General features: G+C 45.7%; 1 protein-coding gene across 1 annotated transcript; it reads left to right on the top strand.

The window, feature by feature from the left end:
• Positions 1 to 78,691: 78,691 nt before the first annotated feature.
• LMCD1 (LIM and cysteine rich domains 1) lies at positions 78,692 to 138,073 on the top strand. The gene is made up of 6 exons (XM_058563295.1): positions 78,692 to 78,809; positions 108,742 to 108,830; positions 114,850 to 115,105; positions 121,665 to 121,994; positions 135,405 to 135,620; positions 137,400 to 138,073. The coding sequence occupies exons 1-6, from the start codon at positions 78,768 to 78,770 to the stop codon at positions 137,556 to 137,558; spliced, it is 1,092 nt and encodes a 363-aa protein (XP_058419278.1). The 5' UTR covers positions 78,692 to 78,767; the 3' UTR covers positions 137,559 to 138,073.
• Positions 138,074 to 144,179: the final 6,106 nt, after the last annotated feature.

The following is a 144,179-nucleotide window of genomic DNA, read 5'->3' as shown; positions in this document are numbered from 1 at the left end:
CTTCATTGCCTATTTGGATTCCTTTTACTTCTTTTTCTTGCCTAATTGCTCTGGCCAGAACCTCCAGTACTGTGTTGAATAAGAGTGGTGAGAGTGGGCACCCTTGTCAACCAATGATCCATTGGTTGTCCCTGTTTTCAGATGGATGGCTTTTAGTTTTTCCCCATTGAGTATGATGTTGGCTGTGGGTTTGTCATATATGGCCTTTATTATGTTATGGTACTTTCCTTCTATACCCATTTTGTTGAGAGTTTTTATCATAAATGGATGTTGGATCTTGTCAAAAGCCTTCTCTGCATCTATTGAGATGATCATATGGTTTTCTTCCTTATTTTGTTAATGTGGTGTATCACACTGATTGATTTGCAGATGTTGAACCATCCCTGTGTCCCTGGTATAAATCTCACTTGATCATAGTGTATGATCTTTTTAATGTATTGCTGTATTCGGTGTGCCAATATTTTGTTGAGGATTTTTGCATCGATGTTCATGAGGGATATTGGTCTGTAGTTTTCCTTCTTAGTATTGTCTTTGCCTGGCTTTGGTATCAGGGTGATGTTGGCCTCATAGAATGTGTTGGGAAGTGTTCCATCTTCCTCTATTTTTTGGAATAGTTTGAGAAGGATAGGTATTAAATCTTTGAATGTTGGTAAAATTCTCCAGAAAAGCCCTCTGGTCCTGGACTTTTATCTTTTGGGAGGTTCTTGATTACTGTTTCAATCTCTTTACTTGCGATTGGTCTATTCAGGTTCTCTATTTCTTCTTGATTCAGTTTTGGGAGGTTGTATGAGTCTAAGAATTTATCCATTTCTTCTAGATTGTCCAATTTGTTGGCATATAGTTTTTCATAGTATTCTCTTATATTTTTTGTATAGTCTTTTGTATTTCTGTGGTATCCATTGTAATTTCTCCTTTTTCATTTCTAATTTTATTTGAAACGTCTCTCTTTTTTTCTTGGTGACTGGCTAAGGGTTTGCCAATTTTGTTTATCTTCTCAAAGAACCAGCACTTTGTTTCATTGATCCTTTCTACTGTATTTTTAATTTCAATTTCATTCATTTCTGCTCTGATTTTTATTATTTCCCTCCTTCTGCTGACTTTAGGCTTTGTTTGTTCTTCTTTTTCTAACACTGTTAGGTGTAGTTTGAGGTTGCTTATTTGAGCTTTTTCTTGTTTGTTAAGGTGGGCCTGTATTGCTATGAGTTTCCCTCTCAGGACCACTTTTGCTACATCCCATATGAGTTGGTATGGTGTATTTTCATTTTCGTTTGTCTCCAGATATGATTTGATTTCTCCTTTAATTTCATCAATGATCCATTGGTTGTTTAGTAGCATGTTGTTGAGTCTCCACAACTTTGTCACTTTCCCAGTTTTTTTCTTGTAGTTGATTTCTAGCTTCATGGCGTTATGGTTGGAAAAGATGCTTGTTATGATTTCAATCTTCTTAAATTTATATAAGCATGCCTTGTTTTCCAACATATGGTCTATTCTTGAGAATGTTCCATGCATGCTTGAGAAGAATGTGTAATCTGCTATGTTTGGATGGAGTGTTCTATATACATCTATTAAGTCCATCTTGTCAAGTTTTTCATATAAGTCCATTATTTCCTTATTGATTTTCTGTCTGGATGATCTATCCATTGACGAAAGTGCGGTGTTAAGATCCCATACTATTACTGTGTTGTTGTTAATATCTCCTTTTAGGTTTGTTAATAGTTGCTTTACGTACTTTGGTGCTCCTGTGTTGGGTGCCTATATATTTATAAGTGATATGTCTTCTTGGTGGAGTGTCCCTTTTATCATTACATACTGCCCCTCTTTGTCTCTCATTACCTGTTTTATCTTGAAGTCTGCTTTGTCTGATATGAGTATGGCAACACCTGCTTTCTTTTGTTTGCCATTAGCTTGGAGTATTGTCTTCCATCCTTTCACTCTGAGCCTGTGTTTGTCTTTAGAGCTGAGATGTGTTTCCTGGAGGCAGCATATTGTTGGGTCTTGTTTTTTAATCACCTCTTTTATTTTAAACAGAGCCATTGCTGGCCCATAAGATGCTTTTGGGAAAATTAGAAAAGGCACCCCCCTCTGCACCAGGCACATGACTTGCCAGGTGGGGAATCTGGGTTTTAGTCTTCTCCCACCCCCTCTTCCTTGTGCAGTGCACAACCTGCATAACTATACATGAGAGCCCTGATTTGCAAAATGAAGAAATAGAGGCCCACAGGATTCAGTTTCATTCTTTTGCTAATTTATTCTCTGGTTCATTCATTCACTCAACCATCATTTATTGAACACTTGATATATGCCAAGCCCTGTGGAAATAAGATGAATAAGACATGGCCCCTGCCCTCGGGGAACATACAGTCCAGGTGGAAAATAACTTTAACAAAATGCTTTTGTTTATGTCATGTCATCTGATCTTCCAACAACAAGGAGAGGTACGTAGTAGTAGTATTCTCCCTGTTAGACAGACTGAGACACAGAGAGTGTTAGATGTGTCCAAAATAACACCCAGAATCCAGTCCTGAGATGGAACCAGAGCCCAGGCCCTCAAGTCCCAGTGCAGGGCTTGTTCCTCGATGATGATGCTGCTCTAGGAAGCCACAGTGGAGCCCCAGACGCCAGCCTCACGTACAGCCTATCCCCCAAATTGGGGCTGTCAAGAGTAATTTTCTTCCCTCTTCTCCTACCCTTGGGTTTTCTTCCTGATTAGGGATACCTGTGAGATGGCGAATGGTGAGATGGTGAATGCAGACGCCCTCCCAGCTCCAACAACTGCATTTGAGAATGAATGAGAAACTGCAGGGGAAGGTGGGAAGGTATGAAGGCTGTAAATGTGTTTCCTTTCCAGGGAAAATGTGTCCAGTGTTAATCTCTCCTTTAACAAATACATTTTTTCTTCATAGTGCTAATCGCTAAAGGACACTAATGCTTGGCTGTGGATCTGCTTCTGCCACTAAAACGTCAGCTCTTTGAGGGTTGGGACTTGGCTGTCTTGTTCAGGTCCACACTCCCAGAAGGAAGACAGTGTCTGGCTCATAGGAAATACTGGCTGAATAAATGAACACATTTTATGGAGCTCCTACAGTCAGCCCAACCAAACCCTTTTCTGCCTTTAGGAGAAAAGCCAAAAGCAATGTGGTTTTGTAAATTTCAACAAAAAGCCTGTAAAACCCTCTAGCTTGAATAATGCATACTCTTATTAGTCAGGAAACTGAAGCATTTCCTTTCCAAACCTGTACTTTTATAGTTAAGACATTTTTTGCTTTATTGTCAGTAAAGGGATTTTCTTTTAGTGGCACTAGCCAGTTTATGGTCTGTTTCTTTCTATGTGGATGGTTAAAAAAAAATCCATCTCGTCATTTGGTATACTCCAGTGGTCCAGAATAAACTGCACATCAAATGTGGACAGGACCCACACCATCCTAAGGATGCATCGCAGAATCACAGAACCCTAGAGCTGGGAGAGGTCTTACAAAGGATATGTGTCAGTCTCATATTCGTAAGTACGTGAGAAACGGCAGCCCATATGGGTTGAGGGAATCGGTGAAAACCACGTGGCAAGTTGGTGTCAGGGCTGAGACCAGATTGCAGCTCTCAATGGTGGTTCATTTCTTCCGTGGAGATGTTCAGAAATAAAACTCCGGTTTCAGGCGTCTGTGACAAACCGTAGAAATGCACTTTCATGGAACAATGAGGAAGGGGAACTGTGGCTCTAATTCAGCCCCCATCTGCCCCTCCAGTCTCACCACTCGGTTCTGGGACAAATGGGCATGACCTGAAGCTCAGTGTATCAGGTAGATTTTGTTGTATAACAAGCTGCCTCAAAACCTAGTAGCTTAAAACAATGACCATTAATTTAGCGCAGGGTTCTACAGGTTGGCGACATGTGCTGGGCTCAGCTGGGAGATTCTTCTGGTTTCAGCTCACTCCTGTGTCAGCATCCTCTGCGGGTTACGGGGAGCTCTATTTCTGGGAGGGGCTGGTATTTGGCTGGGGTGATAAGAGAGACTGGGCCTCGCGTCTGCTATTCTCTGGCAAGCTAATCGGGCTTGTAAACACGACAGTGGCAGGTTCTGAGAAAGAGAAGCAGTGTGTGGGGCCTCTTGAGGCCATGGCTGACACACCATCCCTTCCACAGCATTCTACTGCTGTGGCCGACCAAAATATGTTATCATGATATTGGCCCATGAGTCCATTTCACTCGCCCACAGAGCACAAGCTCAGCTAACAAGCCCCCAGGCCCGAGCACCAGCTGAGAACTGCAGTGAGGCTCTGAGGTATCTCTGAGTGTCCTCCACCGGGGCCACAGCCTGGCCACATCTCACCCGGGAAGGGAAAGCCAGGGCCCATACACCCAAAAGTCTTGCTTCAGGAGCAGCCTTCTCAGCACAAGGACAGGGAAGCTTGGGAGGCAACTGAGGGTCCTGTGGAAGACAAAGTTTTGGGGTCAACGAGTCCAAACCTTAGCTCTGCCTCTTGCCCACATCAGCCTCCTTTCTGTGCCTCAGTTTCCTCTTTTGTTCAGTCAAGATTGTATCTCCTTTGCAAGGCCATAGTGAGAACTAACTAAGATAACATATATAAAGAACTTGGCACATATGGGTTTGTGATAATTATCAGTATTTTCAATAGCTTACAGGCCCTCTCTAAGTAGAAGTGCTGGTCTCAGCAGAGTCTCTCTCCTCTGCACTCTCCCCGTAGGAAACAAGACTCGTCCCCATCGCAACCTTTACTCTTGGCTTCTAGAGCCATCTTCCTAACTGAATTGAGCCCCTCAGCCCTCGGGTACTGAGGCCTGGCTATACCAGGTGCTCAGTAACTGGTAAAAAAGTAAAGAAATAAACACCGATCTGTCAGTCCATGATTTAAAGTTCATCGTCCCATAAATAGAAAATTTTTATTTGGGGATCATTTCCACCAACTTCACAGAGTTGATATGATGGTCAAAAAAGATGATGCCCAGAAGGAGATTGACACCGTCCTTTGTGTGTGAGACTCTCCCAATAAATGGTAGCTGCTATTAATTATTAATAATTAATTAATACTTAATGCCATTATTAACATTATGTCATTAATTAATATTATTAATATCCATTGCTCCCTTTCTCATCTGGCCCCCACCCCTTCTGTAAACCTCACTAACCTCACGTCCTGTTGTTCAGCACATACAGACGCATCCCAGGTCCACAGAGGTCAAGGAAGATCGACCCTGAGCCCCTGTGCCTTAGTTTTCTTCTCTACAGAAGAGAGGTGATGCATTGTTGGAAGGGTTAGTAATAAAACATGGGTGCACCTGACAGAGCTCTTAAAACATGTTCACCGTCAGCCTCTGGATGAGCCTTTTTAATAATTTTGGCTCATCCACCAGGTGACACGTTCCGCATCCCTTTTCCACTCATGAGCGAGCCCTCCTCTCTGGGCAAGGGCTCCGTGACCCCCTGTCCCACCTCTTTTTGCCTTTCCGTTATAAAAACAAGCCGTGCTTGGTCGCCAAGCAGAACTCAGGCATCACACTCAATCTATTGCGGGTCTAGCAGACCCCGGCCGGCTGTGGGCGGGAGTGAGCAGGATGGGAAGGGCTGAGACCCAGCCACCGGGCCAGGGCTCAGGATGGCGGCCAGGGACCAGCTCCAGGAGTCACTGGGCGGCGTCCTGAGCCGGGCTGGGAGCCACCTGAGAATGGGTGTGGCCACGACAAGGAAAACAGAGGCACTAACGTGGAAATAACCTTTCTCTGCAAAAGTCTAAGTCTGATCTGACTTCTTAATTTTGCCCAAAGCATCTTTCTGGCCTGGGGCAGTTTTCGAAGCCCTTGAAGGCATGTGCAAGCTTTCCTTTGCTTACTGGCTCCTAATCGGACTTCACTCAATTTTCTCAAGATTGTCCTTTATCCAGCTCTGATTTTTGTTTTCCAGGCTAGAGCACAAGCTAACGCTTCCTCCTAGGCCTGCACCAATCAGCTCCTTGAGTCCCCTCCCCTAGGTAGCTGGCCCTCACCTGAAGGACCCACTGTTATAAACCCATGAAGGGCCCTCTGCCAAGGTGCGGGGTGGGTGGGACACAGCTTTTCACAAGAACTAAATCAAGGCACAACATTCTTTTTCCAAATGAGAAAATTCTCATTAACAAAAAGCACACCCTACATTTTAATTTTCACTCTTAATTGTGAATTTGTTCTTGTTAATTGCTAAATAAAATGAGGTGCAATGGGTCACAGGATGTAGAATCCCCCCTCTTTCCAGTCCGGCAACACCCTAATCATTCCATTTATTATTAAAATCACAGCCCCTGCACTCAAGATTATGAGGCCACAAAAACCCACCAGACTAAGCTAACATGAAACACAATATCTCCTAGATTCAGTTCCTGGAATTGCATGTTTACTTATGAAGGAGAATTAAGTATTTTAACAAACACATCACGCTTTCTATATGCAAGGCACTGCTCTAAACACTTTACAAGCACTAATTCTTGTATTCCTCGTAATAACCCTATGAGCTAGGTATTATTGTGATTAGCCACATTTTGCAGATGAGGAAAGCAAAGCACAGAGAGGTCAAGTTACTTGTCCAAGGTCACACAGCTAGTCAGTAGTAGAACAGGATTTAAACGCAGGCAGGCTGACTGGCTACAGTGTCTGTGAGCATAGCCACTCCACTATTCTGAAAACATTGTGACTAGAACTTTCCACTACACCTGGGAAAACGTGAACGTCACCAGGACACATGGTGAAACCCATCTCCACACATCGAGTTTGAGCGACCCCTGCTGGCCACTCTGACACAGCATGACCTCAAAGTCAGGCTTAGCCTTCAACGCCGGGGTCAGCCCCGCTGGTTCTCCGTCTTGGCTGAGTCGCTTCACCTCAGGAAGCCTCAGCCTCGCTGCTGCGAGAATTAAAAGGGAAATAATTGCAAAGCATACAGAGCAGTACCTGGCGCACCTTAAGAGTTCAATAAATATCAGCCCCCGGTATGATCACCGTTTTGCAGAAGAGAAAAGCAAAGGGGTCCCCCAGAGCAAAGCCACACAGCCCGTGCATGAGGGGCCCAAATGGAGACTCGGATCCGCGCGTCTCGCGGCCTCAAGCAGATTCCGCCAGATCAGGTGTGGATTCATTTTGCAACGCGCCCTTCCCTGCCCCGCCAGCTGGGATACCTGCTCATTCCAATGTCACGTCGGGGCTCCTGGCCCCAAAGGAACCCGCAAAACGCTTCAGAAAGGAAAGGGATCTGGAATCCCAGCCTCGCCCCACAAGCCGGTGGCCGTCGGGCTCCTGAAAGGAGACGAGTTTGCAGCCACGCGCACGCGCCAGCGTGTCGAATCGGTGTGTCTACTTCAAGGCAGAGCCGCAGTGCTGCGATGGTGGCAGAAAGTAAACGCGAACCGACAAGGGAGAGATGGCCACGAAGCCAAACAAAGAGCCAGCAATCGATACAACTAATGTGCCTGTCGGAAAGCCAGGCACCAAACTCAAGTGGGTTTGCTGCCAGCTGCAAGCATTTATCTTGAAGGCTGAGACGCCTTGAGTCTGCTGAGGGAACAGGTTTGCATTTCAAAGACGCCTTGAGAAGTGGTACCCTGGCCTGCCAACAAGGTCTTTGAAGGTTTGTAATTCCTCAGCATCTAGCAAAACAATTACTCCATAAAGGCGGCTTAACTCTGTCAGAGGCTTAGCTGTGAGACCGGGCATCTTTTCATGTTTCCCACGGAGACCCCATGAGTGTCTCGGCCTATGTTTGAGGCAGGCACGGATCATCCCACCGGGAAATCCGATGGTGAAGACAAGCCAGATCAGCCACATCCCTCCCGGCTATGTTTCTCCAGGGCCAACTTATCCACTAGACACAAGAGGCAGTGCCCAGGGCCCAAAAGCAATGTTTTTAGGAGACCTTAAACGTGTTATTTATTTTAAAAGGAAAAGAAAAAAATGAACTTTTAGGTTGAAGAAAATGTTTTACTACATGATGTTAATATAGTTGTCTTAATACGAACATTATATTTCAAAAAACTTTTTTTCTTGATGGAGGAAGGGGCCAGTGCCTAGGTCTCATGACCTGTGTTTCTCCAAAGGCAAAATGGACATATAAAAAATGATGGTTAAAAGTAGAACTAGGCTTCACCTGGAAAATGTGCAAGTGTTCCAGGAAGCAGCGGAGTGATGGAGACACGGCTCTTGGCTAGGCAGGGTCAGGCACCCGCCCCCATTCCCCAGGTCTCCTTTGCTAGTCAACACCCCCCACATGCGGGCTGGCGCCACGCGGGGCCTGGAGACTCAAGCTTGGGGGCAGCTTCAGTGAGCCCCTAGCTTCAGTGAGCATAACAATTACCTGGGAGCTTGTTTAAAAGGCTCCCACCTCTAAGAGAGACTACTTAGATGGAACCATATGAAATGGCCCATAGTTGACTATTTTTAAGTTCACAAACGGCAATTTCATAAGGTTCAACCTAATAATTTAGATCTGAGGTGCGACCAGGAAACCTGTTTCTCTACCAGCTGTCCCCAGTGATCCTGATGTAGCAGACCACTGAACCTTTTTCTTTGGAGTCTGACATGTCTGAGTCTAGTTCCCACTGTCACCTCTTACCAGCTCTGCCTTGACTAAGTGACTGGGTGTCGCAGAGATTTTTAATGCTCAAATGCCCGTGCGCTCCTCTACAAAGCCAGCACGCCTCCTCAGCCTCTCCCTTCGCTGGCCCTCTGCCCTCAGGGCCTCATGTTCCAGGCGGCAGGGCTACAAGCCCTGGGTGGGAGGGGGCTACCCGACCTGCTGCGAACTCTGCATGAGCAAAATGCCCATCCTCACTGTGTTAAGCAATGGAGATTTCAAGGCTTACTTGACTGCCTTGCCTAGCCTAGCCCATCGTACCTACTGCCATTAGTCTCCCGGAGCCTCTGGCTTCTCCCCTGAAGACCAGTACCTGGCCCCCAGAGCTGTGATGGGGACTGAGTGAGTGAATGTGTGTAAAGCACTTAGCACCATCCAGAACACACAGCTGCCATTTATTGAAAACTTACTATCAGCTATTTTTATACAGTAGTCCCCCCTTATCTGTGGGGTATATCTTCCAAGACCCCAGTGGATGTCTGAAACCGTGGATAGTACCGAACCCTGTATGTACTATGTTTTTTCCTACACATACATACCTATGATAAAGTTTAATTTATAAATTAGGCACAGTGAGAGATTAATAACTTCTCGTTGGCATATCTGAATTGCCAGCATCACTTCTCTTGCACTTTGGGGGCATTATTAAGTAAAATAATACCTGCGATACCACGACAGTTGATCGCAACAGTCAATCTGATAACCGAGACGGCTACTAAGTGACTTACGAGCAGGTAGCATATACAGCGTGGATACATCAGACAAAGGGATGATTCACATCCAGGGCCGGATGGAGTGGAATGGTGTAAGATTTCATCACGCTACTCAGAACGATGCACAACTTAAAACTTATGAATTATTTCTGGAATTTTCCATTTAATATTTTTGGACTGCAGTTGACCATGGCTAACTGAAACCGTGGAAAGCAAAACCACGGATAAGGGGGCACTACTGTATTCCCTGGGTGTCAGTTTCTTCAAATGTCAGGCCAGATGGTTAACCTGAATACAAGATCCCTTCCAAATTCTATTACTTAATATTGGTTTGATTTTACCATGTATCGGCATATCTCATTTTATTGCACTTTGCTTTATTGCGTTTTGCATATATTGCGTTTTTTATAAGACCCTCCACCGGCAAAGAGATCACAACTCACTGAAGGCTCAGATGATGGTTAGCATTTTTTAGCAATAAAGTATTTTTTAATTAAGATATGCACATTGTATTTTAGACAATGCTTATGCACTCTTTACAGACTACAATATAGAGTAAACAGAACTTTTATATGCACTGGGAAACCAAAAAATTCGTGTGACTTGCTTTATTGCGATATTCGCTTCATTGTGGTGGTCTGGAACTGAACCCGCAATATCTCCGAGGTCTGCCTGTATCTGTTCTATGGCAGAAGCCCCTGGAGGGAAGGATGTGTTCATAGGAGGACGCCCCCAGTAAGGTAATTCAGCCCAGGGATCCCCCATAGAATGGAATGCCTTGATAATCTTGCTAGGCACAGAAAGGACCGCATTATAGTCCTAGTTAAGTGGATCAGTCAAGGGGGGTTTAGTAATCATTAGAGATCTATTTTGAGAAAATATCTGGACCCCATATCTGAATCCACGTAGCAAGAAGCTATGATATAGCAGGACTTTGACAGGGATGAAAATTAGGATGACCATTCCATCCCCAGAGGGGAGAGTATCAGTGGGACAGCCTGGAGACAGTGGTGGGCAGAAGAAAGGGGGAAAGAAGACAACTTATATTCACTGAGGACTTTCTGGGTGCCCTGCACTAAAGAAGACACCTTATATTCACCGAGGACTTTCTGGGTGCCTCACACTGTACCAAGCAATGTGCTTTCATTATCTCAGGCAGTCCTGGCACAAGTCCCTCCAGGTATGAATTATCACTCCCTTGTCCAGGTGACCCTGAGAGGCACAGGAAGGTGTGGTGAGGACCACATCTGGCCCGGACACTGACCATGCACTCCACTTTCTCTCTGACCAAGGAAACCTTCTCTTGGTTCACTTGTGTCTGTTGAGGGGTGGGTTATCTACGGGTGAGTAGGTTGAGAATGTGTTCCAAGTTTTAGTATAGGGACTCGCAAAGCACTAGAAGCTAGAAAGAAAACGTGTGACCATAGAAACATAGGCAGGGATATGCACCCCTCATACACACCCTACCTGGTATGAGAAGTTCCTCTTCTGCTGTCAACCAGATTGGCCAGGACAGTGACGACATGGGGAGCACTGTGGATTTCCTGATCACACTGGGCTTCTTAGGTTGGGCTGCCATAACAAAATACCATAGACTGGGTGGCTTAACCAACAGACATTTCTTTCTCTCAGTTCCAGAGACTAAGGAATGCAAGATCAAGGTGTCTGCAAGGTAGGTTTCATTCTGAGGCCTCTGCTCTTGGCTTGTAGGCAGCCGCCTTCTCACTTTGTGCTCACGTGGCAGAGAGAGAGAGGGAGCTCTCTTGTCTCTTCTTATAAGGACACTACTCCTAGGGGATCAGGGCCCCACCTTTATGACCTCGTTTAACCTTAATTACCTCCATAAAGTGCAAATACAGTCACATTAGGGGTTGGGACTACAATATACGTATTTGATGGGGACACAATTCACTCCATAACACTGCGTGACGCCCACAGCCACCCCGGAGACTCTGGCCCCCAAAGTGCACAGTCCTAAATGATGAGAATCCGGGAACTCATAACCATAATTTGTGGGCACAACCTCCAATCTTTCTGGGGTCGCCTGAAGCAGACACTGTCAGGGCACCAACCACATCCTCAAACCTTTCTGTGGGCTCCTGCTGGTGTCTGCATCTCTGCATTGGAGGGCTTCCTTTTTCTAGAACTGTGCACAGTCAAGCTGCCAGTGCACCCAGCAGGCCAGAAGTACAGACGAATTAACACCCCTGGGAGCAGGCCTCCTGCAAGGACTCGCAGGAGTCGGTGTATGAATAGCCCAGCTCCCTCACTGGGATCATTGTGAGGCATGTGTTTGACAGCATTTCCCAACTGAGCTCCAACTGTGCACTGCCATTGCTGGTTTAATAGTGCACCCCGACTGGCTGCCTTCTCTTCCCTGCATTGCTGCCCCATCGCCCACTACACGTCCTTCTACGTCCCAAGTAAGAACTTGAAGTTGAATCCTCAGCTCAGGGTCTGCTTCTAGGAGAACCCAAACAAAGACACCCTCCCTTAGCAATCAGCCAATTTATGCTCAAGGCAACGTGAGCCGTGAGCCGTAGGGAAACACGCATAAGAAGACAGAGCTCATCCACTCATTCAGGCGCAGTTCATGGCCAGATCTAAGTGGCCCTTGAACCTCAGCATGGGAGGTTTGCCATATCACCCATCCTGCCACTCATGAGGACAACAGAGTTTGGGAGCTTATGGAGCAGAATGGCATTGTCCTTGGCCTGCTGTTGGGGGGTCCCCCCACCCCAACCTCATCCCATGTCAAAGATGACTTAGCATGAGGAAGATAGACAGCCCATTCTTAGAGGAAGGTTTTGCAAAGACAAAGCTTTCCAAGTATTCAACATCCAAACAAGAGAGCCCTCGAATATCTTCCTGAGAAAAAGCCACACCTCACTTAGGAGAAATCCCATTCATCTTCCTCTCTCCTGAATGTGGTGGTCAGCTGACCCCTTAACTGGTTGACATCTGCACTAGCTATATTCTTTTATCTTCTGTATTTGATGCTTTGGCATTGGAAGCCTTGATCTTTGAGAGAATGCCTCACCCAGGGCTAGCTAATTCCTGGAGATAGCAAACGACTCACTCCAAGTGAGCCTTTGATATACAAACCAACCAATCCACAGCCCTCGCCCTCAACCATCTCCCTTATCAAACTCTCACACACCAAGCTGATATCCCCCCTGCCCCAAGTCACCCAAGGCCTGGTACTCCATGTCAAAGATGACTTAGCACAAAGAAGGTAGACAACCCATTCTCGGATGAAGGCTTTGCAAACACGAAAGCTTTGGGACTACCCCTACAGTCCTGAGCCCACCAAAATTACTCAAACTATCTCTTAAACTTACTCAGAGTACCTATCCTGCCTGCCCATTCCTTGCAGTGAAAACCTCAATAAAGTGTCTGGTCCTTTCCCTGCTTCTGCCTCCTGACAGACCCAGGTGCTCCCCCAGGTGGCCCTGCATGGTGTGCCCTGCCACTTGTTTCTAGAGGTCTGTGAGTATAAATTTATCCCTTCATGACAGTCACTTCCACATCTGTACCATACCTTATTAAAGCAAATCCCAGTACAATGTTTAGAATAACCTCATCAAGTGTCAGCCCATATAAATGAGAACATCCCAAGCAGCTGACAGTCCTGAGCCGGGCTAGGAAAACCCCCATTCTCCAAGTAGATTCCCCTTTTTTTAGCTTATTTTCCAAAAGCTTTCCCTGACTTAATGTGACAGGACAATTTATTGAGATGTTATGATGTTCTTTTTTCTTCATTCACTTTTTCCCCTGTCCACCCATTGGCCAATGTATTTCCTTGACTTGGAGAATTTTCGAAGAAAGCAGATCCTGCTTGAAGTCAACAGCTTTTGTTATATTTTGTGTAAACTTAAATTAATTGTCATGATTATTCTAGATGTCCCCCAGGGGGAAGAGAGGGGTGGGCATTCTGTCTTAAGGGTAGTGAGAAAGATGGAAGGGAAGTTCCCAGAGGTTCCCAAGAGTGCAGCACCCCAGGGGTGACAGGACATCAGTGGGGCCCCAATCTCTAGGCCTAGCCACAAGCTTGACAGCAGAGTCCCCAGACTCCAAGGACCAGCTGAGCTGGGACACTGGGCCACTCCAGAGTAACCAGTGTGGACCAATGTTCTGAGCTACCTAAGACCCTCCTACCACCCAAGACCTTAGAAAGACCCCAGGGGGAGGAGCTGCAATAATCATGAGATGGGACATACCAGCACCCTGTGCAGTGAAGCTCAGAGACTAATTAAAATTAATTAAATAGAAAAGAAATTGATGGGGGCATATCAAAGGGACACAGGAGCTGTGGGAGGCAACATAAGGGTCCCCTCCCCAAAGATGTCCATGCCATAATCCCTGGAACCTGTGAATATGTTACCTTAGATGGCAAAAGGGACTTCGCAGATGGGATTAAGTTAAAGATCTTGAGATGGGGAGTGCTATGGACTGAATTGTGTTCCCCCTTAAAATTCATATGTTGAAGCCCTACCCCGCAATGTGACTGTATTTGAAGAAAGGACCTACAAGGAGGTAATGAAGAGTAAAGGAGGTCATAAAGGAAGAGCCCTGATGTGACAGGATTAGTGCCCTTATAAGAAGAGACACCAGAAAGATCTCATAATCTCTCACTTCCCCCGCCATGTGAGGACACAGTGAGAAGGTGGCCAGCTGTAAACCAGGAAGAGAGCTCTCATCAGGAACCAAATGGGCTGGCACCTTGATCTGGATTTTCAGCCTCCAGCACTGTGAGAAAATAAATGTCTCTTGTTTAAGCCACCCAGTCTATGGTATCTTGTTACGGTAGCAGGAGGGGACTAGGATAGGGAAACCATCCTGGATTATCCAGGCAGGCCCAATGTAAGCACAAGTGAAAGAAGAGGCAGGAGCGTCAGAGTCAGAGACGGAAGCAGAGGGCAGAGTAACGCGATTGCTGGCTTTGAAGACAGAAAGAGGCCACATGCCAAGGGATGTGGGCAGTCTCTGGAAGCTACAAGGACAGGGATTCTCTCTTACAGCCTCCAGAAAGGATTGCAGCCAGCCAACACCTTGATTTTAGCCCGATGAGCCCCATTTTGGACTTCTGACCTACAGAACTGTAACATAATAAATCTGTGTTGTTTTAAGCCCTAAAGTTTATGGTAATTTCTTACAACAGCCACATGGAAAACTCATACAGGAGCCAACCTGAAAGAGCTTCCAGTGGCCAAACCTGGAACAAGTTGAACAGAAAGATAAATTCATGGTATTGGATTACAACTCAAAGTAAAAAATAAATATATGAGTTACAGGAGTCCACACTGATATAAACAATTGAATAAATAAATACACAGGAAGAAGGATAAATCTTCCCTTATAGATGTAATAGAAGTAGATGTCCCTCCCTCCCGGAGGTAGAGCTTAACCATCCCCTCTGTTAAGTGTGGGCTCCACTTAGTGACTGGCATCCAAAGAGTGAGCATGGAAAGGGGAGAAATAGAGACCTGGCAGACCCTACCCCATCCCACCCTCCCCTAAATGCTCAAAGTGAACCTCAGTAGTGATCACTCTTGTTGCCACCAGGGGCCCCTGATACGATGGGACGAGAGGCCACCTCACCTCAGCTGTGTGATATTCTTTCCCAAAGCCCAGAAAGCTGATCTGACCATGAGAAATATCACACCAACCCAAATTGAGGGAAATCCTACAAAATATCTGACCAGTACTGTGCAAAATGGTCAGAGTCATGAAAAACAAGGAAAGACTGAGAAACACAGACCAGAAGAGACTAAGAGACATACTGGCTAAATGCAACGTGCCGTCCTGGATTGGATCCTGGAACAGGAGACGGCACTGGTGTAGAAATGATGACATCTGAATAAAGTCTGGAGCCTAATTGAGAGAGGGAAGGGAAGGGGAAAAGTAATATTTCCTACAAACCTGAGTTTGTGGCTACAAAGCTCTACCAGCTACGTAAACAACAAGGATGAGGATGAGGGGGATATTATAATTTACTTTAAAGTACTGGTTATAAACACTGACAGAGAGAGAGCTATAGACACAGATATGTAAGTATGCAAGTTACCTTTCGTCTACACCCTAAGGGCAGGTGTAGAACATTTGAAATTCTCTAATCAGGAATCCACACCCCAGGGTGTGGGTTGGTTAGCATCTGATGGACTCTAATCAGGGGTCCAAACTCCAGAAGCTACCACCTCAAGCACTTCAAACATCTCTATTTAAATCCCCTCTAGAGGGTCATGAATTAGCAGAAGAGATGTTAGAAGTAATTTTTCACTGATCAAATGAACGGAGTTCAGGGTATGTGGGAGGCTGGAAATATGATGATACAGACCCTCTGTCCTTGGTAAACACAGACCAAGCGTCTGTTGAGCCAGGCAGCAGAATGGCACCTCGTGTCTGGAATGCCATCTGGTCCTGTCTCTCTCCCACCTTTGTCTTCTGGTCTTTCCTGTCTGTCAGCTGATCTGATTAGAAAGTGTAGCTGCTGCCTCTTTGATGCTTTCACAGAAGGGGCTTGTTGAAGTGCTAAAAGCACAGCGGGCTGCCCATGCACGAGCTTTCACAGGACAGCTAAGGGCTGTTTTCGTGGCCACTTGCTCAGTAACAACTGCCCGTGTGGCAGAGCGCAGCGAGGACGTGATAAACCACCAGGAGGTGAGGCAGTGAGGGGAGACCCAGAGCCTCCACTTGCCTCTAGTAATCGCATGCTCCTCACATGCGCCCAAAGGAACGTGACAACTGAATAGCCCAATCAGCTGTTTGCCACAGGGGGGATAGGAGGGAGATAGGGAGGGAAGGAGAAGAGAAAGGGAATGAAGATGGACATGGAGAAAGAAGAGAGAACAAGGAAGAGGAGAGGGAAGGACAGGGAGGAGGGAGGGAAGAAGGAGAGAGGGGAATGTAGAGCATGAGGCTGGGCTCGGAGTGGGAAGGGAACCAGAAAGAGGGGCGGGTTGAGAAAGCCTGCAGACATGGCTAAGGGCTGACCTGAATTCTTGGCCAGCAAGTGAGAACACACCCTGTTTGCTGAGCAGCTTCTGTGGCCCCCATGGTTTCCCAGATAGTACTAGTTGCAGGAGGAATAATTCAGGCACATAACTAAACAAATATAGACAGGCGTACTAAGGTTGACTGATATTAACAGAGGGGGAACTTGGTGAGACGAGATAGCAGACTCCATCCCCACCAAGGGTCCAGAGTAGGCAGGGAGATGCAGCTCCCAGCAACAACACAAGGGAGTTCTGAATCCTAGGGCCTGAGATACCCGCAGTGCCAGGCTCCTTGGGAGCAGAATAAAGTAAGTCTTAGACCAACCAGGGCCCCTTCCTGTCTGGGCAGTTGGGCACCAGGAATCTTAACAGCAGAGAGGAAACCAGCCACCTCCTTCTAGTTTTTCAGAAAGCAGCAGCTGGATTCTTTCCTCCCCCGGGAAGCCTTCTCTGAATGCTCCTTCCTTAACAACATTTTCCTCCCTGGATCTCACACCATTTGCCTTCTCTGCTACTTACACACATCACACTTCTAGGCACTGAGAAAAGCACAGGGATTTGGAGACAATATAATACAAAGCACTAATAATAACAACAATAACAGGTGATCTGATATATTTTAAACACTTACTCTGTGACACGCTCTGTGCCACACTCTGTGACAAGCTCTATACACACATTGTCTCAGTCAATTTTCACAACCTGTGACACAGGTACTATAGACATCTCCATTTTAGTGGTGAGAGAAAATAAGGAAACTGAGGCACCAACAAGTCAAGTATCTTTCCCAAGGTCACAGCTAATGGGTAGTGCAGCCATGATTCAAACTCTGCATCAGACCCTGGCTCTGCCACTTGTTATTGGGGTCACCTGGGACAAGGGACTTTAACTCTCTATATCTGGGTTTCCTCGCTAGTCCAGAGTGGCGTATTCTACCCACCCAATAGGACTATAAGGACTGACAAATAATAATATGCATAACAGTCCTGGCTGATAGCCTGGGAGGGGGCGGCCACTTAATAAAAAGTTGTTGAATAAGTGAATAAGCATATAATGGCTACTAGCTGCCAGTATTGCCTTGTGTCATCTCCTGAACTCCTCTCATACATGTCTAGTTGTCCAGTCTTCATTCCTGTAGGTGGCACCAGTTGGGATGACTGCCCAGGCCACATATCCCCAGTGGCCATCACCACATTGTATCTTTGGGGGAACTGATTCTTTTTGGGGGGGGGGTTATAACTGACATATAATGTTATATTAGTTTCAAGTGTACAATATAATGATTCGATATTTGTATATATTGCAAAATGATCACCACAATAAGTCTAGTTAATATCTGTCACCAAACATAGCTTTTTCACAAGAAAAAAAAATTGGGGGAATTGATTCTTAACCTCTCTATCCACGTGGTTCAGGGTGGAGGGGATGGGGGCTTCCATCTAGTCCCCCCAGACCAACCAATGTCCTCCCTTGGGATTTTTCTAGCAGAATCTAGAGAGAACAAGCCTTCTGCCCTGACTAGGAAGTTCTCAGGATGAGAGCGGGGTCTCCTGGCAGCTATATTCCCACCATGCAGAAGGAATCAGACAGAGAAGATAAAGCCCCCATGCAGAGAGGCAGAGATGAGAAACAGGAACACTGCCAGCCTGTGAGTGCCTGGTCCCAGTGGCCGCTGAAGCCAGCCCCATCCCCACTCTTGCTATAGTTTGGTTTCATGAGCCAACCAAGTCCCCTCTTTGACTAAGCTAGTATAAGTTGCATTCCTGTTATTTCCAAACAAAAGAAACTCAACTAATACAATCACCTAGTTCATCATTCATTTATCCATTCATCCAGTAGGTATGTATTGAGTGCTAAAAATAAGCCAAGCACTGTGGACTTCCAGTGGGCACGGAGTTAGGCACTGAGAAAGAAGAAAGGAAAGTTCATGGGCTATGTGTCTGCTAAATACAAGAACAGGGGCTGGGCATATGCATATGTAATGCCTTGTCTAAGTGTGGTAGGAATTCTGCCAAACATACAGCTGGGTCCATGAAAAGATGCTCAACATCATTAATCAACAGGGAAATGCAAATCAAAACCACAATGAGATACCACCTCACACATGGGAGAACGGCCACCATAAAAAAGACAAGACAAAAAATGTTGGTAAGGATGTGGAAAAAAGGGAAACCTTGTGCACCGTTGGTGGGAATGTAAATTGGTGCAACCACTATGGAAAACAGTACGGTGGTTCCTCAAAAAATTAAAAACAGAACAACCCTAAAACCTAGCAATCCCACTTCTGGTATTTATCCAAAAGAAACTAAAACACTAACTTGAAAAGATAGCTGCACTCCCATGTTCACAGCAGCACTATCTACAACAGCCAAGATAGGGGAATAACCTAAGTGCCCATGGACGGATAACTGGACAAAGAAGATGTGATAGATATATACGGTGGAATATTATTCAGCCATAAAAAGAAGGAAATCTTGCCATTTCCAACAACATGGATGGACCTTGAGAGCATTATGCTAAGTGAAATAAGTCAGACAAAGACAAATATCATATAATCTCACTTATATATGAGATCTAAAAAAAAAAATCAAGCTCATAGATACAGAGGACAGATTGGTGGTTGCCAAAGGCAGGGGAATGGGGGTGGGCAAAACGGGTCAAAGGGGGTCAAAAGGTACAAACTTCCAGTTATAAAATAAATAATTTATGGGGATGCAATGTACAGCATGGTGACTATAGTCAAAAACAAATTCTGGGGGCAGGCCCTGTGGCGCAAGCGGTTAAGTGCACGTGCTCCACTGCAGCGGCCCAGTGTTTGCCGGTTCAGATCCCGGGCGCACACCGCTTGTGAAGCCATGCTGTGGCAGCATCCCATATAAAGTGGAGGAAGACGGACATGGATGTTAGCCCAGGGCCAGTCTTCCTCAGCAAAAAAAAGGGGAGGATTGGCAGATGTTAGCTCAGGGCCGCTCTTCCTCACTAAATAAATAAATACATAAATAAAATAAATAAATAAAAAGTTCTGCCAATTAGGTATTCACGTCCCAATTTTACGGATAATGAAACAGGTACAAAGAACGTATTCACTATCGGGATAACAACAGTTGTTACCATTAGTTGAGTGTTTACTACATGGCAGGTGTTGTGCTAAGTGCTTCATAGGTATTAATTCACTGTATTTCACTGAATCTAAAGTGCTGTCACTTACATTAGAGGACACGTCATTAATTTAAAAGAAAAAATGTTGCCAATTATAATAGTAAGACATTTGTTATGGGTTGAATTGCGTGCTCCCAAAATTCATATATTGAAGTCCTAACCCCCAATACCTCAGAATACGACCTTATTTGGAAATAGGGTCATTGCAGATCTAATCAGTTAAGTTAATATGAGGTTGTACTGGAGTGCGGTGAGCCCCTGATCCAACGTGACTGGTGTCCATAGAAAAAGAACACCCTGTGAAGAGAGAGACACACACACAGGGAGAACTGTGTGTAAACACCGGAGTTAGGGTGCCACAAGACAAGGAACTAACAGAAGCTAGGAGAGATGCCTGGAACTGATCCTTCTCTATAGCCTTCAGAGGGAGCACGGCCCTGCCAACACTTTTATCCCAGACTGCCAGCCTCCAGAACCATGAGAAAATTTCTGTTTAAGCCACTCAATTTGTTGCACTTTGTTGCAGCAGCCCTAACAAACTAATACAACGTTGTTGCTTGGAAGATGTACCTGAATTATGAGACGTTAAAATGTCTGTTTTCCAATCATGTAATAAGGTATTCGGTCTTCACAACAAACCTACAAGCTATCCCCATTTTACAGATGGAGAAATTGAGGTACCAAGTATCTTACCCAAGATTCACGTTATGCAGTGGTGGAGCCAGGACTGAATGCAATGCTGGGTTCTTAAACAGTGTCCCGTGCTGCCTCCCAGAGGCCCCTGTGACCACACATGTGTGCACACACACACACAAACCTCTAGATTTATACTTAGGTCCTCAACTTTTAGACCATTTAGAACCACTGACAAAGTTCCATCCCCAAAGGGGGATGACCGTCTGCCCAAGGGAACTCTTCACTGACTACTCCTTTTCTAACCACTGTGGCCAAAACCAATCCAAACTTTGCTCTTTGCTCAGGTCAGATTTGTGCCTGGCGGCTTAAGCTCTTCACCGAGTCATAGAGAATCTCCAGTCCATCCCCTGATATGATTCTAACCACGACGTATCAGATCAGAACGGAGGGATCCTTAAGGGACCTAGCAGGAATGCTGACAGAGGCCACAGCTTGCCCCCTCTGCACGACTAGTGGGACACAAAGTCCCTAGAAGGTTTCTGAAGTCCCCCAGATGGCTTAGGGGACATTTGTGTCATGGTCTGGCAATCCTGCTAAATTCTGGACGTGCCTTTCAGCCCTTTCATCATATTTCCTATGTTCTATTAGTTCTGAAAAGCATCTTGAGAAAGGAACACCTGTAACATCCCTAAGGGATATTCCATTTGGTGAGGAATGGGGAGAATGTAAGGACAAATGATTCCAGGGTTTTTGTTTAAGAGTTCATGATAAAGCGCCATGGCTCCACACAAACAAGGCAGGTCAGAAACCAGAGTTCGCCAGTCTGTCAGGAGGAAGGGGGCGTTGGCTCTATTTATTCCCTGCAGCATCCCTGGCTCCTGGCCCAGAGCCTAGCACATAGCAAGCACTCAATAAACCTCACAGAGTTAATGAAAAAGGAAAGTCTCCTGTCTTGGAGGTTTTCCATAACCCCCTTGCTGTGTCTAAAATTTTGTCATTATAAATTCATTCCTTTGGACTTAAATAAAAAGTCTCCTACTAAAATGCACAATTCCTAGGAGAAGACAAACCTTCAGCACTGAGGAGTTATCCTCTCAGCCAGGATCAAAAGTCAAACATCTTACAAGACAGGGGGAAGAAAGAAGACTCAAGGGTATGAGAAAATAGAAGCCCAAACAGAGAAGCCAGAGACAGAAACAAGCATTTATAGAGCACCTACTGTGTGACAGGGACTCTCCAGGCAGCTTCCCTACATTTACGGTGACCAAGCACTCCCCTTGCCCTGGACCGACTGGGTTCCTAGGATGCAGGACTTTCAGGGCTAAAATCAGGAAAGTCCCAGGCAAACAGGGGCAAGTTGGTATCCTCTTTATAATATCTCATTTAATCCTCACAATGGTCCTATGAAGTAGATACTAGGAGCCCCAATTCACAGATGAAAAAAGTGAGGCTCAGAAAGGTAAAGTCTTGCCTAAAACCATATAGAAAGTTGGTTGTTTTGGCAAGATTTAAATCAAGACTTGTCTGATTGCAAAGACCAAGCTTACCCAACCGGACCGTGACACGACATCCAAACTGGCTTCACAGTTTATTCAAATATCATTCCAGCCTCCAAATACTTCAAGGGCAGTAAATCCTGGCTCTCCAACCTTTGAGAACTTGCTAGAACAGAGTAGAGCCAGGTTCCACGCCTGGCACAGGGCAAGTCTTCCATAAATACCTGTTAAGTGATTGAACAATCTGTCAGGAAATCTGAGTCCATCTCCTTCCTCCCTGCAGTCTAACCTGCACAGTAACCTACTGCCTTGGGCCTCAGTTTCCCCAAGCTTTTCTGAAGTGGAAGGATCTGGAGCCAGATCTTCAAAGATGGTAGACTTTGACTGGGCAAGGAGGAGCGGGGAAAGACAGTTCCAGGAAGGTGGAATGGCATGAACTGAGGCAGGGAGAGTGGACAGTGAGAGCATGTTTGGGAAGTGTGAGTAAACCAAGCCGACTGGAGAGGAGAGTTTGTGTCAGGGCGACGGGCCCAAACGGCAGAGCCTCTGGGTGTCAGGAGCCATCAGTGCTCTTCAAAGACGGACGACACAGCGCAAGAGAAGGGAGATGATGCCTGGGCCACAGGAGGAAAGCACTAGACACCTACTTGTGTTTACTTTTTCTCATTATTTTTAAATTTCTCTTTTTGTATGCTTTATAATGAAAATAACATTACTGAAGTAGGGCACACATACAATTTGTGAGTAACGTATACTGGGGGTTTGGGGTTTTTTTTTTTACAGCTGAAGCACAGTCAAAAAGTGGCAATCATGCATTTGGCAAAGGGGAGCTTAATTTTTTTTAAGCAGGGAATGAATTGGTCCAAGTCCATACTATAGCTTTCTGTTCTCTGGAGATGTACATCCCCCCAAAATCCATTGCACTTTTCCTCCAATTATTCGGTTACTTATTTTTCTGTATTATCTTAAGTTGAACTAGCCATGGATTTGTGTCCATTCTGATTATTGATCAAATACGTGATCACTTGGAGTATAATATGACTGGCCAAAAATTTTACCCATCTCAAGTGCTAAGGGGACTGACATTCTCTACATTTATGACTTTTCTGTGTTTTTTGTGCGTGTGTGTGTGTGAGGAGATCGGTCCTGAGCTAACATCTGCCAATCCTCCTCTTTTTGCTGAGGAAGACTGGCCCTGGGCTAACATCCGTGCCCATCTTCCTCCACTTTATATGGGATGCCGACTCAGCATGGCTTGCGAAGCGGTGCATCAGTGCGCGCCTGGGATCCGAACCGGCGCACCCTGGGCCGCCGCAGCGGAGCGCGTGCACTTAACTGCTTGCGCCACCGGGCCGTCCCCTATGACTTTTCTGTGTTTAACACGGAAAAAAGGTATTAAAAAATAAATTGTTGTTTAGAACATGCTGTGTACCAGTTGTGTCTTGGCAACTGGAATATAAAGGAGAAGGAGAGAGAGTGAGAGTGAGGGGAAAAGGGGGAGGAAGGCGGTGGGGGTGGTCTCACCATCTAACGGGAGACACAGGTCTGTGAATACGTTACTACAATTCAACGTATAAGTGCCTGATATGGAGCAGTTTTTCGATAAATAGTATTGACCAAAGGAGAAGACAAAAAAAAAAGAGTTAAAATAAAGGGAAATAAGAAATGTCTTGAAACCCCAGAGGAGCAAGAGCCTGGCGGGGCCTGGGCAGAGCAGGGAAGACTCAAGGAGTTGGTGGCTGTGGGTGGTGATATATGAAGAATGACTTTGCCAGGCAGAGAAGATGCTCATGGGATTCCAGGCAAAGAAAACACTCAATCATCCAGCATCGAAACCCTCACTCTAGTCATTCTAGCAGTGTCCTTCTGGAGGAGAGGGGAGGGGACAGGGACCAGTTAGATTTGACTGCTGAGAAATATTGGAGGACAGAGGCTGCCTGAGCCCAAAGAGATGGAGGAACAGAGACACAATGGTGGCAGGAGGGGAAGCTTTTCAGGCGTGGAGCGGACGGATTGGGCAAAGTAGAGAGGGGAGGGAAGAACAAATCTGAGGCTTTGCATTCAGCTTTGACAACACCCCACGGAACCAGTAGATGTCACCCAACGCAAAACCCGCTGGAAACTCTTAGGGAGAAATGCAGCCAGGGAATCTTGATCCTAAAGAATTCCTGGATTCAGCCCCAGAAAAGTCTTAAAGCTAAGGAATGCTACACCCAGATCACTCTAGGTCAAAGAGGACTGATTTTCACAAGTGTCGCCAAAGGACATGCCACAACCCTGGTGCTGCGGCATCTGTATCTCAACACGCGGTATCTCAGGGAACCCTCAGAACATCCCAGGGGGGCAATACCATGACTAGCCCCATTTTACAGGTGAGAACACTGAGGACCGGAGAGATCCGTACCTACTCAAGTTTTCACAGCTAGGAAGTGGCTGAGCTACGACTGAACCCAGGTGTCTCTGACTTTACATCTGGGCTCCTTCACCTATACCATGACATCCATCCCAGGGACATGATCTGCTGTTGCCACCCATTTAGCTTCTCAATGTTGTTTGGCGTGGGATAACATTCATCTGAGCATATATGTTGTTGTCTGACACAGGAAGTAGATAAGAGCGTAGATAGAAAGAGAAAAATAACATATTAAGAGGCCTAGACAGCTCAGCTAGGTTCAAACTTTGCCCCTCAAACATCAACTCAATGGACAGCAAGAGTTTGGAATGGAGCGTGACCCTGCATATACCAGAAGACAAACTGGAAAATCCCAACACCAAAGCAGCCTCCAATGTACTCATTTCCTCATTCGCTCATTCAAACATCTCCTGGGAGCCGCAGAAGTGGCCCCAGCGTGCCGTTGCCTTTAGGACCGGCCCCCACGATGGAGAAGACCCATAAGTGAATAATCACAATACTATACACCCAGTGCTATATTTCAGATACACACAAAGTGCTAGTGGAGGGAAGAAAGAGAGCAGGGAGTAGAGAAGACACTTGAGGGGAAATGGCTTTAGAAACGGGATCTGGGTTTAAAAGATGAATAAAAGTTCAGGTCAATCAACAAAAAGGGCAGGTGCAAAGGCACAGAGGTGCAAGGACATGAAAAGTTCACAGGATGGGGCCAGCCCGGTGGCATAGTGTTAAGTTTGCATGCTCTGCTTCAGTGGCCCAGGGTTCACAGGTTCAGATCCCTGGCACAGACTTACGCACCACTCATTCAAGTCATGCTGTGGCAGCGTCCCATATAAAGTAGAGGAAGATGGGCATGGATGTTAGCCCAGGGCCAATGTTCCTCAGCAAAAAGAGGAGGATTGGCAACAGATGTTAGCACAGGGCTAATCATCCTCAGCAGGAAAAAAAAAAAAGTTCACAGGATGGCAAAAGTTCTGGTGCGCCTAGGGACTGGGAAATTTGGGGAGATTGGGAAGGTGGAACGGGAGGAGACTGGAGAGGTAGGCAGGGGCTAGATACGGTGCCACTAGCCACTGAACACTTGAAATGTGGCTGGTCCGAATTGAGATGCACTGCAAGCATAAAATGCATAGCAGATTTTGAAGGCTCGGTAGGAACAAAGAAAATAAAATATCTCATTAACGTTTTTATATTGTTTGCCTGTTGAAATGATAATATTTGGGATATGTGGAGCTAAATAAAACATATTATTAAAATTAATTTCACCTGCTTGTTTTTACTATTTTAATGTGGCTACTAGAAAATTTAAGATGGCTTATGTGACAACATTATTATCTCCACTGGATAGTTCTGGGCCCATTCGAGCATGAGGGCATCAAATGCCATCATAAGGGGTCCAGGGCTCGTTTTGTAGTAAGAGAAGTCATCAGAGGTCTGCAGCAGAGAAGCAATTTAATAAGCTGTGGGCTTAGAAACACCCTCAGCGAGTGTGGACTGGAGGGGTAAAGGCATGGTCTGGGAGGGCACTCTGGGGACCATCACAATTTCCTTAATCAGAAATGTTTAGGTCTGAACAAAGCAGAGAAGGGAAATTTGGGAGAGCTATTTAGAAGAAGAGAAAACACCTGGCAGGCCAAATGCAGACGATTGTCCTGCAAAAAGACACACGATCCAGTTACAGTTCTTTGGAGGGAAATTCTTACTTCTCACCAAATCACATAATCAAACCTCCCTGGCTGATGCAGAACAGAAAGGGCACAGGAAAATACAGTGAGAATGCTTGAGAGAAGGACTTCTCTTTCCTTGTTAAGGATCCAAGACAAAAATCTGACTCCATTAGGCCCCAGACAGCAACACCCAACAGTGTGTTCTTTCATACCTCCCTTCCAGGCTCTGCTGACAGGAAAGGCCGTTACCATGGAAACGGGCCCAGCCGGGAAGCCGAGTGGGGCAAACACAGACAGTCTCAAGGCCCGCTGTGTCCACAGAGCCGACCAGTTGGTAAATATTACACCAGGCACATACCAGAGACGCAAAGCAAACAGTAAGTCATCCCGACGCTGTGCTGGAAGAGTTCCACGAGGAAACGTTGACCTTGAACATCGTGCAGCTTGGGTCCCGTGTTACAAAGGACCATCTCCCAGCACAACAGGGCTGACAATGGGGCGTCTCAACATTTTGCTATAGTGAGGTTTTGTTATAAGGAGTATCTTGTAGCGTGTAGCCTTCCCAGACTATAGGTACTGGTGGCAAGAGAGATGTCAAGTTATTCTGGAGAGAAGTAGGAAATCAGTGGGCAAGTTACTTCCCCTTTCTGGCAGCCTCAATTATGCTTATCTTTAAAAGGAACCTAATCTACATGTCACAGGGTCACTGTAAGCATTCAACGGGATAAAATAGGTTAATAAATGAGATAAATGTGTAATTGGCATATAGGAGGTGCTCAATAAATGTTATTTTCACTTCCCACTCCAGTGTATCCATATGTGCGGCATCTAGAACTAAAGATATTCAATGTACGGTTTGAACACCACATACAAGACTATCACCTCCCTCATTTTAGGCACAATATTTCCACTAAGTAAGCCTAAAGCTGCCTTAGCTTTCTCAGTACATACCACTGAATAAAACCACAGAGTGATTCTTTTCTTTTTTATTTTTTACATGAACTGCAGCTAATCCACATCTCCTGCATTTTTTACCAATGTAATTGATGATCTGGATTTAAGTCCTGGACTTGTCAACCATCCCAGTTAATCTCATTTGATAAGACTGGGCCATAGCTCTAGTCTAGCAAAATCATTTGAAAGCTGTCCTCTGTGCTCAGGGAGCTTGCTGTCTGGAGCAGAGTTTTTCAAAACATGGTCTCCTAACCCCCTGAATCAGAATTAATTGAGGTGATTGTTGAAAATGCAGGTTCCTAGGCCCCATCCTAGATTTGTAGAATCAGAATATCTGGGGGCAGGACCCAGAAACCTGTAGTTTTAAAAATTTCCCCAGGTGATAATCATGCCCAATAAAGCCTGAAAATCAAATCTCTCTCCATTACTTCTTTTTTTTTTTTTTTTTGATGAGGAAGATTGGCCCTGAGCTAACATCTGTGCCCATCTTCCTCTATTTCGTATGTGGGAAGCCACCACAGCATGGCTTGATAAGCCGTGTAGGTCCACACCCAGGCTCCAAACCCGCAACCCGGGCTGCCAGAGCAGAGTGCGGGAACTTAACCAGTACGCCACCAGGCCAGCTTCTATTTTTCCATTTCTTAAATGGATTCTTGGACCACCTGAACTGGAATCTCCTGGATGCCTATAGAAGTGTGGTTTCTGAGCATCACCCATATCTGAAGAATCTTAATCTCTGGACTCGGGGGCCAGCATGTGTAACAAGCTCTCCAGGTGAATCTTACTCACACTGAGAGTAGAGAATCACTGGCCTAGTGAATAGTAGAGCAGCCTCCTCGAACTTGCACGCAGAGAGCTGCCAGGAGAGCTTGGTAGAGCAGAGATTCCCAAGCCCACCTCCAGAGAATCTGGTTCAGTGGGTCTGGGGAGGGACCCAAGAATTTATATTCCTAACAAACTCCCAGGTGATCTAGACGCTGCCCTGCAAATCACATTTTGAGTAGCATTGGTGCAAAACAGATATTATTCTATATTTTTTAAAATATACCTATATATGAAGAATCTATACAAATCCTATTGAAACAAAAATGGTCATGCCCTTTTATGTTCGATTGTCATGTCTTTTAAATCTCTTTTAATCTAGAAAAGTGGTCACTATGGATGCTTTGGAGTTGTGTGTTAGATACACATAACATCAAATTTGACCATTTAAAAAATTTTAAAGTATACAATTCAATAGATGTTTAGTACATTCACAATATTGTGCACCAATCACCACCACTTAGTTCCAGAACTTTTTTATCACCCCAAAAGGAAACCCCATACTCATTATGCAGTCACTTTCCATTCCCACCTCCCCTGAATCCCTGGCAACCACTAACCTCCTTTCTCTCTCTATGGATTTGCCTATTCTGGACATTTAATATAAATGGAATCATACAACTTGTGACATTTTGTGTCTGGCTTCTTTCACTTAGCAGAATATTTTCAAGGTTCATTCATGTTGTAGCATATATCAGTACTTCATTCCTTTTTATTGCTGAATAATATTCCATTGTATGGCTATACCAATTTTGTTTATCCATCCATCAATTGATGGATATTTAGGTTGTTTCCACCTTTTGCGTATTGTTAATGGTGTTGCTATAAACACTGATGTACAGGTTTTGTTTGAACACCTGTTATCAATTCTTTTAGGTATATATCTAGGAGTAAAATTGCTGGGTCATAGGATAATTCTATGTTTAACTTATTGAGGAACTGCCAAATCGTTTTCCAAAGGGATGCACCATTTACATTCCAACCAGCAATGTATGAGGGTTCCAATTTCTCCACATCCTCACCAACACATGCTATTTATTTTTTTTGTTATGATTATTCTTGTGGGTGTGAACTGTTATTTCATTGGGCTTTTGACTTGGTATTTCCCAAATGACTAATGACATTGAGCATCTTTTCATGTGCTTGTTGATCATTTATATATCTTCTTTGGAGAAATGTCTATTCGAGTCCTTTGCCCATGTTTTAATTGGGCTGTTTGTCTTTTTGTTGTTGAGTTGTAAGAGTTATTTATATATTCTTGATACTAACCCCTTATCAGATATATGATTATTAAATATTTTATCCCATTTTGTGGGTTTTCTTTTCATCTCTTGATTTTGAAGATTAATTAAATTACAAGGCAATGGCAGTACTACGGAAGAAGTTCATAACAGACAAGGGCTTAGAGTGCATCTAGTCAAAAGCTCTCCAAAGAAACTGAGGCCCAAAGGGCTACAGTGGCTATTCCAAGGTCTCATGGGAACTCAGCAGTATTGGAAGGGATTTAGGGAACACCTACCATGCACATGCAAACATATACACATGTATATGATGTCATTGTATGTTTGGGGTATTAAGGGCACGGAAACACACCTGTAGAAAGTTACCTCTTCTCAAAAGTCAAGATGTAATTTATCTAGAGTTTAATGCATTCAAAGTTAGACTTTCACCACTAGATGATCTTCCATTAAAATTCTGGGGTCAGAACTTGCAAAAAGAAAGTAAAATAGGTACCCATTCAACGGGACTCTGGAATGACTTCAATATTGGACATTTTCTATAATTCATAACCTAAAAAAAGAAAAATTTCTGTTTTTATACATTTGTTACCCACTGGTAAAAAGAGTTAATAGCCATAAAGCGGGCATCTCAAATGCAAAGAACCATAAGGGCCAAACAGGTAACATAAATGTCAAACCCAAAGGAGTGAAAGGCAATAGGGCTGGGCTGCTTGTTGTACAACCAAGTGTAACCCCTGCCTTGTTATGTTGCTTCTTAAAACACTGGGGGGACCAAACAAAATGGCGGCATGAAACACTTCCATGGGCTATGACAGCCTCACCCAAGCTACCAGTTCATGATTCCTATGGAAAATATTCCTTCCCTCGTTTTGAAATAAACTAAGTATCTTGGTACATGATCCTCTCCAATCCAAAGAATCAAAGATGACCAAAACAAAGGAAAATAATCAAGTATTGAATGAATGTCTATTATGTGCCTGGGGCTGGTCCATTTGCTAAACTCAAAGATGTAGACGTGGGGACAGGACAGAATCAGAGAATACAACGCTAAGAGGCCTGGCCCAATACCATCAACCTCACAGGAGCAACAATTGGCTAAAAATTATTCGTTTGTTCATACCCTACTTCTTTCTTAAAAGGGCTTTGGAGAAGCCTACATAAAGAGTATAACAAGGTTACTAAAATAAATGCAGGAATAGTAAATTTAGACAAAAAAAAAAGGGGGAGAGAGGAAATATGACACAGAGGATAATATAGATAACATAGAATCCTTGAGTAGCACCAAATTTGGCTGTGAGCTTCCTGGCAGCCAAAGGGGAAAAGAAAATGCTACATAATTCTTAGTATCAACACTAGCGATTTTTAACAAATCCTTAAGAACGAAAAGGTTTTTCTCAATGGCAAATTCCCAAAGAACATTCTCAAATGGTTAAAATGTCTCCTAATGATTTAAACATAAGGATTTGATAAGTTCTTCTGAAAACTGCCAGTATACCATTAATACTTTCCCCTAATATTTTGCAGTAGGGCAGCCCCTTGCAAACTCAGAAAGCTACGTGCTACATCTAAGAGGAGATGGCATATTTGAAGCCTTGTGGGAAGAACTTGGAGGGCTCACACATTCAGCCTCACACACCCATCCCCAGTAGAGCCATCCTAAAGCATCAAGAAGAGTCTACACTACACATCTCTGGGAGTGGAACAAGTCCAGGGTCTTAGATAGCTTTCCAGGAAAACAGAATTGATAGTCTCCAAGTCCAAAAAAGAAAAAGAAAAAATGAATAACTCCTTTCTTGAAGAGGGAGAATTGTATCTAAATCATGGAAAAGATAAATCTTTGGAAAATATCCAGATATATGTTTCCTAGTAGGATGATGTCTCCTAAAGCAACAGATTGTTCTGTAGCCAACGCTTGGTAAAGTAGCCAAGAAAGAGGCTTTCTTAAAAGGGGATTGCTGCTACTTTAGTTAACTAACCCAAGATCCCCTGGAGTGACAGGAAAATTGTCAAACGAATGTATGTGAATGTGGGAAAGAGGGAGAAAGTGGAGGTTTAGAAACCAGGAGAAGCAATCGTGGTCAAGCAGAGTTTTCCATTCCATTCTGTGTCTACAGATACTTTTTAGTTCCTGGATTAGAGCTATCAAGTCATAAAATTGAACAGATTAATTATTGTGTCCATTAAGATCTTTCATCAGAGGCAACAGAAACTGATTCAGGTTAACTTAAGCAGAGAAGAAATTTATTGAAGGATATGGGGTGACTCATAGAATTAGAAGAAAACTGGGAGAAAAAACAAGGCCTCAGATTGCCAGAAACCAGGGCATCTGTGAGCATCTAGGTAGCAAGAAGTCAGGTCCAGTCCCTCTATGATGCAGCATTCTTGATTCATCAACCCCGACCACGTGTGCCCTTGTATCACAAGGCAAGAGTGAATTCCTGGGAGGGAAAGTCTAGGTCAAATGTCCATCCTCTGACAAGGGGAAGGCAGATCATCTCGACCAGTCATTCTCAACGGGGGGTGATTTTGCCCCCCAGGAGACATTTGGCACTTTCTGAAGACATTTTTGGGCATCAGTGGGCTATCAAAAGTAGGGATGCTGCTAAATATCCTACAAGGCACAGGACAGCCCCTGCAACAAAGAACCCTCCTGCCCCAAATATCAAGAGTGTCAAGGTTGAGAGACCCTGATCCTGACTGGGTGGCACAACAGGAATGCGAGAGCGACACGTCCTTAACAGAAAGTTGAGGTGTGTGGAGGACACATCCACTGTCCACTCCACACAGATTCCCTTGAGCCTCTCTGGCATTTCTCTTTTCCCCTGCCCCAACTTTGCTTCTTCCAGCTCCCACCTGCGACTCTCTTCAAAGGACGGTCTTTGGGCTGCTAGAGCCACATGTGAGCTCAGAGAGCTGGGGCAGCCTGGAGTTTACACGTCCCGTGGGCGACCCTCAGTGGGGGAGGGGGGTGGTGGGAAAACCCAGCTCTCTCGCCTCAAGTCAGGGGTAATTTACAGTCCAGAGCCCCCACAGGATCAGGCTGAGGCTGGGCTCTCACTTAGATTGCTCCTTTGCTTGTCATCTCCCTGCTTCCCAGTCCCCCTCTCCCTCTTCCTTCTCAGGTTCTCCTGGGAACACTGTCTTAACAACTCTTTTGGACCCAAATCCTCTCTCAGGATCTGCTTTTGGAGAATCTGGCCTAAGACAAGGTGCTACCAAAAGAAGGCGGGGGCAGATGGCTGGAGAGTCAGGAACCACAGAGAACCACCACAACGACACAAACATGCCAGCCTGCATTTCCAGCTCTCCCCTCACTGCATGGCAGGTGGCTGCGTGGCCCGGGGTTAAGTGCATGGGTTTTGCAGTCAAACTTGGGTTTGAACCCTGGTTTTACCACTGTGTGCCTTTAGGCAAGTCATTTCCTCAGTTTTTTCACTTTTCATCTGTAAAATGGGCATAATGTTAGGACCTATCTCACAGGGTGGTCTTGAGGATTAAAAGGGAAGAATAAGAAGTGTTTATTCTGGTGTGGAGTCCTTTATGAATATTTACTAAATGCAGCTGCTATGATTACTAATAACTCAATGAAGAATTTTTTCTTCACAGAGCAATGAAAACTCTTCCTATAAATTAATTAGGGCTGAACAAATTCACCTTCCAATGTGAATCCAGAAAGCGAGGATTTGTAGGAAGGTAGGTATACACTTCCAATTTAGGAAGTAATGAGTACCTTCACCTCATTGTTTTTTAGGTAAAAAGCACATGGTAACCTTTTGACAGTCAATAACGAAGGAAGGAAGGAAAGGAGGGAGGGAGGGAGGGAGGGACGGAGGGAGGGAGGAAGGAAGGAAGGGAGAAAGAAAAGCTCTCAGAATCTAAGTTAGCTAAGAAGCAGGACCCAGGAAGTAGCCCAGCCTAGAAGGAATTCTGAAGGGTGGGCTGCAGGTCATCTGTTATCTAGAAGTACAGCTCCACAAGCAGAAGCAGAGACCTAAGGCTCCAAGATGCTTTCTGATCATTAAAAACAGGCTGGCGTTTTCTGAGCATCACTAGCACACACAGCAAAATCACCACTGCAGCAGAGCACCGGGCACCATCCACAAGGATGGCTGGAGAGGCAGCCAGCTCCTCCAGGAGGAAGAGATTATGTGGAGGGAGAATTGTGACCCTTCATCACAGAAATGAGATGGACGGCACTGAGAAACCCAAGCGCGGACCCCTGGGGAGTTGAATTGCTAGTTCCTTGTGTAAATTAATGCAGCTGAAGTGCAAGGGTGAGATGAGTGCCTTATCAACAAAATCTAAGAGATTACTAGTCTGCAGATAAGAAAATGAGATGTTTGCAAGCAGCAGAGATGAGCAAACAAGCGTAAGTAATCTTAATGATGTGCAAAGTCCTTTGAGTGGATTGAAATCAGACAAAAGATATTAAGAGAGACCTAGAAGAGGGACAGAAAACTGGTCCCAGTGTGGGAAGGGAAGAAGAGTTCAAAACAACTCTCTATTCTCTGCCTTCTCTGCCGCTGGTCTGGTAACGACGTTAAGGGTTCTCAGTGCAGTTAGAGGATGCATTCTTCCAAGGACGGAACTGCCTGATACAGTAGCCACTAGCCGCATGTGGCTATTAAAGTGTAAATTATTTAAAATTAAATAAAATCTAAAATTCAGTTTCTGAATTACATTGGGTTCTAATCGCAGCTCAGTGGCTTGCTTAGAGGAGTCACGTCCCTCCCGAGCTCAGAATCCCTATCCGTAGAAAGGGGCTGACAAGCAGGTCTTCGAGATCTCTTCCTGCTCCGCTGTTCTTTGTTCTGCAGTCTGTCTTGGAAGAACCACTCAGGAAGAGCTGTCTTTTAAGAGATCAATCGAGTGCACACACCTAAAAATGCAAAAGTCACGTGTCCCTGCAGACCCAGAGCTGGGCTTCCCAGATCTGCCTTCAGAGAACTTGCTGTCTCTAGCTCTCAACTCTTGGGGGTCTGCCCGGCCGCAGACAGCTGTCCCACCCCAGGTCACGGCCTTCTGGGAGCAGCCCATGGCTGAGTGAGGTGGAGGATAAAGGCCTGGCCCTTTCTATACCACATGGACACCTCCAACAGGCAGCACCGGATCCTGAGCCCCCACTGGGTTGAGGGGGCTTGCGGGGCCTGCAGAGCAGTTCAGATCCTCCCTCTGCCCAATCTCGCCTCTTCCCCACCCTTTCACTGCTGTTGGCCCCTAACTAACATCACGTGCACCAATAGACATCTCAGGGTCTGCTGCCAGAAAACCCACTCGGTCAGCGTGGTGTATCGGAGGGGGCTTGGCAAAGCTGGACAAGTAGAACGAACGGACTCTGTGAGGGTTAGATGAGGTAGTAACAACAATTAATGGCAATTGTAACAGCTAACGATTATATGGCACTAACAACGCACCAGGCACAGTTCATGTGCTTCATGTGTTAACTCCTCAATGCTAGTCACAACCCAGGGAATTCGGTGCCGTTGTCAGAGATGAGGAAACTGAGGTACAGAGAGGCTAAGCAAACGGCCCAACGTTCCACAGCCAGTGAGCAACACAAGCAGGACCCCAACGCAGGCAGCCGGGCTCCAGAGTCTGTGTTCTTCACCACCAGTTTGAGTCATCATTACTCTTACTAGTCTTAAGTCTTTAACCTCCCTGAACTTCAGTTTCTTCTTCTGTGATGTGAGATGTTTAGACACGATGACTTCACAAGCTCCTTCCAAATCCACTGCTCGGTGCTCTCTCTCCTTCTCAGGGTGTCACGGTCACCTGGAGCTAGCCACAGAGCCAGGCCTAGAACACAAAGGTCACTGCTGCCCCCACACCCTGAGGCTCTTTGCACCTCTCTGGTCTGGCTTCACAGAAAGGGAGGTAAAGGAGGACCGGGAGGGCTAATCCTGCTCCGTGCTCTTTCAGGGCAGAAGAAACTGCTCCACAAACCCCACATCGGCTCCCACATCTCTTCTGCCAGTGTCAAAAGGTGGAAAACATGTGAACAGGTAGGGAAAGTCTGGCGTGTTGGGGGTCTCTCTCTCTCTCTCTCACACACACACACAATGTGAAGGGGATTTTCTCTGACTTAGCACTTAAAATGTGCTAGGCACTATACTAAGAACTTGACATCTATTCAGTTCTTTAATCCCCACGACAGGTGTGGACACCGAGGCTCAGAGAGGTGAAGTCACTTTCCCAAGGTGATGAAACAGGTAAATGTCAGAGCGAGGATTCACACCCAAGTAGGCTCCAGCATCTGTGCTCTTGGTCTCTCAGTCTCTTGTTCTCTCTCTTGCTCTTGGTGACTCAGAGGCATCAAGGACCCCCACTGGCACTTATTCAAAGGAAACACACGATCCCAACCAGCACCCGAGTCCCAGACACATGGGGACTCCTGCAAAGGAGCAGGAGACTAAAGCAGGTGTTGGAGAAGAGCAAGGGAGGAAAGGATGGAGAGGGACGAAAGGAAGAGGACAGGCAAGGAGAGACAGATAGATAGACAGAGATGGCTGGAGTTGTCAGCCAGTGGTGCCTACAAGTAAGGGAACTCACCATCTGGTTTTCCGGTCTGGCACCTGCCCAAGCAATGGCTGAGTTAGTCCTTCCTTTGGCAGGGAGGAGAGAGAACTGAAGAGAGAAACGGTGGGCAGAGGGCTAGGGGCCAGTGGACAAGGATAAGTGAGTTCCCCATTGGGTAGGAGCATGCTAGTCCCTGGTGCAAGCACTTCTGATTTGTATTGACTCATTTAATCCCACAATAGCCCCATGAGATAGGCATTTTATAATCCCCATTTTGCAGGTGTGAAAAGTAAAGTACAGAAGGGTTAAATGATTCACCCACAGCCACACAGCCAGTAAGCGTTCCCCTGAGTCTCGTCTCTAATGAGTTAATTATCCAGTTTCCAATTAACCACGAATTACCACTGTAGCAGAGAGGCCAGCAGTGCTGGTTCATGGAGGGATAAAGCGCACATTGCACTATGAGTTAGGAGATCTGCTTTATGGTGCCACTTCTGCTGCTAGCAAACTTGGATCTTGGGCAGGTTCTTTCCTATCTCTTAGCCTATGTTTCCCCATTTATAAAATGACCTGACTGATATAAATGAGGAGCTCGTGTAGTAGTGGTTGTAGCAGTAGTTGTAGCAGCAGTAGTAGTCATAGAAGAATAGTAGACGTATCAGTAGCCATAATATTTAAAGTGGTAGTAGAAGTAGGAGTTGTAGTAATAGAAATAATAACCCGCACATCCATGGACAGCTAATTTTCAACGAGGGAGCCAAGAACATACAATGGAGAAAGGAAAGTCTCTCTGATAAATGGTGTTGGGAAAACTGGACAGCCACATGCAAAAGAATGAAAGTAGACCATTATCTTATACCACACACAAAAACTAACTCAAAGTGAGTTAAAGAGTCGAATGCAAGACCTGAAACCATAAAACTTCTAGAAGAAAACACAGGCAGTACGCTCTTCGACATCAGTCTTAGCAGCATATTTTCAAGCACCATGTCTGACCAGGCAAAGGAAACAATAGAAAAAATAAACAAATGGGACTGCATCAAACTAAAAAGCTTCTGTACAGCAAAGGAAACCATCAACAAAACGAAAAGACAACCTAACAATTGGGAGAAGATATTTGCAAACCATACATCTGATAAGGGGTTAATCTCCAAAATATACAAAGAACTCATGCATCTCAATGACAAAAATACTAACAAACCAATTTAAAAATGGGCAAAAGATCGGAACAGACATTTTTCCAAAGAAGATATACAGATGGCCAACAGGCACATGAAAAGATATTCAACATCACTAACTATCAGGGAAATGCAAATCAAAACTACAATGAGACATCACCTCACGCCTGTCAGAACGGCTATACTTAACAAGACAGGAAATGCCAAGTGTTGGAGAGGATGTGGAGAGAAGGGAATTCTCATATGCTGCTGGTGGGAGTGCAAACTGGTGCAGCCACTATGGAAAACAGTATGGAGATTCCTCAAAAAATTAAGAACTACCATATGATCCAGCTATTCCACTGCTGGGTATTTATCCGAAGAACTTGAAAACACAAGTACATAAAGATACAGGCACCGCTGTGCTCATTGCAGCATTATTCATAATAGCCAAGACTTGGAAGCAACCTAGGTGCCCATCAAGAGACGAATGGATAAAGATGTGGTATTCATACATAATGGAATACTACTCAGTCATAAAAAAAAAAGATGAAATCTTGCTATTCGCAACAACATGGATGGACTTTGAGGGTATTATGCTAAGCAAAATAAGTCAGAGGGAGAAAGTCAAATACCATATGATCTCACTCATAATAGAAGAAAAAAACAACCATAAACAAACACATGGATACAGAGATTAGACTGGTGATTATCAGAGGGGAAGGGGGGAGGGAGGAGGGCAAAGTGGTGATTAGGCACATGTGTGTGGTGATGGTGGTAACTAGTCTTTGGGGGTGGTGAACATGATATAATCTACACAGAAATCGAAATATAATGATGTACACCTTAAATTTATATAATGTTATAAACCAATGTTACCTCAATAAAAAAAAGTAATAGTAAATGCAATAGTAATAGAATTAATAATAGAAATAGTAATATAAGTATTAGCAGTAATAGTAGTAGCAGTAACAGAAGTAGTAGTAGAAGTCACAGCAGTAAAAGAAGGAGAAGACGAAGGAGGAGGAGAAAAAGAAATAATAATAGCAGTGATAAAGGAAGTAGTACTAATACAAGAAATTAGAGTAGTAATAACAGTAGTCATAGTAATAGAAGTAGTAGTAGCAACAGTAATAGAAATAGTAGTAGTAATAGAAGTCATGGTAGTATAAGTAGTAGTAGTAATGAAAGAAGTAATAGCAGCGATAGATGAAGTAGTAGTAATAATAAAAGAAGCAGTCTTCAAGGAAGGAGGGGAGGGAGGGAAAGGGGGAGGGGGGAGGAGGAGGGAGTAAAAGTGCCAATGTTCACTGATGACCTCCCAGGCAGGCACCATGCTGAGCGTGTCTTGTGCACTCACTGCTCACAACTTTCCTGTTAGATAGCTGCCTATCACTATGCCCATTTTACAGATAGGAAAACTGAGACCTGCAGATGTCAACCCGTGCAAGGAGGTGGTAGAGTTTGGATTGTGGCTGTCTGATGTCTTGCCAGGTCCTGGAGCGCCCCCATCAGGCCAGCTGCCTCCCACACCACGTTCCAGAGGGAGAGGCTGTATCCTTTCAGCTTTTACAACACTCACTCCAAAAGTCTGCCACATCGAAGGATCTGACCTCCTTGTCCTCTGAATTAGAAGGAAACTTAGAACTAACTTCCTTCAGACAAGGTCCTTTATAAATATTTTCCATGGAATGCCCTCTTTGCTTTGTTTGAAGGATTGGTATGAGACTGGTTGTCACCCAACACTCTGTTGACATTTCCTTTTTAAAGAACATAACATACATTCTTGGGCTGGACTCAAACATTCTTACATTTTGTTTTTTAAAAAAACTATTTATGGAAAAACATCATCATTGGAAATGCTAGGTGGAAGCCCCTACTTCTTTCTTCCTCTGTGATGAAGGGCATAAAATGTCAGCCTCTATAATTCTAGGAGAGACACTCCCCTCCTCGGCCCCAGCCCTAAGAACTGGCACAAAGCTTCATAATAATAATAACCGAGGACATTAGTTGAGCACTTGGTGGATTTCAGGTGCTGCGTAAAGCATTTTATATGCTTTTTTTTCATTTAATTCTCACCATAACTTTAAGAGATAGGGTGTTGCCATCAGCCCCATTTTACAGGTGGTTAAACCAAAGCTTCTGTGCCTTAAGACATCTCCCAAGGAGCTGGCCTGGTGGCATAGTAGTTAAGTTCACACACTCTGCTTCGGTGGCCCGGGGTTTGCAGGTTCAGATCCCGGGTGAGGACCTACGTACCACATGTCAAGCCATGCTGTGGCAGGCTTCCCATATAAAGTAGAGGAAGATGGGCACAGATGTTAGCTCAGGGCCAATCCTCCTCACAAGAAAAACATGAAAATCTCCCAAGGTCACAAGTAAGTGACAGAGGAGGGATCTTAAACAAGGTCTGCTTGAATCCAAACCAGGACTCCCAGACTGACTGGGAGTAACTGGAAATAACCAGCTAAGGGAATTTAAGTAACTACAGAAGGACTGAAAACTTCAATCAGCAACTGACCCATTAAAAAAAGAGTTATGAGAGGCCACTGGCAGCACCCACAGAGTAAGATGGGGAGGAGAGGCTCTGTGAACATCTTCACAGTCATTCATTCATTGTGTATTCAACAAACACATCCTGATCACCTGGATGCCAACCAAAGCACTAGGAACACAATGGGAACCAAGACAGACACAGTCCCTGCCCTCCCGGGAGCTCCCAGTTCAGGAGAGGACAGCACATTGATAGACAATTACAATTCAGTGGGAGATGAACTGCTTAGGTTAACACAAACAAACTGTAGCAATCTGTGAGGGGACCTGATACAGCCTAGCGGGAGGGAGAGTACAGTCAAGGAAGGTTTCCCGGAGGAGGTGATACTAAACCGCTATTTGAAGGACAAACAAACGTCAGCCAGGTGAACAAGGCTGGTTATGGAAATGGTGTCCTGGGCAGAGAGAATGGCATGCACGAAGGCCTGGAGGAAAGAGGGAGCCAGGCAAGGATACGGAACTGCAGGTCACGTGGGTGGACAGCGGTGCTGGAGGTCTCAGGCCTTTGGGGCTGGATGATACGAGCCACTACAATCTTGCAACAAAGAACAAAGTCTCCTGGTTCTGGCTCCAGCCCCAAGCTCACCCAGCTACTCCCTAGTCATCACTGACTTCCCATGAAAGTTTCTCTATAGGGAAAGAATGTCCAGACAGGAACTAAATTTCAAATGCAAATTAATAAATTGACTTCCCAATTCTTACCTATCGCTCTCATGTGAAGCAGGTTATCACCAGTAAGTCAGTCCGCTGGAGCCCAGGCACTCGAGCACCGAAGCCTACACAGTGAACGCCCAGATGTAGAACATGGTGCCCTAGCTCTCCAGGGACCCATCTGGTGGGGATGGGTAATCTCCCCAGGAGGCACACTGCTGCCAATTAGTGCATCAGTATTTATTGAGCATCTGCATCTGTTAAAATTCTTTCAATTGTGAGCAACAGAAAACCCAACCCAAAGTCTTAAGCAATAAGGGAATTTATTATTTCACATATCAGAAAGTTCAGAGGACCCAGAGTGAGTTAATTCAGTAGTTCAATGACGACATCAAGTACCAGATTTTTTTCCTTACATTTTTGCTCTGCCATTGTCTTACTACAACTCCTGGTGTCTCACGCAAAGATAATATCCATCAGAAAAAAGGATTTTTTTCTGCCCCATTTTTATTCCCCATAGTGCCCCTTCCCCCAGAAGATTTCCCTTCACACATCGTTAGCCAAAAATTGGCCACATGCCCCTCATAATTAAGTCCAAGTTTGGTTTAAAGAAAAGAAAGAGAATTGCTTGGGCTAGATCCACTATAGGGAATGGAGAAGGTGTCCCATGCCTGGCCCGTGGCTCTGCGGAGAAGGGCAAAAGTGAACTAGTAGGGGCTCTGCCAGCCAGGAAAAGCAAGGGTGGGTGAGAAATGGATATGGGTCATTGTCTGCCGCAGTAGCCACGTGTCTGTCATACAGTAGGAGCTCAATAGGTGTTTTCTGAATGAGGAAAAGGAACAAGCAAGCTGGAATGGTTGCAAGAGGTGGGGTAGCAGGACAGCTTTGAGCATGTATTCAACAGAACCTTTTGAGTTGCAAGAAATAGAAACTAAATTCAAAACTAGTTTCTGAGAAGAATAAATATATTTATTGGTTCACATAATTGAGAAGTCTGAGATTGTACTGGCTTCAGGACAAGGCTGGATGCAGGCATTCAAATAACATTTTCAGAACTCTGTCTCAATTCGTCTCTCAGTTCTGCTTTTCACAAGATGGTCAATAGCAGCTGCAGGCCCAAGTCCCCCCCAGCTCAACAACCCCCAGAGAAAGGGGTGCTCTTCTCCAACCGTCCAGCACAAGTACCTGCTCTGACGCTCCACAGCCTGGCTCAGACCGTCCCTGACCCAATCCCTGTGGCCGTGAGGGGGCTGACTGGTCAGTTCTGGGTCACGTGTCCATCAGGTCTGGGTCACACGACCACCCCACGGGCAGGGGAAGGAGGAGGGTGGGTACTCGGAGGTAAGGAGCAGAAGGGGACAGGGAAGCCGGGCAGGCACAGGGTGAGAGAAGCAGGTAGAGGCTGGAAAAGGAGGTGATCCGGCCCCTTTGACGCCTTCCATTCTTTCCTCACAGCGTCCACCTGATTTTTCTTGGGTAAGGAGGAGACAATCGAACAGTCTGCGCATTTCAGTAGTCTCCTCTCCCTGCTAAACAACAAAAATCACTTCCAAGAATCATTCCAAACCAAGAGCGAGGTGGGTGGATGAGGAAAGAAGTTCATGTTTAATTAATGGAAACTGACAGTCTCCAAACGATCTCAGCGGTAAAAACCTCATTTAACCTAGGTTTTGAAAGGAAACACTTAGGAGCTTATTAATGAAGTTTTGTTTTTCATGGCCACAGTGAAAATAAAAGGGGAAGCATAATTGGTGCCATTTGGTTAAAATGAGGCAATTTAATCTCTGGCAGATTTGTTCAGATGGGAAAGGGTGAGGATAGGGCTGGCGCAGAGCACACACGACAGGCAGGTTTTAATAACGTGCGGCCTAAGTAACATTCCAAGCCTCCTATCCATTTGGAAAAGAAGTTGGGTTGAACACGTGAGTGGTTTCTATGTAATTCGGAACCCACAATAAATGCACTAATTTCAGGAGAATTATGGGGCCCTCCTGCACAAGCCTGTAGAGGGCACCAAACCTCACAGCCCCCTGGGTGACCACATGACAAACAGAGGAACACAGTGCAGTGTAGGTTTGGTTGCGACATATTTTTTGGTCCAATTTTACCACCGTAAGGCCTTTGTCCTTGCTGATCTCCCACCTGGAGTGCCTTTCCCCAGGATGTCAGTGTGACTGGCTCAGGCTTGGTCTTCAGATCTCAACCTAAACGTCACCTTGTCAGAGATGCCTGACCACAAGATCTATTTCTCATGGTACTACCTGAATTCTCAGCATCTCACCAGCTGATATGTATCTGGTTTCTTGGCATGCCTGTGGACTCATTTATGTTCTGGCTCAAGGGTGGTCCCATACGGGGGGGGCAGAGCCCTGCTCCAATCTTGGTCGCCAATATATGGCCAATGACTCCACCAGCGACTGGCATAGCATTGGCACGCAAATATTTGTTGAAAAGATAAATCAATTCTCTCTGGCTCCTTCCCCCTGACACTTAGCCCCAGACAGGGGCTATAGCAGACTCCTTGCTACTCTGTCCTTTTATGCCTCTAAACATTGGCCTAGGCTGTTCCTTCTACTAGGAGTGCGCGGCCTTCCCCACTTTCATGCCCTTGGACAACCTAATGAATCCCATTCATTCTTCACGGCCTCGGCCAAGGTCACCTTCTTTCTGTAGCTTGCCTCAACCCCTACCTCCGCCCATGACAGCATCAATTCTGCTCCCACCCCTGTCCTGCCATCCACCAGTGCTCCTGCCTCTCTCTGATCTCACTCAGTAAGGTGAAGGGTACAGTATAATAGAAATAGCACAGGCTCAGAGTCAGACAGCCCCACATTTGAATCTTGGCTCCAATGCTTACTAGCTATGGGTTCAGGAAAATGTTTTGTTTTTTCGGGCCTTAGTTTCCTCATCTGAAAAATGGAGATCATAATAGCATCAACTAACAGAATTTCTGTAAGGACCCAATGAGATCAAATACACAGAAAATGTCCAGCTGCAGTACCTCACACCATTGTTTTAGAATTCTAGTGTTAATCACAGCTATTTGTGGACGTGTGTGTACTGACAGGTGTGAATTCTACAGGGAAGGGATGACATGCTATTTCTCTTTGCATTCTGAAAGAGAATACATTTTGCCTCAAACACCGTAGGTGCTCAATTAATGCTTGTCAAATTAAATTGGATGCCATTCCAATACGACCCAGGCATTTGAGTGGCTTCTGTACTCCTTCTGCTTGGTCTGCAGCTATCCAGAGAAAGCAAACCCATATGGCTCATGTCTTAAGCAAAGCTTTAAGAGGAAATTTTGCCAGCCACAAGAAAATAATCATGCCCCACATTCCCACACCAAGCAGAATTATCTTCAATTAAGTGTCTAGTCTGTGTACTCTGCCCTTCTAACCCATGTTTATTAGCACGGTTGCACAGAATGAGCAGAAAATAACATTTGGTTGGTATCTGGGCCTCTAGCCTCTCTCTAAAATGGAGGTGTCTTCACATTCACTTCTCAAGCTGAGGTCTGTTTCCTAAAAATTCCCCCCAAAATTGTTCAGAAAACACAAGACCTAATGTCCTAGCCTTTTGCTGCCTAAAATTGCCAACCCTCCCCTTCTCCAGCCTCAGGGACTGTGTCAACTTTAAGATTCTGACCATAGGGCCACAGAGGAGCCAGACATGCTAACAAAATATTATTTGCTTCCCTGGTTTCTGGTGCATTTGACAGGAGCCTTCAGCTCCCAGAGTCCCAAGACTCTGCAAATTCCTGTCCCAACCCAGAGCTTCACCACTCATCCGGGCACCAATCATTTTCTCAGGCACCTAAGGTGGCTCCAGCATCTCATTCCAAGTTCTGACTATGCTTTCTTTTTTCCTACATTATGAATGTGCTTCTTTTTTAAAACATATTTTTCTTGGAAAGATCTGTATGTCCTCATTATAGTCTTTCGGCTTTCACTGGAACATAATATGCCCCTTAAAATGTCAACCACAACTGATTAAATAGCTTCAATGCATACATTTAACAGGAAGGCAACAAGATATGCTACATCATTCAAAGATGGTAGTGATGGTGGGAGGGGAAGGCAGTGACAGGCGTGAGATCGCAGACGTGCCGTCTGGGGATTATTCTTCATTCAGCAAGTTGTCATTTATTTGGAATATCTCCTCCGTTCCATGGATTTTAGGCATGTTTTCTCATTCAATGGGAAAATGGAAGGAATAGGTCATTGAGACCTTTCATTTTTCTCATTCCTGTCATATAAACACAAAGAAACTGCCCTCTCTAAAAATGCTGCTAAGTTAGGGCAGCCCAGGGATATTTCAAGCCTGCATTCTGGCCATTTCTCTCTGTTTTATGTGGCTTCCTGCTCTCACATGGGATTAAAATAGCTCTTTCCATGGCAACACCACATAGAGATATAGCAGGTTTGGATTTTTTTTTTTTAAAGTAATACTATTTATCTTGAAACTGAACGGAATTCTCCCTCTTTTTCTCTCACTCCACAATTACACCAGTGTTGGCAGACTCTCTTGAGGGCATGTGAGGACATCTTACCCATCTTTACCAAGGAATTGTAGTTCTTTCTCTAGTCCCCCATATGACATTAATCCTGTGCACTTGTAAATAGTTTTTAACTTTGAGTGCTAAAGTCCAAGTTCTTAGCTTGGTGTTCAAGGCCATTCACAATTGGCCCTGCCTGCTTCTATATTTTCATATCCTAACACTGCCTACATTTTACTTTATATTCCAACAATACCAAGTTGCTCATCTGGGGCCCAAATGTACCTGGACTTTCATGGCCAGCCCACCATTGTATTACAGTCAAGTTCAACACATCATCTCCTCCCAAACGCACATGCTTACACACACATAAACACAAATACATAGACACACAAATCCATTCCCTAAAGCATTCGGACAGTAAAGTAGAATTTTACTGAAGATCTGTAGAGAGAAGACTGAAGAAGGGGATTAGACTGTGCATCATTTGGCCAAATGTCCCTTAAAAATTCGTTTTAGAATATTTTCTCAAAATTCCTTTCCCTATGACAACTGTCAGCTGTTTCCCCTGTTTATGCAAAAACTTTTCTCCAGTTGAAGTTAACTCTTTCTCCTCACCCCACCCTCAGCTCAAATATCCACTGAACAAAATAAGAGCCAGGCAGCCAGCTGAGAGGTTGAAACCAGATCCCTGACGACCCAGCATCCCTGACGACCCAGCATTCCTGGTTGTGGAGAGGTGCTGATGCTCAATTCACTCACCGTTTAGAGTTTACAAACACACCAGGCAGCTCTGACTCGGGGAGTGTACATGCTGTTCCCTCCTTCTGGAAAGCCCTTCCCACATTCCCTATCTGATGAACCATTTAAGGCTTCAAGACCCAGGTCAAGGATCACCACTTTTGAGAAATCTTAGGGCTCCGAGACGTGTTTACTCATCCAAAGGGAAAAGTGGAAGTCCAGAGCTGACCACTCTGGCTTAGTGCTCTTACGTGATCCCTGGGTTTTGTACTTGTTACCACATCCCTACTATACCATAAATTCCTTAAAGGGGAAGTCTTCCTGTCTGGATCTCAGCTGAGCACAGTGACTGGTACATAGTTATATGCTCAGTAAATATTTGTCAGATGGAATCTTACTTTTACCGCACACCTGGGAGTTAGGTGGAGTGGGTGTATATATTCATAAGAATCACGGGGCAAATTCCTTTTCCTTTCTGAGCCACAGGGTATATTGTGTGCATGCTCTAAGCACTTCTGTGCATTGACTCATTCAAGCATCACAAGAATCCTATGAAATAAACACTATTATCATCTACATTTTACAGATGATGAAGTTGAAATTTAAATTTCCCTTTCGTGGATTTTTTTTGTTGCCCACCCTGGGATGCCCCTCCCTGTAGGAGGATTATATATTCAGGCATGGTTATGTGACTGGCTTTGTCCTGTGAAAAGTAAGAAGTGATGTGTGTCATTTCCAAAGCTCTAAGAACCAGCATGTGGTTTGCCCTATCTCTTTTCCCTCTGCCCTCTGAGCAGCCTCTGCTCTGTCACCATGGGTCCCAGAGTAAATAGGATGGGGAACAGAAATGCAGCTGACCCATGTGGCCAAAGAGCACAGGCAGGTAATAAACCTTTGTTCTTGTAAGCCACTGAGATGTGGGGGTCATTTGTTGCCTCAGCATAAATTAACTTAACAGACTAATGAACTCCATAAACCTGGTCTTTTTTCAATGTTCCCATGTCAGTGAATGAGATTAACATCCATCTATCCACATAAGCCATGAATTTGGAATTTATCTCTAGTGCCTCTTCTCTCTCCTCCAACCCCCCCAAAAAATTCCAAGTCCTGTCAATGTACTTCCTAAATCTCCCTAGAATGGAATGTCTCCATTTCTCTCTTCACCTGCAAAATCTTAGGTTGGGCCACTATCATCTCTGCCCTTGACTGCTGAAATGATGTATCAGAACTCCCCAGCCCCACACTCCATCCACCTTTTCCTCCCTCCATCCTATCCTCCACAGATGCTCTCTCACGAGGACAGCATCAACCATATCACCACGGTGCTTGGAAATCCTCAGTGCCTTCCCATTGATCTCAGGAGACTGAGCAATATCCTTAAGTCAGCAAGTCCCTCCATGACCTGGCTCCTGCCCACCTCCCCGGTCTCGTCTTATCCCATCCTCTCACTTAAACTCAATAATCCAGCCACTCTGATCTTCTTTCCACTCTTAAACAAGCCATGTTATCTTTAGCCTTCAGGACTTGCATACAACGTTCCTTCTACCTGAGGTTCTATCTCCACCACCCACGGTCATTCTCCAGCTCACTATCCAAATGTCATTTCCTTGGGGAAGCCTGCCATGACCCCCATACTTTGGGTCAGGTCCCTTAATTAAGTGCTTTCGTTGGTACTCCCCTTTCATAATATTTTTCACAGTTGCAATTTTAAATGTATTTATAGGATTGTTCTATGAAGCTGCCTCCCCAACTAGACCATAAGCTTCTTGTTAATGAGAATCATGCCAAATTCCTCTTGTAACCTGGACACCCAACAATTTCTGAAACAAGGCAGATGCTCAAATAATATTTGATGAATGAGGAATGGATGAATAAGAGAAGTGAGGACCCTTTCCATTTGGATATCCTCTGGCTGCTTGTAATGCTTGAAACATACACTGGCTTGCTATCCCCTTCAGCAGGAAAAAAACAATGCTCCCCATTCAGTTTGTAAGGTCAGAAAACTCCAGATACCTCAGTAGTAATATTTTTGTCAGTGTTTCCAAAGGTACCTTCCCATGTAATCTCAGCCACTTAGGCCCTCTGGCCATGCAGATAAGAAGTTAAATTCAGGATTGCTCTGGAGACTGGCCCTGGACACTGGACACAAAGCAAATAAGAGGAACGTGAGTACTGACAAGTAATGCTGGGTCTCTGCAGTCCTGAAGTCAACTTGGTCATGAGCTAAAATGGACTGCTTGTTCTTTGGAACGTGTGCAGATGGTGACCAGAAATGGAACACTGCCTGAGATTTTCCTTCAACAACCAGCCAGGGCTTTGGGCATCCCAGGGGCATGGTCTGAGCAGTTTCATATAAACAGTACCAGAGGCCCACAGCGGGTCCTCTGTGTTTTTCTGGCCACTGATCATGACATTGGCTGTGCCACTGCTCTTACTGATGGTGGTCAGAGGGAGGAGGGCTGGGCCAGCTGCCAAGAGATGCTCTGTGATTGGCAAGGCTCTGTTTGTTATTTCACAGAGTTCCAACCTGAGTTCTAGAAAACAGCCTCATTGAAGTTCACAGGACAGGGGAACCCAAGCGTGGTACTATGAAAGGAACCAAGTTTGGCCCATTCTCTTGGGTTCAAAGCCCAGCATAGCCACTTATTAGTGATGTAATATTGGGCAAGTCACTGCATTTCTCTAGTCTTAGTATCTTCATCTGCTGAATGGGGGTGGGGGTAAGGATAATTCTTTCTACCTCTGGGACGATGAAATGATGTAATGCATATGAACAGCTAACACATAGTAGGTACTCAGTGAACATCCCCACCTTCTCTCCATCCCTAATCCTTCTTCCAAGTATGTAGCAGAATCAAATCCTCCGCTTTTGTCTTAATGACTAAGAGTGATTCTTTGAACCTCATCCTCTCATCCTCACTTTAACAGAAAGGGTGAAATTTTTTTTAGTTCCTTTATAAGTATAACAATTGAGGGTGAAATTTATGAAAATCAATGGAACATTATAGAAATGACTGAATATTAAGAAGTATCCCTCCTTCTGTCGCAGAAGCAATAATATGAATGTCTATCTCTTCTTGAGTGCCTCCCAGGGGCCAGGCACTGAACGAGTGACTTTATTTTTTACCTATCTATGCCTCAACTGCATCTACTACAGAATAAGGATAATAGTAACACCTTCATCAAAGGGTGGCTTCAGAGATGAAGTAAAATACTCTATTTCACTTAGATTAGCTTAGGACTGGCTGCATATTAAGTGCTCAGTAAATGGTAGGTATTGCTGTCATTCGTGAACACGCTGGAGCAAATACACTGGCTCCCAAGAGTAGATTGTGTGCATTTCTTCCCAATTCTGTGCTTAGTGACTTCACATAGACACCTCGAAATCAGCTAGAGTGGACGGATTTAAATCAAGGAAATCAGACAGCACTACTAGTAAGGGCTATTTATTTGCAGAGAGCTAGTTATTAACTATTTACCAGCACACCTAATTATTCTAATTATTCTTTCTATTTTACCCATGAAGAAATGATGCTTTTGGAGAGGTTAAGTGACTTATCCAAGGTCACACAGCCAGTAAATGGCAGAGTTGAGGGTTCAAACAGGTCCATCTGACACCAAATCTCATGGTTTTTTCCACAAAAAAACGTGTTGACATTTAAAGTAAAGGAAGAGGAAGCAACTTGCATTTTTAATAGATTCCTTGTGTATCATGAGGGTCCTAAAGAGAATCAAAATATCTGACCTATTGTTTTTAATTTACCAAACACCTTCACGGCATTTACTCTCTAACAGTGCTTCACAAGTGTTAATTCATTAAGTTATTTTTGTTATTGCCCCACTTTAACTGAGGTAACTGAGGCAAAAGGAAGCTAAGCAACTTGTGCAGGGTCGCACAGCAGAACAGAGATTCAACCCAGATACTCTAACTCCAGAATTTGGGTTCCTAGCCACGATACTCAACCGTGCCTCTACGTTAACAAGAAGCATTCGCTTCAAGCTTCAGCACAGGATCTGCTCCACTCCTTTGCTCTGGGAACTTAGTAGCACTTTTTTTTTACTCCTTGAATTACAGAGAAAATATTTATAGATGCCCCACAATCGCACCATGTGGGCAGAAATCAGTTTGCACAAGGGCCAAGCATGTGGGATTCTTCAGTCAGCGAAGTTCTAATTATTTCTCGAGCCTCCACTTTGAAGCAGGCCCTCGTGCTGCTGAGAGCTGACAGCTGGGGCCTCGAGAGGGCAGCCGAGAGTGGTGCATGGGAAGGATCTCTACCCCCTTTTTAACTTTTTATAGAAATTTTCAAATATTCACAAAACTAAAGAAAATGATCATTTTCCATTTGAGGACTTATTTCTTTACCTAGTGAACAATGCGATAGTGCTCAAGTCACACGTTTAGGAGGTAAACGAAGCAAGTCCATATATACTCCAACTCCAGTCACCTCTCCCCACGTCCACTGCTGCGACCGTAGCCCAAGCTGATGGTATCACTGCCTGGAAAATCGCGGTGGACTCTTATGGGTCTCCTGGCTTCTACTCCTGCTGCCCCAAACTCTGTTCTCCATAAAGCAACCACAGGGAGCCTCAGAAAGTATAAATTACTTTACAGAACATCCCTACTGAAGCCCTCCAGTGGCTGCCCATCACACAAGCATCAAATCCAAACTTTTGCCATGGCTGAATAAACCCTGAGAGATCAGCCCTCGGCCAAGATCCTCAACCTCATCTCCCACCAGCTCCCTTTATTGTCACAGCTCCAGCCAACGGGCTGTCTTTCAGTTCCCCAAAGAGGCCAAGTTTTTTTAACCTCAGGGCCTTGGCACTTGCTGTTTCTTTACCTTAAATGTTTTCATTCCACCCAAATGGTGATGCGGCTGGCTCTTTGCCTACATTCAAGGCTCAACTCAAATACCACTTCCTCAGAGCACCTTCCTTATCTGCTCCATTAAAAACACTCCTCTGGCATGTTCTATCCACATTTTATTTCCTTCATAGCACTTGTCACTTGCTTATGCATTTCTTTGTTTAATTGTCTATGGTTTCTCTTCAGTGGCTAGAATATAAACTACACGAGAGCAGGGACTTTGTCAAGTTCACAACTGTTTCCCCAGTGCGTGGAACAGTGCCCAGTACCTGACAGGTGTTCAGTCAATATTTGTGAGGAAAATGAAATATGCAAAGGTGATGACACCCACTCAGTGTCTGATGGTCTTGGGTTCTTTTCCCGAATAGTAGTGTCGTTGTAGAAAAGTTTTGTGGTTTCATTTCTGAATGGAGGAAGAGGTCCCCAGAACTGAGTGACGTCCAGCTGGAGGTCCTCAGAAAAGCAAAGTGGTTTGTGGGACTAAGAGGTACCTGTCATTCCACCTGCACTACATCTTCAGATTGTAAAGAGGAGGTGACAGACAGACCCCCCCACCCCCCGCCCCACTACTCATGTCTTTGCGTCAGTGTGCCAGGACCTGTGACTTGCTTCTAATCAATTGAATATGGCAGAGGTGATGGGCTCTCACTCCTACGATTATGTTGTGTTATATAAAGACTCCATCTCAGCAGACGGGAGGCAAAGAGACTCTCCCTCTTTTGCTGGCTGCCGTGTTGTAAGAGGGCCTATTGAGAGGGCCATGTGGCAAGGAACTGCAGGTGGCCCCTAGGAGCTGAGAGTAACCCCTAGATGACAACCAGAGAGAAAACAGGGACCTCAGTCCTACAACCACAGCAGATGGATCCTGCCAACAACCTAAGGGAGCTCAGAAGTGATTCTTTCCACGGTTGAGCCTCTGATGAGACCACAGCCCTGGCTGACACTGGATTGCTGCCTGGTAAGACTCTGAGCAGGGGACCCAGCTAAACTGTGCCCAGACTCCAAACCCACAGAAACTGTGAGGTAATTAACATTTGTGTGGCTTTAAGACATTAAATTTGTGTAAATCCTTATGCAGCAATAGAAAGCTAATACGGACGAGATTCAAGTCATTCATTCGTTTACAGAAAGAAAGCCCCCCTCACCAAAGATCTCTGCACTAAGGCCAGCTCTGAAGCAATTAGAATTTACAGATCCCTACAATCAAGAAAATAAAGGCCATGATGCTTTTATTTACTATTTCAGAGGCAAAGTTTGTTAACCAATGGCCAATATGGTTGCGATGTTCCCTGGTAGTTAGCATTAAATTAAGCAAAATGTCCCTATGGGCTTGTCTTCTGGAATGGCAGGAAAAAGAGAATCAGGAAGACTTTCTCCACTCCCCAGCCAGGCGTGGGGGGTAGGGAGTCCCAAGGGATGGTGTATGTAGTGGCAGCTACCGAGAAGAGAACAGAGCAGACTGAGATCCTGGAGCCTGTGGGAAGAACAAGAAAGAAAACATTTTGTGCACAACATGAGCCCCAAATGTAAAGAGGTGCTTAGCAATAAAGGAACCACTGGTGGGCCCCAGTGTAGTAGCTACCTTCTCTTTCATCTCTCTCTGGGAACCAGCTATAAACATCTGCAGATCACGGACTTGCTCAGGCAGGAGTTTAAGGGCATGCCAGGGCACCTATAATCTTGGTCTCCCTGGCACTCCAGTCCTGTAGGTTGAGCTGGGCTCACTGCAAGTTATGTGATGATGCTGGAAAGTACTAGCACTGGGTTGAATTCTAAGAGTGAGTTGGGTTTTAGGTCCAACCACTTCCCAAATTCGTGGGTAAGTTTCATGACATACTTGTTATGGTCCCATGGGGACTATCTCCATCTCTCACAAGTCATTAAAGTCAGTGCCTTGTGATGGCTGCCTCCAGGCATTAAATATATTTTTGAAGTGAAAGGAGAAAGATGTAGCACAGAGGCAAAAAAAATAATAAACCATCATAAATAGAGCCAAGGGATCCATATACTTCCTAAGATATTATCTTCATAGAGACTGGCGATCTCCATCCAAAACATGGAGTGTTTTCCTCCGAGGTTCTGAGTCAGCGGCCCGGTGTGTCTGTCAGGCACACTCCAGCCACAGCCCGGGTTCTATCATCTTCTAGGAGCAAGGAGAAGAGAACACACATTAAGGTGCTAGGGAGCAGGAGAAGGATAGAGGAGCTCTCTGGACAGAAAAATGGGCTGCAGAATTAGGAGGGAGATGAATGGGAATGAGGGACAAAAGCTGTTGGAATAGGACTGGCATGAAATCAAAGGGGAGAGGGCTAGACCACACTTAGGCAAGACGGTCACCAATGAATATCAGCTTGCCTTCAGTAATAATCATTTCCCATGATAAGTGGCTCTCAAAGCGTAGTTCCTATATGAACAGCATCAGCATTACTTGGAAATTTATTGAAAGTGCAAATTCTCGGTCCCCACCCCAGACCTACTGCATCAGAAATTCTGGGGGCCCAGCAGTCTGTGTTAACAAGCCCTCCAGGCGATTCTGAAACATGCTCCAGTTTGAGAACCACTGCTCTGGGTCACTTAGTGCCCTCACATTGTCTCTGAGGTGTCCGAATTGCTGCTCCAACTAGAGAATCACTGGGCTTTGTCCATATTCTTCTCACCTCCCCTCACGGAATTGTATGAGTCCTTCCTGTCTGCCAGCTTTCTTATCACTACTCTCCCTAGACTAAGCCACCTCATTCATACTCAGGTGTTAATGGTTGTCATAGATTGAATTATCAGCCCCAATTCTTCACCCCTCCCTATAATTGGGACCCTTGCCATGCAGTTCCTCCACAAGAGGCAGATTATATGGCCCCATCCCTTTTCTTTGGGCTTGGTCATGTGACTTTGGCCAATGGGATGTTAGGGAAGTAATCCAAACAGGGGGTAGAAATGTGCTTGTGCAGTTAAGCTTATCCTCGGACATCTCTGCCATCCCCATGAGGTGGGCTCCCCCAAGGACACACTGTCCCTTCAGCTTGGTCCCAGAATGAACACATGTAGAGCAGAGCCAACTTAGCCATCTAAGCCAACGCATATTCCTATGAGCAAAATTAATCCTCATTGTTATATAGCACAAGGTTCTGGGCTGATTTGTTACCCAGCAATAGCTGACCAGTACACTGGGCATCAGTGGATTGGGGTGCTAGTCTCCTGGGTGATCTATTTCCCCTATGACATGAGCCTCCTGAACTTCCAGTGTCTTATGGCAGAGCAGGACTTTCAGGCTCTTGCAAGGAGACAGTGAGGGATATACTTTGGGGGACCAGTTTGGGGGATGAGGAGCTCTCTACTTCTCTCAAGCCGACTGGGAGCAGGGCTGCCCTTGGAGCCACTATTGGGTCAGGTGGTGAGAAAGACACTGAGCGGGAAGCAAGACAGGAAGGAGAGACAAGTGTGGGTTTGAACAGAAAAGAGGCAACAGGTTAGGGTGAGAGGAGACCAGTGACAAGCATCATGGTGTCTCCCCACTCCCTCCACTGCTGATGGCCTCAAAGGGAATTTTCAAGAGTCTCAGCTCCAGGCAAACCCATCTTCATTTATTCTTTCTTCTGACTATGTTACCCTGTGGTTTGCCTCTTACTTAGCAAGCCTGAGTTTTGCAGCAGTGCCAGGATGAAAAGCAGCATCCTCTCGGTGGGAGGTGGCTGGGGACTGTTTGTATCCAGTGAATTATTCACTCTGGAAACCAACTACTCCCACCCAGATTCCTGCATTGTAATTAATTATTCCTGAGGTGCTCTCTGAGGTGGGGTCACGGCAGTAAAATGCCACACGGGCTTTGCACTCAGAGCTGCCTGGGAACTTGGTGGAGGCAGCCTGTGTAACACGTCAGTGGCTGTAGTACAACCCTGGCCGCACAAGGAAAGCTGAGGTTACTCCTGGTCATCGGCACGTGGCTTCCCTGTGTGGCAAGTGATGCTGGCTGTGGGCACTGCAGAGGCATCTGTCCTACAAGTCAAATCCTGTCAAAAGGGGAAATAACTTAACGAGCACTTTCTGGGTACCCAGAGGCGGGGATGTGGCTGTTTTCAGCACCGAAACAGCAGTGCTGAGGTATGCTGTGAATACCCTCTCTTCTCAGCCCCAGTGAATGCAGCTGGTTTGTGCCACACCAACAGCAGCCATCCCACCCCAGCACAGGGATGCGGCTGGCCCCAGCCTCCCAGAACGAAAGGGAGGTGCAGGACTGAGCACTCACTTATGCCAAGAGAGTGCCTTAATTCACCTCCTAACTCTGCGAGGTGGTATCCTCACCCCCATTTTACAGATAAGAACGTAAACTGAATGTAAACTCAGGGAGGTAAGTCCACACACTTGTTAAGTAGACAGTCAGGGTTGGAACGCAGACTTAGCCAGAAGCCAACATTTGCATTCTTGCTGTTACACACTCTAGGGGCTTATCCACCTTGTTAATAGTCATTACACTATTAATTTCCGGAGGACCAAGACTGGGTCTGCTCTCTCCCTGGGCTAAGTTTTACACGCACCGTCTCATCTAGTCTTCTCAACGCTAGTGTTATCCTCATTTTACAGATGAAGAAAGTAAAGCTCAGAGAGGTTAAGTAACTTACCTTAGGCCACACAGCTAATAAGTAGTAGAGCCAGAATTTGAATACAAGTCTGATTCCAGAAGCTGAATCCCTACTCAGGTGCTCATTCATTACGTTGCAGGTATCTATGCCTTATAGCCCAGGCATGCCAGTTGAGAAGTAGTTACCAGTCAGGAAAAGAGCTCTGTAAAGAATACAGATTTCCCAAAGCAACAATAGACACCCCAGACCTCTTAGAGACCTGCGACCTTGCTAACATCTGGCAACCGTGAAGCTTCAAAAATACTTTGGGAGTGAACTCTACCCTCTCACGCAACTGCCCTGACCAGCCTTGGGAGCTCACCTCTGGAAACACCAAGAATGCAAGCAATGACAACAGTGGTTTGAATGAGTGTCTATAAAAGTAAGTCACTTCTTGGACGAGAAACAATATTAAAAATGTATTCCACAAGGTCACATTTCCCCGGCCTGAAAATATCCAAAAATGGAGATAAGAGAGATAAATTAGAAGAAACAGAGCCATGTTCTATGATAGTTTTCCCCTCGTTAATCCAAATTCTTCATGAGCTCGGAGAGAGACACACAAGGAGTCTCTATGCGGACGTACCAGGGCCCTCTAGCTGCGCTTATATCATAATAAATAAAACCATGTTTTATTTCTAAAGACCGGCTTTTTTCTGTTTCGTTTGGTTTGGCTTTGCCTGCCTGGCCTCTATTCTCTCTTCTTCTGGAAGCATCACCTTAGTTTTCCTGGAGGCGACGTCTGTCTCCCATGTGTATGCAGGGAGTTGGGGAGGGGGGAGATCTCCTCCCAGTCCCAAGGGCACCTGAGGTGCCCCGGGTCTCACCATTGGCAGGTGTCATTGCCCTGGCCACAGGGATTGTTCAAGACCTGCCTGCAGCTCCCTCTGGGCCACTCAGAGGGGGCCTGAGGCTTCTGGGGGAACCACCAGGAAGGGCAGCCCTACTCTCCCACCTGCACCTGCAGCTGCAGGGGGCGGTTGGTGGCCAGGGCAGACTGTGAGGGGAGCCTGCCGAGAGGAAAGCTGCGACACGGGTGGGGAGACTGCCTCCTGACTATTTGAGCCCCTTTTGCCAAATGAGCAGGAGTGACCTCAGCTTTCCCTGCGTGGCCAGACTTGGACTGTGAGAAATACAGAGTTTGGTTCTCTGTCAATGGCTACCAAAAAATCCTAACTAATATAATATTAGTGAGCAGAATCCCGGAGAGAGGCACAAACAGCCAGCCCCTATATCCCGGGGCCCTGGACTGGGAATCTAGTATTCACCGAGTACCTCCTATGTCCTACACTCTGGGCGAACTCTTTTCTTACTTTGGGGGCAACTATACTTGCTTCTACCCAAGTGGTCCTTCCTCCTGGAATAATCTCTCCACTCATTTCCATCCAGTGCACTCCTACCCATCCTGCAAAACCCTCCATCACCTCCTCCTCCAGAGTTAGGTGCTGCCTCCTCTGGGCTCCCAGAGCACCGACCCACATCTCTGTTCTTACCTCTGTCATCATCTTTGTTTTGTATCTGTCCATATGGTGATTTCTTTTTTACTACTAAAGTAAGAGATATTCAATGGAAAAAAATAATCCTAACAATACATGAGTGAATGACATAAAAAGTGAGGTAAATTCTGCCTATCGACCCAGTGTTGAAATATCATCAACACTGGGTGTGAATCTCTCCAGATGCTTTCGATTGCACTACACTGAAAGGTCATGTCCCGGGACACATGAACTCTCCAAGGACAGGGGTTGCTTCACTCATTTTGTAACAGCACTGTGGGGCCATTCAGCCTGGATTCCAACGCTGGCTCAACCACTGACTAGCTTGTGACTCGGGATGAATTAATTAACCATTCCGTACCTCAGTTTCCTCATCTGCAAAGTGGAACTTCTAGTCATCACCTCTCTCATCAGGTTCTTGCAAGCATTAAATGAGTGAATATATTGAAAGCAGTAAGAACAGGGCCTGGTACACAGTGAGTGCTGGATAAACTTCTGCTGTTACTGACATGAGTCTGTGTCTCCTGTGTCTAGCCCTAAATTAAAAAGTGCTGAGGGACTGAAGATGCGGTTCTCTCAATCCGTGTGACTTAACATCCAATGTGCATATAATTAGAGGACCTCTACCAAGCCAGCCTCTCGCCTCTCAGACTTCTGACACTTTCTCACAGACATTTCCCGCCCTTGATAAGATCCACCTTTATCACCACTACTATTTATTGAGCTCTTATTACGTGCCAGGGCATTCTTATCTCATTTTACCCTTCCAATATTCCTATAAAAAAGTACTCACCAGTGTTCATAGCACCATATTCACAATGGCCAAAATGTGGAAGCAACCCAAAACGTGGAAGAAGTGAACAAGGATAGTTCTAACATGTTTCTTACCTCTTCCTTGATTATCGTCTGCCATCTCCCTGTTTCCAGGAAGCCATCGATTAAACACAGCAGAAGGCAAAATTAAGGATAATCATCATGATAGTTTTCATTTATCTTGTCCATGTAACAGATAGTTATTGAGCCAGCAAGGAAAATGCTTGGAGCCGCCAGACCAGACACAATTTTCCAAGACCATGCACACCACCCTGTGGCCTGGACAAGATGGAGTGGGGGCTGGTGGGGAACATTTCCTCCCTGACACACCAGCCACATTGGTACTTAAAAGCAGTAAGAATCAGAGAAGTTAGAGATAGGTTTGCAGAGATTTGCCAGAATAAAAGTTGTCATTGTACAGATGAGGAAACTGAAGGCCAAAGACACAGCAAACAATCCAGTGCCTCCAGCCTGCTGCTGGTGCACAGGGGCTAGAACCAGACCTCACGGTCCACCGAAGGAAGACAGCATGGCCCTGGTACCCTGGATACACACAGGGTCAAGCAGGGCCAAGAGCAAATGCTGCCCTCCATGGATAGCTATGCAATCTTGAACAAGTCACTTAACCTCTAGGACACTCAGTTTCTCCATTGTTAAAATGTAGATACTAATTCCTTCATTTGGATTAGTAACAAGAACATATGAAAACTCCCCCAAAAAATCAGTAAGCAAATACAACTAATGCAACAGAAAAAGCGGGCAAAGGAAGTAGACAATTCACAAAACAGGAAACATAGGGCCAAAAACGTCTATATGAAGATATACTCAATACCCTTAGTGCTCAAGGAAATGCGAATCAAAACCAAAATGGGAGAGTAAATTTTTATGTCCATTAGCTTGGAAAAAATTTTAAATCTGATAATTCCAAACACTGAACTGGATGTAACCCGAAGGCTCTCATATGTGGCTGGTCAGTGTGTAAATTGGTGCGACCACTTTGGAAAACTGAGACACACAAAAATGTTCAAGGTCATGCTGGTAACAAGGGCAAAGGTCTGGCGACCACCCAAAAGCTCATGAGTAGGAGAGCAAATGAATAAACTGTGGGATATTCCCACGGTGCAACCTTCTACAGCAGTCACCGTGGACAGACCTCAGAGAAGTGAAACGATAGGCACGGATCTCAGCAAGGCGTCGTGTGCAAAAACCCAGTCCCTAAAGGCTGTAAAAGTTGGTAGCATCTCAAACAAAATTAAAACAACTAAAATGAAATATACACATATATTTACATGCATAGATGTAATGCAATTATATAAAAAGGAAAGCCAGATGGTGGCGGACATAGGGTTCAGGACAATTGGTTACCTCTGATGGGGTGGCAGGGATGGTGGGTGGAGGGAGCCATGTGCTTAGATGTGAGCTAATGTCAACGTCTGAGCTTTTGTTTCAAAGTCCTGGTCACGAGTGTTCGTTACATTATTAAATATGTAATTTTTAGTGTGTGTCATGAACCCAGAGTCATTATTAATTTAATTCTGTGAAACTGAGGACCAATGATGACAACAACAACAAAGATTCCTTCTTGGCAGGGATGCTGTGAGGATCAGAATGAGTGGCCCACCTCCTAGGCACCTCCCCAGCACACAGTAGGTCCATCAAAACAGGGGTGGTGGTTGGTACACATATATGTGGCTTGAAAACAGCTTGAAGTGAGCTAAAGAAAATAAAATTCCTTTCACTCCGATTCCCTCTGCCTCGTGGCTTAACCGATTTTGTGAATCAGTACAGTCTCTCCACTCACTCTCCTGGTGCCAGTGCTTTTAAAGATCACACAGCTCTTGTCCGGTAGATAACAAGACCAGTTACTTTCAAAATCTACCACCGACAATTTTTGAATAGTAAGCTCTTCGAGGCGCTGCAGCGTGCCTACACTTCCTTCCCTTCAGAAGGAACTCTTACAGCTGGGTCTCCGGCTCTGTCCTTTTTGAAGGCTGTCACCTGGCCTGGACTTTGGATGAAAAGAAACACTGGCTTTGAGCAGAGTTGTTGACACTGCTTTCCCACCCCGTAGGTAAGAGTTTTCTTTTTCCTCCCACATAAGACAAGGAACAGAGAAGTCATTTAGGCCTTATAAATACTGGCAGGCTCAAAAAGCAAGTCGCCAGCCTTAAAAACATGTCTCTGTTTCCTTTGGCTAATCTGCAAATCCAGTCATATTTTCAGATAAGAAGGTAAACAGAGGGTGAAGGAGACTAAGGAGGCCTATCTTAGGTCAGTATCTTTATAGAGAGACCGGGAGGAGAAATTTTACTGGAGTCTTTCCCTTTCAGGGGACAGGATAGTAGGCAAGCCTATAATAGCCCCCAAGCCCTGGAGGGTAGTAGACACAGGCACTTCTCTCTGCACCTCCAAGAAAAAATCAGAACACCAGTGAATAGGGTGCCAGACATATGTGCACCAGATCCCAGGCTCAGGGCTTAGAGGCAGGGAACAGGGTGGAAAGAGAACTTGGTAGAGTTGGTCATCTACAGAGCTTAAGAATGGAATCGGCTGCCTGCAGAAGTAGCAACTTCCTCATCTCTTAAAAAAATACGTAACTTGTGGTAAGCCCTCTGAGCAAGGATGCTGAGGAATATTCTCAAGTAGGGGAGGTAGGGAGGATAAGACTGAAATCCTCTGAAACTGATGGCAGAAGTTTGTATAACTCGAGTGCAGGTTCACAGCTTCTACAAGATTCTCAAAGAAGCATGTGACCCTAAGAAAGACAATGAACCAATAGACTAGATGATCTTTAAGGTTTCTCCCCCCACCAAACCCCAGGACCTGGAATCCTTTATGTCTCTGAATTCAGGCTGGGGCAAGTAGATATTTTATAAGACTTAAAGATGTACCCTAACTAGAACGTGGGCTCTAGGAGGGCAAGGATTTCTGTGTGTTTCCTTCACTGCTGCACCACTAGCGTCTACAACAGCGGCTGACACAAACTAGGCGCTAGGGAAACATTTGCTGATGAACATGGATGAAGGAACCCTAACCAAAGCCTCTATTCTTTTCCTTGGGCGACCCCTGGGCAAATGATGTCTCATCCCGCTGGCAGTGGAGGTGGCTGGGCCTCAGCAAACGCTCATCTTTGGACCTTATCTACACAGATTCAAAGAGTCTCCTCCATAATCCTAGAGATAACCACATCAGGAATCTACTGTCAGCTCCTGATTATTTAATCTGGTGGAGCAACCCTGAAATGCCCGCCTACTCCTAGTCTAGGAAGGAAGACTAGGTGGCCCCGGACACCAGATTTATAAAAGGTTTCCGCTGCCCTTGACTTCAAACCTTCCCACGTTGTTGATATTGAAACCTAATTGTGTTGATGTTGGTCTCCAAGATAAACAAAGCTTTACAGGGGAAATGTTTGGACCTAGAGATCCTGTTTGCTCCAAGTTTGGACTAATGGCCGGAATAATGAGCATTTCCATTCATTTCCTTTTAAAGTGCTGCTGATAATGTAGCTAAGTGGACGGCACAAAACCACTCCTGTTGGTCGGTTATCAAAAAGAGTCTCTGGAATACAATCAATACTTCCCGCCCCCGTGGAATTTCACCTAGAGGAAATGCCAAGAATGGTAACCCTATGGAGGCCCCAAGATCCTGAGAGTAAGAGCAAGGAGAGAGGGGAGAAGGAAGGAAGGGAGAGAGGAATGTGCTGGACAGCAAAGGCTAACCTGAATTGCTCATCTTCACCCTTATTACATGCCCGGTGCAGAGTTAGGCCTTTTAAGTACATTAGCTCACTGAATCCTTTCAACAGCCCTGAGAGAAAGGTTTTATTTTCCCCATTTTATAGAAGAGAAATCTGAGGCTCAGAGACTCGTCCAACGTCACGCAGCTGAGGTGTGACCAAGCTGGGACTTGACGCTAAAGGCTGCACTCTTAACCACTAGCTTGCGCGGCCTCTCTTTATGCCCATATCCTGCTCCTCTCTCTCCTCACCGTGTGCATCCTTCCCCCTCGTATGAGGATGGTTTCCCAGCTAAACTATGACTCCTCAGGCCTGGAGAGAAGAGAAAGCGGGCATTTGAAACAAGGAGCTAATGGTACTAATGGTGGTTCCATGTGAATGGGTTGCAGATTGTAAAGGCTGGAGATGGAAGTGGAGATTTGCAGGTCGGCCTATGAGCTTCACCAGGGCCAGGCCAGGGCAGGGTTTGAAGCAGTAGAGGAACACGGCCAGGACTGTGTGTCAGAGACAGCATGCTGACTGGCATGCCAACCCTCAGCAGCCCAAACAAGACAGACACCACTGGGCTGAGGAAGCTGTCTGGCCCATGGCACTCCCGGAAGGGGCGAGCCTGGCAAACCTCAGCCTGGTAACCCAGTCTGGGAAGCTGGCCCCTGTTGGGTTTGGCAAGGAGGCATCTATGAGCTCAGCAGGAAAGAGTGCAGAGTGTCACCAGTTTCGAGAGGAAAAGGATCTGCTGCCCTGAGATCAGAGCTGGGCAATCACACAGAAGGGCTTGGCAGTGTGTCTGAGCTACCCTTGTTTCTTACACGTGTGGCATCACATCTAAACTGGAGTCGGGCTCATCCTTGGCACAGGGGCTTAAAGCTCTGAAAACAGTCCCAATGAACCTTGCTACTCCACGTGTGGTCCACAGACCAACAGCATTAGCCTCACCTGGGAGCTCCTCAGAAAAGCAGAATCTCAGACTCCACCCAGACATGCTGAATCAGAATATTCAACGTGTGCGAAGCGCTGTCCTAGAGCATGCCCCCACCTAGGATCAGAATCTCTGGAGCTACATTTCTCACATCTGCTTGACTATAAACTCCCCAGGTGAATCCGATAAATGCTGAAGTTTGGGAGCCAGCGGGAAACCTTTGAAACTTCATAAGGACGTCTATATTGGGGCACGCAAACCACATCTTTCAGGGTCACAAAATTCCCTTAGAGACGGCATGGGAAATATCATCCATTCGTTTGTAGCCCAAACGAACTAAAAAAGGATTTGTGACAGCTTATAAACAGAGCAAGTGGTCAGCTAAGCAGCATAACCAAATGGACTGTAGGGACATTCCACAAGCCCACACGCCACTAAGCACCTTTCTCCACATTTGGGGTATTATAGAGCTCAAAATTCCACCACTGGGTGATCCTCGTGCTTCTTTTAAAAATTTCCTCAGAAGAAAAAGCACATTTACATTCAGACTAAGTTGTTGATGACTTTTCAGAGCCTGCTTTTCCCGATGGCAATCTGTCAGTAAGTCTTCTCATTCTACTCCCAAAGAAAATCTTGAATGTTCCACTTCTCTCCCCCTCCACTGCGGCATCCTGTCTGGTTGGCATGCCCGCAGGAACCTCCCAGCTGGTCTCTCTGCTCCTGCTCCTGCCTCCCTCTGATCTCTGCTGCACACAGCACTCAAAGAGGTCACTGAAAGACGTAAATCACATCATGTCATACAGATCCCAGCCTAAAGCTAAGGACTGCCTGTATCAGTTTCCCTTGGCTGCTGTAACAAATTACCACAAACATAGCTGCTTAAAACAACAAAAATTTATCGTCTCACAGTTCTGAAGGCCAGAAGTTCAAAATCAGTGTCACTGGTTTGAAATCAGCATATTGGCAGGGCCATGCTCCCTCTGGAGGCTTTAGAGGAGAATCTGTTCTTTGCCTCTTCCAGCTTCCGGAGGTTGCCTGCATTCCTTGGCTTGTGGCGCATCACTCCAATAGCTGCCTCTGTGGTCCCGTTGTTTTCTCCTCTTCTGTCTGTGTCAACTCTCCGTCTGCCTCCCTCTTTCCAGGGATACATGTGATGGCACTTACCACTCGCTTGGATAATCCGGGATAATCTCCGCATCTCAAGATCCTTAACTTAATCTCATCTGCAAAGTCTGTATTTGTCATATGAGATAACATTTATAGGTTCCAGGGACGAGGATGTGGATATCTTTGGGGATAATTATTCAGCCTACCACACTGTCTTCCCATGGCATTTGATAAAATCCAAAGTCTTTACTGTGGCCCCTAAGGTCCTATGTGACCTGGCCCTTACCCACCTCTCAGATCCCCCCTCACCAGTTCCCTCCTCTCCCAGCCCACTCCTCTGTTCTGCTTTTAGATCTTCAAGTGAGCATGTTCCTGCCACAGGGCCTGTGCTCTTGCATTTCCTTTTGCTTGGAATGCTACTACCCTTGGCCTCATTTGCTGAATGAATGCATGAGTGAATGAACAAAGGTCTTATTCCCAAGAACTCAGGAAACAAGATGGTGGGAAAAGCAGGAGCAGGGGTATAGGTAGAGATTAACTTCACCTACTTTTCAATTTTGCCTAGAAAGTTGTTCGGCTAAAGATCCTTCCACCTACTCTTTTTTTAGGTGCCAAATAGCTCAAAATGTCCACAGCTCTTAGTTACCTGTAGGCTTTTCTGAATGGAGTTGCTTTAGACAGTTGCAGCCAAGTTGGAACTGAGGATTGATAGGAATAACGTCGCATGGAACCATCGCCAGTCTCCTTGCTCTTGGAGAAATAACACAGGCCAAGGTAGAGAAATCTATTTTGACTTCCAGCAACAATTTTGATGATGTTTCTTCCTCTAGTGGTCAATGAATTCTCATTGTGATTTGGGTGGCAATTTTACAAAGGCCACTGCTAATGGCTGTATCCAGCCCTGGAGACAGGAGGCCTTCCCATGGTTAAATGACCTTTAATTATCTGCTGACTCTGAGAGCAAGTCTATCATTAAATGGAATTTCTAGTGTGCTATTATGATGGAAATGTAAACAGAAGTTCTTTTTTGCCCCAGAAAAAAGGATTCTGAGTTCTATACAGTTATACAAATCAATAGCAGTCACTATATTATAGATAGTGGGTGGTCTAGAGTGGTCAACTCCCCTTGTTCCAGTTTGCCTCGGTCTTTCTCCATTAACACTTAAAATCCTGCATCCTGGGAAACCCCTTATCCCAGGTAAAATGGGACAACTGGTTGCCCTACTAGTAGCTAACAGGCCTATCCCTAATACTTGAGGGATGCAGGGCAAAGGGGTATAAGTGGAGGCCTATATAGTGTAGGTCTAAATATATAGAAGTTGTAAATTAAGCTAATACACTGCTCAATAAAAACATGTTCTATCCTCCTGCCATGACAAATGTCTTCAAAACAACACGGAAGGCCAAGTTTGAGAAGTTTGAGTCCTGAGTTCTTGGACTCCCCTCTGGCTTCTGGTCTGTCTCCACCTTCTCTTCCCACTTCTCAAGGGGTCTTGCTTGCATACATGCAGATACTCAAACTCCATCCACAGCTCATAAACAGTCACCTCTTGGTTCCCCCTCAGGCCTAAGGTAAACTGTGCGGGGTCCATCCTTGGAGGAGAATGGCCCCAGGGAAGAGGCCCATTCTGCTATGGAAGTGGTATTAGGACCCATCAAGCAGGGAATGCTGGGGTCCATGGAACCTAAGCCTGGCCTGGAAGAGGTGGGTGACCAGAGGGCCAAAGTGGGGTCCCCAGGACAAGAGCCATTCTTACCTGAGTCTAAAGGCAATACTGGAGTCAATACTCACCGGAGGCCCCTGAAATTAGAAACCATGAGGTAATTTCCAATTTCCAAACACACCACCAGGTCCTCCTGGACAGAGGTTAGAGTGGTTCAACCCGAGAAACAAAGTTTGCACAAAACCTTATAGATGCCCTCAGACTATTCCTAAGAAAGAACAGACTAAGGTCCTCATTAGAGGAAATGAAATGATAATATGGTAGGGAAAAGAAGTCATATAGCAAAGAGGAAGAGCTACTTAAAGAATAGTTATCTTGCCTGAAGATTGATAAGAAAAATATCTGCCACAGAGAGGAGACCAGGAGCTTGACAAACTCATCCTTCTGAGTCCATGCTAGTGTAGGTCTCTGGTTTCCTTTGTGGGATTTACTTTGATGGATGATACACATTACGGTTGATGTATCAGGAGGTTCAAAGTATCTCGTGCTGAAAATGACTCGTCTGCGCTTGCAGCCTTATTCATATGAGTGCAGCGAGTGCCAGACAGCCAGTATTACATAAATAACAGCACAGAAGAGATACGATATGCAGTGGCAAAAAAGACCATGAAGGTAGAAAACACTGATGTGGTAGTTAAAACCGTAGTGTCAGATAAGTGGGGTTTAGATAATGCCTCTGCCATTTACTAACGGTGAGACCTTAGGTGAGTTACTTTGCTTATTTGAGCCTCAGTTTATCTTCCTGAGCAAAATCAGGATACAAATAGCACCTACCACATGTGGTTGGTATGAAGATTAATTGAGATAAAGCATATAAAGAACTCAACAGTATCTGTAACATTGTAAGTGTTCCAAAATATTGCTTACTGGTAGTGAGGGAAGCGGTAGTGATGGTGGTAGTGGTAGTGGTGGTGGTGGTGGTGGTGGTGATGGTGGCAGTGGCAATGGTGGCGGTGATGGCAGTGGTGGTGATGGTGGTCGTGGTGGTGGTGGTGGTAATGATGGCAGTGGCGATGGTGGTGGTGATAGCAGTGGTGGTGGTGGTGGTGATGGTGGTGGTGGTGGCAATGGTGGCGGTGATGGCAGTGGTGGTGATGGTGGTCGTGGTGGTGGTGGTGGTAATGATGGCAGTGGCGATGGTGGTGGTGATGGCAGTGGTGGTGGTGGTGGTGATGGTGGTGGTGGTGGCAATGGTGGTGGTAGTAATGGTGGTGGTGGCAATGGTGGTGGTGATGGCAGTGGTGGTGGTGGTGGTGGTGGTAGTAACGGTGGTGGTGGCAATGGTGGTGGTGATGGCAGTGGTGGTGGTGGTAATGGTGATGATGATGGTGGTGGTGGTGGTAACGGTGATGGTGGTGGTGGTGGTGGTGGTGATGGTGATGGTGGTGGTGGTGGTGGTGGTTGTGGTGGTAGTGATGATGGTGGTGGTGGTGGTAATGGTGGCGGTGGCATTGGTGGTGGTGATGGCAGTGGTGGTGGTGGTGGTGATGGTGGTAGTGGTGGTGGTGGTGGTAATGGTGATGATGATGGTGGTGGTGGTGGTGGTAATGGTGGCGGTGGCATTGGTGGCAGTGATGGTGGTGGTGCTAGTGATGGTGGTGGTGATGGTGGTGGTGGTGGTGGTGGTGATGGTGATGGTAGTGGGGATGGTGGTGGTGGTGATGGTGGTGATGGTGGTGGTGGTGGTGATGGTGATGGTGGCAGTGGTGTTGGTAGTTGTAGTATTGCACCAATAGAGTAGTACTAGCTTTTGTCAAGAAGAGGCCGTACCACTGTAGTTAGATGGGGTTTAGGCAGATTAATTGGATTCTGAGGCTCGCTGCGCTTGAGACTGGCAAGGAGGGAGACATATTTAATAATAATTGAGATACTGGGTAAAAGAATCCTTTTGAGGAAGGAGATGATGTGTGCACGAAGCCTGTGGTAACTACAGAATACCAAATAGAACTGACAGGGAGACACATGGAAACGTGAGTCACTCATGCCTTCATTGAGAAGAGGTGACACAAACTCAGTAGGGTCCATGAGCACAGAATCATCTCAAACCACGTGGGGGACGTGAAGAGAAGCGGCTGAGGGAGCTCACCATTGTATTCACAGTTGTACAGACTCAAGCTGAGTCATCGCAGCAATTCAGGAATATCTCATGTGATAGAAGAAAGATCACTCACTGGCAAGCCTGAATCACCACCAGCACCACTAGCAACTATCCCCATCCCCAAACTTAGGTACTACTCAATTCATAGATGAATCATTTCTAAATTCGGCATGAAGATTTCCAAATTAGCTCAAAATGATCTAACATCTTGACAGGCGATATATATTACCGAGTTGGAGGAGGGGACATAGGGAGAGAAAAAATAGAAGGCTATGTTCTCTAAGAAAACAATTTCTTTCCTTTTGAAATACAGGACCTATTTTTGCAAAAATGACTAACTCACTTTATTTTTCTGATCATTAAAAAGGAAAGAGAGCGTGTGCAATGAATTGCTTTACAAGCAAATAAAGATGTCATGTGAGCATCAGGCTTTCTAATTCAGTTTATACTATTCTAGCCACATTTAAAATGCACATGCAAGCCTAAGATTAATTCATTTCTGGGCTGGATTGCCTAAGGTCTTTCTACTATTACAAATAACTTCCCGCAAAGCTTTCTCATGCCTTCTGGGATGCAGGAACATAGCTCACCCCAAGATGCTCTCTGACCTGGTCACCCCAAGTTCTCACTCTTGTTCCCATGGGCTGCAACCCTCCCTGCACAGCTCTTGGCTATTTGGGAGTAAGCTAAAAAGGTGCAGAGGTTCTCTTGGCCCTGAGTTCTCAGTGCCTTTTGTTACTGGTTTTCCAGTTCCTGGGTACGTGGAGGAAAAAAGCTTTCAAAATACCATGAGTTCTGGAATCAGACAGACCTTCAATTCCTGGCTCTGCCACTTCACTCGATGTGACCACAGACAAGTTGTTTATCCTCTTTCAGCCTCAGCTTCCTCATCTGTGATATGGGGTTCCTAACTCAGGATTCTTGGGAGGATTAAGGGAGATCATCTTTGTCAAGGACTTGGCTCAGTGCCCGGCCACATGGCAAGAGCTCCACACATGTTAGCTCTTCTTTCTAAGGGAGGAGTGTTTGGAGTTATTTATTCAGTGACCCTAGAAGTTAAGCCATTGGAATCTGATGTTTTAGGGAATAGAAAACTGTAAGCTCCAGCCAAATTGAACTTCTTTGGCCTCAGGACACAGGCTCTTTCTATCATAACACTCCCCATTCATCACCTTTTGTTGTAATTGCTTAACAGCCATCTTCCCCAGGAGAGTGGATCCTGTGACTGTTTTTTCATTGCTGCATGCCCAATACCTAGCAGAGCTCTTGAGACAGAAAGAGATGTGCAAGAGTTATTTGTTGCATGACTGACAGAACAACCAATGGACCAATGGAATGATGAACTGAATGACTGACTGAACCACAGAACAAATGATTGAATGACCAGCTGAGTGATTAAATGAGTGAATGAATGAGCTAATGATTGAGTTGGTCATCTAAATTCAACTGGGTGATATGAAAATACTTTCCTAGCATGACAAAAGATGAGACTACTAAATACAGGATTTTACCTTGGAAAAGTAGAATTTTGGGGGGGATATATCATAACTGTTTTTTAATATCTTGAAGAGTTTCATTCTCTTTTTTCCCTCCATCAATGATGGGATGGATGATAATACCCTACTGGAAAGCATTACTCACTCCACACTCCCGTGGCCCTCAAATTGAATATCCTCCCACCCTCCATCATAATCCAGGATCTGCTTGACAGCTTCTGGCCTCAGCATGTCTATCCATGTCAGATGACATCATGGCCAAACCATGCGTCTTAGGCTGTGAGAACAACTGGGGAAATCAACAGAAAGCCCCAGATTTCACTGCCTAATTTCTGATAACTAGGAATCTTTCCTGAAATCTCCCGCCCACCCCTTTCTTCTGGGTGAGCTCACCCAGTCTTTCCAGAAAGACTGATCTGTGGCAAAGCATTGCTGGACTCCGTCAGGGAGATTTGGTGTCTTCAGACCTTGTTCCTCAGCCACAGGGCACACTCATCTTTCAGAAGCTCTGGAATTCTGCCCATAGACAACTGGACATTCCACTGCATTCCCAGAGGGCCTCTTAGGATGTACATGGTTAGCCATAATGGATCCAAATTATGTTTTTAATTTTAACTTGCCTTGAACGAACATACTTAAAATGACCGTTGAACAGTATTTTGACTATCCTATCCTCCTAAGAGTCTGTGATTGTAATGAAATAAGCAAAACACATATTTACTGCCATTTTCCTGTTGTGAAGGAGCAAAGGACTCCAAAATCCAGGCTGAGCAAAATCTTAAAGGTCACTGGGAAGATTTTTCTAAGAGAACCAAGCAGGGTGACTACCTACCTGGAAAGTGGCAAATAATAATTACACAGTTACTAGGTATCAGATACCTTCTCCACGCCAGGCACTAGACTGCATGCTTTCTATATCTATACCTCAGCAGATTTAATCTGCATGACTGTACTATGAGGTTGGTATTATTGCTTCCATTTTACAGATAGGTAAATGGAGGTTCCCAATAGGTGCCCAAGCAGGGATTTGAACCCAATTTGTCTGATTTCAAGGCTGGTGCTCCTACCCCTCCACAGGTTGCACCACAACCCACGGAGACAGGAGGCAAGGATGACTGCCGACAAAGTGGAATGGAATTGTGGAATATAACTTAGAATATAATAGTGCCTAAAACCTGAAGCAGAGAATGGGGAGAAGACCTCAGAACACACAACCACAGTTTCCTAAGAGACCAACTGCCATCATGTGACAAAGGGAAAGCTCTTCGTATAGTTCCAAAGGCTGGAAAAGAACAGACGGATGACAGCTCTGACAGGCAGATGTCAGCCCAAAGTAACGAAGCACCTTGTAACAATGAGAGCTGTCCACAACTGCTGGAACTTTCTGGTGAGAGAATGAGCTCTTGGACATGGAAAGCATCCAAGCAGAGGGTAGGAAACATCCTGTCGGATGCCGCAGAGGTGGGGCTGGGATACCTCTGAGGTCCTGTCCAGCTCCCATTCCCTCTGTTTGCTTTGGGGTGAGGCTCACTAATCAGCTGATAAAGTTTACCCTTGTCTGCACCCAACTGCTACCTGCTGCAGGCATGCTAGTCAAAATATCTTTGCAAAACCAGTTCATTGTGACAATTTCATCTCCCTGACGATAGAGGAAGCAACAATGGGGAACTGTTATTCTGAACCTATATGTGGTAAACAAGGAAGAATTGGTGGACATTAGAGGGGAGAGGAATCTTGGGAGAGGAAGGGAACTACGGTATTATTGTGTGCCAAGCAATGGGTTGGGTGAAAGCTGAGTCCCACCATCTTGAAATAGAGTTGACCATTTCCATCTCATAGCTAGAACAATCTAAGAGAGAAGTTAATTTGCCCCTGGCCACATAGCTAATAAGTGGTAGAACCAGGGTTCAGACTCAGATGTGCCTGACTTCAAATCCCTCACTCTTTTCGCAACAGTATGCTGCAGAACCCAGTGAGTGGGAGGCTGGGCAGGCATGAGAGAAGGGCCCTTAGGACAGGTAGATTTTGACAGGTGGAAAAGGAATAATAAGACTGCAGCACGGAGTAAGACACAAGGGAGTAGGTCAGAACGGGATGCTCAGACAGGTCAATTTAATCATTGAGGAAAGGCAAGAAACTGAGAGGAAATGGATCAAGCCAGACATCACCTCTTTCACAACTTAGTCTAGTTTTGGCCTTGAGCCCAAGCCACAGAACTGCAAATTGCAAATGATGCAGGTTCACAGATAGGATCTCAGCAATAGACACTGCTATCTGAACAAAACCCACATTTGTCAACTTTGCCCCCAAAGGTAACAGAAGCACCTTCACCACTTTTTTCCAGAGTAGAGAATGATTTCAATATCCCATGGGGAGATGTTACCAGGTAACGCGGGTTTTCAAGGCTTTGGAAAATTAAAGTGCCAACATGGCAAGCAGAATGGAATATGTGATAATGAGAAAAGATGTTAATGATGGTTTTAACTAACTGATTTTTATCTCCTCTCTATTTTCTAAGTTCTCCTGGGAAACAGCGGTGCTACAATGCTTCTCCCAACTCCTTGATAATTAGAGATTTCCTGATGGGTTGAATAGGCCTGATTTTCCCCATTATCCGGTGTGTAGAAAGTTATTCTAAAATAGAATTTTACTCTAAATAGTCTCCATAATTAGGTTGTTGAGGGTTACCTACAATTAGACCACAGGTGTTACATGTGTGTAGGGGGAGGGGAGGATGAACTGGTCTTTATTTCTGTGCTCAGGATCCAGAGCCTATTCTGTAGGAATTAAATGGGATAAACATAGCTTGGCACATGGTGGACACCCCGAGGAATGGTTGCTGGTGCCTTAGCTGTTGTTTCGTAGTTTTTATCAATACCATCTTCGGAGTCTGACACATGTGGGTCCAAATTCAGGCTCTGCAACCAGCTATGTAACCTTAGGAAAATTACTTAATGTCCCCAGGGCTCAGTGTGCTCTTCTGTAAAATGGGGATAAGACCTCCCGCCTCAGAAAGGTGTTGGGATGATACAGTAAAATCGCCTGTGGATAGAGCCCGGCAGTCACAGTGGTGGTAGCTTAGAAATGGCACTTGGTACCAATTATCCTGAGCATGTCCCTTGAAGCTGGACAATCCCCCCTTTGATAGGCCACTGTAAATCCACCACCCAGCCTTCTCCGAGTTAGTCCCCCCCCAACTACCCACCGTCCCCCAAGGATCAAAATCATTCTTAGACTAGGAACGTGGAGCTGCAGTATTGCCTCTTAATCCTATTCAATACACTTTCTCCTTAGTGAGTCATGTCAACACCTCACTCCCAGTGGGCCACGTAGAACACACCGCATATTCTGCTACATCTTGGCTGCAAACTCCATGCAGGTCAGCAAATTACAGTGATTCAAAGCTTAGGAAGAGGGTCCAGCTCAGCAAACTGCTCCAAATTCCCCAGTGTCTCACACTCAAGCCTCATCCCCAAAGACTCCTGAGTAGATCATGTGAGCTGGAACCTAGCACGGGAACACCTTACATTTGGAAGGGCCATGACCATGCTTTTGCATACAGCCCTACATTCAAGCCTCCCAATAAGCCCCATCTGTACAGATGGGGAGACCAAGTCTCAAAGGAGTTATGGATCTCAAGTCACTGTCAGTGGCCAAAGGAGAACTCCATGGGCAGTCTTTTCATCATGATGCAAAAGCAGCCACAGACCTGCCCAGGAAAAGGTCCCCAAATTACTGTCTTGCTTTTCCAAGCACATCTAACTGGTTTTCCTATTCTAATTAACTGCCAAGCCTCAAATCTTTTTAAGAAATTTACATGCCAATAGCCAAAAAGACTATATGGGGAACACATGGGGCAGTTTGTATCTCAACAACCTAGTGAAGGCTGCCCTGGGGTCATCTCTAACCCACTTTGGCCTCTGTAAGGGTCAGGGTCCTGGCTGGAAACACTTGAAGGGGTAACTTAAGGGAGTGTAATGAAGGGGCTATCAACGACAGAGACAACAGTGTTCAATGAACCCACTTGGGAGGAGGAAGCACCCCGGGGACCAGCGACAACAAGGAAGCAGGAACCACCCCTGGTGAAGGCCTGACGGGGACGAGGGACAGAGCTGTCCCCACGCTGACAGGAGCCATGGCTGCAAGGAGAGGAACACCACCACCTCCAAAACCCAGGCCAACAGGGAAGAGGTGGGGAGATTAAATACACCCACCTCTGGTCTCCTACCTGAGCCTCTCAGCGGCTGAACCGAAAGGGAAAGACAGCAAAGGGGCCTGTGCATGGAGTCTGCGGTCAGCCTCCCAAGCACAAAGCTGGATGAGGGGAGAAAGAGTGGATCTGGAGGGGGACATGAAGAACATCCAGAATGTTCTCTGGTTGGAAGTCCTATCTCTCCACCTTGGTCCAGGCTAAGCCCTCACTCTGAAGCCAGGCATCTCCTGAGCGACCCCAGATGGGTTTGGATCCCAACCAGCTATGAGGCCCTGAGCAGAGAGTCAGTTTCTCATCTGTCAATAGGAATAACAACATCAGCCCCCGGGGGGTTGTTTTAAGAATTAACCACGTGAAGTACTGAGGGCACAAAGAAAATACCAGGCACGTGTTCACTGCCTTCCTGCTATCCACAACACACATACACACACACACACACACACACACACACACACACTGAGAGGATGGACAGGCCGAATGTAGCATTAAATGGCACACCCATGGAAATTAAATGTGTGCTACGGTTCAAACCTCCAGGACCATAACTAGAACTCTCTCCTTGGTAAGAGTAAATGTTGCTTTAAAAAGGACACATTCAGGGTCGGCCCGGTGGCTTAGCAGTTAAGTGCGGGCGCTCCGCTACTGGTGGCCCGGGTTCGGATCCCGGGCGCGCACCGACACACTGCCTCTCCGGCCATGCTGAGGCTGCATCCCACATACAGCAACTGGAAGGATGTGCAGCTGTGACATGCAACTGTCTACTGGGGCTTTGAGGCAAAAAATAAATAAAATAAAAATTATAAAAAAAAAAAAAAAGGGCACATTCAACTCATGTAACTTATTGCCCCAGGAATCTTTAAGAGTTGAGGGCAGCAGAAGTATTTCTTTTAAAAAGAGGTACCAAACTTCCTCATCCCAGGAAGTAGCAGAGAATTAAATCTTCAAAACAGATCCAAGAACGATGAGGATAATAATGTATTAGTTTTCTACGTTGTGTAACAAATTACCACAAACACAGCAACTTAGAAAAATACTCATTTACCATTCTGCCACGTGGTTGTTAGCAGAATTCATTTCCTTACAGACGTGGAACTCATGGCAGCTTACTTCTTTAAGGCCAGCAGGACAGCCGTAGAGATTTCTTCTGTCTCTGATTTCTAGATCCTCTTGTAAAGGGCTCACCTGATTAGGTTAGGCCCACTCAGGATAATATCACTTTTGATTAACCTATTAGGGACCTTAATTACATCTGCAAAACCCCTTCACTGTTACCATAAGACACAACATAATCACAAGAATGAAATCTCACCATCTTTGCCACATTCTATCGGTTAGAAGCAAGTCACAGGTACCACCCATACTCACAGGGGCACCTTAGAATTCTGCCCACTACAGAGAGTTATAGATGAGCATGTGGATACACTTTGTAAGACAGGAGGAATAAAGATCGTTACCTAATTTTTCAGAGGCTCTTTCATACTTTGCCAAAATCGCTGAGCTCTCCTCTGTGACAGAACTGAAACACACACAGAGATTTTCTGGGTCTAAATCTTGTGCTCTTTCCATGCCTTTGTCGACCTGGTGAAGAAGGGAATGGCTCCATTGCACCATCAGGTGGGATATGTATCTGATGTTGAGAGCAAATTGATCATTGCTCCCAGGTAATAATAACAAATTTGGGTTGCAAGTGGCCTTACAGATGATGGTCAGCCACACCGTTTTTAGCAGAGCTAGGATCCAAATGCAGGACCAGGGCTCTGGACTCCTGGTCCAGTGCTCCTTTACAATGGGCAAATTCTCCCTGTCTCTCTCACTGTCCCTGTCAAAGACAGGCTACAAGGCAGGAGAGCACTTGGATCCAACAATCACATTTTGTTTTTATCCAGATATTTTAGCCTTATAGGCAAAGTTTTTCTTGATCCAGAAGGCCATCCAAAAATCTGGAGAAAAGTAGATAGTTATTGTAAAATTAAAGTTACTGTAAGAATGGCAGGAAAGAAACCAAAAAATTTAAGTTGTGAACAATTCACATATATATGGTGGTCCAAGTTGATACAAATTAAAATATATTATGTAATTATGATATATTTATATCAATTAACACACATTAAAATATACTATGTGGTTCATGGATTATTTATATCTACCTACTCTTAAGTTTGGGCGTTTTTAATGAAGAAAATATGTTTAAAAAATCATAACCAAATAGAAGTCATCACTCATGTTTGCATACTAAAACAACTAAGCCCTGCTTGCTACATTGTAACAATAAAAACATCATGATTGGGAGCCGTGAGTATTGGGGATTTCCTAAAGTGTCTCGTATGAAGCCAAAAGATCTGGGTTTTGCTTGGCCTCTTTCTAGCTTTGTAACTTTGGGCAATTCACTTGTCCCTCCCAGTGCAATGCTTGAAACACATCGTAGACCAGACACACGGCTATTGGTTCCCAGCCCCTCAGTCCCTCCATCTGATATGAGGGGTTATTAGTTACCAGCTAGGTTTCTATTAGTACCTCTGGGGTGTCCTTGCTGTGACTTAAATAGTGAATCAGATACTGTCACTCCCCTGCTTAAAACTCTCTCTAACTGCCCTGTCCACTACGTAGCCACTGGCCATATGTGGCTACTGAGCATTTGCAATGTGGTTGATCTCAACTAAGATGTACTGTAAGTATAAAAAACACACCAGATTTCAAAGATGTAGCATGAGAAAAAGACTGTAAACATCTCAATAATGTTCTATATCAATCACAGATGGAAATGACATTTTGGATATATTTGATTAAATAAATTTATTATAAATAGTTCACCTGTTTCTTTTTACTTTTTTTTTAATGTGGCTATTAGACAATTTTTTTTGCAGGGAAGATTTGCCCTGAGCTAACATCTGTTGCCAATCTTCTTTTTTTTTTTTTTTCCTTCTCAAAGCCTCAGTGTATGGTTGTATACTGTAGTTGTGAGTCTTTTTAGTTCTTCTATGTGAGCTGCTGCCACTGACATGTGAGCATGGCAACTGACAGGTGGGTGGTGTGGTTCCGCGACAAGGAAGCAAACCTGGGCTGCCAAAGTGGTGAGAGCACTTAACTTTAACCACTAGGCCATCAGGGCTGGGTAGAGAAAAATTTTAATGACATACGGCGCACATTATGTCTCAGTTGGAAAGCACTGATCTATAGCTTCCCACTGGTCTCAGAAAAGAATTTAAACTCCTTAGCAGGGTCCAATGTGATCCAGTCCTCATCTCCCTCTCTCAGGTCCCCTCAAGCATTTTCCCCATCCTTCATTACCCTCCAGCCACACTAACCTTATGATCCCTCAGACATAGCAAGCCTGTACCCACCTCAGGGTCTTTACCCTCATGACTCCATCCTTCTGGAATGTTCTTTCCATGGCCACTCTACTCATAGTTGACTCATTCTCCCACTTCAGGTCTCAGCTCACATGACCCCTTCAGTCAGGCTTCCTGGATTCCTGATCTGAATGGATGACACATCCAGTGAGTCCCTCTATTTGTTTCCTCCGAGGCACCCACTGCCATCCTCAGTTACTTAATCTTATTATCTGTTCATCTGTCTAATACTGGTCTCCCTCCATAGAATAGAAGCTACATGAAGGCAGGAACCTTTCCTGTCTTATTCACTGCCTGTTGTATCCTCAGCCCATGGCCTAACCCTTGTAATTCGCAGTTTAATGTTTGTTGAATGAATGAATGAACAGTGAAAAAAGCATGAGACTCAGAGTCAAAAATCCCAGTTAGAACAAACCCACTGGTAATGATGACGACAACACCACCAAGTGCCTACTCTTTTCCTTCTCATCAATCCTCAAGAGTCGTCATGGGAGGTAGTGTGATATAGTTGAAAGGAGAGAGTCTGGAGTTAGAAGCTCTGATTTCAAATTTCAGCTGTGCCACTTACCGGCTGTGTGACTTTAGATAGAGTCCTTGACTGTCCCAAATCTCCATTTTCTCCCAGAGAAATAATTAGAATTATTATCGAATAATTAGAATTATTCCATGGTGTCTTGAGGTTCCAGTAAGATAAGAGCTTTGTCAACCAGAGATCCCCAGAGATATTTATTAAACTAAGCCATTCTTGAAGGGGAAGGATTCTTTTATTTTCTTGCGTGTCCCCAGCACCCAGCACAGGGCTTGGCTTAAGGCAGGTGCCCCGAAACTGCTTGATGGATGAATGAAGCTTCTCATAAGCCCAAGCACCACAAAGCAATGAACCTTGGTGAAATCACATCTCTCTACTCTTCCAACCTGGAAAAGATACCCCATTTTCTTCCAAAGAGAAGCAAAAGACCTCAGAGCTGGAGTGAGGCTGAGGTGTCATGGCCCCATTTCCTCCATTTCCCAGAACAGTCCCAAATTATAACAGTCTGTCCAGGTGTCCAGCGAAGACTCTGACTATAGGACTCCTGGAACATTCGGCTGGAGAGTATAAAGAGTCCGAGTCAGCCTCCTCAGCTGGGGAGAAGGCAAGCTTGAGCAAGGAGCAGGTATCACCTTTCCGCCTACAACAGGTTCTTTTCCAGAAAGGAGAGACTGGGCCACCCCCCAAGCAGTAGCTCCTGATTCTCACATTCTGAGCAACAGCCACAATATCTGCCTTCTTAATTGAAACTGGGGTCAAGGGTAAAAATAAGGAGGGGGAAGAGGGTCTTGTGTTTGGAGCTAAACAGTGTGAAAGTTAATAAAATTAGAATCATTTCACAGAACAATGATTTCTCAAGACGGGGCAAGGAAGGTGGCTCGGAAGGGAATGGGAAATGACTTCACTGGGAAGGCTTCTGCCTAGTTTGCGAGGGATAAAGCTTGTCTTTGTTATCCTCCTGGCTTCTGTTCCCACAGCTCGGAAATATAAAGGCTTCTGGCATGACGTCCCAGTTCAGTACTATTGTTCCTCAGATTTGCTACTGAAAAGGCTATTCACATGGAAACCTGCCCAGGCCAGGCTCCCGTTGGCCTCCAGTTTATCCACATACTGGTTTAACATGTGGCCCACCTTGGAAGTCTGGACAAACCAGATCAGGTGTAGCATTGCGCCCTCTCTCCCAGTCCTGTCTTGCCTGCTGACTGCTGATTAAAAGCCAGAACCCAACCTGCACTCGTTCCACAAAGGTGTTCTGAGGTCTGTCACATGCTAGGTGTTGTGACTGTAGGTGGGGCAAGCAAGACAAACATCAATGAGAGCAGAAAGCCATGAAAGAAGAAAAGGCCATCCCTCATCTTGGAAAAGGGAAATATCAAACAGAAAGCCCTTTCTAGGAATGCGAAAAAGGAATCACAATTGGGGATCGTTGGTCAAGATTTGGGAGTGCTGGAGATGATGGTGTGTTAAGAACCAAGTTGGAGGAGGCTTTAAGAAGGAAAGTGCCTCCCATAAGAGAGAAAGCCCTAGAATGTGACCTGCAGCTCCCTCGGCCCCCCAAATCAGTCCCACATAATGTACTCAGAGACCTCCCTTCAGTCTGCCTGCAGTCCAGTTTTATTTTATTCCACTTGAGCCCTGGATTCTGGCAGGGGGGCGCTGCCAACGTGGGTTACAGGATGAAAACCTCATGACAGACAGAGCAGTATTCTCCCCAGGGTGAAAAAGGGCTCATGTTCAGTCCTCTGTCCGGCAAGGAAAATTCCTCTGGGAACCCAGTTCTGTGGAAGTGGTTCAATAGAGAGATGTGGATTTATAGGCAGACAACATGGCAGAGTGAGGGAAAAGCGGGCCAATTGTGTCTTATAGGAGTTGTTAACGTTAGATGTTGCAAGACACTTCATCCCGAGGAAGTGAGAAATCCACAGATGGAATCTTGCCTGTCCAGACCTGCATGACCCAATTTTTCTAAAAAATACGCATTTCCAGGCATATGGCTTGTAATCCTGTGCCCCTTCGCCCCAGGTGAGCTCTCACTCTCAGTCTCTCAAGTTAAAGCCTTGCTGGAGAATTTGACTTTGGACCAGTTACTCTCTCAGATCCTATTTCCTCATCTATCAAATAGGAGTGATCATCATCATCATCATCATGGTAATCATAATAATACCTGAGATAATTATGAGAATATAATGAGAAAATATGACTATAGGAATAAAGATGTACATCTTGCCATTTATAATAGGGAGGATTTACCCTAAAGCAAGTTATGAAAGACAGAATAATACTTTACAAACACTAACTAAAAAAAAAAAAAAAAGCATAACTCACTGGAATCTCACCTCCTCTCTGGTGATTGGAGAACTTGCCCAGGTTTGGGAAAAGTTCACGGGCTGAATCAATGCTGCTGCATACCACTTGCCTCCTCCCTCTCCTCGACCCCCCTACGCCAAGGCAAAAAGGGTGGGAAGGGGAACACAGCTCAGCATTTATTTTTGGAGCCAGCTCACTAAAAATACCTCGGCTTTCCTGTTTGATCACTCTCCCTTTTGACCTGAATGGATCGCGGGGCCCAGCGGCCCGCCCCACCCTCTGCCCGTTGTCCTTTAAAGGAAAAGGGCGTGGGGACGGATTCCTGCCGCTCGCTCGAGGGACAGATGCGAGGCGCGGGCCCGGGGCAGGCAGGGGCCGCGGCCGCACTGACGTCAGGGCAGGCTCGCACCGCTGCAGCCTCCCAGCCCGGCCGGGGCCACCCAAGGGGAGGGGGGAGCCGCGCGCTGGGATTGGCTGGCCAAGTGCGATCGCCTGCCCGGATTGGCTGGCGAGGTTTTAGAGGGAGTCCCACTCTCCAATTAAAGGGCCCCGCTGCGCCCGGCTGCGCGCAGAGCTCCCCCTGGGCCCGCGAACCTAGCCATTCAGCCAGCGCTGTCCCCGCTGCGCGCCCTTGCGCCTCTGCCTGAGAAGCCAGGCGCTGTTTCTCCGCCCCAGAAGATGGCACAGGTAGCCAAGGACCTCAACCCAGGAGTTCAGAAGGTGAGCTGACATCTGTCTGAACTTAGATTCTTTCTTTTCCCCCTTTCCCTCTCCCGTGTGTTCTCGGAAACTTACCTAGAAGTAAGGAAAAGGACACTCATTAAATTCCAAGACTTCACAGGAAACAGAAGAGTTGGGAATACAGGTTTGAGCTAACAGGCACACACCCCAGAATTTACTCTTAAAAGCCATTGTGTAAAGTATTTGCAAAGGATATTACTTCTTTGGTGATGCTAATTAAAATTTAAAGACGGTAAGACTGTTTTTTGAATGGTAATCCTGTGGTCTATAGGGGAAAAACACTCTACCTTTCCCTCTCTCTTCTCCCTCCTTTGAAATGAAGGTTGGGGTGGGGGGGCGGCGTGTAATATTTACTGACAAGGAATCTCCCCTTTTGCTGTCATCCTCCTATTTTGTGTTTTTCACACACACACACACAGTTTCTTTAGTTGGTGATGTTGGCAATGGCAGCAGTTCCAACACACAGGAACTAATTTCTGTCCCCAGGGTCTGCACGTTTCCCTTTCAAGAAGGGCTGGCAGGCAGCCCAGAAGGTCACGGGTGAATTACCCGCAGGCAGGGCCTGCAGCTGTGCCTGTAGCTCCAATACCCGCCGGTTACTTACCTGAATGCAGTTGGGAGAGGGCACAGGCCAGAGGCTTAGAGGACATGTGGGCTGGAAGGGAGCAGAGAGACAGCCAATGAAGAAACTGAGGCCCAGGGTCACAGAGAGTTGATTCCAGCAGGCAGCGAAGCCTAAGGAAAGCCTTAGGCATTGAAACCCTGGCCTTGTCACTTTATATCTGCTCCATACTGACCAAGACATTTTTCTGAGCCTCAGTTTCCTTGTCTCAGATGTGGGGATGATAGGCTTCGCCTGCCTCACAGCAGCAGTAACAGCCATGGTACACTGTGGGTTAATCTCCCAAAGCAGTCATTTTTAAACTCTGATTTCAGGAAATTTGGTCTTTGCAGGGCAAAGTCCTCCTTAGACATCTGCCATCACCTGTAGGGTAGAATGAAAGGCAAAAAAAAAAAAACAACTATGTCAGAAGCAAAATAAAAAGGCAAGCCAGCCACTTAGAGGCTCAGCATTCATGGACCTGATTTATAGCTGCGCAATTGCATGGCAGCCCTGCCGCATCCTCCCACACACAGCCCAGTGGACCCTTCTGAATGTGTACACTTTATCAGGGCATCTCTCTGGAATGTACCATGCCCCCATTGCATTTGCCAGACTATTTGCAGAATCAAGTCATCTCTCCTTCTATGGAATTCTCATAACACTTTAGACCTTGGTAAGATACCTATTAATTTCTACCTAGTAGTGAGTCAGGCATGCACTGCTCTTATTTGTCTACGCATCTTTCTAACCTCCTTGAGGGCAAACCTTTCCTGCTCATCTCTGTTCCAACGCAGCATGCCACACACAGCAGGACTCAATAAACTATGAGTGAACCGCTGAATATCCGTCCAGCTAAGACCATAGTGTTTGCAGACAGTACATTTTGTGCATTATAGTTTTTTCACTTGTTGTCGCACCCGGATATTTGTGTGTCTGAACTGTCTCCACAAATTCAGCCGAGGTAAGAGTTCAGAGCTGAAGGGGCAAAGTCCCCCTGTCCTCTGGAAAGTCAGATGATTTGGGTAGTTTGCTACAAGGTGGTTGATGGTTAATGTGTGAAGTGAGATGGGGTACATGGAAACTGCCCTCCTCACAGTGAGCCGAGGCCACCACTTGGAGGAAGGCTTGTTTTTATTTTCCTGTGCGTAGGAGAGTGTGATTATCTGGATTAGAGGCTGAACATGTTCTCCTTCTTGTCACCCTCTAGTGCCAACTTCCTTGGCCTGCAAAGGGTTTATTTTCCATTTAGATCCAATTACAGGCTTAGAGAAAGAATGTGGTGGGTAGAGATGAAAGGGCGGATATTTTTTACCTCTTGGGACTGTGACAATCAGGAGGAAGATCACCGCTTTGTAGATTAACCAATGTCTTCGGCTCGAAATGTTGAGGGAAGGGGAGGGAATGGAGGAGAAGTTCTACGTGCTGAACGTCACAGCAGTGATTAAACACTGTGACATATCAACAGCATGCTGAAAAGCTTTTACTGCATATTTACTTTTTAAATCTGCAACACTGGGGGCTTTTATAACATTTGGCTTCAGGATGCATAATCACACTTAGGCATTTTGAAACAGTTTCATAGACTCTTAGAGCTACAAGGGACCTATTTACAAAATGAGAAATGGTTTAAAACGGCAAACAAGCTGTCTCCACTGCCATGCCCCCAAGGGGAGGAGGTACAGGGAATCCCCAGCAGCTGGAAAGTCATAAAAATGTCTTCAAGAGAGAACACAAAATCCCAAAACTGGAGTAGCCTTCCAGATCATCTAACCAATCCCAGATAGACGGAGGGACTCACCATGGGTCACATACATAGTTAGTGGCAGAGCTTAGGAACAGTTCCCTCCCTCCTCTCATCTGTGCTAAGTCAATTGCTCCATTTCTCATAGTGGAGTCAACCACTAATGTGGATTTGCTCTTCTATTGTTTCTTAAGTGTATTTAAGAATACTAGTTACTAGTATTTTTGTAACCAGATCTGGGTTCAAATTTCAGCTCCACCACTTACTAGCTGTGTGCTTTTGGGCAAGCTAATTAACTTCTGACTGTGTGTCCTCATTGGAAAATTAGGGAGATAGTAGGCGCATCTACCTCCCAAGGCGTCTGTGATCATTAAATGAGATCATGTATATAAAGGGCTCAGCAGATGAGTTCTCAAATAGTGTTAGCCATTGTTATTGTCACTGGCAGTGGTATATTTCAATGGTTGTGTGAATGCTGAAAGGAGTCTTTTGGTGAATGAATGACACACTCTTCTTTATGACTGTCCCATCTGAAGAGCAACTAATTTTCATTCAGCTGAACCAAAGGCAGTTGCTCAGCCTTAATAATCTAGGACAATGACCAACGATCTTGTCTTCATTCCAGCACAACAGATACAAAGTCGGCTTACACAGAACAGAGATTACCAGTTGTTGAGCATTTCACTCTGGAGTCATAGGATTTTAGGCGTGGAAGGGGACATAGAGATCTTTTCACTTTTTAAATAAGGAAACTGAGTCCCAGAGGGGTCAAGCTCCTTATCTGAGATTGTCAAGAAGGTGTGCTGAAGCCCATTAGGCTCTGCAAGAATTCAGGTCCCTTGACCCGCTAGGAGCCATTTGCAGGAATTTAGGAAGAACTAGAACAAAGAGATCTAAGCACGTTCGCTGTTGACTATGCATGTGTCAATGGACTGGCTCCAAAGGGTTCTATTTTTCACCCCTCAACACAATGTTGAAAGAGCATTAAGTGATGGTTCTAAGTATGTTGCCAGGTTCAGCTGGGCGTCTCCCTCCAGCCTTCTCCACATCACATCCCTCTTGGCTTTCCTGTCCTAAAGCTTCCTCCTCCCCTCTGTACTCAGCCCTTCCTGCTTTCACCTCCAGTTCCTGCAGTGTGCAAAACTGCTGGCACGTCGCCTGGGTGAGCCGATCCAACGTAAACACGGCTCCTCGAGAATTGTCGTTGGCTCCCTCAATCTTAAAAATATATTAAGCTGTCACTTAGAGACTTTAATAGCCAAGGCTTTGGAGACATGCCCATAGGTATATAAGCAACTTGGCCCAAAAGAGAGCCTTATTTAAAAAAAATAGAAGAGAAAAAGAAGGAATTATCCAAGTCCTTCTAAAGGATCTCCAAAAACAGATGCTGAAGCCATTATTTGTAAATTGCAGATGCTTGTCATATTGCGCAGACGTGTCTGAACATCTGGGGTTGGGGGCTGACGATTGACTTCCACCAGTGCGTCTGCCACCTGTGGTGGTGGGAGGCAGGGGAAGGCTTAATCACAGATCATCTCTAGGCTTTAATCTAAGCCATCTCAGCTCCAAGACCATCTCCTAGCCCAGGGCTTGCCAACAGTTCTACAAGTAGGACAGGGGAAAAGTGACTTTGGTATTCCCTCAGGAGATCCTGTAGTTTGATTTCCTCTCCACATTCATTAACTGATCAAAGGTGACAAGGAAGCAAAAGAATAGGCTGAATTCAGCAAAGGCTGAGGACCAGAAAGGAGGGACAGCTACACAGTCCCATGTGTGTGTCTCTTTCCCACCGCTGTTCTAGCCACTTCCGGTGAGGATAAGGTAAGGAGCAGAGAAGTGAGGGGATAGTTCCTCCTGCAACCCAGTGGAGTCACCTGGGCTGCAGAAGAGGTATTTGATATGACTTTGGGAGGAAGAATCATTCTTTCTTTTCAACTTGCACATCCAAAATAGTATGTATATAATTAAGTGGAAATCTGTCACGCTAGGTAAGACCTTGGGAGTTCTTATCTCCCCAGTGTTCGTCCTACATCAATTAAGTATTTATTATAAGAAAAGTTTTCTGGCAAGGGGTTCAGTCATTGTAATAACTGCAGGCATTTACTCGCTGGGTGACTTTGGACAGGTCGCTTCTCGTGGAAGTGGCAGGCACTGGATGAGAACCATTCCACCGACCTTTCCTGTACACCAGTCTGTCTCCCACATAACAAGTGATTATGGAAAAATAGGCCTAAAAATTCGTTCCACTGAAAGCAGAATTGTGGAACAGCTTTTCAGGACATCCAGAAGGAAGAGACAGCTGTTGCTCTTTAAGTGTCTTCACTTGGAAATGTCCCCTCCACCCCTTTCATTTGCTAACAGGAAGAGGATGTGGCTGGCAGCTGCCATGGTCTCACCAGGTGCGGGGCCACCAGCCACTTCTACAGGAGTCCCTTGAGATCATGGCATTCCTGTAACTTCACATGGAACATTCAGGGTGTCCTGAACCCATTCTTGGAGTTTTGCACATGTCAATGGCATAGATCTGCAGAAGCTCTAGAAATGCTTTCTGTAAAGCTTTTATAGAAAGAGTTAAACAAGAAGTTGGGTCTCGCATGTGTATCAAGACTCCTTTAGTGGCTGAAACTTATATTTGGTATCTAAGCCTAAATATGTGATGTGGAAATTCAACTGTGTTTTCACAAAAACAGAAACAATAATACAATTACTCCGAAATCAGCTCTTTGGCTCATTGTCTGCTCTTTTCTACGAGAAGCAAACCCTTTTACATTTTTTCTGAGAAGAGACGTGTTTGGTCTCTTGCCTCCTAAGGACTCTGCAGGAAGACTCATCTGTTCTCTGTTAGGACAGACAAGTTTGGGGAAAGCCAAGAGAGAGGAAGGAAAGGCATCTCTTGAGTGCACACAGAGTGCTTGACATTTTCTCACATCTTATCTCATTTAGCCTTCAAGACTATCACACAAAAATATTAATGTCCTTTTACACATGAGTAAATTAAGACTAAGAGTTGAAATGACCTGCCTAAGATCATATGATGGCAGGTTAAGAACTCAAACCCAGTCTTCTCTGATTCCAAAACTTAAGCTCTTTCCACTATGAGAAGAAACAAGAAGGCTTTCATCAGAAGCAGAAGCCTAGGGGAGAGAGACTATGATTATTACTACGAGCTTCACACAGAGATGAAGGTCTTCCTACACATTGATAGTCTGATTCAGGAATTGCCCAGCATTTACCAAATGTTACCAGGCATCTGGACCTCTCTGATTTCTCTTGGTCACTACCAAGTGTATACTGTCACCCACACCAAGTCAAAGCCATTTCCCAGGTATAGAACAAGGGCTTTCTAGACTTCTCCTGGTTCCCAATTTTCTAGAAGACTGATAGAACTCTCTAGGGAAAGAGGCTGGTAGAGAGACAATCTAAGGAGTCATACAATATTATCATAAAATTACTGAAGAAGCAGTGACACTTGACCAAAAAAAAAAAAAAAAAAAGAAAAAACAAATCCTAGAGGTCCCAGCCTCAGAGCTTCAAGGAAATTCTAGCCTGGGGATAAGCTTGGCCTCTGGAATGTGTATTTCTACATGCCTGGTCAGCCTGACTCATGGTCTACCCAATAACACATGAATCAAGACCAAGCAAAACATGGCCCGAGCCCCCACCAGGACATGCTTTAAAAGGAAATAAGATTGCTGAGGGTGAAGAAACCAGAGGCTCCATTTGGCAAGTCACTCTTCTGAAGGACAAAGGAGCGCCAGGATCCAGCCCATGGCGGCTGTTTCAAATCCACATGATTTACGGATTGTTTTTTTCTTTTTTCTTCTCTTGTTTTAAAACATTGGATCCTTTGTAAAATTAATTCTTGGAGAAAAATGCGAATGAATCCTTGTGTAAAAGAGCTGAGCAGAATCTAGTGATCTGCTTGGTCAGTCCCTTCATGTTGCAGTTGGGACATGGGGGAGAAATGGCGTATCCAAAACTTGCATGTGACATCACTGAGAGGGGCATTGACTCACAGCATCTTTTCTGGATGAAGGAGAAAAGGGTATCTTCTACATTCTGTCACTTCTATGCCCAGACTACTCTGATTTCATGTCAACTTCCTACCCTCAAGCTTCAGAAGGTCAAGTGCATATTTTGGCTATGAACTTAGCTTTGGCCACAAGGTTTGGAGGCCATTTTGAGGAGCAGTTAAACGCACAACCTTTGTAGCATGGAGATCTAGATGTGACTCATAGTTCTATTATTCGCTAGGTCTGCAACATTCGCCAAGTTGTTTATCCTCTCTGGAACTCTGGTTCCTCATATGAGAAAGAGAATTCACAGTAGTTTTACATTTAAAGAATGGTTAAGGAGATAAAGCACTTAAAGTGCCTGGGTGCATTGTAAGTGCTCAAAAAATGTTTCCTTTTGCTGTTATTGTTATCCCCTCTCATCAGCACAGAGCAGAAATCCCATAGGTAGTTAAGTGCTGGAACGTGGGAGACCAAGTTCAGCTTACCTACGTCACATGTGGCTTCTAAGATATCATATTGCAGGACCTTCTCTTTGTAGCTAAACATAGACCTAGCCATAAATATACTCAGGCCGCATCGTATGCAAAATCATGACAATGGCAACAATTTGCCTTGGATGTCTGGTTGCTACACTTCTAAAAAGCAGCCCGCCCCTTGCCCAAGACAGTCGTTGGCCCCAGCGATGTGACGTTACACAGGGACCTTACACAGGGACATCCTGAGCCTCAGATGTCTTGCTTATGAGACAGGGTAATAGCCATTCATTTCTTAATTTAGCAAATATTTATTTAGCATCTGTTATGGGCCAGGCATTGTGCTGAGCACAGAATACAAGACAATGAATGAGAAAGTTGGTCCCTGCCATGTAAACTTGAGTCTGGTGGAAATCATTTCTCATAAAGGTGGGAGAAAGGCCAAATAATTCAATGTTCAATGATTCTGTGTGTTCCTTAACCTCCTCCACCACACACGCACACGCACACACACGCACACACACACACACACACACACACCCCTCTTTCTCTTCCTTTGCTCCCCACTCTCAGATTTCCCGGCACTGTACACATCTGAGCCACATCCCAACCCCAGTCATCTCTACAGTATCAGCGAATGAGTATAACTCTTCTCCCAGTTGTTGCATTTTAAATAGGGCACTGAGTGAAGAGAGGTCTGAGGCAAGGCAACCTCCTTCCAGACGTGGATGGTAGACGAGTTTTCTGTGCTCAGCCTGTGTCCTCAGAGGCAGCTCGACACCCCAGCTCTGTCCTTCGTGGTGTTTGTGTCAGGAGCACCAAAGGGCAGGAGCATGGGGAAAGAGCTCTTGGCTGACTAACACCTCCATAAGAAACCTGCCTTAAGAAGACAGCATCTATTTGGGCTGTATGACTAAGTGGCATTTCCAGGTACTGATTCATGAGGCTGACCACCAAGGTGACTGACCTGGAATCCATTGGCTGGAAGAGGTGGAGGGAAAGTGGAGCCCGTCTCTGCCGTCATCCTGGAGGAGAGCCACCCAGCCACTGAGGCACACCAGCGCTCCCCACCCCAGCCCTGATCCTGTGGCCACTGGTATCCTTGTTAGGGGGATTCGTCTCTCATGGGGGGAGTGGTCAGCATGTGGGGCTTCTTATTTTAGAGGAAGTCTGAGAGGGAGATTTTATTTAATCTTGTTAGTAGATAGAGGAGAGGTTTTTAACCAGGATCTGTGGATAGAATTGACGGTATCAAGGAATGTAAATGAAGAAAAATATTGCATCCTCATATACCCAGCCTCTAAATGAAATTTAGCATTCCCTTCAATTATGAATGAAGGCAAAAGCTCTGGCAGTTTAGCAGCCCCTCTGCCTTTTGTTTTTAATTAAATAAAGCTATTGTATACCACCTTTATGTTAGAAAAAGATAGCTGGATGTAGGCCCTTTGCCCTGGATACCAATGGAAATCTGATATTTTCATATCCTATCACAGCTGCAATAGATGCCTAGCGTACCGCTTAGACTCATCCCTGTTCCAAAATAACAGTAATTAAATCCACTGCTAGATCTTGTTAATTAACTTAATAAATGCATGTATGTTACTAAATCACAGATTTGTTTTTATATATTGGTACTATTTTAGTAATATTGGTTTCCTTTATAATCTTACACATTTTATTTTATGCATTTGAAACACTGTTCTGAGAAGGGATACTTTCATGTCAGACAGCTAAAAGAGCCCAAATATATTAAGACCTCCATCGAAATAAAGCTTTAACAGTATCCTACACACACCTACACATATATGCATATATGAACACACAGACGCGCACAACTATAGTGGATTGAGGTTTGAGGTTCTTGGCGCAGACAACAGGGTTCAAATCCCAGCTCTGCCACTTATTTCCTATTACTCTATGTGGACAAGTCACATTACCACTGAGCCTCAGTTTCTTCATCAATAAAATGGGCCTAAAAGTTATTGTCCTCACAAGAATAATCTGTTAAGTTCTTAGCACGGTACTTGACAAATAACAAATGTGCGTTAAACATGAGTTATCATCACTATTAAAAGATCTCATGAGAATGAAATGGTAAAAAGAATAAAAACATTATTTTGATGAAATTTATTACCCAGCTCTGATTTGGCCAACTTTAGGAATTCATTCTGTGCAAACATATATTATGCAATTATTACATGCCAGGGACTGAGCTGGAAGTGGAAAAGTAAAAGGAAAGGAATGCCAAAGGCTGATGGTTTCAGAAAAGGATCAGCCAGTCCGGCCATCAGAGAATCACAGCAGTGCCTCAAGACCTTGATCAGAGGTAGAAGGTGGGACTGAGGGCGCTCAGAAGAGGAAGTACTTAACCTTACCTGGGGAGGTTAGGGAAGGCTTACCCTGGAGGCGACATTCTAGCTGAGTGTTGAAAGACAAAGATAAATGAGCTATTAGGATCAGGTCACAGACCAGTTTATGCCTTCCAAGTCTGACACGCATATTCTCCATCCTATTTGACTTCTAATTTGAGGAATACCATCCACTTAGAACTGTGGAGAAATACATTCCTATATCTGTATCCATCCAGGAGGCACGTCTATTATTTTCTCCTCTGAGAACTTGTTCTTGCCTCTCAACCGAAACCCTTGAGGGTGACAGGATAGCAGGGGTTGCCAAGGTGGCCTGCAGAAAACTTCTTATGGCCGTGGCTTGAGGCTCTCCTAACCCCAGCAATGGAGTTCCAGCAAACACACCCCCACTGAGTTTGGATTTTTGCAGGAAGTTGGAGATTCATGTTGTGACAGAAGAAAAAAAGATAACAGGATATGCAATATATATGGAAAGGAAGGAATGCACAGACACTCTGGGAGATTCAGCACACTGCACGTGTGAGCAGAACATGGAAACAGTTCAGAGCACCACAGGATATGCGTGTGTGCCCTGAGTTTCATTCTCCTTTAAACTCTGAAGCCATTTAATTGATAATTAGAGGAAAAGAAACCCCAAGTAGCATTTCTCGAGGAACTGTGAGGAAGAAAATTAGCCTTTTGAAATATGGGAACTTGATTAACAAGATTCAAAATGTCGCGTCAAAACAATTCCTTTTGCACAGTTCTTCAGATTTCTGACTTGGCCTGAAAATGTGGGTTCCTTCTTGCCATGTTTTAGAGCAGGTGATGCATCGAAAGGAAAAACACACAGTTTGGATATCGAAATGTCACTGGGATGATTGTTCTTGATTTCTGTCGGTTGCATATGGTATGTTAAACAGAGGGAAAAAATAGCCTGGATGATTCCCTGCCAGTTATCTGGAAAATGAAATTATAGGGATCATCTCTGTGTTTGCCAGGACCTGAAGAAGAGGCGAGGTTTGATGGAAAAGCTGTGTTTCCTCGAGTCTGTCCTCCTACACAGTCGACAGGCCCAAACAGGCCATAGGGAGAACACATCTATAGCAAGATTCACGCTAACTAGAATGGCTGTTTTCTCCTGCCTCTGTACCTTTCCTTGGACCTGGCCCAGGTCTGGGACCATCACAAGGGAAATCATCATATATTTACTTGAAAAATTCTTGTACTATGTATTTCAGCATTTAGAATTAATTTTTAAGAGGTGGAACAGACCTTAGAGATTCTCTAGGTCAACTTCCTTGTTTAACAGACAGGGAAAAAGATCCAGCAGGTTAGGTGACTTGCTCAAGGTCACAGAGCTAGTTAGTAGAAGAACTGGAGTACGAATTTGGGGTATCATAGCATTTCAGGTTCAGAAAGACTTAAAAACTCTGTTTTGTCCAAGTACCCCATCCAAAACCTTACCTGTGAGATAAACTGGACAGCCAGATGCCGTAAGAAGACCATTTATGAGCACTTACACCTCCTAAAGAGAGCTGTTGTTTTGAACCCCTCTAATTATTAGACAGCTCTTTATTTTGAGCTGAAATCCTCTCTCTGCAATTTCTTCCCATTGATGCTTTCTGTTTCCTTAGTTCTTCAGTTCAAGGATGCCATGGCCACTTTTTTCTAATGTTCCAGTTCTGTTTCACTGACCAAGTCCTACGTATCGATCAGGATTAAGGTCAGAGCATCTATTTCTTGGGTTATTTTCTACCTTCTGGGAGACCTAGTGTCCGCTTTTAGCTCAGTGAGATGGCCAACAGACAGCCCCCAGTTTTTGTTTTGGCCTCAGTTTTGTGACTGGTGCCACCTCCTCCATCTGGGCAGGATGTTTCCCTCTCCTTCCATCCTCACCCAGTTGGAAAGGCCACTTCTGTGCCGCCAAACTATCCTGTTTCTTCGAAGAGAGTTTTTAAAGTGGAAAAACATATCAAGAGAGATGGGAATAGGAAATTTTAAAACACTAAGAGAACTCCAAACCCATGTCATAAACATTCATGAAAAATCAGCACTATTGCACATGCAAAGTACCTGATTTATAAAAACAGGGGGAGTATAATATGAAATCAGAGAAGATGATGGATGAAAAGAATAAAACCTTGGTAAATAGAGGTAATATCTTTTTAAGAAGACTTTAAAAATTATTTGCAAAGTTGTCATAGCTTATTACTATATGGAATGCTAGAACAATAAGAATAAATTTTATATCCTTGTGATTTTTCCATCTGGAAGGAATGCTCAATAGATAAATATGAAAGATGGTCATCAAAATTAAATTTCTTTCATTAAAAGATACCACTAAGAAAGTGAAAGGCAATCCACAGAGAGAAAATATTCACAGTACATACATCTGACAAAGGATTATAATCCAAAATATGTAAATGACTCCTACAAATCAATAATTTTCAAAAAGCAATCTAATTTTTTAAAAAATAGGTGAAGACTTGAACAGACATGTCACAAAAGAAGATGTCTAAATGGCTAATAAGTGTAGGAAAAGGTGCTCAACATCATTACTCATCAGAGAAATACAAATTAAAAGCACAATGAGAGAGCATTATACACCCAGAAAAATGGTAAAGTTAAATATTGACAATAGCAAGTGTTGGCGAGGATGTGGAGCAATGGAAACTAACATACATTGCAAGGAGAATGTAAAATGATACAATCACTTTGGAATACTGTTTTGTAGCTTCTAATAAAGTTAAATGTATGCCTACCATATGACCTAGCAGTTTCACTTCTAGGTATATATCCAAGAGAAAGGAGCACACAATAGCCAAACACTGGAAATAATTCAAACCTCCATCCATGCATAGTAGAATGGATAAAACAAATCATTTTATATTTATACAACAGAAAACTACTTAGTAGTAAAAAAAAAAAAGTCTACTAATATATGCAATGACATGGGTAATCTTAAATATGTTGGACAGAAGAAGTCAGGCACAAAAGACTACATACTGTATAGTTCCATTTATGTGATATTCAAAAACAGGCAAAACCAATCTACAATGATAGAAGAATAGTAGCTACTATTATACAATGCGGTTGTTATTGACTAGAAAGGGGCATGAGGGAAACTTCTGGGGCACAGGAAGTGTTCTGTATCTTTATCTGGATGGTGGTCACAGGGGATATACATATAAAGTAATCAAGTGAATACTTAAGCTGTGTGAATTTTTACTATATGTAAATTTTACCTTGAAGTACTGTTAGAAAATAAAAAAGACAATATTTGATAAATAATGGGAAAGTGTTATATAGCCAAGCAGCACAAGGATGTGGGGACAAAGGGGTTGAGGGCTGAGTTCTGGCTGCAGCCCCATGGAGGTATCCTGTTGATGGACTACTTTGTCCCATGGAGCCGCCGCTAGGACTCTTGTGAATCTTTCCGTTGACTTTAGTCTGGCATTCAAGTTTGCACATGGTAGGTCCCTGTTCAGCCTCCTCTCTTACTACAACATTCTGCTTCCCCCAAACTGATCTGTCACTTGTTCCTTGAACATACTTTTTCTTCCTCACGTACATGCTGAATGGCCTTCTCCATGGGCCAAAATCCTCTCCATTCCTCGGTGCTCTCGTCTGTGAGGCCGTCAATTCCCTCTCCTCTGAACTCCTAGCATGGATTTCCTCTCCCACTGAGTGCACATTTAGGTTTCTGAGCAATCGCTGTCCTTGCTTAACTCCTATACCCTAATAGTCTCCATTTGTAAGCTCCCTTGAGGGCAGGGACCATGCCTTATTCTCCTTGGTGTCCCCTCGGAAAGCCTGGCATATAGTAAGGGCTCAATAATATTAATGGATAGAAAAGGAAATAGAAGGGAATCGGGATATGGGAGAGGGAAGGAAAGATATCAAAAGAAGTAAGAGGAACTTGGTTCTCCTTCCTGACAGAGACAAGGAATCTTGAGGGGATAGAAAGGGAGAGAACATGAGGGCGGGGGACACAAGACAGACATGCGGTAGAGTTAGTGAGACCATTAACCTCTCCCAGCGCCCCATACATGTTGCTTAATCTAAAACATTCTGACTCATGGACCAAGATGAGAACTGGCAAGATAGGCAGGGACCAGGGGAGTGGGAGGGAGACTCTTTGATAATACTTAGGAAGGATCTTAAGACGAAAAGGAAATGAAAGTCAGAGGGATGAGAAAGGCACCATTCCAAACCAGACCCTGAATGTGTGACGTCTGGTCGCGAGTTTTATTATCCTCCTTCAAGCTTGTCCACAAAAAGATTGACTTTAGGATGGTGGATGAGCCAAGACTTGATTTGTTCCCCTCCTTCAAACAAATAACTCAAACCTTTCTCTGAACCTTGAGGCCCCTTATTTCTGTCTGAAAGTCTCTTGAGAACAAACTCCAATGATTTCTGTGGTCTGGGGAGGCAGTTGGCTCGGATCTCTGGACAACAGCAGCCACATCTCAGGAGAGTTGGCCCTCCTGAGAGACAAAAGCCAGCAGGACGACTGAAAATCAGCTGAAATTGAATCCAAACCACTCATGCTCAAACCAATATCTACTTTAAGTTTCTAGTCCTTGATGAATATTTATACCAAAATAGGGCCAGTGGAAAAGTTCCATCTGTGTGGATTTTAAGAGTTTTGCCTTTCCTCAGCCACGTTGACCAAACTCAGGAAAGTGGGGGAATCATTGCCAAGTACACGCTCTTTGAAGTACAAGAAATTCTGAGAAGGCCCTGGACCCATTATATTTCTTCTTATCCTGAAGCCTTAGAGTTGGCACTCCCTTTTTAAAAAATGCTTGCTATCAACACCTCTCAGTGCTTTATAATTTTAGCCAAGCCCTTGGCACCATGTTGACTGTAAACACTGTTTTGGAAGAGTGGATAAGTCTATTCCGAGTTTTGCTAGGTGAAATTGCTTCATTGGTTGATATTTTTCCCATCTTTTTAAAATCTGAATGGTCCAGTTAATCACTTTAATTCTCCTCTTTACTTTGCTGGTAGAGACATGGCCCAAAATTCTCTCCTCAGTTTTATTATTCGTTCCATACTCCTCAGAACCAAAACACCAGAAACTTCAGCCAGTTCTGCCCTTGATATGAGGGACTAAAATAGAAGCCTTGCTCTCACATTAAGTGTATTAACTGCTCTTATCAAGCACAGGCCATGTGCCAGGCATTGTGCTACATAGATTTTTCCTAATCTTTACACTAATCCCATTTTACAGGTGAGAAAACTAAGATTCAGAGAGATTAAGTAAATGCCAAGGTAACATAGCACGTATGATGAATGTGAATTAAATGTAGGATATTCAATACACAGCTCTTCCCTCTATACCATTTCTCATCTATACCTAACATGTTTACAGGGTTCCGGAGATACGGGCCATGAACTTGATTGTCACAGGTGAATTTAGTTGGTACACAGACATGTATCAACAACTTTGAACCACATTAGGCAGAATATTTTTCCCTTTTCAGTTCCTTCATCCCTCTCATTATGTCAAGGAGAAAGTCTCCATCTGGTGCTAAAATGTCTTTAACACCTCCAACTCTTGCCCAACTTCACTTTAAACAGATGGAGAGCAGCCCGCAGGCTCAGAGCCTTTGAAAGGCAGTAGTATTAGCTAGAATTTAATGATGTTGTTTCATATTGATTGTATTGTTCATGGTTACCTTCTTTATTTGTATATTTAGGGATAAAGGTTATTTTTTTCAAGAAATAATTTTTTAAAAAGTGATTTGTTTAAAGAAAAATTATAAGTAAATAATCGCACAGATAGTATATTGAGGACAAAATTCATGAAGGAGAAACATGGGATTCATAAACATCTAATATTTGATAAGCCCTGATCTCTACAGCACTTTACAGTTTTGAAAACATCGTATATGCATTATCGTATTTGATTCTCACAACAACCCATGAAGCTGGTAGGGATTATGATCCATTCTAAAGATAAAAAAAAAAAAATCGAGGTTCAGAGAGTGGAAACTGCTCGCTGGAGTCACACAGGTAGTGAAAAAAGTAGCCAGGGCTCAGGTTCAACTCCTCCAACTCCAGCATAACCAGTGTTCCCCCAGCACTCTGCCAGCAAATCATTTCAAGGGCAGGAGTGGATAAAGGGAGATTCCGAAGCCAAGGAATGAGCCAAGACCAGAAATGCCACGTGGAGAGTCTGCAGAACTTAATGACTCTCACGGATTGGCCTGAGTTTTCACAATTTCCCGGTGCTTGTCTCTATTCCATTTCATGGAGAAGCCTGCGGTTGCTACATTCTGAGTTTCTCTAAGGAAGTCTGATTTTCTCTCTCTAGTGAGTCACCTTCCAGAAGGTTCAGAAACTGGCTTTCCCATTGGGGGAACATCTCCTACCTTCTGGGGTCCACCATAGAAGGGATGACACAAACTAGCAATAGGCCCCCACAATGAGGAAAAGCTGGTTGTGCCCAGTAAGAAGAGCTTTCTTTCCAAGTCTGCTGGCCTTGAGCAGTTGACTGGGATTCAGACCACAGGTCCGGGTGGGTGGACAGGCAGGGATACCATAAACATAAGAGAATCAATGGGTTTGGGTGGCAAAGGACGCAAGTTGGCAGTTCCATCAATCTATCCATGAAGAGATTCCAGAAGCTGAAAAAACATCCCTGGGGGATAAAGCTGAGAGCTGGAGGGAATAGTTGAAGTCAATTGAGCAGCTTCATGCATAAGAGAAGAGCATATTGAAAACCAAGAGACGAGGGGGCCGGCCCGGTGGCGCAAGTGGTTAAGTGCCTGCGCTCTGCTGCAGCGACCCCGGGTTCGCCGGTTCGGATCCCAGGCGCGCACTGATGCACGGCTTAGCAAGGCATGCTGTGGCGGCGTCCCATATAAAGTGGAGGAAGATGGGCACGGATGTTAGCCGAGGGCAAGTCTTCCTCAGCTTAAAAAAAAAAAAAAAAAGAGGAGAATTGGCAGATGTTAGCACAGGGCTGATCTTCCTCACACACACGAAAAAAAACCAAAAGGAGAGGAAAGCCAGTGCTAGAACTTTGGAGGGGAGAGGGGAGCCATTGAGGGGGGCAGAGAAGAGTTGGCCAGAGGAGTTGGGGCTCCAAAAGGAGGCTAGAATCTTGGAAACCAAGGTGGTTCTTTTTTCTTCCAACTCGTCCTGAGGCATCAGCCTCAGATGTAGGATATCTATTCTGCGTTAGCTTTTAATGCACCAAGAAGCATTGATAGAAGGCAAAAACACAAGTGTTATAAAAGAAGCTATTCAAACAAATGTTTATTGAGGAGCTACGATGTGCAAGGCATTATTTCAGGCACTGGTGATAGAGCAATGCACTAGACATGCAGGGACCCTGGCCCCATAGAACTTACAGTCTAGCAGGAAAGAATGACATTGAAGAGTTATGTATGCGATTAAATAATTAGAACCATGCTGGTACTATGAGAAGTACAAGATACAGGTTTTCTAAGACCACATGGTAAGGGTACCTGAAGGACAAATAGGAGTTTATTAGTTGAAAGGAGACAGAACTGGTCCAATCAGAGGGAGCTGCATTCAGGCAGGCTCAGAGGTATACAGGGATTTGGCATCTTTCCTGGGGCATGTGGTTCAATGAATAATTCTAAATTTACTCAAGGCATAATTTTCTGGAAAGTAACTTGGCTTCTATAGTTCTGATTTTATATTTTAATTGTGTTAGACGAGCTTCAAAGGTGAGACCTTGAAAGTGAATTATTTGCAAAGTGAATGACCATCTGCTAATTTCTGTTTCATAAAACTGGGCTTAGAAAAACTTGGCCTAAATCCTCTTCAAGGTGTTTTCATTTCTAAGAATCTATGATTTTCTTCTGTCAGATTTTCTTTAACACAAAATTCAACTGTATAAAGTGGGTACAACTAGTTCATTATGTAGGGGGAAGAATCAAGGAAAGGATGAAATATTTGAACTAAAAAATGTATTTAATGTTGATTTTTAAAGCATATGATAGCAAAAACGAGAGAAGAAGGAAGTCATTTATGAGTCTACTTGTTTTAAACCAAGAAAATGTCTTGCTAAAGGCACTACACTAAAACACAAGTGAGTTTTTACCATCACGACACCAATGTTGGCTGAAGGAGAGGTGTGTGTGCCTCAGTGCTTCTTTTTTTTTTCTTTTTTTATATAATTTTATTTATTTATTTTTTCCCCCAAAGCCCCAGTAGAGAGCCGAACGTCATAGTTGCACATCCTTCCAGTTGCTGCACGTGGGACGCGGCCCCAGCATGGCCAGAGAAGCGGTGCGGCGGTGCGCGCCCGGGATCCGAACCCGGGCCGCCAGCAGCGGAGCGCGCACACCCAACCGCTAAGCCACGGGGCCGGCCCATCAGTGCTTCTTTATTTTATTTTTTTTTCCCCCCCAAAGCCCCAGTAGATAGTTGTATGTGATAGTTGCACATCCTTCTAGTTGCTGTGTGTGGGACTCGGACTCAGCACGGCCGGAGAAGCGGTGCGTCGGTGCGCGCCCGGGATCCAAACCCAGGCTCCCGTAGCGGAGCGCCCGCACTTAGCCACGGGCCGGCCCCTCAATGCTTCTATTGTCATGGAAGTTAACCTAAGAATTTAGGCGGGAGATTCCCAGCAGGAATCATTTGCATAAGCAAAGCCTTCGGACTTTTAATAACAGGGCTCTACATATACACAGCACATTGCCTTTTAAGATATTAAGATTCAGATAGGCTCGATTAGAAATTCTCCAACTTGGTTTGCTAAGTCTCCCCCTTTTCCAAAATTAACTCCCATAAAAGTGTGTTATCCTTGGAAAGATCGGTAACACTGCAAGTTAAGAATTCAGACACACACACACACACACGCACACACACAGACGTGGACAAACCAAATTACATCCTTATGGGAAGACATTCTTAAGACACCAGGCCACTAAAATTGAGGGAGTCTTATAAAACTGGGGAGGTATAATAAATAAGTATTGCCAGCCTCAAGCTTACAGTTTTATACTTGAGAAGGAATCTGTTAAAGGCTGGAACCCAAGAACCGTGAAGCCAATTAGATTTTCATTTCCAAGTGTAACCTGAAGATATGAGGCTGGGGGACACCAACAGCCTGTTCTCATTTAGGAAGGGGGCGGGCAGTAAAGAGTCCTACATGGACTTGTATTTTCTTTCATCTTGACTTCCCCCAAGCTACTCGAGAAACCTCTAGATAAGATTCCCAAGGGGTTTGGACAACTGCTGGCTCATAGTGAGGCTAGTGGCTTTACCACATCTTCCCAAAAGCTTGCAGGGCCTACCCAAGAAAGGAAAAAGACAACTTCCAGAAAAAAAGATTGCACTGGAGCCTCTGGAAGCACTTATTTTGGCGAGAAATGCCAGGTCAGCTCATGCCCTGTGGAAATCCCTTTCATAGTCAATGAAAACAGTGCCCACACTCTGGGAACCTGAGTGCTCTCAGAAGATCCATAAAAAGTCTGGAGGTGGGGGAGGCAGGAGGACCCTCCTCCCACTGACTATTTGAATTAAGCACCCAGTCCCTCAAATAATGGGCTGACTTTTCTAGAAACATGGGGCAGTTCTTAAAAACAGGGGAGAAGGGTCGTGCCCCCTCTGCTGGTTTTGCCAGTCTGCGTTGGTGCAATTCACCATTCACGTTAGCCTGGACAGTGTCTGTGGCTAGTTCAAAGGGAGCTGGTGCCAAAGGAAAATATTAGTTCAGCCCTAAAAATCCTACCACTTTGGTCCGTAAATAAGATTTGTGGACCTGCTTTGGATACAATCGCGTGTAAACATCAGCTATCAGCAAGAAGCTGGCGGCTGAAGAGGCTGGTTTCCCTTCTCCCTCAGTCAGCATCATTTTCGCCCTGCCAACAGAATGTTAAACGAAGGAGTCAGAGTCCTGGGTGGGGACTGACAACTTCCTAGATTTTCCGTGGGCCTTGACACAGATCCAATCATCCAGCCATCCGTCGCTCAATTTAGGATTTGGAAATTTTTGCCTTGTTCGGAACTCCTCTTTTTTCGAAGTGATCCTATCCCCATCACCTTAGAAAGATAAAAAAGGATATTCTGCGAATATTTCTAGGCTGCCTGCTTTCAAGGGCTCTTGCCACCGCCAGCTGGGAGAGGAGCGCAGCCATGCGGATTATTTCACAGAAGCCCCATAGTTCTTCCATCCAAATGTCCCTCACGTCAGGCCTTTCCAAGAGCTGCAAACCCTTGAAAAAAATATACTGATTGGAGGCTTATCGCTTCTTTGCCTACTTTTTGATGAAAGCCCTAACAATACAAGAGAGTAAAATTACCGAAAAGGCAGATAGAAAGAAAAAGAAAAAGTGGTCGATAATCCCCTGCCTTGCTAGCGGAGCCCTCAGGGTGTCTGCTCTATTATGCCAAGTGATAACATGGTAAGAGGCAGACATTACGAATAGGCTCGGTGGGCCCACCAGGCCAGATAACAGAGGGAACTATAACTGCAATAGTTCGTTTTTAATCAGGAGGAGATTTCCAGGATGCAGACCGTTAAGGACGGGGTCAGCTATCGGGGTGGGGTGCGGTTTCATAACCAGCCACCCTGAAGGCAGGCTTCCAGGCTGCCTGCACCTACTCCTTTCATGGCTCTGGGAATGGGCAATCCTGCTTTTCTGGAACCAGCCTCCAATCAGTGAAGCTTGGCTGATGGAGGGGGGAGGAAGGGAGGGGGGAGGAAAAAGCAGGATCTTAAACAGAGAAACCTTTCATTTTATGTTCCCTCTCCACATATGGATTTGCTTTTCTGCTCGGTTTTCACAGCCAGATTAACCCTGTTTGTTCACACATGACGTGAACCTTGGGGATCTCCAATAATTTCCTCCCTGGTGGGGAAGACAGAACCAAACAAGTGATTACAACTAGGGAAATGTTCCATAAAGGGTCTCACGAGGTGGTTAGGAGCTTGTAGGGAGAGAGGGGGTACCTAGTCGAGGAAAATCGAGGACCTCCTTGAGGAAGTGAGAGGAGGAATTGGGTGATGGTTTCCAGAACTTACCCAGGAGCATGTTCGTCAAGGAGCCTGAAGAGATGACTGGGACCCACTTTAGGGACAGCTGGTGTGGGAGACACAGGAGCAACAGGCCCCTTTCACCCTCCAAAAGGCCTGGGGCCATCATGCATCCTGCTAACTTTTCATGCTCTCTAGAGCAGCATGTGTTAGGATTCTGTGAATTCAGTGCTCCTTCCTGGCTGCCCTGATTCTAACTTAATTTTACCTATTAAATGTGACATGTTGAGAGAGGTTGGGCAGTAAGGAAAACGTGGTATATTTTGCCCCAAACCCCAATTCTCCTAGAGCTGAGCCTGGACAAACTACCTTGACAGACAAAAACAAAACACCATTTCATATAGAAAGTAAAAAGTACTATTTTGTTGGGCATTTGTTTAAGACTTCATTTGGGACACTAGACACTCCTAACATCATGAACTAAATCCATCAGACTAACGCTGTCAGCCACAGCCAGTTCACGGGATGAATTTCACACACACACAAACCATTTAGCAGGAAAACCATCGAATCTGTACCCTCAAATACAACTCGGGCACGTCTGCAATCAGCTCGTCACCCACCAAATGTTTTCCTGTTCTGTTGCTTTAAATAGGATTGGTCTTTAAAAACAAAAAAGAAAAAGTTTTCCCTGCATAGAACTCTAAGTACTAGATCATTCGGGCTAATCTCCATTTGTTTAGTCTATGCATTTTTATCCTCATTACACATTTAGGAAAAGGGGGATCTAAACTGAAGAAATTTTTTTCACATCCGTGCCTGTCCAGATAGAGGAATAGAAATACCCAAGGAGCAGCCCTGGGGGAGAGATGCTAGATTTGGACACACACACACACACACACACACACGTGTGTGCACACTCACACACACAGCCCCCTGAAGAACATTTTTGCCCCCAGATATGACCTGTAATGTAGACAAAGTCTTTGCTGCTGCCTGTGTGAGATATGCTGGGGCTTTAGGAGGTGCTTTATCCAAAGGTGTTTCCATGACTGATTTGCACGTCATCAGAGAGAGCATAGGTCGGACGGTGCAGAGTGGAAATTCGAACAAGGAGAAAGAGTGCCGGCAGCCAGTTCTGCATGCTCCTCTGCCTGTTGTACCATATGCTAAGCCAGTCGTCTTAAGGCCAGATTGGATAAGAGATAGAACCCTCTAGGATTTGGTCACAAGTCCCACTCCTTCATCTCATATTTGGGGAAACAGGATTCTCTCAGCCACAACCTGAAGCCCTCGCTTGAGGTTTCCCCAGAGGTGGAGCATCAGTGGGGAGGGGAGTGAGCCAGAAGCCAGAGGATAAACACGGAGCAACAGTTCTGCTTAAGAATGGAGGGGGCAGGATAGGGAGCAGTCATTTTACGTTAAAACAGAATAACTATATATTATGGAATAGGATGCCAACAGTCACCCTAACGTAAGAGCGAATAGACTGGAAAGAGTGTGTGTTGTTCCCCTGGCATCCCTGGGATTCCAGCCTTGGCCTCCACTTCTGGTGGCACACAGGACATGTCACAGGGAGGGTTTGCCTTCAGTAAGGGTGGCAAATGTAGACTTGAAGTCTATAGAAAGACAGTTATTGTGCTGTGAGTGTATTGATTTCATTACTCTGTTAAGATTTCGTAACTCTGTTTTGGCAACTCATTTTTTCAATCGTTGGGGAAGCTTCAAAAAGTAGAAGTCCAGACCCCTGTCAAGACCCTGGGGTTCTTGAATGAGAAAGAGGAGTGAAAGGCCCCCATGATACCTCCCAGCCAGGCCACTCCCCAAAAGGATCATCCGTCTTTAGGAAACAAAGAAAAACCAGCTTTCCTTGATGCGCCTTGTGACCCTTTGGGTCTCAGGTGTCCCAGGTTGGGCTCCTCTGTCTGGCAGGATCCCTCAGTCCCCCCTTTGGCCCCAAGGGGTGGGGAGGACCACCTCTGACTTCAGGTCTGACAGAGGGTTTCAGTATTCGTGAAGAGCTCCCGAGGGGCGTCAGCCAGCCAGTGAAGTTTAGAGGAAGAGGAAGGGCAGTGGCTTCCCTTCGTCTGGCTGTTAAGAGAGCGACTACAGTTGGCACAAAAGCTGTGAGGCAGGCTTGTGCCACAGCAGATGGGACCAAAATGAAATGACAATAACAAAAGTTAGCCGTGCTGTAAAAACTCACCTTGTCGGGAGTGGTGGTCTGCCAGTAGAGGACAGGAAGAGGAGATGTTAAGCTAATAAAGAGAGTCTTAGTCCAAGCTGGAGCAGCTGAGGGTACAATGGTGAGGCCTGGTTGTTCCCAAAGCTGTCTGCCCATTGGAATCCCCCAGGGAACTTCCAAAATGACTGCGGCCTGTGCCCTCCCCACCGCCGCCCCCCTGAGATTGTGGCTAAATTGGTCTGGGATGTGGCTTGAGCTTGAGAAGGGTTAAAAGATCCGCAGATGATTCTAATGTGCATGTTTGGGAACCACTGATGTGGCCCCTTGCTCCAGAAGTGTGGTCCCTGGACAAGTAGCATTGGCTTCTCCTGGGAGGTCTACAGAACTATGGAATATCAGGCTCACCCCACACTTGCTAGACCAGAATCTGCATGTTAGCTAGATCCCAGGTGATCTTTATGCTAATCAGAGTGCCACATTAATTTGAGAAGCTCTGCCTCCATACACACACAGACTATGCCAAATCCCCCTACCACAGTGCAATCTCATGGCACGCTCTTTTTCTCCTTCCTGGCACTGATTGCATTTGTAATTCTACATTTATGTGAGTTATTTGAGAAGTAAGTGGAAGGGCCCCAAAATATCTGGAAAAGACTTCTGCATCACCTGCAGTGCATTGGTTAAATTAAAATGGAGATCCGGGATTCAGAGAGACCTGGGTTCAAATCCAAGCTCTAGTACTTTAATTTGACCTCTTTAATCCCCTTAATTAGGGAACCCAATTCATCCTGGTTTGCCCAGAGCTTTCCTGGTCTTAGCACTGGAAGTGTCGCATCCGGGCCCTCAATCAGTCTCGGGCAAACCAAGACAATCAGTTACCCTTCAGTTAACTCACGTGCAGCCTGGGGCTACCAGCCAAGAGGAATGGTTCTCGGACTTCAGTTGTGCATCCAGATCACCTGGAGGGCTTGCACAGCGATGGCTGGGCCCCACTCGCACGGTGCCTGATTCAGCAGGTCTGGGGTAAACAGAGGATTTGTAATACTATCAAGTTCCAGGGTGCTGCTTGGGGAGCACACCTGGAGAACCCCCACAAGATACCAACCTCATGGAGGTGTTGTAAGATTTGCATGAGCTCAGGCTTAGCAGTGACTGGAAAACCACAAAGCCTCGTCCTTGTTGCAGCTGCTATTAATTCTTTCTACTACAGAAAATATGGGACTTCAGCTCGTCCCTAAAGAGTGGGTGGGGGTGAAGCTCTCTGAGGTTTAGATGGGCGTGAGCAAAACCCTGAGTGTATGTTCAGGAGAACTGCAAGAGGCCCAGGTGATTGGGAGGAGAATCTGGGTCGAAACAGTAGATGATACGGAAATAGAAATGGATAAATTTGGACAGGTGAGGGGGGCCACATCATGGGAGCCCCGTGATTTCTAACACTCAACAAACTTTATCCCTGTAAAAGTGGTTCAGCAGAACTTCAAAATGAGATGTGTGCGGGTATCCTTAATATAGACAAACTATTAAGAGTTGGGAATAAACCCAGAAATGGCTGGCTACTTGGTTATTATGGTTTTGGTTCTTACTTTTAAGTGATAACAGTTTCTAGGAAAGAGTCTTCAACATGTTGTCCCCTAAGCGACTGTCGGTCCACCCATCTCCATTGCTTGGGTTAGAGGGTGAGCTCCAGCTCCCTGGTCTGGTACTAAGCAGACATGACCTCTAGTCATTTTGGGCTTCCAGTGAGGGGGCAGATAAACTAAGCGAAGCCAGTGTCTGGGCACTTTTCTCCCACAGGCACTGCCTGTGGTTCTGAATCACTTTCTCCTCTGGCTATGGCCTCTCCAACTGCCCTTGAAGCCTGTCTGTTGCCTTGAAACATCTACACTTTAGTTTACTTAGCAGAACAGGGTTAGATGGTAGAAATCTTGGGACCAAGATGATCTTGACCTTGTCCTGCTCCCAACCCTCACCCTTCCAGGACCTCCCACCCCTACAAACATACTGTCCACCCCATTGGACCCAACTGGCCTGATGCCCAGAGTCAAGGCTAGACTCGTAGGAGGCTGTCTGGGCTCTGGAAGCTCTTGGTGTGGTAGGAAGTCACAGGATCTGGATTCCAAAGACATGAGTATGAGTTATGTCCTGAGCACCAGGTCCCATCAGTTCTATGAGCTTGTTTTTCTCATGAACCAAATGTGAAATATCTATATCCTAGGGTTGTTGTGAAAACCAAGTGAGAGAAGGGAGGTGAATATACTTTCTAAACTGTAAAGTGCTGTACCCTTGGTGGGAAGTACCACAGCAGATTGGATGAGAGCATAGAAAGAAGTATGGCCTGCCTGGTTTCACATCCTGGCTCCACTTACTAGCTATTGGATTTTGAAGAAGAGGCTTAACTTCTCTGGACCTGTTTCCTCATCTGAAAGTGAGGTTACTAAAAGTACCTCTCTCATAGGTTCCTCAAGAAGCTTAAATTAAATAGTATGAAATGTTTGGCACATGCCTGGCACATAAGGCATACTCAATAAACGTAGGCTACAGTCATAATCATTAGGAAAGATAGAACATTTTTGCTCAAAGGCCAGTACAGGTAAGGGTAGAGTTAGGAAACCCCCTCCCCCTAGGAGCTCCAGTCTAGACCATTCTGAATGGGCAAGTTGCTTCTTCTCTCTCAGGTTCACTGTCACGCATCATCTGTTGACTAGGAATGATGATTATACCTCACAGGGTTGTCATAGTTTTTCAAGAAGAGAAGCTTAAGTAAGTAAAATCACTTTGTGGACTGTCAAGCTGTGTTTATTTTGGGCTTGTTGATGGCGGTAGGGTAGTCTCCAGGATCATTTTTCTGTGTATGATCGCAGTTTTTTTCTGGACTTTCCCATAACTTCACCCCACCCCACCCATCTCCACCTTACTCCACCTTCTCTCCTGGGACCCCCAAGGGGAGGGTTTGTTTTTAAGTAACAAAGCATGTTGACCAATAATCTTTAATAACACATATGATTACAGAGCTTACCTGTAAAAGACAAGTCAGAGTATTTGACTTGGAATAGAATTTAGTGTCAATTCAGAATACTCCAGCTTAGAAAGCAAATCCATGGATAGTCAGAAGGGCATGTGATGGTTTTAAGGTACGGTTTTCAAAAAGGTAAAGTCATGACATTAGTACAAATATAAAATGAAACGTATTCAACTCATTAATTAATGAAGGAATCAGTAAGATATTTAGGCCAGTTCAAAAAGCGTTTGAGGAGCTAGGTATTTATAGGCAATTTAATGTTAGGACAGGATTGATGGGTTAGGTACGTAACTAGTTAATGTCCTATAGGACAATAAGCCACAGGCTTTGGAGTTATCTTTTTCAAAAGAACAAAAATTGTTTGTATTTATATCTCTACTGGACAAAAATTTACAAGTTAATATGTAAGTTCACCAAGTCTTAGAGCAAAGTCAATTTCTCTAGATAATCCTTGTGGGGATGGGGGGGGTTCAATGTCATAGTGCCACCGTATGACATTGAAATGATGTGCCACCCACTTTTCTGTCTTATGTCCAGATTTCAGATGATTTTTTTTTAATGATGATAAATACTTATTTCACTTTTCAAACCACCTTTTAATCTTACATGATGCTTACAACAGCCCTGTTTAGGCAAAAAGGGCAGCAAAAACCCATTTTTCGGAGGAGGAAACTAAGTTACACAAGGAGAGGGAGCTGAGCTGGAAGGAGAACCCCCATTTTCTAGTTCCAAGTCCCATACTCGTCCCTAACTCCACATTGTGTTTCCCCTTTTCAGTTCCTCTTCATCTCAGTCCTACACTGTTCTGGGTGACATTTTTCCCTCTTAGGACTTCCCTTGGGGTCCACCTGAAAGTGAATGCTCAGAGGAGGGAGGAGTCCCCTGTTGCCGCTGCCCTTCGCATCCCCAGGGACTCCTGGTCTGATCTAAGTCCTTTTAAGTCCCTAACACGATTCAGTTCCACAACATCAGTTGAACTGCATCCTACTATCTTGAGCCAAAGAAAATTGTCAAAACATTTTATCCTCCCCTCAGGAAAAAGGACAGAATAGATGCTGCATTCCAAGAACCCATTTTTTTTAAGTGGTGGCTCCTTTTAAGCTCTTCTAGTCTCAGCTACTGTGAGGCGCTGCGTCATCTTTCATCTGAGATGGAGTCCACATCAGAGAAAACTACTGTTTATGAAACAGAATATCTCATTTGAAATACTATTCTGGTTGATGGTTGCCCCTCCTCAATAAACAGGATCATCATTTCTGTGTCGGAGATAGCTGGGTCTGTCTGGCTCCTGGATGAATGGCATGCGATGGACAAATGGCTATTTATTGTGTTCAGCAGTTGGCCAGGGAACCGGCTGCAAGTGTGGCCTGATAGCCCAAATCTATTTCTTCCTCACAAAGCCATTTATTTTTCTCTCCTGCGGACTTCTCTCACCATGGAAACTGTCCCACTACCAGGATGGAAACTAAGGCCAACTCTCTGCTTCCTGCACCTAGTCAGAGAGGCAACACCTACATACATGAAACAAAGTAGAGAGTTAGAAAGTATATGAGGTATGCAGTTGGAAAAGTCACTTCTCTGAAGTTCCCTGGAATTCTGCAGCTGGGAAAAAATTTTTTTTAGAACATCTGATTCAGGGTCTCGCAGACTGTTTACACAAGGTGTAATGACAACAACAACAAACACTCAGTGCATAATAAGTGCATTCTAAGCCCTTTCCATGCAGCATTAACCCATTTAACTCCATGAAGCAGGTTGGTTCTTATTATCCCCGTGACACAGATGAAGAAACTGACCTTCTGCAAGTCCGGTCACCTGCCTAAGTCCAGCAGAAGAAGGGGACAAAATTGAGACTACAGCCCACATCTTCTGACCCCAAAGCCTAGACCTCCTAAACTGAAATAGCTGCCTGCCCTCTACCTCTGCTCTTGCTTCTAACATAGCCTAGCACTTGAAAGGCTCTGGAAGCCATTGCGCATCTGGCTTGCGCCATTTTTATTTGATCACGTAATCCTTCCCTCTCCCAGCCATAAACCACTTTGTAACATGTCACAGAACAATGATTCCGTGGAACAGAATTTGGCAACCCCGATCCAGGCCAGTTTTCTCATTTTACAGAGAAGCAACTTAGGCAGGCCGAGGAAATGAGTCGCCTCTAGCTGCACAGCTAATAAATGTCTGAGTTGGCACCATAGGTCCAGCCCTGCCCCGCAGGCCAGTGCTCTGCTGCGCCGTGCTGCCTTACATCACTACTTCTAAACCAAACCCCTAGCCAGCAGCTCGGCTCTCGCAGCCAAGCATCAGGACTAATCCCCTTGTAGGATGACTGTTAGATCAGCCACTCGTTAGAAGAACAATAACGCTCAAGCACGCAGGGAGCTTCGCCGCTTACGAAATGCTTCCACATAGCTCTTCTGTTTCCAGGCCTCGCTGCCTCTGGGTCTGTCTAACACGATCCAACAACCAAGCCTTATTCATAAATTGTATACCTCCCAAAATAACCTTTGAATCACTCAAATATTAAGTGTGAAAGGATCGCTCTATTTCAACTAGTAGAATCCAAGGTGTCAAGAACAAGAGGCGGAGGTTTGCAAGGTTTTATATGCCAGCGGCTTGAGGGAGCAGCGTTCTGCCTGCCAGTGAAAGTTCCCCGGCTTAGGACGATGAGTTGGGGGTGAGCATCGTCTTGTTTTTCAATATGAACATAAATCTAGCGCTGAGTTGGCACAAATATGAACATACTTCCCTTCAAATATGTGCAGCGTGGCTCTCACTCCCTGAGGCTGTGAATGTGTATTAGACAGAACAGCATAGTCTGTGAAGACATGGTGTAAACAGCAGTCGCCAAGTGGGAGGTGTGGAGCTAGGTGTTATTGTGAGAAGATTTGGGGTGCAGAAGAGAAACATTTCATTCCGTGTCCTTCTTTGAATTCTCACATTAGCAGTAAGGACGGCCTCACAAGTTTCACTACTTTTTTTTTCCCTACTTAAAAGCAAAGAGAATAGATGCATAATGTCCCAAAAAGCGTGCTCAGATGGCAACACCCTACCCATCAAGCCCTTTTGTACCTTTTTGCCCTTGCACATTCTCTTCCTTCCGCTGGGAATCCTTTTCTCCTCCTTTTTTTGCCTGCTTATCTTGCACAGCTCCAACCCAGAGTCACCTCCTCTGAGAAGCCTCCCTGGACTTCTCATACAGGTTTATTAACACCTTCCTCTGTGCTCCTCAGGTCTGTGTGCAATATAATAGCAGCTGCCATTTTTAGTGCCTAATGTGGGCGAGCACTTTACATATATTATCTCTGTACCCATTTGACAAGTAAGGAAACTGAAGCTCAGCTACTCCAAGGCCGATGCGCTGTTAAGTCGTGAAGCTGGGTTTGGAAGCCTGGCCTCTGAAGCTCCAAAGTTCATGCCTCTCCACCACACAGCAGGCAGCTTCCCTTGCCTCAAACTTACCCCTTCCAGGAGCAGGTGATAAATATGTGTTTCCTTCTCAATCTGCACCTGGACCGTGAGTTCCTCTAGGGCACACCTGAGGCTTATGCAGTATCCCTGTGCCTGGCATATAGTAGACGCTAAATAAATGGTTAAATGACTCAGTAGTTTGTTGAATGAGGAGCTTATCCCTTTATCTTGCTACTTGACAGAGCCCTGCTTTTGATAAAATCATAATACCTGTGCGTACCTGTACCGAGTCATCCCGTCCCCACCCCCAGTGGAGAGTTAGGTAAGTTTCTCAGCCAGCAGACCCATAGAGTTAAAAAACTGCTTTCTCCCGTTTTCATGTAATACAAATCTCCTGAATTTTGGTAAAGTGCAGATTCTGATTCAAAAAGCTGGTCTGGGGCCTGAGGGTCTGTGTTTCTGGCCAGCTTCTGGTGATGCTGCTGGTTTGAAGACTCCGTCTGAGAGCCATTTGGGTCTCCGCACATCAGCAGCAGCAGCCAGTGCACTTTTGTTACCTTTGGCTGGTAACAAGTAATAAAACCTGTGTCACGCTTGTTCTCCTTCTAAACGACAATCAGACTTCAAATGCTCCTGATTTTCCATATTTTAGCAAAATATTTAAGTTATGCTTTGAGCTATAAACATTTGGCAGTATGGACATTTGTCTTTGCCTGTAGCTTTGGTTTAATCACACCCTATCAATAAATCAGAAATAAATAAGGGAGAGGAGACACTGGCTGGAAGATTCCATTCCACTGACAAGTGGATTAGGAGTGTGGGTGAGGGTGGGGGAAGGAGCAGATGATCCCTCACAGCAGAGGGTTTCCAACACAGCCTTGGTGTCTGGTGACAGCACTGGAGGCCAGGAGGGAGCCCGCATTGCATTTTTATTGGGAAGGGCCCCACCCTTCCACACTTGCCTGCCCTATGGCCACCTTCCCGGCTGGTCTTCTCCGTTCTCGGTAAACAGTAAGTGATGGCTTATTCATCTCAAGCCCTTTGAACCCCACACAATCCCTTTGCTGGCATGCCAAGTCTTTTAGAGGTCAAGCATCCCCGGTCCAAGATGTTTGGAAGGAAAACGCCCTCTTTTCTGTCTCCTTTTCCAGATGTCCCTGGGCCAGCAGCAGTCAGCAAGAGGTGTGCCTTGTTTGAGATGCAAGGGGACGTGTTCAGGCTTCGAGCCACATCCATGGAGGTAACAGAGTTTGTCAGGAGAGGCTCTGCCTGCCTTCATTTCTTGGCTGTCCTTTCCGGGAACCCTGGTCATTTTCTGCTGGGACTGCTTAGAATGCATGCATTGCTGGAGGACTGGCTCCGGAGTGAATGCACTCCTGCTTGCCTAATTCAGAAATGACAGAAAAGCCTTCGGGGAGCCAAGATGAAGAAGTTTAGTGCTTCATAAACCATTTCCAGGTGAAGGCTGCCAAGCTGAGCCAAGCACGGACTGCGCTGGGAAGATGTGGCCAGTTGTTAGCTGGTGCCTGGTCCATTCTGGATAGAACTATCTGTCCTGGGGGTTGGTGCCTGAGGTTGATCTCTCCCTGCTGCGCCATCATCCCTGTTGATGGGTTTTGATCTAAGAGTGCCCCTGGCACAGAAATGAAAGTCACTGGGTCCACTCTACTTAAAAACCAGGACCTGCTATTCATACCCGTGCGGGCAGGCCATGAGATCCAGCTGCACTTTTCTTTCTTTATTTCATTGAGGACTCTGAAAACGAGAGGTAGGGCTGCCACGCTGCACAACTCCCAGGCTCTAGTCACATCAGAATCTATGTGGATGGCACCCCCTCGAGTTGTGTAGGGCACAGCATGTGTGACTGTCACTGCAGCCCTGGGAGAGACAGGCTAAGCTCTGTAGGGCATGACAGCAAAGAAGGAGCTTTTGTCTCCACTGCCAAAGGGTTGCCCTGGGCACTCAGTTGGGGAACAAAATTTGGGAGGTGTTTGTCTCGGAGATGTTGACTTCCATTGTGAGATGGCAATTATAAAAATATTTATTGAGCTGAGATAAATCTTTTATATTTAAATGTTGAAATAACCCTAAGCAGTAAGTATTAGCGTCTCCATTTTGCAGATCAGGAAACTGAGAGTGGATAATGAGGAGACGCTACTAAATGGCAGGTTTCAAACTCGGCTCTGCGTGAAACCCCACCCCATGCTCTCAACTATTCTGCAGCACTGTGGGCCGTGAGCTTTCAGAGCACAAGGCTGTTTCTTTTTTTTTTTTTTTTGTGAGGAAGATCCGCCCTGAGCTAACATCCGTGCCCATCTTCCTCCACTTTATATGGGACACCGCCACAGCATGGCTTGACAAGCGGTGCGTCCGTGTGCACCCGGGATCCGAACCGGCGAAGCCCGGGCCGCCGCAGCGGAGCGCGCGCACTTAACCACCTGCACCACCGGGCCAGCCCCACAAGGCTGTTCCTTGACTCTGTTCTCTGACAGTCCTCACCTCAGGGGAGGTCCTGTGGTCTTCTCGATGCAAGAGACCTTCAAGGTCATCCAATCCCGACTCCCATCCCTGCACAAATTCCTCTCACGGCTGAAACACTCCCATGAGGGGGAACTCCCCACGCATCTATTTTGGCCACTTGAGCTCTTTCTAGCCTTGAGGAGAGTCAGTTTCTCTATCATTTCACCCCTTTGGTCCTGAATCTGCCGTCAGGGTGTCATAGAACAATGTTGACCCCTCACCAGCTCTCTGAAGACAGCCAGGATACCTCCTGTTAGAGTTCCTGGGGCAGGGGATAACGTTCCCTAAATGCACACCCCAAGTCAGCTCAGTAATGCTTCCCTTCTCTCAAGGATCACAGCCCCGCGCTGCCTGTTGTCTGACATCTGAAAATGGTAGTTTAGTATGTTTTGTCTGGTTTTCTAGTCGTTTATGGCAGGAGGGCAATTCTGGACCCTGTTCCTCATGGCTGGAAGCAGAAGTCTCTCAGCCTTGTTTTAATCCCTACATTTCCTCGTCGTCCTACAAATGATTTGAACATCAAGTGAATTTATCGTTGAGAACCACAGACTGCACGCAGCCTGTAGGTCCTGCATATCAAGTGTTGGCTTTGGTTTGAACGACCTTAACAGGGACCTAACTTCAAGCCCCATTGGTGCAAGGAGGTCCCAGAACCTTCGGGGGGAAACCTTGTCAAACTATTTTTGTGCTCCAGTTCTCATACTCTCAATAGTTTGAAAGAGATTTAAATGACCAAAGTGGCAGCCAGCCTGGTTTAGTGGGAAAGTCCCTTGACTAGTAATCACAGGACAGGATTCACATGCTGACTCTGCTTGAACAAGACACTTCCCTTCTCGAAGCCTCAGATTTCCCATCTGAAAAATGGGAACATCGGAGCTGATATGCTCTAGGATCCCCTTCCAGCTTTACAATTCCATAGTTTCAGGCAAATTGTCTGTAATCGCAGTAATGATTCACATGGTTGTAGAATTAGAATGGGCTTAGTGTTAGTAGCACAGAATAGTAGAATTGCTTAGAGAGGAGAGTACAGAGTGAAGACAAGAGCAGACTTTCAGAGCAAAATATCATGAAAACATAAGGAGGAAGTGCTCCCAGCGGCCTCAGCATCCTGCCTTCTACATGGCCGTGCTGGGCTCCCTGCCCATCTGGCCAACCTCACAGGATGCTGAATTGCCACTCAGGGCGGAGGGAAACACACCTCCAGGACTCAAAGCTTTTCAGAGAGAGCCCAACGCAAGGTCTCTTTCTTGCATGCAGAGATTTTTTTTACTATTATTATTCTAACAGCTTTATTTTTTAAATGTACACTGACTTCAGTGAATAGAGAAAAAACTTTGATTTGAGGAAAGCAGGGGACATCGTACGAAAATGGAAGAAAGACCACTGGCTCTTCCAATTACAAAATTTTACATTCTTCAGAGGTCGCTCTTGATGCATTCACCCAACCCCCTGGTTGTGGCACCCCTCTGCTGAGATCTGTCTCCGCACCAGTTTCGGCAACTGCCCTGGGAAATGGAGTGTTACTCTGCCTCTTCTCACTGGGCAGGGGATAGATAACTCTGCCTTAAGAGCTGGGCTTCCCGTGCTTTTGGAGGGACGATCTAGAGAAAATCAACCTGAGCAGCTTAAATTCCTGAAAGGGACCGACGGGTGACTCTTGCACTTTGGTGTGCATCAGAATCACCTCTGGAACGTGATCACGCATGCCCATGCCCAGATCCCACTCCAGACCCGTGAATCTGACTGCCTGGGGCCGGGGCAGGGCATCTCCAAGTTGACCAAGCTCCCCAGGTGGTTTGGATGTGCAGCAAAGTTTGAAAACTCATCAGCTAGACCAGGGGCCAGCACACTTTCTGTAAAGACCCAGATACTAAGCATTTTAGGCTTTGCAGGCCATATGATCTCCGTCACCCCTATTCAATTGGCCCTTATAGCATAAAAGCATCCTTAGACAATATGTAAATGAATGAATGTGATTGTGTTCCAATAAAACTTTATTTAAGGACACTGAAATTTGAATTTCACATGACACAAGACAGTAATCTTCTTTCGAATTTTTTCAACCGTTTAAAAAGGTAAAAACTGTTCTTAGTTCGTGGGCCAGACAAAAATAGGTGATGGACCAGATTCAGCCCACCGGTCATAGTTTGCTGACCCCTGATGTAGAACAACCCTCTCGTTTTACAGATAAGAAACTTGACCATGGGCCTGTGGTGGGCTGGTGTTCAGGCTGGGCTTAGATTCCAAGGCTGTGCCTTTTCCACAATTCCAGGTTGCCTGTGACAGATTGCAGAAATAGCCATTTTAACCATTGAGGAACTTACTAGTGTGTCTGTCCTTTACAATCTAGGTGCCTGGAAAGAGCAGAGTGGGGCCAGAGGGGTGTCTTCCTTATCTATAAAGTCCCAGCAATGTGCCTGGCAACATGAAGAACATGAATAAAAGGAGAAATAATGTTGACACAATCTCAAAGAACACTTCATATTTGTCAGCATTTTCCATTTCAAAGTGTTTTGCTTTCCCAGCATCTCTAATGGCATCCTGAGAGTCTATATTAGCCAAAAAAGCAAAGGGCAGCTTCCTCGCCAAGTTCTGTGTATGGAAGGTATTGGGGAGGTCAGAGGATCTGAGTGGACACTGGGCTTTCCTTCACTTCCTTCCTCTTCCTCCTCCTTCCACCTCCAGCTCTGCTGCTGTCACTCCCCACGTGTAAACCAATGGTGCTATCACCCATCTTCTTAGAGAAGCAGTCTCCTCCATGCCCAGCTCATAAAAGGAAGAGGCAAGAGAATATTATTGATCATGAATAAAATGCCCCAATTTCGCAAAACAAGCAACCCCTTCTTAGGAGAACAGAAAGAAAAGACTTCTTGTTTTTGCCCTACATCACTTTAGGGTCGTAATCTCTTTTGTAGTGCTGGAATTATCCTTGAGATTGTCGATTTTAACATTTCTCAAATTGCAGCCCACTGAGTGTGAGCTTGGACTGCAAGCTTCTCCTTAAATCATGTTGGAAATGCTGCCCTCTTCTCCTCCTTAAAGTCACGCTGCACATCAGTGCATAAAAACGAGCAGCAGCCTTGCACTAAAGAAATGTGTTTAACCTTCCATAAGCCACTGTTTTCCAAACTCATCACCACTGAGCTCTTTTCCACATGCCATGTGCTTACATCCTGGGGGTACTGGTCCAGCCCAGCAGAACTACCCCAGAGCATATGTAGCTCTCCTATGGCCCAACCTTTTCCACTTTATGTTATAGTTTCTGTCTGATTTTCTCTCCCTCTCCCACCACAACTGTAGGCTCCTTGGTGGTTACAGTGGGGCCTCTTTCTCTTCATATTAAACAAGGGTTTCTCACTCAGCACTATTGACATTTTGGACTGAATAATTCTTTGTTGTGGAGGGGGCTGTCCTGTGTATTGTAGGATGTTGAGGGGCATCCCTGGCCTCTACCCTGTAGAAGCTGGTAGCACCCATGTGACAATCAAAAGTGTCTCCAGACATTGCCAGATGCCCCTCGAGGGCCAGAATTGACCTTGGTTGGGAACCACTGATTTACAGCATCAAGGCAGACTCCTGCTAGCCCCCAAATCCATATTTGTGATATGTGATTAAACGTATCAACCTCCTGAGTTTAGAGGAGAAAGTAGGGTTCCTTGGGGTTGGCCTAGCTGAGAAGCGCTCACACAACTGCCGTGCCATCTCCCTTGCATCGGCCTGCCCCATCCCCGCGGTAGGCCCTGACACTGCTCACTTAACAAGCTCTTAAACCGCATGCCTGCGTTAGAGCATCTGAGACACAGCATGCCTACAGTGACAAGCCAGAAAGGGAGGAGCACAATTTTCCTTTCACACCATGGAATTCTCTGGATTTCTAAACCTCAACAGCGTGACACAAAGCAGCCAAACACTCTTGTTTTTAACTGTCAGAGAGAAGCGTCAGGCTTTCAAGTGAATTTGAAGCTTCCCCAGGATGCTTTTCCTTCTCTTGGCCTCATGACAAAGCCTTGCCAGTGAACATCGATCTCTCCAGCCCTAGGGGTTTTCTAAGCTCATTCCCTTCCCCCTGGGTCCTGTCCGCCAGTTTCTTGAATACAATTTCCAGCTGTATTCTAACTTCAGTATGAATGCTAAAGAGTTTAAAAGTTGCTAAAGCTCCAAGACTCGTGAATCTTGGGAGACAATTTCAATAATTCTTTAGAGCAGGGGTCAGCAAACTTTTTTTGTAAAGGACCAGATAGTAGATATTTTAGATTTTGCAGGCCACTTGGTCTTTGTTGCAATTAGTCAAGTCTGCCATTGTAGCCCAAACACAGCCACAGACAATATGTAAATGAATGGACATGGCTGTGTTCCAATAAAACTTTATTTACAGAAGCGGGTGGGGGGCCAGGTTCAGCCTGCAAGTCATGAAGACTCTTGCTTTAGAGCATCTCTAATGAATGAACCAGACTTTGCCACCACAACCACCGTGAGGAAAAATGTACTGCTGTTTTTACCAGGAAAAGTCATATCCCACATTCCCTACAGGTAGATAGACTGATAGAAAGACTGAAGTCTCCCAAACACAGTTCTCAATCCCAAAGGCCTTTTGGTCTTAGGGACCATTTGTCCGCTGCTAACTTTCCAAATTACTAAAGTGAAGCTTTGAGATTGCTTTCAAAAAGGTAGATGCTGCCAGCAGGAGCTTCTGCTTCTGTTTTCTGGATCTCACTTGTCCTGATCCCCTGCCCCCACAGGAAAATATGCAAGTCATGCAAATGCAGCCAAGAGGACCACTGCCTGAGCTCCGACCTGGAAGACGATCGGAAAATTGGCCGCCTGCTGATGGACTCGAAGTATTCCACCCTCACGGCCCGGGTGAAAGGTGGGGATGGCATCCGGATTTACAAGAGGAATCGGATGATCATGACCAATCCCATTGCCACTGGGAAGGATCCCACTTTTGACACCATCACCTATGAGTGGGCTCCCCCAGGAGTCACCCAGAAACTGGTAAGACAGCTTCTTCCAACCAAGTGGTTGTTTTCCTACCCTTGTAAATATTAGCCATGCCATGAGTTCCTGAATTTCAAAGACAAGGTAAGAAGAAGGCAAGGTAACAAAAATAGTAGGAATAGCCATGGTTTCAAACCTGCTCCTGACTGTGTCATCTTAAAGTGAAAACTGTCTGGGTCTTGGTTATCCTCGTCCATGAAATGGGTAGAGGTGTCCACATGAACTCTAAGGGCCTTTCTAGCTCTAGTACAGGGTCATTCATGGTTCTCTTTGGGCTCCCCACATCTGAACAGAGGATGGTTTGTCATTCAGAACTCTCAGTGCTTGTCTTCATCTGTAAGATGTTCATTTTCCCTCAAAGTGGCCTGGGATATGCCCTTTACAAGCCCTTGGAAGAGCAGACAAACAGTCCTCTCTTCCCCCTAACAGCTGAGGCTTCTTGGGCTTAGAAGGGAGAACCAAACTGGCTTTACACAACCCTGGGGAAGAGGGCCCCAGAGGACAAGGCCCAGCGAGAGCAAGTAACTTGCACAAGGTCACACCCTGCCTGCCCACTAAAAAGGACCCATAAGAAGTCCCATGCACAGGCCTCCCCCAGACTATTAAATCAGAAGCTCCAGATTGCAGGATCAGAGTTACCAGACATGAGCATTTAAATGACTCCCCAGGCCATGCCACATGCAGCCACCTTCAAGACCCAGTGGAACAGATCAGTGCTCCTCAAATTTCAACAAGCGTATAAGTCATCTGGAGAGCTCGCAGAAATACATCCAGTAGGCTTGGAGCGGGTCTTGAGAGTCCGCACTCCAAAGCTCCCAGGTGATGCTGATGCTGCTGGCCCCCAGACACACCTGGAGTAGTAAGGGCCTAGATGATTTCTACAAGTTAATGAGATAAAAGAAGTCCTACAATTTTAGAAACGCAAGCCTGGCATTTAATTAATCCCTCCTGAGAGAAAAGCAGAGCCCTTGGAGTCCGCATGGCCTTATCCCCACAGGCTCCTCCCACGGCTCCTGCTACGCCCCCTCACTCAACACCTTAGAGCGCACTGACCTTCCTCCTTCCTGCTGGGGAACACGCTAAGCTGTTGCCCTCCTCAGGGGCTTTGCACTTGCTATTCCCTCTACATGACATGTTCTTTTCCTGTTCGGGGTCCTTCTGACAGTCAGGTCTCTATCTCCCCAATCTACAGTAGACGCCACCGTCCTGCTACTACATTTTTCTCTCTCTCAGTTCTCCATTGTTTCTTTAGAAGCTTATGTCAGGCTGTACCTGTATTATGCATGTCTTTGCTTAGCGTCATCTCTCTCCCACACTGGAGTGAACTGAGGCCCACAAGGGCAGACACCATGCCCGTCCTGTGCACCATCCTCTCTAGCACCTCACACCGTGCAGGGCACTTGGTCGGCTTGATGAGTATTTGTGCTACATCACCCTCCAGGCCAGTGACCTTCCACGTGTGGTCTGTGGGCTGGTGCCACTCCACAAAATCCTTGTGACTGGTCCACAGCAAGAAGTGCAGAAGCTGAGAATAAATTTTGGGAAAATGTTGTAGCAATTGACATCCAAGCTTGCGATCAGAGCGCTCCTCTCCTTGAACAGAATTCCACTGTGGTCAGGCTCACGTGGACATCTCATGTGGCAAGAGCTACGTTCTCATCACGTGCAGTGAGCCCACAGGTCATTCTGCAAGAGGTGGAAAAAACCAACCAAACAAACCTTGATCCATCACCATAGAGAGTTTGAGCAGTAGAGTTCTAAGCTATAGCTGGAGAGGGGGAAAAATCCCTTCTAGATGAAGTGAAGAGAAGCAAAGATTTTTTTTTTAAGCTGTACTTTTTGCAAAGAGTATTTTAAAAGAAGACTTCGGCATTCATGAGCTCAGCCACCCTGTGAGGCAGGAATTATTTCACATGTAAGGAAATGCAGAGTGGTTAATTGGCCTTCGCCTGTTGGAGGGGCGAGGTAGGGGCAGAGCCCGGCCACAGAGGGTGGCACGGAACAACAGCAGCGCCGGGACGTGCTGGGTGGTGCCAAGCGTGGGTCTGCCCCCAGGACCCAGGTCTGGGTAAGCCATCAAGTGGGTCTCCACGATGTCAGTGGAAACCAGAGCGAGCAGCTCGTAAAAAAGGCCAGCTGTGGGCGTCAGGCCCTGGCTGGTGAAAACCAGGAAGGCATCGTCAGGCCTTGATTAATGCGGCTCATAAAACCACGCAGTAGAAAGGCTGCTCTGTCTGCCCTGCATCTGGCCTGCGCGAGCATTCACAGTTCTGAGATTCGATGACTCTCCCTCCCTGCTCACCTTCCTGACTTTTTTTAATTACCAAGTGATCAGGACTGATTATATTTTGGAAATGGGACTGAATCTTGCTCTGTCATCATTCCCAACCAGAATGAAAGCCAGGGAAATCCTTAAGCCTTTAAAGACTTGTCACAATAAACCTAATTGCTAATATTTATTGAGTATTAACCATGTACCAGGCACTCAGCTAAGAGCTCTCCATGCACGATCTCATCTAATTTTCCAAAACTGTTAGGGGTGTACTAATATTAGCCCCATCTACAGAGGGGGAAACTGAGGTTCAGCGAGGTGATGCAGCTAGGCAGATGTCCCACAGTTGATTTGAATGGCAGAGCCAGGTCTTGAACTCAGGCCCTGCTGACTCCAAAGCTCAGGCTCTTCCCCACTGAGCCAGGCCAGGCACACTGGGCAGGTGAGAGAAAAGGCAGGAAGGAGCAGGTACCTTGTGTTAGCATTTTTAGGGAAGGCTTCCAAGAATAGGGAGGGGCCTGAGCAGGTCTTTGAAAGCTAGTCAGAATTTGGGGGGAAGCGAGGGAGAGAAGACGAAGGGAACCAGCCTCTGTTGAGCATTTTGCATTTCTGTCTCATCAACACCTCACCCCTCCCTATGTGCTGAGGGCCATACAGCCCCATTTTACAGGGGAGCAAACAGAGGTTTTTGAGAAGCCTACGCAGGGGTGGTGCACACTCATACCTCACCCTGTATTCCCACACCTATGGCAGACACTGCTATCAGTCAGAGCACTGTGTCCCATTGAGCCCTCATTGGGCCTCAGAATCCTTCTCAACACAGCACTCCAGGTAGCCACTATTGACCAGGATTGACATGTCAGATGAAGCCCATTTGCTGTCCTTGTCTGACAGCTGGAGAAGAATCAGAAAGAGCAGAATCAGGATTGGGTCTTCTGATTCCAGATCCTATGTGTTCTACCGTCAACCCTAGAAATAGAGCACCTTTCCCTTCCACTTTTCTCTCTGCACTTGATTCCTCTCCTGATAAAGCCCGGTTCCAGGAACCCCTTCACCCGAGATGTCCCAGCCAGCCAGCAAAGCACCAAATGACTCAGAAAGGTCCTCATGAAAAACTTAAAAGCTAAACCAGTCTTGTCAACTTGGCTGAGAAAAGGCCTCTTGCTAAAGGTTTTGGGAACATGACCTTAGTCAGCTTCCTGGAGAGATATCTAGGAGGTTCTCTTACAGGCTCTGAGCAGCACAGGCAGCTGACTCTGACCCAACCCTCTCTCCCCATCATCCCCTTCCCAAGTCCATACCAATCAATAATGAGTATCTGAAGGGCTATGTGGAGGTAGATTCTGAGACCTCCATCAGGGTTGATTAGTAATGTCTGCCACAGATGTGTGAACAGGGAGTGGGGGCAGGAGGCTCAGGCCAGCCAGACAAGGCCAGCCATCACAAAACACACACCAGTGGCAGCTGGATGCTGTGGCCTTGACAATGCAAAGGCAGAGAGCCAGTACCCAGCTGGGAGTTTGAGCTGCAACAAGAACACTGGGTCCCTGGGAAGGAAAACTCCATGTCTTCAGGGCCCCAGCCAGCAACCCATTAGCTCTGCAGGCCACAGACACCTACAGCCGGAACAGAGCAGGGAGGGGTGCAGGCCCTTGAAGGCCAGAGCCTTCAGAGCCATAGACATATCGAAGGACTGGGGAATCCTGGCACCAGGCAATGCTTACACTGCCCCCTCACCCTGAAATGATGACAAAGGGACACTCCCCCAGAGATGGGGGGACATTATTTTCTCTTTGCAAATCATCCATCTTCTAGAGAGGTAGTATAGAAGGGGTCGAGACTCAAGCTGCTGAGTTCAAAGCTGTCTCTACCACATACTAGCTGTGTGACCTTCGGGAGGTTACTTAACTTCTCTGTGCCCCAGTTTCCCAAGGGATAATATTAGTACCTTCCTCCTAGGGATGTTGTGAAAATTAAATGGGTTAACATATGTCAAACCCTGGGAAGACTGCCTGGAATATAGTAAGCAACACGTGAGTGTTAGCTATTCCTACCATTCCGTAAACCACTCAGCCCAGGGGAATCAGAAGCCTTCATAAACGAAGAGGTTACTCTCCTGTGAGCTGAATCAGCCATGCGCATGGGGCTGCTTCAACACGTGGAATGAGTGAGATGTTGGCCAGGTCTGGATGCCCATTCTAACAGAGTGAGCAAAGCTCTCGTTTCCACTTCTCCAAAATCTTCCTTAGACGCTGGGTGCAGGACAGGCCCCAGGCAAGAAATAAGAAGGGCTGGGGTGGGTATTTGCCCCCACAGCTGTCCCCTAACCCATCTCCTTAGGGCCCTGTGCCCTGCCCCAGCCTGTTGGCTGTTGGGCTGCTGTATCCCTTATCCTCGGATAGTCACATCCCTCCCCCACCCACTGTCCCCAGAGAGGCCCCAACCCTCGGCTGTCCTGCTTCAGACTCACATGGAGGATCTGTAAAAGTGCTCACCTCTAGGCCCTTTCAGACTTCTAAATCAGAGTCTGGGGCGGGCCCAGGAGGCTCTTTCTTTCATAAGGTCGCCAGGTGATTCTCACGCACCATCAAGTTCAAGACTCGATTCTTCAGACCCACCTGTCTAGCATGTTCATGTTGGAAGCCAGCTGCGATTTCCTACCGATCAAGAGAAGAACTGCAGTCGCCTGGTCTTCCCAAGACAAAGTCAAGGATGAGCCCTTCCCAGATGTGGAGTCAGCTATGTGGCTGCTTAGGAATTCTTATTCTTCCAAGTGTTGGGTGACAGATCTTGGCCTCTTTGGCCAACCGGAACCCATCGCATCCTTGGCCTCTTTCCTGGGCTGTAGACTCAGGAAACGCTACTGCTCATCTCTCTCTTAGTTGTGATGAGGATCAAGTGAGGTCACCACAGACATCTCACAAAAGTCAAGACCCTAATGACCATGCAGCCTACCCTGAACTTTGCAGATGAGGAAACTGAGGCCCAGAGGCCTTCTCAGTCTAAAGCACAGAGAGCAGCAGCAGGGCTGGAGCTAGAAACTCAAATTTCCTGACACCCCAGGACTCAGTCCACCTCCCAGGCCATCTCCTGTATCTGGGAAAGCACCTTGAAAAGTATTAGGGACCGTGCAGAGAACATGGATTAACAGGGTGTGCTGTGATCCCACCGTGCTAGAAGGTGTCCCTGGGATCCAGGGCAGAGCCACTAAGGGGGCATCCACAGCTACCCTTCACTTTAAGTCCCATAGGAACCAAGGTCGCCTGTGTCTTCCTTTTCTAAAAGGGCTCTTAACCAGAATTCATTTATTGTGAAACTCAGCAAATACCAGGCTCTGGACTACAGTACCCCTCCGGTTTCTCACCCCTGCTCCCTAAAATCAGGCAACAATTGGGAGTGTTCATTATGAATTGCAGCATGAATTTCCATGTTGATTAACACAATTTCAAAACAAGTCCAACCCTAAGCAGTGCAATATGGGGCGGGCAGGTTCCAAGAGGGTAAATTGGCAGCAGCCATCCAGGCAGCTGGAATCTGGCAACCTAGAGGGGTGTCAGGGTCGTGGCCAAGGTCAGGCACAGAATGGAGAACGGTCGTCAGGATAAACCATTTGCCATTCTCAGTTTCTCATGCTGTGTGGCCGTGACCTTTTTCTCCCCCTAATCTCCCCGTCCCTGGGACTCACCCAAACATAAGATTTCTGTTCATTTAAAAAAAAAAAACAAAGGCCAAATTGAACAGTTATCTATGGACATATTAATATTCAGATGGTTACTAGTCATATCGATGTGGAAATGTTATTGACTTGAGACCTTGTCGATTCTATTAGAAGCTGCCTTGGCATATTTTTAAATTAATAAACCGTGAAATACTTTCTGCCCATAATGATTTAATTATACTTTTCTAAGAAAAGCAATTTTAAACTAGATTGACTTTTTTTTTTAATTAGGAGCATTGCCATGAGGTAGATGCAGTAAAAATACTCAGTTTTGAAGGAAACAAAATCCGTGTTGCAAAGCCAGCAAGTCTAAAATGAACATCTACTTAAATTACACCCTTCTCATCAAGAACATGAATCTGTGACCACAACTTAGGGAGAGTGAAAGCTTACTTAGGCCTCTTTTGGGTGTTACCAAAATTCTCAACATTTCTTCCTTGAGAATCCTTAGGTTCTGCAAAAACCTAAAGAAGCAGGAAATTGTTCACCAATTCCAGATCTCACCAATTCTCAGATCTCTGCTTGGGTGCTTAAGAATCACAGTCAGTTTATCTCCTCCCTTCTAGGGGCTGCAGTACATGGATCTCATCCCGAAGGAGAAGCAGCCAGTGACAGGCACCGAGGGCGCCCATTACCGCCGCCGCCAGCTCATGCGCCAGCTCCCCATCTACGACCAGGACCCCTCGCGCTGCCGCGGACTTTTGGAGAATGAGTTGAAACTGATGGAGGAATTTGTCAAGCAATATAAGAGTGAGGCCCTCGGCGTGGGAGAAGTGGCCCTCCCTGGGCAGGGCGGCCTGCCCAAGGAGGAGGGGAAGCAGCAGGAAAAGCCAGAGGGCGCAGAGACCGCTGCCCCCACCACCAACGGCAGCATCGCAGACCCATCCAAAGAATACGTAAGTCCCTATCATGCCTCGGGGTCTGGCTGAAACCGCCCAGGCCCAAGGCTGCCCGGTCAGGGCCCCGTTCATGCATGCATTCATGCATTCATGCCTCCAGCAGCTATTTGGTGCTCATTTACTCTGTGCCAGGTACTGTCCACGGAAAATAGGTCACAGCCCTCGCGAGGCTCATCATCCAGTGGAGGTCACAGACAACCAAACTGTTGCAGCTTAGAGAAAGGGCATCTGAGCTTGCCTGGGGCTGAGGGTAGGCTTGGAGAGGAGCTGAGGCCCAAGCTGGCTTCCGAAGAATAACTGGGGTCTGCCAGGTCTTCAGGCTTTGCAGGAAAGACCTGTGCCGCCTTAAAGAGGAGAGCACATGCAAAAAAAGCCCCAAGTTCAAGAGTGCACAGCGGAGTCAGAGGATTGCAAAGTCCCATGTGACTGAAAGTGTGGTGAGCACGGGGGAGGGGGACACGAGGCTGGCGAGGTAAGCAGGGCAGCTTCCTGAAGAGTCGTGCCACCCATCCGTCCATCACTCAAGTGTTGATTAGCCTGTACTGTCTGCGAAGCCCCAGCAAGTCAAACAAGCAGAGGACATTGTCCCCATGTTGGAGAGTGCCATGGACTTAGGACTTTACTCTGAGGGCCATGGGGAGCCACGGTAGGCTATCCGTGGGAGGTATCGGGAGATCTGAGCTGTGCTTCCGAAAGTTTCCTCTAGTAGGAGCGTGGAAGATGTGCTGTGAGGTGTGAGCCACTGGAGGCTGAGAGAACACAGAGGAGGAACCGGGGCCTGGGAGGTGAAGGCCTCCTGGACTGGTTTGTCCTACTCTGCACCACAGGAGGTGAGAGGACTAGCCTGAGACCGGGGCCACGTGGGGCTGATGTTTGTTAAGTTTTGTGGCTCCCAGCCCCCCTTCTATCTTTTGCTCCCTCAACCCCCATCCCCCACCCCTCCCCAGCAGCCACATGGTCTCAATTGCTTCTATTTGACATTTGGAAATCAAGGTCTCAATACATGAGGTCCTAAAGCAAATTACCTGTCTTGCTAGGAAGAGGCTGGCAGTCACCCGTGTGAGCCAGACATCCCAGGGAAATGCCAGCCCCAACAACACTGCCCCTACATCCAGAGAGGGCCGGGTGCTGTCTTCTCTGCAGCGACTCAAACTTGTTACCCAAAACTTGCCTCCTGCATCTCTAACTCCCATCTCGTTGGCATGTTCACTTGGGATGGCCATCCAATGAGCTATGGCCTAACACTGTTTCATCTGAGAACTGAGACGAAGGAACAAAACTTATTTTCTCTACCACCAATCCGGTGATGATGTTGAAATGATCCATTTCTCAGGAAGAGTACATGTCCTAGGGTCTTAAAAAATGTTAGATCCAGTTGCCATGTTTTATAAACTAGTCTCCTCCCCACCCCCACCTCTGTCCACGCTGAAATAGCTGCCTGTCCTTAAAGAATAAGCACCACGTAATTCCAAGTTGGAGGAAGACCTCTTTAAGTCCTCGTGCCATTTCCAATTGCCATTCCCAAAAGAGATGTGCTGATCTAAGAACGTGTTTTATCCTTGACTCAGCCCCACATATTTTTTCAGGGTGGAAGTGGGGCAAAGGCAGCCGAGATCCCAGGTCCTTGCTACACTCAACTTTGGGAAATAGTTCTGACACTTTGGAAGCATTTAAACAAGACCAGACAGTAAATGGCAAATTCTAGTCAGAAAAGAAGAATCCAAAGGAAGACAGTATTGGTTGGCCTGGGCTGGTGGGAGAAGACACACTTCTGCTTCCTACCCTAACCCCAATCTTAATTCAATAACTAATGATGTAATTAGTGGATTAATGTCTGTTCCCCCCCTAGATGCTGAGGTCTTGTCATGTTCAACTCTGTATCTGCAGCAGGTGTCATCAATACAGATACTAGGTGCTCAATAAGTATGTGATCCATGAATGAATGAATGTTCAAACTAAACTGAGCCTTGAAAGATGGGGACAGTTTGGATAGCCATTTGCCTAGGAGGATGGTGAGATCCCAGGTCAGCACCTGCTCTGTGCCAAATGCCATGCTTCCTCTTTCAGGGTCTTTGTTTCATTCACGCAGTGCCTGGGGCGGTGAACTTCACCAGCCCCATTTTACACATGAGGAATCAGAGATTCAGAGAGAACAGGTGACTTTTCCGAGGCCCCACAGTTTCTAAGGGGCAGAACCTGGATCCGATGCTCTTTCTGCGTGATGCTGAGTTAGAAAACCCTGCTTGTTATCTGTTCCAGGCAGAAAGAAGCCTGGTGTTCTTGTTTAACTCCCCGTTATCTCCTTGAAGCCAGGGAGCAAATCCTGTCAAGATAGCTGGCTAGCCCACCAGGCCACAGACCGCCTGCCCCCAGCAGCCCCGCCGTGAGGTGTGGACGTGGGCCACACTCCCTGAACTGCTTACCCCCGTGAGGAGCCACGTTAAGTGGGCATGGGTGCCGGCCACCCTGTGCGCTGTGCTCCTCTTTTTTCTCGTAAAAGGGCAGCGTAGGACAGTGACCGGCGCCAAGCAGCAGGCACGAAGCCTGATGTTTGCTCCCCTGGTGAGGACAATGAACTTTGCCAGAAGTGGTCAGGGCGTGCAACTGGAGAACCCAGATATGGGGAGGAGATGTGGGACTCAGCCTGACACCCCAAATCCAAATGGAGATTTCTGGGGAAAAAAAAATGGAGGCAAAAAGAGGGACATGTGAAACATATTGTACAGGAACTATACTGGTAACATCGCTGTTTGTCATCCAAACAGTGATCATTATGACTGTTGTTAGCAGCTACAATTTAGGGCTTTCTCTGAACCAGGATAGAGCTAAGCACAAGAGCGTCCAATTTAAAGCTCCCAGCCACACAACGACGTGAAGAAAGGCTGTGGGATTTGAACTAACCTCTGTCAGACCCCAAGTCTATGTTCTTTCCTCTCCCCAAAGCTTATTCCTCAGAAAGCTAACCGATTCTATGCCATAAAAGGGTCATTGGGCCATGGCAGTTTGGGAGACATTACAGTGAACAAAACCAAGTGGTTTCTTTCTGACCTGACTTCTCTGAGCATTTAGTAGGAGATAAGGCAGTGATTTTCAAACTAAAATCACTTTGAAGGCTGGTCCAACTCCGGAGGGCTGGGTCCCAACCCAGAGCTCCCTACTTAGTGGTGTACGGGTGGGGCCTGGGAATCTGCATTTCTCGTGAGTCACAGGTTGATGCTGACGCTGGTCTGGGGGCCACACTTTGAGAGCCACAGCTAAAGAGTGTTAAAAATTATTTCACATATAAGCTCAGCAAAATGAATCATAGACCAAAAATGGTCTATGGTGAGGGTCCAAGAGACGATAACACGGGCACTATCTAGATTTATTTGGCCTCCTGGCTTAGGGAGTCCAGCTTTGAGAACACTGCACGGGACTCGCACATTCTTTGAACTGTCCATGGGAGTTCTGGAAGCAGGCACAGGCTCTAACGCGCTGCTTTCTGCCCCACCCTAGCCAGCCCTGTACCTGACCACTCTGCATTCAGCAATCTGGGTTCATGAGCTCCCACTTGTCTCTATGCTGCGCTCAGCGTACGCTGTAGGACAGTTCTCCTACTGAGCTCACTTGGCTCCATTGCGCTGCTGTCAGCCTGTTACCGCGATCCTTTCTCAGAGAGCAGGGTCAGGCTGCTGAGTCCTCCCCCACAGGCCCTCCACGACACTGTCCTCAGAGGAAAGGGTTATTCTTCCAGACCAGAGGAACACGATTGCCAAAAGCCTTTTCCAAATTGCCTGTGTGGAGGTCCCACCCATGGGCTGAGTTTTGAGTGAAACCAGATAATGGCAGGGCAGCCAGATTGCGGGAAACAGTGCCATCTGAGCCCGACCCGTCCTTGTGGCCGGGGCTGTCCAGTCACTCGGATCTGAGTCAAGTTCGAAGATCTGCACCCCACCCCCAGCTTTCAAGCTCCAGGCCCTCAGATGGGCCCCACTGACAGGACGGGACAACCTAAAATTAGCGTGGCACGTGAGACATGAACCCACACCTACCTTAGAGCAGTCCTCTGAAGGTGTCATTATTACACCGAGGTTAGGAGAGGCAGATGCCATGGGAAATGCCTGCAGAGTAATCCCTCTTCATGAGGAAACACCAGGGCAGAGAAATCCCAGATGCTAGCTCACCCACTGTCACTCCAAAGCATGCCCTTTAAATCAGTGTGGTCAATCCCCACACCAAAGGGTTTCCTCCTCTCTCTCTCACACTTGCCCCACTGTGTGTGTGTGTGTGTGTGTGTGTGGGTGTGGGTGTGGGTGTGTGTGTGGTGGGGGGTGGGGGGGACAAGCTGAGAACAGGGAAGAAGGGGAGGGAACTGTTACTACATAGCAGGCTCATTCATCTCTTTGAATCCTCAAGCAAGAGAGGTTGGGTTGTTATACCCATTTCACAGATGTGGAACCTGAGGCACAAAGAGGTTAACCGGCTTGCTGATGAGAGGGGGGCCGGAATTCCATCCCAGGTCCTTCTGCATCACAGTCGTGTGCAGTCTGAGCAGTCCTGGGGTGGGGCCCTGGCAGAGCGGGTACAACTCAGGTGCGTGTGGATTTCTGTTTGCTGGGGCGAGCGGTGGTGTTGGGAGTAACTCACAGCCCAGCCCGGTGAAGAATTTGGGGGCCTTTGGTCTGCGTGCCAAAAGCAAAGGAAGGACTTCCCTACCCCACCCCAATCCCACCCACCGTGGATTCTCGGCAGTCTTGGGAGCTTCAAAGGGTTCCACGGCCAGGGAGCTGCCGACTCCGACACCTGGACCGTTTCACACAGAATGGTGAACCTCCCATCCACTTTCCAGGCCCTCCGCTCCCCACCTCGCCCACCTGGGTGGAACCTGTGGGCGCCTGCACTGTGCCGGCAGTAACCTTAATGCTCTGATTGCTAACAGCTCCACCAAACCATTTCCCTGCATTCAGAGAGCTTACTGGATATTTTCTCAGAAATCAAATCTACAGATTTCCTGGGTATTTTGCCCAGGCATTTCCGCCCTTCCCTACACCCCTAGCTTATAACTGAAGAAAGGGGAGAGAAAGCCAGAACATAACGTTTAATATAGTCTCCACCCTTTAGTATTTATCACTCCTGCCAGGAGTTCCCCCCACCCCGCCCCTTCCCCATACCACCCCCTATTTCAGGCCAAGCCATGGCACCAAACAGAGTGACTAGAAGAATAGATTGAGAGAAGTCAAGACATTCCTTGAAGTCTTAAAGATTTGTTAATTTTGTCCCAAATTACCGTGTGGATCCCCTGCCCCCCTCTCCCCACAAGAATGCACAGAGGAGGTCTGGGTCCCCATCCTCCACCAAGGTCTGCCTCTCAGATGGAAATTTACAGCAGCTGGCACTGCAGCCGACTCCAGCCCCAACAAGGGACATATTTGTGGGCAAAGGACTTCCAGATCTTTGTCCAAGCAGATGTTTGGCTTGTGGGCTCGGCAGGCTGGCTTTCCTGCCAGCCCCGCTCTGGGCATTCAAAACCACCACCCCACCCCCATGCCTTGTGCCCATCTGAGCTGAAGGACAGGAGGGTAAGAGGCCCAGAGAAGCAGCCCCAAAAAATCTCCATGGTTACCAGGCTTCTCAACCTCTGCTTTCCTCCTTCTTTACGGTGGAGATATTTTAGTGACATTAAAGGAGGTACTTTTTTTCCATAGAAAATTCCCTTTGTCCCCACTTTTTATGCTATAAATGCTTTTCCATGTTGCCACATAAGCTTCACAAGCATCCTGTTTTTGTTTTTTTTTTTTTTTCTGGAGTGGGCTGCATAATATTCCATTGACTAAAACAGGGGTTGGCAAACCTTTTCTGTAAAAGGAAGATAGTGACTATTTTAGGCTTTGCAAGACGTACTGTCTCTGTCACAACTACTCGCCTCTGTCCTGGAGGCAGGAATGCAGCCGTACATAGTATCTAAACAGATGACCATGGCTGTGTTCCAATAAAACTTTATTTGCATACACAGGCAGTGGGCTGGACCTGGCCCATGGGTGTAGTTTGCTGACCCCAGAGCTAGAAGAGCTGTAAAACAGTTTTAGCTTTTCATGCATTATTTAGGTTTTCTCCAATTTTACTTTGCTATTATAGGCTAATGGATGATGGTGGTGGTAGCAATGTTGTCATCTGCCAATCAGTGACCGCCTAGGTTGTGCCAGGCACTGTGCCACAGGGTCCCCATTGCTATTCTATTTAATCCTAAGAATTATCCCACCAGGTATATTATTCCCCTTTTTATAAACTAGGACATTAAGAGAAGTTCTTAGCAAAGTTAAATAGTGTTTTCAAACTTCAGGTCACAACTACCAGTGCATAGTAAATCGATTTAATCAATAACAACCAGAACTTTAAAAAAAAAAACAATAAAAAAAAGAGTACTTCAGGGGTGGTAAATATTTTTCTGGGAGACTGTTGTCTCAGGGTTGTATGTGTGAGAACATGTGTGTTTGGGTACTGGATCAGGCCATAAAATGTATTTTCTGCTCTGGATCACAGACCAAAACATTAAGCAAGCACAGAGTTGAGGACATTGTCTGGTCATTAGCTGCTGAGTGGGTAAGCCAGACCTGGAATTCAGGCCTGCCTCACCCCCAGCCCCACACAGACTCCAAATAAGAGAAGCTCCCGTGACCAGAGCCCCCATGCCACAGGCACCATGCGAGGCTGTTACAACAGTGATAACCACATATAAATAAGGCTTTTCCCTACTCAGCGACATCCTTCTGCAAGAAGCTAGGCCTTGCCACACGCTAGTCAAAGCTGGCTTCGAGAACACCGCAGGCTGATGTTCTCTCTTACAAGAGTGGCATTTATGAAGCTTCCTGGCTTCATCTTCCCCCTTTGCCAGACAACCAGTGAGGGAGGTTCAATTAGAAATGCCTGTCTACAACTAGCATATACAGCTATGTCCTGGGGCTTTCGGGGGGGCGGGAAGAGGAAGATTGGCAACAGGTGTTAGCTCAGGGCCAGGCTTCCTAAAAAAAAAAAATAGAAATACCTAATATTTTACCTTGCTTGCCAGAGAGCCCCATATTCGATTACCTGTCCCCAGAAGACATGTGAGGCAAAGGCTGGCCAACAACAGTGACCACCGTGTGTAAAGTATCTTCGATGAGTCAGGGCCTGCCACATGTTTCAGATGAGAAAACTGAGGCTCAGAGAGGTGGCGGACTTGTCCAAGGGCTCACCAGTGATGAAACTGTGGTACAGACCTCATCCCAAAGCCCATGACCCTAACCATCTGCATCGTAAGGAGCCTTAGGAAGATGACAATGTGGGGGCACAGGACACAAGAAGCCAAGGATGCCAGAAGTGACACTGGGCCAGAAAAGAAAAGAAAAGAAAAAAAAACTCTGGGATACATGAGGCTGTAAAGCAAAAATGGTGAATAATCACCATAAGAGGAAATGGGGAGATGCTGTTTATAAATAAATTGTTGAGTATTTGTGTTGGAACGAACCCAGTGCCTGAATTCAAGGCCCTTGTGTTAATATTTACTGTATTGTAATAGTGAGATTTTCATAAGGCTCTCTGGGTTTAGACTAGGTAGGCCTTTGGATAAGAGCCTTCCAGAAGAGAACAGCATGATTGGGACAGAACTCCTGGCAACTCCAGTGGAGAGATTATTGCTGGTTTAGAAGGTTCTCCGTTATCTGCTGATCCCTCTCTGAAGGCCAACACGGCTCCATCCTTAGAGACAGTTTTTTGGCCCTGTCATCCTTGTCCCCTGTCCTTCATCTGCTGTTGCCTAAAACACTTGGTGTCTTGGTTACTTCCATTTCAGAAGTCATAATAATTCTGCGTGCCCACGTGCGATGTTCCCATTACCTAATGCGGCATATCAGACCACCCCAAGATGCAGCAGCCTAAAACAATAACATCTGCTTTGCCCACAAATTGGCAATCTGGGCAGGCCTCAGTGGGGAGAGCTTGTCTCTGCCCATGTCCATGTGGCATCATTTGGAGAAGCTGGCAGGCTGGGGGCTGGAATCTTCTGCAGTTCCTTCACTCACACGTTTGGCCTTGATGCTGGAAAGACACTAACAGCTGGGGCTGGACCCCGAGGGGCTCCTTGGGCCTCTTCTTCTATCTCTGTGCATCATCTCCACATGGAGGCCTCAGGACTCCCAGGTGTCCCAAGGTATGTGTGCTGAGAGAGCCCAGTGGAAGCTGTGTTGCCTTTTAAGACCTACCTCGAGAATCTGCAGCATCCGTCCACCGCACTGTGTTCCATGGAAGTGAGTCACTAAGGCGGGACCACATTCAAGAGAAGGGAATAAGACGCTCCACTGGTTGGAGGAGGGTCCAAGAATTTGCCAACAACATTTACGCACGTCATGACTGAGGAAATCCCAACCCTGCAGGGTCTCAGCTTTTGAGGCAGCTGAATCGAAAATGTTCCTCGACTTTCTCAAAGCAGATGTTTACAGATTACAAAGGCCTGGAGTACAGAATATTCAAACTCTTTCGTTGAGACCCTTTTAATTAAGAATCTCTGCATTTGAACAGGGGCAGGGCAAAACTTCACTGGCACAGGGAGAAATGTCACATGAGTTCTGCCTGTGAAAGGTTAGTACCACACATCCACAGGGGGAAGATAGTCTGCAAACTAGGTTATATGGCAAGCGTTGGAAACATTCTCCCGAGCAAGCTGTGATTTTAGATAGTTGGGAGTATTAATAAGAACCAACGGATGTGCTAATGATAAATGTTCTTTCTGCCTTTTAACACAGTCCCGAAGGACTTCTCCTTGATCACACTGTCTCCTTCCCAGGGGAAGGAGCCTGAGAATGACCACATTGGGCTTTCTTAAAAATAGTCTAGAATTTAAGCATCCCAGGAATTCAAATTGGCTTTGGCTGTAACTGAACTGAACTGGTGAGGTCATTTTTGCTGAGCTTATATATAAGGTCATTTTTAAACACTCTATGACAGTGGTTTTCAAAATGTGGTCCCCTGACCACGCCAGCATCCCCTGGGAACTTGCAAATTCCTGTGCCTCATCCCAGACCTACTGAATCAGACACTGGGGTGGGGTCCGGGGTGGGGGGTTGTGCACAGCAGTCTGTGCTAACAAGCCCTCCAGAGGATGCTGGGGTAGGCTTGAGTCTGAGAACCACTGTCTTAGAGGGGGTGGGGTTGGAGAGAGGGGAGCAGGCCCACCAAGCTTGGGGTGTTACAGAAAGGAATCCCAGGCCTCCCAACCAAAAGCAAATCCTGCCTTCAATATGTCTTTGTCATCTTGAGAAAGTGACTTAACCCCTCTGAGCCTCAGGTTTCTCATCTTAAAGGAAAGGTGGAGGTAGGAATAACAGGAGATTTCAGCTATCATTATTGAGCCCCTAGAAAGGCCATTAATTCTATTATCCCATTTAATCCCTCCAAAAAACCTGTGATGTTGTTATTATTAGTATCATTATTAGTATCCCCCTTTGACAGGTGAAAAAGCTAAGGCACAGAGAGGTTAGGTAACTTGCCCAAGGTCACACAGGTAGCCCCCCTTCTCAACCAATCACTGCAATTTAGACATTGTAAACCTCAGTACCAAAGATTGTGGTAGGAAAACAAGTTTGTGCAGAGAAAGGCAGGGCCAAGATCATAGGACCCAAGCAGGCTGGGCATTTTGACTCTTGGTTGCCAGCCTGTCCCTGGTGGCTGAGGGGTCACCAGGCTGACAGAGCCAAGACACGGTCAGATTTCTCATCCTTTGAGATGACAGGGACAGGGGCACTGAAAATAGCTCAGAGGCCAGAAGAGGAAATTGGTTCCTGATATATATTGACAGGGGTCATTACCCGGACATCATGTTTTCATGAAATGGCAGTGACCCTGTTTGCTTAGAAAGGGCTGGCTCCCGGGCGTAACAAGGCCAGGAGCCAGGGATGCTGGGGAGAAATGAGAGAAGAGACACTCCTCCGAGAGGCGCTGGGCAGAGCGCTTTCAGATGGCGGGAAGGTTGGGACCCAGCTCTGTGAGCATGAATCTCTCTTCCTTCCTCCAAGCTGCCGCCAGCTTTATCTCCCTACAGGGCAAACTGGAACACAGCACTCCTGGCCTCGAGAACCAGTTCTCACTCCCTGTCACCTCCAGAGTGAAGTGCCAGGCTATAACCTGGGTGCAAAGCCACCCACAATCACCCCTGAACTGGCTTTCTGACCTCGCAGCCCTCTCTTTCCTTCTGTGGGTCACGGGTGCCCGCTGATGCTCCCCAGACACATCCCGGTGCATTGCTATCGCTCCCTCTCTCCCCGCTTCCATGTGAAGCACCATCTGGAAATTTGGAGTTGGGAGCCCCACTGGTGTGTCATGGTGATGCCCGACTAGGCGTGGTGGATCGACAGTAAGGCCCTTCCGTGTGGGAGGAAAAGGGCTGGAAATTTCATTCTGTGAAATTGAGAAAGGAGACAGACAGAAAACTCGCTTGGTACTCACAAAGCCTTTGCCAAAGAGTTTGCACTTCCCGGCTTTGCTAAAGAGATGGTGAAAACAAATGAACGCGATTCATCACTTATTTTGGGTTTAGACCCTCTGATGAGTTCCAGGCGAGCTGGGACTCAGTCATGTGCAGAGGAACAGGGTTTTCATTTTGATGAAGGACTCACACCATTCATCCTGTGGGCGTCACTGAAACCACACATCTAGCATGTTCTAAGGAACATCGTCAGGCAGTCAGGATCAATTAACCAAACACACTCCTTACCTAGACATTCATTGAACAACTGCTGTGCTTAGGGACCACCATCAGTACATGGACATTCTTTGTCATTTGGTTTTCTTTCCCCAATTTTCATCATTTTAATTTTTATTTCCTCTTCATATACTAAATACGTAATTACAGTATATCAATTAAGAATGCTAAGTGTTTAGGCCCTTAACATATGCCTACTCATCTTTACATGGCAAACTAATAAATATTTGTGTTTTGGCTGACATGTAATTGGTGCTCAGTAAGATAGTTCTCATCTAAAGCCAGGGTTGGCAAACATTTTCTGTAGAGGGCCAGGTGGTAAATATTTTCAGTACTGTGGGCCAAGGGCCAAAATTGGTAATATCATGCAGGCACTTTATGTCACAAGCGAGAAAACAAATTTCCACAAATTTTTTTATTTTAGAAATTCAAAATAAAATAATATAATTAACCACAGGTTTTTGTAATGGAAGTTGTGTTACTCAGCTCAGGCTGCCATAACAATACCGTGGACTAGGGGGCTTCAACAACAGAAATTTCTTTCCTCACAGTTCTGGAGGCTGGAAGTCCAAGATCAGGGTTCGGGCAGGCTTGGTTTCTGGTGAAGCCTCTCTTCCTGGCTTGCAGACACCCTTCTCACTGTGCCCTCGCATGGCCTTTCCTCTGTGCACACACACGGGGGGGGGGGAGGGAGGCAGGGAGGGAGCACGAGTGAGAGATCTTTAGTCTCTCTTCTTCTTATAAGGACACCAGTCCTATTGGATTAGGGCCCCACCCTATGATCTCCTTTAATGTTAATGACCTCCTTAAAGGCCCTATTTCCAAATACAGTCACATTGGGGATTAGGGCTTCAACATATAAATTAGGGGACAGGGGTGACAGTTCAGTCCATAACACTACTATAACAGGTCTACTAATGAGAAAAATGGAATTCTTTTTTGGGAGAAAACGTTCCACTTAATTGGAGTTCAAATGTAAAATCCATTCTTAGCTTCTGGGTCTTCAACAAAGGCAGCAGCCGGGTTTGGCCACAGCCCTAGTTTGCTGACACCTGATTGAAGGGCCACAGGGTGCAGTAGAAAGGACCTTGGCTTTGGGGTCAGGCTTGGCTTACCTTTGCCTCCTATCAGCTGTGTGTGACTGAGCAATCACTAGATCTCTCTGAACCTCAGTTTTTCCATGTCTCGGGGGAAATAATGATTTCCCCAAAGGGAGAGCACTCCAGGAGGGAAAATAGCTCTTTAGGGTTTCCGTAAGGGGTGTCAGTAACGAGTGTAGAGTCCTGAGCACAGTGCTGGATGGACACCTGCCCTAAGGGGATGACAGCCATCGTCTTTGTCATCACTGTCATCATTAGCAGAGTTCTGAGGAGCAGGAGATAACTCCAAAATGACTCAAAAGATTTTATGGATTGAGTATCCACCTTGGATAGGATGTGATGAGAATGACAGTTTACCTCTGTGGTTTTCCTCCCAATGTAATCGCAATAATGTCAGACAAATCCCAATTGAGGGATATTCTACAAAATACCTGACCAGTCCTCCTCAAAACTGTCAAGGTCATCAAACACAAGGAAAGCGTGAGAAACTGTCACAGCCAAGAGGAGCCTAAGGAGACATGACACCTAAATGTAAAGTGGTGTCCTGGGTGGGGTCCTGGGACAGAAAAGGACGTTGGGTAAAATCTCTGAACATCTGAATAAAGTTTGGACGTTAGTTAATCATAACATATCAACATTGTTGATTAATTGTTACAAATACACCATATTAATGTAAGTTGTTAAGAAGAGAGGAAACTGGGTGTGGGGTATATGGGAACTCTGACTATCGTCACAATTTTTCTGCAAATCTAAAACTGTTCTAAAATTTAAATTTTATTACAAAATAATCATGCATGGACAAAACTTAATTCAAAGTGCAAGGTGGACAATGGTTTTAATGTAAAAAGGATGAAAGGATGATTGATATGGTTTCAGATTCCACATTAACTAACTTTTGAGAAACTACCACTTGTCAAATTTTGATGTAGCATCAAAGAAGAGCCACTGTTATCTGGAAAGGCTGTTAAAACACTCCTCCCTTCCTTTTCCACCTTCCTATCAGTGTGAGGCCAGATTTTCTTCAGATATTTCAAAGAAAACAACATAATGCAAAAGCTGAAAAACAAAAGCAGTTACAAGAATCCAGCGGTCCTCCACTGAGCCGGTCATTAAAAAGATTTGCAAAAACGTAAAACAGTGCCACACTTCTCACTAAATTTTTATGTTTGGGAAAATATAGTTATTTTTAATAACAAATATTTATGTTAACATGTTATCGGTTTATTATTATTTTTAAATGAATTAATAAATATTTAAATTTTTTCTCAGTTTTAATTTCTCTTGTGGTAAATATCAATAGCTATTACCCATGTGAACAAAAACTCTTTGGGTTCTTAATTTTTAATAGTATAAGGGATCCAGAGACCAAAAAGTTTGTGAATCACTGTACTAAATAAGTACTTTATTCCTCACAACAACCTTTTAGGTAGGCATTATTATTATCCCACTTTGCAGATGAGAAAACTGAGAAACAGAGAGGCGTAGTAACTTGCTCAAGGTCACCCAGGAAGCAAAGAGGCTAGAGTCAGGACCCGAACCTGTGTCACTATGCTCTCCTGACTCCCGTAACCTCACGGTTCTCCCCCACCCTTCCAGGTCTGCGAGCTCTGCAAGGGAGTGGCCTCCTCCGACAGCCCAGTGGTCTACTCGGACAGGGCAGGCTACAGCAAGCAGTGGCATCCCGCCTGCTTTGTGTGCGTCAAGTGCTCCGAGCCGCTGGTGGACCTCATCTACTTCTGGAAGGACAATGCGCCCTGGTGTGGCCGCCATTACTGCGAGAGCCTGCGGCCCCGGTGCTCCGGCTGCGATGAGGTGAGAGCCAGTGGGGCTGGACGCTGGGGTGGGCACTCCCACTGATGTGGGAGAGGACCCAGAGGCCAAGGGGAGTGTGGCTTCGTTGATGATGTGACCCACAGCTAGGAAAACTGAGGCTCAGGGCTCTCTTCATGCTCTCAGCCTCTGTTTTCTCATCTGCAAAATGGGGGCCGATATTAGTTCCCAAGCATGGCTTGTTGGGATGGGTCAGACACAGAGGCCCTGTCACGTCTTATCCTTGGCACAACGCCTGGCACTTAGTAAGAGCTCAGAAGAATGTACAGGAGGTGCACCAGGAGGCAGACTGCCCACGTTCCAACCTGGCTCTGCTTCTATTAGTCGCTTGGTTACCTAACTCCTGGGCCTCAGTTTGATCACTTATCAAATGGGAAGGTTAACAGTGCCCACCCTGTGAAGTTGCTCTGAGGATATATGAGATAGGGCATGCAAATGCTTGGCACAGGGCTGACCCGGTAACGAATAAATGGGAGCTGCTGTTAGTCCTGTGATCATGTAATATGACGTAATAACCTAGCATTAACATACAGTAGTTAGAGATCCTGTGAAAGACTTCAACTCTCCTATATGGGTTTAGACTAGAGGAACTCTAAGATATATTAATAATGACAATAATAATGATGGTAATAATAACGACTATCTGCATGCCTTTGGTGACAGGCAACTCACTATCTTCATCTTTGGACCATATGAGGTTTAGAAATATGTTCTTCATATCAAGCCAAAATCTCCCTCTTTCCACCTTCCACAACTGGTCTCCATGTGGAGTTCAGGCCCTTCAATCCTCTCACCTAATAACTGTGATCAACCGATATTAAGAAGGAAAAGGACTGTCAGCAGGCCCGCCCCCTGACCTCAGTTTTGTGAGGACCGCAGTATACTCACAGTGACAATACTCTACCCTTTATTAAGAGCTTACAATGGGTCAGTAATATGCTACATACTTTTCGTTGATGTGCCATTTATATTTCACAGCAGTGCTTTAGGCAGAGACAATCATTATCTCTGTTTTACATTTGAGAAAAGTGCAGCTCAGAGAAGTCATGATAATTATATAGCATTGACTTTGTCTCAGTCACTTATCGGTGGAAGTACTTCATAGGTAGTAACACATGCAGCACTCATAAAACCCTATGGAGTGGGTAGTATTTATTATCCCCATTCTACAGATGTGGAAACTGAGGCATAGAGAAATTAAGCAATTTGCCCAAAGGCATGCAACTGGTAAGTATTTAAGTGAAAAGTCAGAGCTGGTTCCTGTTTGATCCCAAAAGCAGAAGCCACATTTAGCCAGTGTGCTATTCTGCTCTTTCTGAGCCTCAGGGGTTCCTCACCATACATATGTTCCAGAGAGTCACTTTATTCCATGCCCAAGTGACCCTGTGTGCTCTTACCCTTGAAGACTGCCATTGGCCACTGAGCTATTGTTGGGCTGTCTTCACCAGGGTATGTAATCCCGTCTCAGAACACAACTGGGCTTTGGGTTTGGCCCAAAGAGCGTCACAGATGCTAGATAAGGACAGCCTGACTATGGCGGAGGACTTTTTTTTTTTCCATCCAAGAAGCTAAGTTGCAAGCATGACCTTCGCCAAATACTGTACTTACTGCCTGAGATTTTTGTCCGATTTCTCCACTGAAGCATTTAAAGGTGGAAACAAGAATGGGGCGGATGAACCACCATCCTCCACCTTATCCTCGATGCACTGTCTCCACGAGGGACAGAACTTGAGTGTGCGTTTCTTCTGCTCCTCTCCCCAGATCATATTCTCGGCGGACTACCAGCGCGTGGAAGACCTGGCCTGGCACCGAAAGCACTTTGTCTGCGAGGGCTGCGAGCAGCAGCTGAGCGGCCGGGCGTACATCATCACCAAGGGTCAGCTCCTGTGCCCAACTTGCAGCAAGTCCAAACGCTCCTGAAGGGCTGCCGTCCACGGCCGGAATCCACAGGATCCCACCAAGAAGGAAAGCCAGGTGTGCCGAGACCATCCTAAGGCTCTGACATGACAGCCAGCAAGCAACAAAAACAGTGATTTTTTTTTCAGTGGGAATATATATATACATATATTCTAGGTTGGGTGGTGGTGGATCCTTGAGGGTCAATAGTTTCAAAGCCAGAAATGTTCTGAGAAGTCTTAGGATGGAGTTATTTTGTTTTTTTTGTTGTCGTTGTTTCCCAGCTACCAACTAAAGACACAATTGGCATCCTGCAAGGGATCTCTGAGAGGAGTTTCCCAGAATGCAATTGTGAGTGATCAAATCACGTAGCTGTAGAATGTGCGTGCTTTTTTTGTGAACATGGGAGCTCCTCCGGGAGCAGGCTGGGATCCCAACGATCGTTTGTTGCCTCTTTTCAAGTGGAATTTGAATTTTAAATAAAAAACTTTTTTGGCATGATAAACGTATCAATAAAAGTTTTATGAAGTCCACAGACACCCTGATGTAATTATTCATGCTGCGGCAGTGATATCGTGGCATCCATTTAGCCCCGGACCCTGCGTGCTGGTGCTGGCAGAAGGCACTGCAGATGCTAGTGTGCCTCTTCATCAATTGTGTCTTGTCACATTTCTTTGGGGAGTGTAGGTCCTGGGGGCAGAATGCCCATCGCCTATTTCCAGATATCCCCTAATCACTGATGGAAACGTGCGTGTCGTGTTTCATGGTACCAAAAAGCAGCCTCCTGGGAACTGATGAGCTGCCTAAAGAGCGGGGACCTGCTTCAGCTGCCCTCAGAGCCCAAGCAGGTAATGAGTGAAGCCCCCTGGGAGTGAGACCAGGTAGAGTGTTGGGGAACAGCCAAACAGGGCCACCTGCACCAATCAACGGGTGCCACGTGGGACAAGGTGACCAGTGTGGCAGACCTGAAGAAATACGAGATTTTTATGAGAAATCTCTCCATTTCTATATGTTACCAACCGACCATTGAATGAGCCAAATAGAATAGGTGTTTGGGCCAGATTTTCCCTCTTTTATGGCCTCTCTGAGCATTTGCAGTCCCCAAATTAGTTTCCTTTCCACAATTTCTAAGAAAAAACATCTCTTTTTCTACTGAGGATATAAGGGTGAAAAAGACACGAGTCCCAGGAGCTCCCAGCTCCATTGCCGATGCCCTTTATTTCTGTAACTTCCCATGGTGCCAGTTTCTTTAATTTCACCACCCAGATTTTGCTCTCATCATCTCTTATCTACAATGCCCCATTCGTGCACTTTGCAAGTTTGGCCAAAGCTATTGCCGATTCCTCCCACAGTGGCTTTCTGCTTCCAGCTCCTCTCTCCAGCCAGCCTCAGTTCCCCTGTCATGTCCATCTTCTCAAAGAGAAGCTGTGGGTGTGTCATCCTCCTCACCCACCCTCCATAGCTCCCCATTGTCTCTCAATTGAAAACCAAGTTCTCACCCTGACATTCAAATCCTTCCAAAACTTGGCTTAATTATCTTTCTGGCCTCAGAACCCTTTATTTCTCTAGATTTCCATTTGTCTATTTCTCCTAGACATTTGCAAATTCTCTTCAATTGAGCCCCCCTGTGCTTTTGCTAATCCTGTGCTGGTTACTTGAAGACCAAAGCCATCTGTTGAAATTCTATCTATCCTACAAGGTACTCCTCAAGCATAACCTGACAACAGCCTCCTAGTGAGTCTTCCTGCCGTGAACTCTCCACACACTGCTCAGACAAACTGCTCAGAAACACAGGTCTCATCATACACTCTCCTCTTCAGAACACTCAGGGGCTCCCTGCAGCACACACAGAAGAAAGTTGAAACTTCTTAGCTTTCCAATCAAGTTTCTTAATTTTCCTGGCCTCAACCCACCTTGCTGCCTGCTCCCCTGTCAGAAGCCAGATGTACCGCTTGCAGGGCCCTGTGTGTGCCCCATGCTTTCCCTACCTCTGCGCCATTGTGCAGGCTGTGCCCTTTTCCTGGAGTTCCCCCATTGTGCTCAATTGCTGGCTCTTGCATGGGGCTGCCATAGCTGAGTGGGATTCTGTAATAGAGTTGGAAGGATGGACGCTTTAAAACGTTGCAACGTGAACTCATCCGTGATTTTATCCCCTACGTCTGCAAGAAAAGCAGCTGCCACGCCCATCACTCCCATTCTCGAGGAAGACTTCCCTGGCCTTCCCTCCCCTCTGCAGTGCTGTATGCTCCTCTGTGCTCTCACGACACCCCTGGCTCACAGTGGTCACTGCACTGATTCTATTGTGCTAGAATTGTTAGTTCATGAAAGCCTCCCCCATAACTTCTTGAGAGGACAGTCTCATTATCTTTGGTTCCCAATCCTTAGTACAATGCCTAGCAACTACAAGAAAGAACAAACAGACTAGGGCCCTTGGATGATTCACTGTTGCTAAGGGCACTGGGTTCCAAAACGGCCTAAATCAAATATAAAAACTTCAGACTGAGGCAGACACTATTGGCTGTCTTCTACATGTTGCCATTCTCCACACCCACTTCCTTCTTCCTGTGTGAAGAGCCCACTTCCCACTCTATAAACTCACTTTCCCAGCTACTTTTGGAGCAGGAGAAAGGGCCTGTGACTCCATCCCTACCACTGGGGCTTCTCCGCTGGGGAGCTGCTTAGAAAAGTTTTCTTCCTCACTGAAAAGAGATGTTCTGGAAGAAATAGCCCTGCTTACTTTTTCTTTTGATAAAATTGCAAACTTACCAAAAAAATTATAAAAGAACAACTTTTCTGCTTGAACCACCTGATGTTGTTGCTGACACAATGCTCCATCACCCCTGCATATTTCCGTGTGTAATTCCTACAAACAAGGATATTCTCCTATATAACCACAAAACAACCATCAAAATCAAGAATTAACATTCTACTGTCTAATCCGCAGACCCAGTTCAAGTTTCACCAGTTGTCCCAATAACGTCTTTTATAAATCCAATCCAGGATTACGCATTCCATTTAGTTATCTTGTCTCTTTAGTCTTCTTCAATTTGGAAGTGTTCCTCATTTTTTTCCTTGGCATTTATGATCTTGACATCTTAGAAGATTAAACACCACTTATTGAGGCCACTTACTTGTCCGTCAAATTGGGTTTGTCTGATATCCTCTCATAATTAGATTCAGGTTATGCATTTTTGGTAGGAATGCTATGGAAGTGATGCTATTTTCATTGCATCCTATCAGATAATACAAAATTTTTCTTTGTTCCATTAGTGTTGATATTAATTTTAAACACACTTGATTACACTAGATTTTTCCGTTGTAAAGTTACTCTTTCTCCTTTTGCATTTAATCAGTATTTTGTGGGAAGGTACTTTGAGACCATGTTAATATCCTCTTTCTCATCAAAATTCCACCCTCTAGTTCTTAGTATCCATTGATGTTTCTTGACTGAATTAATTATTACTATGATAGTTGCCAAATGTTGATTTTTCTAATTCAATCATTCCTTTAATGTTTATTAGTTAAGGAAAAGTTCTATCTTCTCCCTATTTATTTATTCATTTATTTATATCAGTTTGGAGTTATAGACTTCTATTTTATTACATTATTTATAACCTATTGCTATCATTATTTATTTTGATGCTCAAATTGTCCCAAATTTGGCCAAAGAAAGCTCTTTCAAGCTGGCTGTTATGTACTTCTGACGTATCCCCATCATTCTTTAAACACAGTTTTACATTCTGCCTCAACAGGGAGTTCCTGGCTAATCTTGTCCTTTCTTTACCCCAGCTTTGGAATCAGCCATTTCTCAAGGAGTTCACTCTTCTTAAGCTGGGTGCTGTTGGGCTGAATTCCTGGTGCCATCTTAGAACCCTGAGGAGACAAGGGCACCAAGCCAATAAGCTGAGGACGATGGGGCTGAGAATTAAACAGAGCCTAGGTCCTTGATTATGTCATCAAGCCAGCGAACTCACCTCTGGGCTTCTTGTTACATGAGACCATTTATTTCGCTATTCTTTATGCAGGGTGATCCATTTCCTCATTGTGTAATATATTTCCTCATCATATAGTTTCTCATTAGTGGGATCTTGTTATCTGTAGCGCCAAAACAATGTGACTAACACCCAAGATGTTTCACATTCCAGCTTGGGTGAATTACACATTTCTGAAGACTTTACACTCCTAGTTCATTGGGATTTTTAATTAAGTTTGTCCCACGGAAACACAAGTGATAGTGACATGAGCGTTTGACTCACTGGGTTATCAGACTTTGGCTCCAAATGTTTGGCTTCAAATATGAGAAAGTTACATGAAAGATGAGACTCTGCAATGGCATGTGTATTGGCCATTCACACGTCTCTGCCTTTGACAAGCCAAGGCTGGCGATGATGCTGTTGAAGGAAGAAGTATGTTTGCTCCTTTTTCTCAACCAGTATTTGCATTCAGTCAGATCCTACCAGTTTGAAGCAAAATGATCTTTTTGTCTGATTCCCTCCATTCTACGATAATAGAAACTGCAGGCATCAGCATAAAGTGTTTCTTTGGTCTGAGTTAGTACCACGTTGATTCTTGAGCAACAGAAGGGATTTGGACTTGCAGACAGAAGAAATATTATCCAGGCCTCTCTTGTTGCAAGTGAGGGAAGTCCAATTTCAACCAGGTTAAACCAAAAAAAAAAAAAAAAATTAGAAGGAATCCACATTCTAGAATCTACTTTCTAGTCAGAAAGTTCAAGAGACATGCCAGCTTCAGGAACAGCTGGATCCCGTAGTTCAAATTCTTTAGTCAAAAATCTGCTTCCTCTCTCATCTCTCATCTCTGTTTTCTTCCATGTTGGCTTCATCTTCAGGCAGGCTCACCCTGATGGTGGCAGACATGGCCACCAGCAACAGCTAGGGTCACCTTTGCCCTCGGAACTAGTGAGCACAATGAAAAGGGAGAGTCTCTTTCTGGGGCATTCTGGGAATGACTTTGATTGGCCCAATGTGGGTCATGTGCCTATCCCTCCACCAACTACTGTGCCCAGAGGACTGGGGTACTGGGATTGGCCGTGCCTCAATCGTGTGCCAACCAGCAAACCTCTGAGAAGAAGGAGAAGGGATTGGAAAAGACAGCCACACCCAAATCACATGAAACAGACCTTTTGTAAAAAAAAAAACAGGTCCTGTTAGAGCTGGAGGTGGGGATAAAAAGCCTTCCGGGCAAAGTGGAGTTGGCTCAGGTCTCTAAAGAGAGGGAGGGTAGATAAACTACGAGAGCAAAGCACAGAGAAGGAGCAATCCGTGAAGTTGGAAGAGAACCAACCCAAGGAATCTAAGGGACTGAGGCTGTCCCAGGATTGGGGAACGCAGGCTCCTGAGAGGCCTCAGAGGAGCCACAGCAAAGAGCAAGGATAGAGGCCAAGTCACAAAGCTCATCTTGAAATAATTACCATGCCACTAAAAATCTCATTTGTCTTGATATTTTTTTAATTACTGGCTAGAAAAGACAAATGTTTTTAAAGCCTAAATAAAATGGTATTCCCTAAAGGAAATGTCTAAAGGGTTTTACTGTGGCCTTTTTTTTTTCATTCTGTGAAAGATGATGGAGACTAACTAAACTGTTTTTATGGGAAAAGTTTAATAAATGTGAAGGATGTACTTCCATGAGTTCAAATATGGAAAGTTTTAAAATAGAAGAGTGACACAAGCAGCTAATGATCCCAATATGTTAGATTATGCAGGCTGCTGGCACAGGTTCCAGTTTTTAATCAAATATATAAATTATGAAATATTGTTGCAAAGAATTGCAAGCCTTTGCCCTACAAGGACATGGTTTGTGCTTCGGTTGACAGGAGAGCTCTGTGGAGTTCATCTTCAGCTGATAAAGGGAGAGGGAGCAGGAGCAGACGGGCGGGCATCCTTGGCCGACAGAAGGGGACCATCTGATGCCAAAGCTGGATGGAAGAACATGCTCCAGCCAAAGCCTCAGGCCAAGTAGGAAGGTGTTTGTCTGGTGCCTGTGTGGTCCACCTCTGCGGAGGAGGCGTCTGTGACATCTTGGGCCAGAGCTCGCAAACAGTGAGCTTCCTGCGCTTGTTTCCACCCAAAAGGCCACCCTCTGCTACCTCTGCTTCAAGCCTCAGCACACGTGCTCTCTCCTCCAGGAAGCCCTTGCTGATTTCTCCAGATGTTCAGAGTCTCAGCTGACTGTGTAATTGATTTGGCCTTTGACCAGAACGTACTTATGTCAGACTCTGTGGTTTGTCTTCCAAACAATAGTCAACTCACTCACTCACTAGTTCATTCTTTTATTCATCCATTCACCACACATTTACTTAGCATCTACTATGCCCCAAGCACTGTGCCAGGCATTGGAAATATAACAGTGGACAAAGGAGATATGGGTCCTGCCCTAAAGGAGTTATAGTCCTTCAGAGGAGAGCGACAAGTAACAGACAATTATCTGCTCAGACATGCCTGATCCCAGCAGAATCCCAGCTTGGGTTCCTTCTCAGGACATCCCCCAACCTCCTCGCAAACAGGCTACCAGCAGGCCTGGTCTTCCCCACTCGCTCACCAAGCCAAAGCAGAGTGAAATCCTGACTCCACTGTGTGGTCTTAGATAAGTCATTTCTCTTGGTTCCCAAGTTTCTCCATTATAAAA

The sequence above is a fragment of the Diceros bicornis genome, chromosome 2 (genome assembly GCF_020826845.1).
Source record: "Diceros bicornis minor isolate mBicDic1 chromosome 2, mDicBic1.mat.cur, whole genome shotgun sequence".
Classification (NCBI taxonomy): domain Eukaryota; kingdom Metazoa; phylum Chordata; class Mammalia; order Perissodactyla; family Rhinocerotidae; genus Diceros; species Diceros bicornis.
Note: the sequence above shows the minus strand (reverse complement) of the source record. Positions and strands in the feature narration are given on the sequence as shown.

Coding starts and splice junctions, on each gene's coding strand:
- LMCD1 (XM_058563295.1), top strand. CDS start 78,768: ATGGCACAGGTAGCCAAGGACCTCAACCCAGGAGTTCAGAAG. Junction 78,810..108,741: donor TCAACCCAGGAGTTCAGAAG/GTGAGCTGACAT, acceptor CTCCTTTTCCAG/ATGTCCCTGGGCCAGCAGCA. Junction 121,995..135,404: donor CAGACCCATCCAAAGAATAC/GTAAGTCCCTAT, acceptor CCACCCTTCCAG/GTCTGCGAGCTCTGCAAGGG.